The 113,327-nt window shown below is 40.2% G+C and overlaps 2 protein-coding genes across 4 annotated transcripts; one reads left to right on the top strand and one right to left on the bottom strand.

The window, feature by feature from the left end:
* Nucleotides 1-9,950: 9,950 nt before the first annotated feature.
* On the bottom strand, nucleotides 9,951-24,642 carry LOC122662246. Of its 2 annotated transcripts, none has more exons than XM_043857829.1 (5): nucleotides 23,187-24,642; nucleotides 22,282-23,084; nucleotides 22,107-22,196; nucleotides 10,465-11,289; nucleotides 9,951-10,308 (listed from the first exon to the last, which is right to left on the bottom strand). In XM_043857829.1, the coding sequence occupies exons 1-5, from the start codon at nucleotides 23,293-23,295 to the stop codon at nucleotides 10,186-10,188; spliced, it is 1,950 nt and encodes a 649-aa protein (XP_043713764.1). In that variant the 5' UTR covers nucleotides 23,296-24,642; the 3' UTR covers nucleotides 9,951-10,185. The 2 variants fall into 2 exon arrangements, with proteins under 2 accessions (XP_043713764.1, XP_043713765.1); XM_043857830.1 differs by having other exon boundaries at nucleotides 22,282-23,086; nucleotides 23,201-24,642.
* A 24,995-nt stretch (nucleotides 24,643-49,637) lies between these two features.
* LOC122662248 (mitogen-activated protein kinase kinase kinase 1-like) lies at nucleotides 49,638-109,251 on the top strand. 2 transcript variants are annotated; one of them, XR_006332995.1, is made up of 9 exons: nucleotides 49,638-50,729; nucleotides 61,789-61,864; nucleotides 62,049-62,111; nucleotides 77,746-77,903; nucleotides 102,753-102,825; nucleotides 102,914-102,973; nucleotides 105,157-105,275; nucleotides 107,961-108,212; nucleotides 109,010-109,251. XR_006332995.1 is itself a non-coding variant. In XM_043857831.1 (9 exons), exons 1-8 carry the CDS (start codon nucleotides 49,687-49,689, stop codon nucleotides 108,174-108,176), a joined length of 1,800 nt encoding a protein of 599 aa, XP_043713766.1. In that variant the 5' UTR covers nucleotides 49,638-49,686; the 3' UTR covers nucleotides 108,177-108,212; nucleotides 109,010-109,251. The 2 variants fall into 2 exon arrangements, 1 of the variants encoding a protein (XP_043713766.1); XM_043857831.1 differs by having other exon boundaries at nucleotides 105,157-105,267.
* The last annotated feature ends 4,076 nt before the right edge of the window (nucleotides 109,252-113,327 follow it).

Genomic DNA, 113,327 nt, shown 5'->3' with positions numbered 1-113,327 from the left:
TTAGTTAGAAACTTACCCAAACTCAAATTTGGAAAAGACCATGTATGTGATGCTTGTCAAAGAGGAAAACAAACCAAGGTATCTCATAAATCAAAAAATGAAGTGTCTACCACTAGACCCTTAGAACTACTACACTTGGACTTGTTTGGACCTATTACTACACCTAGCCTAGGCGGTTCAAGATACACCTTTGTAATAGTTGATGATTTCTCTCGCTTCACATGGACTCTATTTTTAAAACATAAAGATGAAGCCTTTGATGAATTTCCATCTCTATGTAAGAGAATACAAAACCAAAAGGGATATCTCATAACAACCATTAGAAGTGATCATGGAGGAGAATTTGACAATCTCAATCAATTTGGGAGTTATTGCATTAAACAAGGCATAACCCACAACTTCTCCGCTCCTAGAACACCTCAATCCAATGGGGTGGTTGAAAGAAAGAATAGATCACTCCAAGAGACCGCTAGAACAATGATAAATGAATACTCTCTTCCAAAATATTTTTGGGCCAAGCGGTCAATACGGCTTGCTATGTGTTAAATCGTGTATTAATTAGACCTATATTACTCAAAACACCCTATGAACTCTATCATAATAAACTACCTAAAGTTGATTACTTTAAAGTGTTTGGGTGTATATGCTATATATTGAATACTAAGGATAACTTAGGAAAATTTGATGCTAAAGCCGATGATGGCATTTTCCTTGGATACTCTTCAAATAGTCGAGCCTATAGAGTCTTCAATAAGAAAAGCTTGATTATTGAAGAATCAATGAATATAAAATTTGATGAATCTCTTCCTAAAGATAGAAACAAGCCATTGGTTGATGATGATGATACACTTGTTGAGATTAGGAGAACATAGAAAATCTCTCTCTAAGAGAACCGAAAATCAACCAAAGGATCTACCCAAAGAGGTTAGACCTTGGAAAGACCATCCCTTGGATCATGTCATTGGAGACTTAAACAAAGGAATCCAAACTAGATCTAAAACTCAAGACATTTGCAACAATGTTGCTTTCATATCCAAAATTGAACCTAAAAATATAAAAAGAAGCATTGGAAGATAGTGATTGGATAGTAGCTATGCAAGAAGAGCTCCATCAATTTGAAAGAAACAATGTTTGGGAGCTTGTCCCAAAACCCAAGAATCATTCTATTATAGGAGCCAAATGGGTGTTTAGAAACAAACTTGATGAAGATGGATCAATCATTAGAAACAAGGCTAGATTAGTTGCCAAAGGATATAATCAACAAGAAGGGATAGATTTTGATGAAACCTATGCACCGGTAGCAAGATTGGAATCTATTAGAATGCTACTTGCTTTTGCATGTCATAAAAATTTTAAGCTATGTCAAATGGATGTCAAAAGTGCTTTTTAAATGGCTTTATCATGGAGGAAGTATATGTTGCACAACCTCCCGGTTTGAGGATACACAATATCCGGATCATGTCTTCAAACTTAACAAAGCTCTCTATGGACTCAAACAAGCTCCTAGAGCTTGGTATGAGAAGATTGAGTGAATTCCTAATCCAAAGTGGATTTCAAATGGGTAAGGTTGATACAACCTTGTTTGTGAAACATAAAGGAAAAGACTCTATTATCGTGCAAATATATGTTGATGATATTATATTTGGATCCACCAATGAAAATCTTTGTGTTGAATTTAGCAAATGCATGAGTGATGAATTTGAAATGAGTTTGATGGGTGAACTTAATTTTTCTTAGGACTTCAAATTAAGCAAACCAAAAATAGAATCTTTATATGTCAAACTAAATACACTAAAGAACTTCTCAAGAAATTTGATTTCGATGGTCAAAAGTCATCTAGCACCCCCATGAGCACCTCTCTAAAGCTATCTAAAGATGAGGAAGGTACTCCCATAGACCCTACACGCTATAGAGGCATGATTGGCAGCCTTCTATATCTCACCGCATATAGGCCAAACATCATGTTTAGCGTGTGTGCTTGTGCTAGATTCCAAGCCAACCCAATGCAATCCCACTTTAGTGCCGTTAAAAGGATCTTTAAATATCTTAAAGGTACTACAAATGTAGGATTATGGTACCCAATGAACCAAAATTTTGATTTAATAAGCTTTTCGGATGTCGACTTTGCGGGTGCCATCTTGATCGCAAGAGTACAAGTGGCACATGTCACTTCTTAGGATCTTGCTTAGTTTCATGGTTTAGCAAGAAACAAAACTCGTTGCTCTTTCCACTACGGCCGAGTACATTGCGGCCGGTGTTGTGCCCAAGTCCTTTGGATGAGGCAAACTCTCATGGACTATGGGATACATTTTAGTTCATCTCCAATTAATTGCGACAATACAAGTGCAATCAATTTAAGCAAAAATCCCATTCTCCATTCAAGAGCCAAACATATTGATATTAGGCATCACTTTCTTAGAGACACAGTTCAAAAAGGGGAAATTGTTCTAAAATACATTGAAACCGAAAAACAACTTGCGTACATACTCACCAAGCCATTAAGTGAAGAGAGATTCTGCTATTTGAGGAGAGAACTCGGGATTTGCAACCCTTTTGAGTAAAGTGAAATCCTCAAAAGCCCAAAAATCAGGTTGTTAGAGAATTCTGGGCTAAAATCCCATTAATCCTGTTTTTGACCGTCGATCGACCGACAGACTCGTGTAGGTCGACCGACACGGAAAATTTTCATTTTTAAACATAAACCGAGAGGATTTTTTCATTTCTCTCCTCTTATGTTCGAGACCTCTCCTCTCCCAAACCCTTTTTCTCTGAACTCCAAGGTAAAACCCTGCAAAAACCCTTGAGATTTCACCAAATCCAAGCCCCAAATCACTCTTCCTACACAATCTACCCACCTCCAACCCAAAAATCTCCATTTCTCTCTATTCTCTAAAGCCCTAGGTTTCAAATGGCTCCAAAACCAAGCAAGGGCAAGCAACCAAAGAAGAAAGCCAAAGTTGGAGAGAACTCGCAGCCTATAACAAGTCTCTCTTCATCTCGGAAGAAGCTTCCATTCTCCGGGGAAAATTTGAGAAGAGAAAGGTTGACAAGGAAAGAACAAGAAGAGTTTCTCAATTTCTTGAATATGACATTGAAGAATATTTCAACTATTTGGGTTGGGAAAATACTTTAGTTTATGTTGATCCCCTGCTATCCCGACCTTGCTAGACACTTTTCTCGTAATCGAGAACCCAAATAGTGGATGATAGGCTTGCCATCACATCCCTAGTAAAGGGTGTTCCCATCATGTTCACTTATGAAGATCTAGGAGAGATCATGGGAATTCCCAACTGTAGGAGATATGAGCTATCTTCCTCCCAAAGGGGATGCCAAAACCTTTATGAATGTTGATGAAGTTTATGGTGCCATCATGAAAGACTATGTTGGGTTTGAACCAAGCTAAAAGCTATAAAACTTCATGAACTACCCAGGATGATCAGCTTCATTGTCGGCTACAACATCTTGCCCAAAGGAGGCCATAGAGACCAAGTCAATCCCTTTCAAGCCTACATTACTTGGTGTCTTGTCACCGCCAATCCTATCAATCTTCCATATGTGATTATGAAGACCATGGAATACTGTGCGATTACCTCATTATAGGGGAAACCTTCCATATGGCGGACTCATAACGCCATCCTTAAGTTCCATGACGTGGATCTCTGGGGAATTCATTGACCCAAAGATGATTGACATCGACTCATCCACCATCAAGAAGATGAAGCTGGGATTTGTTGCGGCTCCTCCCTCACACCAAGCCCGAAGGAAGCGAGCTACCCAACATGTCACGGTGTGACGAGTAGTCACAAGAAGAGGACGACAGTGAAGATGAAGACTATGTTGGTGAACCCTCGGGGACTATGTCACCAGAGAAGAATTTTCAAGTTTTCGCCAACAACTTGACACCCGCTGAAGGGCTTTGATGATCACTTCACCTCTCTCCACAAAGATCAAGCGAGAGATTCTTCGCATCCAACAGAGAACCAAGTGATCTTACAGGCGTCTCAATCGCATTTCTTTCCTCCTCCTCCCGAGTAGAGATAGTTGACATCACGACTTTATATTAGAACTCTTGATCTGTACTTTTATGGCATACTTTTAAACCATTGAACTTCTATTTTGAAGTATGTGATGCTTTTAAAATTAACACTTTATTGGGCTTCATATTATTTACTCTCTGTTCTTCTAACCATACAGAAGTCATTTTCTTAGGGGAGCCACCCTAAGATTGTTTTTGTTTGCTCATGGTTACAAGACTGGCTTAGGGGGAGCCACCCTAAGATTGTTTGTGCTCGTTCATGCTCTACACCTACTTTTTGTGTTGACAAAAGGGGGAGAAGTTATTATGATTCAAATATTCATATTATGTGATAATGCATACCTTGAATTATGATGTATGATGATACAAATTCATCTTGAGTTACATGCCCACATGAATAATGCATATATTTATCTTAAATTGCATATTTTGAATCACATGTTTGTCATCATCAAAAAGGGGAGATTGTTGGAAAACACATTCCTCCATAAACTAATTTTGATGATAACAAACATTAAGATTAATACTAATAATCCAATCTTTAAGCAAACTTCATAGTCGACGTTGGGAGCATCAAGCATCCAGGAAAGACTTGATCAATGGAGCTCACAATGTAAAGAGTTAAGGAAAAGAAGAAATTTGAAGATTGAGGAACATCTTCTAAAGGAAGCCAAGACAAAGACTCTCCAAGAAGATTCAAGTGCATTAGAACACATTTCATTACATGTGCATATCACATTACACACACACGCATTCACATGTAAGAGACCCTAGGAGGAACTCATTCCCATGCCCTAGACTCAAGAAACATGGCCATTAAAGTATTAGACAAAAACCTATGAAGTCCCCAAGCAAGCGGACCAAAAATCCCCTTGACAGACAATCAAAAATAGGACAAGCGTCATGCGGTCGACCTACGGACTCGCCGGTCGACCTACGAATATAAAAATACGGGCTGTTTCAGAGCCTGCGGTTGCAACACGACAGATCTATCGATCGACCGACACCTGTAGGTCGATCCATAGGTCGACCGACAATCGACCTACGACCCCAAACTTGGGCTCAACGGCTAGTTTTCAACGGCTAGATTTTTGATGGTCGACCGACAACTTTTATAGGTCGATCGACGACTAAAAATATGACATTTTATATCCGTTGGAGAACAAACAAACTCCAACTTTTGGCTCTATAAAACACATCCAAACAAGGAACAAAACACATCCTTGGATAGAAAAAGTGCATTGTACATTTGAGAAAGTACAAAAGTGAGAATTTGTCATTGAGCTAAAATATTCAATTCAAGCTCTTCAAAGAGATATTACCAAGCTCTTAACTCTCCACTCTCTCCAACTCATGCCATCAAGGAGAGTCATCTAGGAGACTCAAGGTGCATCACTCTCATTCATATCATTGAGCACCATCACTCAAAGGGTAAAAGTGTCACTACTCTTTGATAGGTATTTATACCAAACTTCTATTGTATTTACTTGTTTATGCTTTTGATTTGATAAAGCATTGTTGTATTAATCTAGACTGTACTTAGATTAGTACAAGGACCCTCTCATCCTTAAGAGATTGAAAGGATACTCTTGTCCTGGAACTAAGATTGTAAGGATCCTCTTATCCTGTTAAAAGAGTTGTAAAGGTGTCATTTCCCCACCTATTGTATTGAAAGGAAATACTAGTGGAATTCTCTCAAGGTTGAGAGGAGTGGATGTAGGCTAAGTTAGCCGAACCACTATAAATCTTGTGCCTCATTTACTTCTGTTTTTTGTATTTAATATAAGTGTGCAACCAATCGAAAAAGAGGCAAAATCCACTAGTGGTAACCTATTCACCCCCCTCTAGGTTACCCAACAGGTAGATCCATGACAAAAGCTATCTACTTATTAAGAAGGCTCAGGGAAAGATGTAGAGATAGCAAAAAGGATCTTCATGTGGCCTTCATTGACCTGAAAAAAACCTATGACCGAGTCCCAAGAGATTTAATCCGGCATATTCTAGTGAAGAGAAGAGTGTCGAGTAAATATGTGGATGTAATTACAAATATGTATGAAGACGTGGTGACTAGTGTAAGATCTGTGGGAGGTAAGGCAAGGAATTCTCAATTACGCTTGGGTTAAATCAAGGATCAGCCTTAAACCCTTATCTATTTGCGCTTATCATGAACAACCTAACCAAAAGCATTCAAGATAAGGTCTCATGGTGTATGCTCTTCACCAATGATATCATTTTGGTAGATGAGACAAAAGCAAGGATTAACGCTAAGTTAGAGCTATGGAGATCAACCTTGGAAACAAGAGGTTTTAAGATCAGTATAATGAAGACGGAGTATATGATGTGCAATTTTAGTCACACTATAATGAATATTAACATGGTGCGAATTGAGGAAAGAGAGATACCGCAAAATGACTATTTTAGATATTTGGGGTCAATCATTGATAAAGAATGTAACATAGAAGATGATGATTCACAGAGAATCAAAATGGAATGGATGAAATGGAGAGATGCGTCTAAAGGACTATGTGACTAACGTATTCCTTTAAAACTTCAAGAAAAGTTCTATAGAACTGTTGTTCAACCGGCAATAATGCATGGGGCACAATGTTGGGAAGTTAAGAAATGTCATATTAAGAAGTTATATGTAGCAAAGATGAGGATGTTAAGATGAATGTGCGAAAAACTAGGAAGGATAAAGTACAGAATGATCGTATTAGAGCTGACTTGGGAGTTGCCACAATCAATGACAAGCTCTGAGAGAGTCGTTTGAGATGATATGATCATGTTCAATGGAGGCATAGGCACGCCCAAGAAAGAAGGAGTGATATGATTCCGATCGAAGGGACTAAAAGATCTAGGGGCAAGCCTAAAATGACCATAGGAGAAGTTGTGAGAAAAGACATGCGTTGTCTGGGTCTTCTACCAAGTATGACCTCGGATAGAGCTGTTGGAGGGCAAGGATCCATGTTGCAAACCCCATTTAGTTTAGATTATCCTAATTTGTTGGGTTGTGCCTCCTTCCTCTTACTTTCATCTTTCATTTTGCTATTATTTTTCATCTTTCATTTATGATTTACCTTCTTTTTTCCCATCCCTCTTTTCCCATCTCTTCATCCCCCTTTTCTTGTTTAGATATTTGTTTTCCTATTATGTTTTGTTGGATCCATGTAGCCGGCCCCATTAAGTTAGGATAAGGCTAAGTCTGTTGTTGTTTTGTATAAACCGTCGCAAATAATAATCTCATAAAGAATGGTAAAGGCTTAATGACAGTAAAAACATATATGTCGCAAAAGAAGTAACTGTTATTTCCGACAGTCATATTTAATCGTCGCCAGAAACTATATTAATCTAACTATCAGAACATTATTACTGACGGAAACAATTATCCATCACAAAAAATTGCCAAGACCCTTTTTCTTGTGGTGGGAACAGAAATGCTTAAGTGGTAAAAGTATTGGCTGCAATTCAACTGGCTGCTTCTAGACAAATGGAAGCTATATGGTTCGAAGGGTACTTAGCTTATGAATTGATCTCTTGAAGTACCCTAAAAAACAGCAATGCCTATGAAGAGCTTTTCATTATCATCTAAGATGATTGAGAGAGATGTAACATTTTTCTTTTTGAGGATCAATTGTGTGTGTCCCGTCTGGTCATGGAAAATTATTTCTTGAGAACTTAATATTTATTTACTGAACTTAGGACCAAGTTTTCCTTAAGTCATTTCCATTTATCGGGGGTTTCAAATGTGAGTGGGGGTACTTTGGGAAACATACTAAAATCCTATAGGGATTTATGAACCCTAGGTTATGATGTGATGACCCTTCACTGCGTGGCGAAGAAAAACTTTCTCCTTAAACGTATGAGAGTTGTATTTTCATTTTTAGTCTTTTTTACCTGACAATAAAGCATAAAATGGCATGGAAAATTAAATAAAAGAATCCAACCATACAGTGGGTTGGTGTCCTCCATGGGTGGTGATTGCAACAGACCCAAATGGATAAAATTTCTCATAAAACTTGCGTTTAAGATAACTCTTGCAAAATGTTTCCCATTGAAACAAATCGGAACTTAGACAAATAGATAATGGCAATATACTTTTAGAGCCAAGGTCCAGGTATGGAAATTTTAGTTAGGTTCCACTAGGGCGAATTTTATCCTGCAACACTAGAGCAGTAGAGCAGACCTTCTAGAAACAAACAGGCTGATGCTCAATGTGCCACAGCGCAGCCTGCACACAGATACATGAGCCTATCATTCAGGGGGGCAGGGTGATAATTTGCCCACTCCCATGTGTCTGGGTGCAGCTTGTGCCCCCAGCATAGAGAACTTTTGACCTAAACATATAAAGAAATAATAGCTCATTGTCTAGTTCATCGGAAGAAAAAAAAAAGGGAGAACGTTCTCTGTGCTGCAACGCAGCCTACTCCCAGGCACATGGGCAGCTTGCGCAGGGGGGCAGGGTGATCATTGTGCCCACCCCCATGTGCCTGGGCGCAAGCTGCGCTGCGGCACAGAGAACAGCACCCCCAAAAAAATAATAGTTCATTGTCTTGAGTGCATAATTTGTGAAGCCCAACTCATTTTGAACTTAATATAGAGGGTAATAAAACCTAAGATTTCATGAAGAAGACTCAGTTTAAACTTAACTTCGGCTTCTGTTCTATTCCATTCTCTTTCAAAATAATGCATTATCCCATAGGGACAGAGTAATCACAAAAACATACTGCTTGAGAGCGCAATTTTCCTCTTTTGATTTGTCTTAAGCTCTGCTGATGACAACACCGAAGGTGGAGTTTCAAGTCAAATTTATATCTCTTTTTTTCTCGTCTAGGAAAAAAAATATATATATATATATATATATATATATATATATAAAAAGCAGAAAAATTCAAGAGTTTTTATGAACACTAACTACATTCAAAATAATCATTTGAGTTCTATATTCCTTTCTTTCAGAAAAAGAAACTTAGGGTTTTCTAATAGATGTGAGAATTACTTTTTGCATTCCCACCTTCTCATTCCATGTTAAATAAATGATTTATTTTGAAATGGTTTGAACAATTATCAAACAAACAATTTGTCTTGGAAAGAAGTGAAGCCTTTTTTTAGGAGAAATGCAAAACAAGAATTAATACCCCTTCTAACAAGGAGTTATGGGGTGAACAAAATGAGGTTATCTACCATTTACATAATCCTCAAAAAGGAAAGAATTGAGTCATTATTAAAAACAAGGTTTCAACTCAGGCGAGCCATCTGAGTCCTAGCTCATTCAATATTTTTTTCAGAAAACAAAAAAAAAAAAAAACCCCTTTGTCCGAGTTTGTCTGAGTTGAAAAGAGACTAGGTCTTCATACACGAGTCACATGAAACTTGCCAAGTCTGATAAAAATTCATCACTACCGACCGGTGATGTGTGCCAAAGGGTTAGATATAGGAAAAATGAGTTTCTTCCTTGCCAGGAAGCGTTCTTCTGTCACAACAATTAATTAGGCTGGAATCAAGATTAGTAGGAGAGGAGGGCACAATCCTGTTATAAACACCTGTTGTACTAACCAATTAAATCAAAATTTTCTTCTATTGGCTTGTTATTTGTGACCGATTAGTGTGTTTGACAGATATCAACAAGAACCAAAAAAAGAAAAAGAAATCTTGCTTTCTTCCTTCAATTGACTAAATACCATAAGCTTTTTTATCTCCTTTGAATTGGGCTACTTCTCCCCCAACCCCTCTTCCCCAAAAAAAATTTGAATAGGGACAAACATATTTCCCAAATTTTCCTCGCTTCTTACACTTGAGAACAAAACCCCTATCCTATTCCTACCCGCCTCTTCTCACCCATGAAAACCTCAGAACACCCTAGAGTCTTGGCAGGCGAAGGAAGTTACCACAAAGGCTTCCACAAGACCGGAGCATATATGTATTACTTATTGCACTTTCACTTCCCATCTGCAAATGGCCATGGTAGAAAAATCCCACCCAACACCCTCCCACCATCTTCTTTCTTTCAATGTCCCATTCCATTTCTTGGCTTTCCACCTCATTATCAATAAAAAAAACTGTAAAGAAAAAGAACGAAAAGAAGCCCTCTTGCCACCAAAACATGCAAAATAAATCTGACTCTGCCAGTACCTGAAGGACCAGTCAATCAATCATGCTTCAGATTCAGAGTTAGACGAACTCAATCCGCTACATTCCAAACTACCGACATGAGACTCAAACTGTGGTTGCTGCATGCCCCGACACAGTTTTGAAGACGGCCTCAATTTCATATACTGCAATGCAAAATTAAAATACTCAGCACATGTAGAACTGTAACAACCTCAACATTTCCCAGAGAGCATTCAAATGTCGAACATAACATGTATACATTGAAAGGATATTTTGAAGGGAACATTAAATAAAATTTAAAAAAGAGGCATGTCATTTACCTCTTTGTAGAAAGCATTGATCTCCTCCTCGGTAAGACCTTCCTCCTCTCCTGCATTTTCCTCCCATCCAAGGGAACGTAGAAATGCAGCCTCTTCCTCATCTGGATAAACAACTTCATTGGGGCCAGAATGTTTATCTCCATTGTTAGAAAATCTATGAGATTCTAAGGCACCACTATTGTTGGTCATGTCTCCCCCATTCTCATATGACCAATCCACAGCAGAAGGGTCTGATGAAGGGGCATCACTACACTGAGGGCTAACTAGAGTAGTAGCAGTCTCTCTGACTAGATCACTCGATTTCTCTAAGACGGATGATGAAACAGAAGGGCTCACATCTGGGACAGAAGAAGAAAGGTTTGTTGAAGTTTTTTTCCTCATGAGATTGAAGAAATCATTCCGGCTCTGTGCTTGGGCAGTTGTAGGTCTCTTCTCCACACTGGGTCCATGAATAACAGACAAAGAAGGTGCCTTGCGCTCAGCAGTGCCAAGTTTTGGGTTGCTTGGACTCTTCAATGGAGGAGCCAATGTGGCTGAAGGAGCAACAGCGAGCGGATTATTCGCTACTCTGCTAGCCTTTGTGGGACTCAATCCATCCTTGGCAGTAGGTGAGACACCATTCTTCTCTCGGGGTGCTTTGAGTACAAGAAGTTTCCCACCATGAGATGTCTTTGGAACATCAGATCTCACAGCTCCACCCCTTAGAGAGTGATTAACAAGGTGTGAAGATGGGGGCTGTTGCTGCCCAATCTTTATAGCCATGCTTGATTCCCCAGCCCTTACTGCTGAAATTTTGGGTTTTGGTTTCTCTGAAGGACTGAGTACCTGAAAAAAGAAACTATATTACTTTTTTTGCAGTACAACATACAGCTTGATTCAACACACACAAAAAGCAAACAGAGACCTAGGACAAAGAGGAGAATCAATTTCCATTGACCATAATGAAATAGAATCAGAACAAATAGAGGAAACAATTAATGAATTCACTAATAAATCTAAAATGCTCAACTTTCGGCTGATTGATCAACTTAATCATAATGAATAAATTATTAACAAACAATCATCAAAACAAATATCCCATTTTAAATAATTTTTTTTTAAAAACAAGTCAGTCAAAGATCAGGACCCACCATCATGGCCGTAAACCAGAAAATACATAACCCACAATAAGTCTGCTTGTCTGATCAGAAACTTATATCTTTAGCAGTTTAGCTTTTTCATTAGATAATACTAGGAAAAGCAAAAGAAGCATGAAGCATGAAGCATGAACAGTAAAGTACCAAACAGTAAGCAGCCATACGAACATGATCATTTAGGACCCATGCAAACATTGAGGCTGGAAACTCAATAATGGTCCCCACCTCTGAAGGATAGAGCAACTACTGGGTTATCCAGACATGTCCTATGGTTCCCCATAACTTCACCCAGCTACTCGATTTGGCATTGACTGAAAGTAAGACATGTCCCCAGTCCCAGTTAAGACTTAAGTAGCAACAGATTTCAATGTTGGGCTTACAAAAGGGAATCTTACACTGATCATCCCTGCTTAATTGAGTAAAAACTAAAATTTCACCGGAAAAGTTTCAGGCTCTCAGTTTTGGGTCAACAGAGTGAACTAGGGAATTATCATTGAGCCCCTCTGATGTTGCGGGAATTAACTTATTCAAAAGCCAGGGCTCACTGAATGACTCCAGCAGCCCAAAATACAACGAATAATATTTGACACTTGGACTCCATCCTTATCCAATTCATGGTAACAAAAGCTCATCAAATATTATAATGTTAACATAAATGGTAAAACACTTGCAACTTTACAAGCTGCACCACAATAATTTTCTGCCTTCTTAAAGGGGTTTAAACAGAACTTAAGAGTGGAACATGTATAGAAATGGGGTAGTTTTTCATGCTAGTTGGTATTGCAAACCTTTAAATGATGACCAAACATACAACTACAAAAACAAGAGAACAATAACAAAGGGAACCTCACCCTAGAAAAATCAAAATCCTAGGAGATGAGAACTTCTCAAAGGTATTCATAAAGCCAGTCTCCTGAGTCAACTCGAAGCCTTGGGGAGGTGTTAATAAGGGGAGAAAGTAAGGAAGAGCATAATCATAAATTTACCCTTTCCTTCACTAAGGACACATCTACATATCTCCCATTGATGTATACTCTCCAACAAAAAATATTTCAAAATTGGAACTAATCCCGTACCCACCTCATATTTTAGAAAATTAAAGACTATAAAGACAGGACCGAAACAAAGCGCTCTTTTCTCCCCAAAGCTACAAAATGTGGCAAAGTCTATTTTCTCCACAACCAATTACCATCACTTAGAATGATTTGTACATTCGCACTTCCCACACTCAAGATGGAAAGGTAAGCAACATCAGACACAATTAGGGGTATCCTATCCCTGAAACAAGTAGTTACTCTTTCTGCCCCCTCCAACAAGCTCAGAGCAAGCTGAGCAAAATTTTCAATTAATAGATTCTCAAAACCTACCCACTACCAGATTTCCCTTATGCAAAAAACGGGCCACCTATCAATGTCACAACCAGAATTGTTGACATAGCCTTCCCAAGTATACCAGCGAAGACCCTTCTCCATGTTCACCTTGAGCCACATGATTTGACAAAATGATTGAAACAGCCATCTAGTTACAGATAAATTCCTCAATAGCCACAAAAAGGACACACGCATCTACCACAAACTGCAGCTTCTATTCTCACAAAGGTGAAATTGGGCATCATTTTTCAAGTTCTTAGAACTCTTTATGTCATTCTTCCAATGATTCAGATCAGACGATAGAGGATCTGCTCGGTGTTGGAAAGAAGAGGCAAGAGAGAAGGAAAGAGAAATCATGGGAGAAAGAGAGAGAGAGAGAGAGAGAGAGAGAGAGTACAACTTGCTTTTCAAAAACAAAACAACCATATTCCATAATTCACAATCTTGTGCGAGGTTCTTACAAGTATTAATAAAACAAATAAAAGAATAAAATAAAAGTCTAACTAACCTAAGCTTCCTACTTGACTCAAACAATTAAATAATTAAAAGATGAAAAATTACTTTCATACATAAATTCTTTAGAAAGAGTCCTAAGCCACAACTCAAAACTAACCTTATCTCCTCCAAACTAAACCCCACAAATAAGATAAACTTTATCTAACAAGATAATTTCCTGACTAATAGCTAATGGGTCACATTACTAATACTAAGTTCCTAATTAAATGCTAATTTTGTGTACTCCTTCGGACTTAAATTTGGGCCTTATGATTAGGCCTATTACAAATGAAAACACTTAAAACAAAAGCCCAAAACCATTTATTGTCAAAACAGACCCAAAATAAAATATTAACCACATCCAATGGTGTTGGTCACATCTCATGCATTATCTTGAGATTCGTCTTCTTGCACTTCCACCCACTGCTCAAAAACAGCTAAATTTATTGAAGGAAGATCCCATACGATCGGATGTGATCAGCAATTGGTTCTTAATTTTTTACACTGACATTGAGTTTCTTTGATATCCGCTTCAACCATTCGCAAGTTCTCTTACACAAGTTGAAGTTGTTGATGGATAACAAACAAGAGTAAGATCCATGGGGTACGGCCAGGGTTGGAATAGAATTGTTTTGTTTTAAAGCGAGTTGTATTCTCTCTTCTCTCTCCCCCACGATTTTTCTTTCCTTTCTTCTCTCTCCTTTCTTATTCACTTCTTCCCACCGCGAGGAGATCCTCTATCATCTGATTTGCCTGCATCAATTGGGTATTAGAACCCCAGCATAGCCATGGAACTCTTCAGTCTCAAGATAATGCAGGAGCATGTCACCACCATTGGATGTGGTTTGATGTTATATTTTGGGTCTGTTTTGACATTATATGGCTATGAGCTATTGTTTTGACATTATATTGTTTTGAAATTATATTGTTGTTCTTCTTCTTCTTCCCCGACCCTGCACCCCCTCCCAGCTTTCTTCAAATATGATGATTCAGATCACCATTGACCTTCAAAATCACCGCACCAGTAATTTAAGGAAATCTAACCATACCTTCAAAATATGCCGATGAAGGCCATCCACTAACGGTCATAAGAGAGTGAATCCTCCTAATTCAAAGGATTCGCCAACTTCCCGACCAGCTCAACTCGTCTACGAGGAGGATCCCTTTCTTTAAGGCTGGTTCCAACATACAAAACCCTTTCTTTATGGTTTTAAACTTCGACGATCAGAACCCCGTGACAGTTTCTCAAAAAAAAAAAAAAGAACCACCACCAAGGTATTAAAGGGCAAAAGGGTTGCGTCTTCAGGGGTTGAAAGCAGCTCATGGCAGCCGACCAGAGCAACAGCCTGCCTCAAATCCCTCCTGTGAACCCTCACGAGGCTCCAACGACCAAAACGACGGCCTCAAATGCCGGAAAGACACATCGGCGACTAAGAAAAGTTTGCGGGTTTTAGAGTTTTCAAGGGCTGGTTCCCATCGCTACAACTCACGGCCAAACGGAGCAGCAGGGGCCAATAAGTCCCGATGAAGGGAGACCCACCTACTGTGATATTCTGACTGCAATCGGGGGGGCTGGAAAAGTGTAGGAAACGGCCCAAAAAACACCACTACAATGCAAGGTGTTAACATTTTTTGAAAGAAAAAAATTATAATTACCACAGATTTCGACCATCACAAGATCAACTGAACCCCGTGGAAATTCCGGCAAACCACAACCAACTACATCAACAGTCATGAAATAGAAGCAGAGAGAGACAGAGGGTGAAGGAAGAAGAGCTGAGAGAGTTATAAAGAAGGTAGGTGAAGAGGACATCTCTTAACCCATTCCTTCAAAAAACCATTTTATGTCTATTGGTTACCAAACCATTTTTATGTTTTGATCAAAAAAGGTTTTCATTAATGATTTATGTTAAATAGGCAAACATCAAAAAGAAAAATGATACCAAAGAGAGCCCAAGTACAGAAGGGGTTCTTTATCTATTTAAGCTGTTATTCCTTCTATTATTTAATTATTTGAGTCAAGTAGGAAGCTTAGGCTAGTTAGGTTTCTATTTTATGTTTTTTTTTTTTGTTTTATAAATAAATATTAGAGAGTCTAGACCTCACCCACAATTGGGAAATGTGGAATAGAGTTTTTTTTTTTTGTTTTTGAAAAGCAAGTTGTGTGCACTCTCTCCTCTCTCTCCCCATGGTTTCGCTTTCCTTTCTTCTCTCTCTTCTCTTCTAATTCTCTTCTTTCCCACCATGAGCAGATCCTCCATCATCCGATCTGCATCAACTTGGTCCAAAGGTCTTCCTGGAAATTTTCCACCAAATGATTTTATACTTTAGACCATTTGGACAATAAAGCTCAAGCATGTCGCTTGATTGTGGCTATTTATGTTTCAATAGCATCTCACACTAATCCTTACTCGAACTAATTGAGTCAGTTACATGAATCATGCACCCCACTCCATTCGGGTTCAAATATAATGTTAATTCATAAATCACAGGCACTCATTTCTTTTCTCACTTCAGGCCAGGTCATTCCAGAACTTCCATCAACCTTCGAGCAATCTAATTGCATCATGCCACTTCTCAATGATGCAATCGCCGGTCCCTCTTGCATCTAACGGGACCAGCTCAATCAACTTTTCATTATCCAGTCACTAAATTTTGTCTCTCTTAAGTTCTTGGAACGCATTCATATTTTACTAAATCCATTGAAACCCTGCCCCTCATCCATCTCAGCATACTCATCTTAGTTATAATTAATTGATATATACATAAATATATATGGTGGCACTTTACTGACCAAAGATGCAGATAATGCATTGCCAGTCTTGTAATTGTCTTACAAACTTAACCCTTTAGTCTTCAATGGAATTCCTAGCTCACAAAATAACACAGAAGTTCCTCTCCACTTCATTCACCCTTTACCATTCCATGGGCAACAATCACCATTAATCTTTCCCCATTACTCATAGTTAAGCATAAATAATGAAAATGGTTAGTCTGAACTATCTCTATCTCTAAGCCATCAGTCTTAACCAGTTCATTTTGCTCCAACTCCTAAAATTGAACTCTATATACTATTTGTTAGTCTAGTATACCCTAGGTCCCTAACACCTTTGATTCCAAAGCATTCCTCCTGAAATCCTACCTTGGCATTTACCCCCTCCCTCCAGTATTGTCTATATCAGCAAACAGCATAAACCCATAGGACTTCATCCAACATACACTCATCAAACATCAAAAGGATGATAAGGGAAAAAAAATAGACACAAAAATTAAATCCAATAACAAGGGTCAGAGTTCAATAAAAGTAGCTGGGGAATGAGGACCATGACTCCATGAGGACCACGACTCAACAAAAAATTGACCACCACATGAATCACACAACTGGGATTCAGAATCCAAACTTTCAAAAGCAATGGATGCCAATTAAAAAAATCATTGAGTTCATGCTATGTACTATGGAGTCAGTAATCCCAAAGAAAAATTACATGTGTGGCATATGAAGGCGTTTTCATGTAGAACCCAAACTACTATGCTGACCACAGTTGTCAAGACGTTCAGACGCCTTCTTGGTCCAAGGCAACAGCAAGCCTTGGTTAATGCAAGAAAAGCGATCACCTTGGATGCATTGGTGTCGCCTTGTGGCCTTCTGATAGCATGCTGGTGCAGAATTCTAGCAAGAAAAGAAGATGGGCCTGTAGTTTTGAGTTTGGTTTACTATTTTGGGTCCAACTGAACCTATGGTTCAAGTTTGGTTTAAACTAGGCATAATTTGAGTAGCCAATGGATTATATGGGGCATAGGCCTAATACTTTTGGGATTACTATTGTAATGAGCCAATTGTCTGAGCCCAAATTTCAGGGATTTATCATTTAAGTCCTATATGGGATTAAGTAGTTACTTTCTATTTTGTAATGTTCTAGAATAGCTTCCATTTTGAAGAGATACTTAAGCTGTAAGCTATCCCTCCTGCCATAAATAGGAGTATCCTACTTTAGTAATTGCTATGAAATTATAAATTAAGGAGAAGGGCACAGACCCTCCAATGATTTGACAATTTGTGAGCTCTATGCTTGTTATTTGCTGTGAGATACAATGCTACCATGGTGGGAGACCAGGACAGCTGGTGAGCTAGGTGAGAAGCCTGGCCATATCCCTCTTCTTATTTCTCTTCATTTTCTCTTTTGTTCTTCAAAGGTTAGTTCCATTCACTTCATGCGCATTCTGTCCTCTACTGTTTTTAGGCTTGCTGTTAGTAAACTTTTTTCCTCAAATCAGTTTTCAGTTTCAGATCTAGATTTTTGGTACAAACTCTGCCTATTTCTCTCCCATTGGTTTCCTTTACCTGATAGTAGTCTGAGCCTTGCAACAGCACCATTCCTTGCCTTGTTTTCTAGTCTTCCATTGTTTTCTATTTTGCACAACACTTGCCTATATGTTTGCACCACTTTCTAATTCCTCTCTTCAGTTTCTATTTTGATTCCAGTTGCTAGTGTGCGATTTATTTGCAACTGTTCTCTAGTGTCTAATTCTGATTTGGTAGTTTTATTTTCCATATTGGTTTTCTAATTATCAAAACCTTTCACTCACTCTCTATTTTGATTTCTCTTTCTATTTTACATTTTAGTTGCTATTTTCCTGATATTTCCAGCAAGTTTCATATTTGGTAATCCTCTCATTACTTGAAATCTGACCCTTGGATTGGCCTCCAATTTGGCTGGAACATTCCTAGCCATGCCTAGTCCAACTGACCAGACTTTGGTCTTAATCGGATTACCCTAACCAGGTTGCTAAAACAAGTTAACCCTCACCTATGGTTCTAGATCAATAATGGTTTTCTAACCCCAGCACTTAGGTAGTTAGATAGCCACCACATGCCTAATATTACATCAATTTTTTGAGACTCCACCAGTTTACGTTGATTTATGTTTTTTTTTTAATGAATATAATTATATTACATCCTGTGTTTTACCAATTCCAACAAATTTTCGTTTAGGATTTGTTGAAACTTATTCAAATTAGATTGTTTATATTATATCATTACAAGAACATCCCAGTGCACGAGGTTCCCGCTATTGGAGGGTCTGGGAGGGGCAAATTTACGCTGCCTTAACCCTCTGCTTCGCAGGAGAGGCTGTTTCCAAGTTTTGAACCCGTAACCAACAGGTTGCAATAGCGAAACTTAACCATTGCGATAAGGCTCACCCACTATTGTTTATTATCAGTATTAGCATAAGTATATCATATTACATTGATATAGATAATGTGTTCATTGTGTTGCATATAAGAATAATTATATAAATTTATCATTGTTATACTACATATAATGGACGCCTAGGGCACCTAGTCGCCCCCCCCCCCTCCCAACACCTTTGGTCACTTGGCCTCCTCAACAACTATGATGCTGATAGTAATGTAGATCTAGATAGGGAGAGATCCTACTAGAGGCCAATTATCAAGGATCTAATAACAAAGGAACCAAGGGCCACAGGTTCTGTAGTCTCAGTAGGACAGAATTGCAGTTTTAGGTCAAATCTAGGGTTAGGTTTATGCATATGGAGATGAATCTTATAGGGTATTGATGGGGCAGGTCTAGGAGAAGCTATTAAATTAATGTAGGTTTGGATGATGTTTAACTAAAAAATTGAATTTCAGAAAATTAGGGTTAGGGTTTTGGGTTTTAGAACTTAGGCTAAAACTAGGGTTTTTAATGGGATTTTAGGGCTAGGGTTGGGATCGTATTTTCCAGATAGGAAGGGGAAGGTTCGGTCCAAATATGGGAGGGTTTTATTGGCTGGAAGTACTAATTCTGGAATTTAGGGTTTTTTGGGGTTTCACAGAGACTAGGTAAATTAGGGTTGGAGTGGGAGGATGGGGCTGCAAGTTGGATCGAATGGAGGGGATGCAGTATGGAGGCTGTGGTTTGAATTTGAAGAAATTCTGATGGTCAAATATGGCTGGGCAGCAAGATCTAGGGTTTAATGGAATTAGGTTTAATGGAATTCAAACACAAAAATAAAGGGGGTCAATTGGGGGGGAATTAGAGGATTAGAAGAAGAAATTGGTGAACAAGTTGCAGCAAAAATCCACTGGCGACAGCTTGAACAGGGTTAAAAGATAGAACCACCTTCAGAGAATAACCTCCCAGCCGTGACGTAAAGAGTCACAGGAGATCCACCTGCTCTTCTTCCTTGATAGAACCACAAGGCAAACATTCCAAAGAGCAGTAGCAGCAACAATTGGCAGCCAAAAATTCTGTTTTTTCAAATATTCAACTGTGTGGGAGCCTCCCACGATTTAATCTTTTATAATAAAAGGTCATAGGCCAAATCCTAAAGCTATTACAACTCTTCCTTCTTTATAAATCGTGGAGAGGTATAATTAAACTACTTAAAACAATTTAAAACACTTAAACTAAGAAGATTCCTAAGTAACCAATAGGATATAAGACCCTATCAGCCAGTAGGAAAATTTCACTTAAATTGGACTAGTGGTTCAACCGGTTCAATTTAAACATGAAAAATAATCTAAGTATTAGGCTAATCCCGTATGCAACCTATGTACCCCTAGTTTAGGCTCATTAAAGTGGCCTATTACATAGAAAACCCTTGGGAACAAAGGCCCAACATATATATATATCCCAACCCTAGACTTATTTCTAAAGAAATAAGCCCATTTTGATGATGAATCTGCATTGAGAAGCGACAAACTCAATATCCATTTCACAATTAATTATACTAATTGATGAATTGAGAAGCATTGCTCTAACACCAGTTCTGCAAACCTAAGAGTCTATGACTACTAGCAATGCTATTACTTTGATAAACAATACTACGGGAAAAAGTACCCAACTCCACCCTAGAAACTGACACTGTTACACTTATTATTTAACATCTACATATAGGAACTACCAATGATCAAAATATCAATGGAAAGCCCTAGGATGCTTTTTCCCTTACTTCCCTTAATTGTCCCAAACTAGCAGACAGCTTGCAGTGAAGAGTCCATACTTCAAACCACAAGCCAAAGCATCCTCAATCATATATATATATATATATATATAGAGAGAGAGAGAGAGAAGAGAGAATAAATTTGGGAATAATCCACAATTTTGAAATAAAAAAACTTAATGGGAAAGCAATGAACTGTCCGACAAAAATCACAAGCTCAAATACTAAATAAATAGCAGGAGAAAAAGGGAGAACTAGAAAAGCAAAATTTCACCAACGGTGTAGTTCAAGCTAGAACTAGCACAAGAGCAGCAACGTAGAAGGCAACAAGGCTCCAATTCAATAAACCAACTAACAAGCCAACTACATAGTTTGAATAGCCTCCCTGCCTTTCTATAGGCTAGGCCAATAACACTCTAAAAGATGGGAACTCTCTCGACTGACAAATTTCTAGACACATGTTAACTACCTCTATGAAAGTATGAATGAAATTGATATCCTCCACACCAACTTACTACTTCCTTGGCACACGTTAACATCTTCAATTACATTATTTTGTACTTTTCAAACTATTTTGACTCAACTACAAATTTAGCAATTCCAACTAGTGCTTCCAAAAACAAATCTAGTGTGAAGTAAAACACCCCACTAACTAAGCTTCCACAAATATAAACTCTCTCTCAGTCTGACACCCTTGTAGTAAATTAGCAATAACTTCCCCAAAACAGCTCTGAATCACAATATCTTTGTCTCATTTTGAAGCTATTGAATGAGACCACAAACAGCACCTTAATCATGTTGATGGGACAAGGCCCAATAATAGCCCCAAATAAAATTCATAGTAAAACCCATAATATCACATTACTCACAATTAAAAATAAAATTGGACACGAGAATCTTGAGTTGAATATGACCATCCCAAGAAAGAACATCATCGTTTAAAGTTTGAGATGCTATTGCATCAAAATCTTAGAACCAATGTCTTACATCCTCATTACACTAGAAAATAAATTTTCTCTAACAAGTTTATGTTGCACCAACAACTAGACATTGCCACATTGGGAGAACCAATAGCTCTAAGAAAACAAAAAGAGGAAGTGTCGTCGATATAATACCTAAAGTCAAAGCAAAAAAACCCATCATGGATTGAAGTCAATAGAATAGACTTCTGAAAGTCGACGCTAATAGAGTCCAGAAAGATTGAGAAAAGGCACAGAATGGCTAAAACCATGTAAAATGAAGAAGGTAGGGGATGGAGGGGAATCAAGTGAATGCATAAACTACCAGGATTTGAGGTTTATATTGTTCATTTACTACATAACAGCTATGCTGCCTTGGGAGTTCAGCAGTTAATTCAAGTACATAAGCACCATCAACCTTGCCAAGAAAATGAATGATAAAAGGCATTTTAGGTGTTACAAAATGACAATGGAATGTTTCATTATTTCATATTAGATGGGGAACCAAAGAGAGAGGAAGGTAGGGAGGTAGGCAAGGAGGGAAAAGGTAGAAGGGGAGAGACCCAATATCAACCCTTAAATGGAAAAAACAAATAAATAACAGAAAACTCAGCCTTCCAGCACTTCCATTATCAGATGACATGTACCTTTTTTTATTTTGTTCTGATAAGGAAAAAATGTACAAGTTCAATGCAGGCACTTACAAACATTAAAAATGCAAGAAACAGCTCTTACCGAGGCTTTAGGCATTGAAGGCGTCATAGGAATCAACTGCCTTGATTGTTTAATGGCAAGCTCCTCTAGCCTCTGTGTCTCGACAGATAACTGTAATCAAGTGGAAAAGGATGCCATGACCAAATAGAGCAGCTCAAAACATTTGGAAGAAGAACAGAACCAACAGATTAGTTACCTGAGGGGCAGTCCGAGCTCGTGCAGGAGCTTGTGCCAATGTTTCAGCCATGTTAAGACCAGTTGCTGTGCTTGATACCACAGAGGATGAGGCTACAGGAGCACTTTGTTGAACTGATGACAATCCCATGCTATTGCTTCCAATGATCACAGGCACCTCTGCCAATGCCGAGGTCCAGCCATCACCCCCAATCACAGCCGAAGTAGCTATTGGCAAGCTCTGAACTGCTGTGCTCAAACCAGGGGAGGAGACCCTCCCTATATCAGCTCCTGCTTGTCTTTCTTCAGCGCCAAGGGAGGGGAAGTCCCGTTCAAATGCAGCCTTGTGAATGCTGCTAACAACTGTGCCCCCACCTAACAAACCATTGCTGTTGCTGTGATTGTTACTGTTGTTGTTGCCATTGTTAGAGTCAGCTGCTACTCTTCTGAGCCAGCCCTCACCTCGTTTCCCTGATATCATTGACTGTGAACGCCTTAATGTATCCTTCTCAATCCTACTCGTAAGGATGTTAGCCAAAGGATCGAAATAGTCTCTGTCTCTGTAATCCCCAAGCACTGGCCTATCTTTATCACGGACATCAAGGAGATCCTTCTCCCAGTCCCTGTCGCGGTGGCTCCTGGAAAAACTACTGTAGGAACGTGAGTAGGAAGATATGTCCTTGTCCTGTATAGAGCCATTACTGCAAGAATTTCTACGAGAATAGTTTGAAGAGGATCGATCCGAAAAAGTAGAACGAGAAGAATCGTATTCACTATTGCTCACTGAAGATCTATTCCTTGTGTGAAGTGTCACAGTATGCTCATCTACAACAATGGAAACACTTATTCAATATTGAAGCTCTCTAGAGATGAACTCCATCTTTCAAAACAAAAATATAGAATAAGAAGCAAGGGAATTAATGGTACCTGAATGCAGGGAAGAAGATGAAAGATGATGGGCTGTACTGCCACTCCCAGTTAAACTTGCAGTACTCTTCAACCATTCTGGAACTAATGTAGGCTCACTTCTTTCCATAACGGACGTTGAACATGATCAGATAGAATTGAAAAGGCAATCCCAGTACGATATGTCTTCAAATTATATTCACTTCACATTCCTCAAATTTTCCCAACAAAATTGCTAAGTTACTGTACAAAATTAATCCAGCCTAACCATTAAACAGAAGGTGAAGCTCGTTTCAGTTGCACCTCAGCCAACAAAATCACTTTGCTAGTCCCGTTGATTGATTCAAAGAAAAATCTGAAACCTCACTCCTGATCCACTCATAGGGATTGAAAGGATTAAAAGAAACAGAATCCAGAGACCTGTACAAGACTGAAACACTCCAACCTCCAGTTGAGCAATTACGATATACCCTCAAAGTAATACTACGGTTTCTGCTCTCTGTACAATATGTATCAATCTTGGAGGCCCGAATCGAAGAAGCAATTTTTTTGTGTTTTAGAAAAGACGATCCAGGGAAAGCAATGACAATGGCAATAACGAAGAAAATATTATTAAGAACTATACGGGCTTCTCTACGCCTCCATCTTCAGTAGGAGATGGATTTGCAGTCCCCGAAAGAGACTTTCAGAAGACCCTCATCCCTCCAAAGGCTCAAATCGATAAATCCCAAAAACAAATTTTATCCTTTGGCGAACAATGAAGGAACCAAAACGCCACTTGCCCAAAAATTCAAACCCATTACAGTAAACGCAGGAAACACCATGCCCTAGAATCAGAAAACAAAAACCTCGACACTAACTATAAGATCAGAAAATAAAGGGGGAAAAATTGAATAAAAATACGGAAATTTTAATGGAAGCCCGTGAGAGAAAATCCCGAAACAAGGGTCGAACAGAATAGAAAATGGGTTTGAAACAGAGATTGAAGAACTAACACTTGTTTCTTAAAGATTGATGAACAAGCGAAACAGGCTTGTTTCACCGCCGCCAATCATTACCATAGGATCCAAGAAGAGAAACCCTAAACGTTCGATTAACCGTCAAGTGTTTTTCAATGCTGAGTAGGTTTCACAGAGAATCCCAAAACGAGGAGGAACAGACGAAGAGTTTTAAACGAAAAGGACAACTCCAAGCTAGGAGAAAAGAGAGAAATAGACTTACGAAGGAATTGGAGACAAGAGAGGAACCCTTTATTTGTACCTTTCGTTGTGTGTTAGATAGAGCGATTAGAGCGAGAGAACGAACGCGTTTTGGTGGCCGCCGTGGGGAAGAAGAGAGAGTGAGGGTTTTATCCGAGTGCGCGAGGGAGGGGAGGGAGGCAGGGAGGGTCTCTAGTTTTTGTCTGTTAGGTTTGCTGAAGCAAAACGTACGAACTATGAAGATCAGCCTCTTTGTGACTTTCTCTACTCCTTAAAAAAAACCCAAACCCTTTTTGGTTAATTGGGTTTTTCCACTCGGTTGCCTCACGGCCCCCTCACCTTCAAAATTTTCCATGCACATTACACAATCGAACTTGCCCGACTCATATGGTGTAAGAGTTCCTAGACAATACTTTCTATCTATATATGGTGTAAGGGTTCATAAACAATACTTTCTATTTATCTATATATAATATAATCTTAATTGGTCTATGATATTGATATGATTGTGAAATTACAGCCAAATAGGAATTCCTAATTACCAATGGCCATTTGCCTTCCCTTGTTGTCTCCCCTAATCTAATAGGTCTATGTGGTTATTAGGTTTTTTTGTCTTTCGCTTCCCACTCCTATTTACATGAGAAAATTACAAGTTGCCATAACAAGCTATATGTCACTTTTTGTAATGATCAAGACATGCAACATTGTTGGCCCATCTTAGAGATTATGTATAATAAAAATTAGTGGGAAGATATTTTTGAACCAAATGATCTAAAAGGCTTCTCTTTACTTTTTTTTTATTTTTAAGTTAATAGAGATGGAAGTACAAAGTACAGAGTTTGAGATAGAACTATAGAGCCAAGCTATAAAGGGAAAGTACCATAGAGCTAAGAGTACAGAACTATAGGAAACTTGGAGATCACAGGGGGAAGAAGAGGGGGCGAGAAGGAGGGAGATGAGCCGGCGAGAAGAGCATAACCAACCCCTTGATATCAACCATTAGCCGGCAACGTCCATCAGCATGCTAGAGTAGGGAGAAAGACCGCACCGTAGCTACACCGAATTACTACCATATTTTTCAATCACTCATTCCTGCTAAGGGAACCCCACCCCTTTTAAGGAATCCGGCTCATGTCCTCGTACGAGACGGTCCTTGGGATCCCACGCCCACCCACCTGGAATCCAGAGGACCCACATATGGCAATGGATTCCCAGTGGGTGGGCAATGGGGTCCCAAGGACCAACCTCATATGAGGACGTGAGCCACACTCCCCTTAAAGCTACTCTCCTACATTGGACCAACCTATTTGGGGGTACTAATGGTCTTTGGGTAGAGCAAATGGCATGTTATGGGTGCCCCAATTAAAAGCTCTAGGTACCCAAACCTGATATTTTATCATCTATGTTTAAGTGGCTTTGATTGTGAGATTAGGCCAAATAGAAACCTCTTATTACCAATAGCAAATAGTCATTGTCTCTCCTATTATCTCCATTATCCTCTTATTAGAAAAATAAATCTTTGTTTTAGAAAAAATTTCCTATGAAGTGATATATTTTAGGGAAAAGGAAGCATGCGCTACCCTTGTGCAAATTCTAATATACCCTCTTACACAATAAATAGTGGATCCACATTAACAATCTCCCGCATAGTGCACGTTCCTCCCGTACGTGTATATTAGCCTAACAAGACAATATACAGGTGTACAACTAGTGAGAAGAGGTATGGTCAAAGGTCTAGGGCTCAAACCCCAAAACAGTAGCATTTTGCACTAGGCGGCTCATGCTCTGTATTTCCTAGCGGCTCATGCATCAGCCGCCTGGTGCATCGTCTGCCAAAGTCCGAGAACTTAGAATTTGGCAAGGATTGCTCCCAAACCTTGGTTAATGGCCAAACAGCCATCTGGGATCTGTGTGGGGGTACTAAGGGTCTCCAATTAAGCTATCATACCCTTGGTTTTGATCCAATTAGGATCCACCAAGCAAGACTTGACCCAAACACCAAAATCCATGAAAATAGAGTGCCATAATGGGGCTTTCATGGCACTATCCGCCATAGGATTGAGAATAGCCCAACCTAACGTTTCAATTGATGCAATAGGCATGTAATTAGACAGATATATCATCAAGTATGAAAAGCCCTTAGATTAGATGCAAGATTGAATGGATTTCAATCAAATCTAAGCATGTACTAGCTAGGAAATCACTAAGGTTGGAGGGTTTACCAAGTAGTGAGCTAGAACAGCCAAGTGGGAACCTTCAATGGCTGAAATGGAGCTCCAAATAGTTATTCCCACAAGCTTCAAGAGCCAAGGATGGAGGCAACCAGCTAGGAGGACAAGGTGAGCTCCAATGGGTCTTCAATGGAGGTGGAACCTCCCTGGAGGTGGAACCTCCCTTCGGTTGGACAAATGTGTGTCCATCAAACCCGGTTTGGTCCGATTCAACCCAGTTCACCTTTGTATTGAACATTTATACATTTTAGTTTGATATTGTCAAATGCGATATAAACTTTTTGAGCATTATGTGTCCCTAAGTTTTACTTAAAATGGTAGTCACGACTAGGGTTTGGGTTGGGCACCCTTATCATATAGTTGTCGCATTGGGTATGCCTAGACATGTGATGTCAGGGTACGAATGTGAGTGCTCACATGTTTAATGTGTGCATTGGCGAAGAATCTACTTTGTCGATTCCCCAATGTATTACTGTCAGATGTAGGAAGGGATGAACATGTGTCACCGACATCCTATTCCTGAGGGAACCCTGTCACTGCAAAGTGTGATCGCATTCTTTGGTTCATCAATGACTGAGACTCAAGCGAGTCAAAGCCGGTGTTCTGGGAATGCATGAACACTTTGTGAGTGAAGGAGTTATCCAACATGGTCACCACTACCCGATTGGGGAACACCAAGATTGAGACTGTCTGTGTATGGTCGGATCAGAATCTGGATCCAGTGCCCTTTTAGAAATGGTTTTGCAAAAAAAAAAAAAAATCTATTTTACATAAAATGATACATTATATGGTTATTTTGAACAAAGTGTTTAATTGAGTTTTGCGGGACCCGATCAGATGCACAGACGTTTGTACATGGACATGTACTATGGATTGGGGTTTGGCAGTACATGGGTACATGCCTTAGATTCCATAATGACGGTGTTGATTAGTGGGGGGTTGTATATGATAAATTGTTATCATATAGGGAGTTATTTAGAATTTGCTATTTTAATTGGTTCTTTATTTAATTAATGGATATGATGCTAATTGTAATTATCCATAAATATTAAATAAAGTAACTAATTAATACTTTCCCTATTAGATTATGCTTCTTCCCCTTTTAGAAGCACTTTGAGTTTAAACAGAACTGTCAAACTGATAGAGAGAGAGACAGACTCTCACTGGGATTAAAGTAATCCATCTAGGGATTAATTAAAACCCTAGCTCTATATAAAGACCAAAAAACGCAGGAAGGGGGCAGTGCTCCACGTTTTAGCCTGGTCCCTTCTCTCCTGCGTTTTGGTCACTCTCTCTCCCTCTTGTGATCTCTCTTCTTCTTCTTCTATTTTCTCTCTACTGCAATTGAGAGTTAGGGTTTGTGAAACCCTAGATCTGTGCTGAAGAATTTGAGAGCATCTGGGATTGACTTGAAGAACGTTGGTAGCGCCTTTTGGAGGTTCAGATCTGTTTACTTGGAGCGCTTATTGGAGGAAGAACCATTGTCTATTAGAGGAGCAACACTTGAGGCTCACCAGGTTAGCAATTCGTTATTAATTCCTTCTGTTATTAATTATTAATATTTATGGAATGCGAAAGAAACTCGAATCGATTTATTTTCGCTACGCATTTGAGTGTGGGATGGATCCCTCTTGGCATGTGATGACTAGAGATGTATTATCTTTGTCCCTAATGTGTTCTATAATTTGCGTGAGACACATAAGGGAAGGAGAAACCCTAACAGGGATACACCAGGGTTCCCATGGGACACCATGGGATAACCCAGGGCGTGCAATACCCTAATTGGTTTCCTTAGGGAACCATGGTTTGATCCCTGGACCGTAATTATGCCTACACCTTCTTCTCTCTTCCTTCTTCCTTCTAGCACCTTCTCTCTTCCTTTCTTGCTCTCCATGTTTTTCCTCCCTTCTTGGTGTAGTGAAATGAGAGAAATGAAGAGAGAGAGTGGGGTTTTGGCTGGGTTTAGCTAAGTGGCTTAAGCCTTGCTTGGTTTGGGAATGGTTTTAAGGTCCAAAATGGGTTTGGTACATGGTGTTACCCTAGACCATAGGTTTATGGGTTTAGGGTCTCGATTAGTCATTTGGGTCCCAAATAGCCTAAAGTAGACAATGGCTAAGCCCTAGGCTAAGGCATGGTCGAACTAAGCTGGTCTTAACTTCACAGAGAAGCATTTCGACATCTGGTGGCTCATGCATCATCCACCAGATATCTTGCCGTAAGAGCCGCCAGCCCCAAATGACAGCTTTGACTGTCCTACAGGGTTAGGGCCTCTTGAGTGGGTCCAAACAAGTAAGGTAGCTAGGTAATAATAAACATCAATCAAGAGGGTTAACACACCCAATTTCCCAAGGGCATAATTGAAAATATAATAATATAAAATAAATATACCTTTATTCCTCCAAGGAGGGTAGTGCAGGGGGAAGGTTGACATGTGTGGAATCATTGATGAACCTTCCTTGAATCTTATCAAGGAACTTCTCCTCAACAGGTTCGCCATCCGACATATTGATGACTCTATAGGTTGGTGTCATGGTGATGTTCCAGAGGTCCCCAACTTAATAGAGTTTCACCCCTACACACGAGTTTAAATTAGTATAGATTTGGTTACAGATGTAACACATGATATTCTCCATGTAAAATATTTTGGCTCTCCCTGTATCTGTTTTTTCTTTTCTTTCTTATATACTAACCCTTCTTTTGCAACCGAACTTTTGGGTATGTCTCCCTTACTCTCCCATGTACTTTTATTCGTTGTCTCCTCTTTTTATGCTTTATTTTTGTTCTTAAGCATGGTATACCTCTGTTAGCCAAGTAATAGGAAGATCGGCTTGACCGGACGGACTGAGGTGCCTAATACCTTTCCTGGACTATAACATGACATGTACCCAAACCGATGCACTGATCAATCCCCAATGGACATTCCATGAGTTGACTTTACTTTACGGGTCCTAGAGCCCACTCTAGGTGGTGACTCCAACATTCAATACACCTCTCTCTCTTCTTCCCCAATGAGGGATGAGGTGGAGAACATGAGGCGATTCCTGTCATGACCTGTTCATTGTCCTCACAGATAGATTAATTTTTGCCTTTTTATCCTTTAAGTACTAACCTTTAGTACTTGTATTTATATGGTTAGGTAAGTCTTACCTTATTGATGCTGGTTTTCCGTTGCTTCGACATTTCATACCCCATTTTGAAGCGTCCGATGTCACCTCAATGATATGAGGTTGAGTTTTAAAAATAAAAAATGAATTATATAATCATAGATACTTCTCTTTTTGTAATGTCATTGATTGTACCTTCGGTGTGTGGAAGAAGAGGTTCAATATAGTAAATGAAAAACCAAAATACTCTTAAAAAAGGTAGATCGATATTGTACTAGCTTGTACATTAGTGCACATTAGGAGAGTAATGCCATGAGACACTATATTGGATGAAGTAGATAGAGATCTTTTGAACCAAGTTCTTGTTTGGTGCCAATAGTTGAGCCACAACTTGGTAGGATTGAGAATGGTCGACAAGGGTCCACATTAAGGGATCAAATATGCATCATGTGAGTTGATTGGCAAGCACATCATCATCGTCAAAATTGATGGGTCCACTTGATATGGACAATCTTTTTTTAGGGTATTTATTAGGATATTCATGCTTTATATGTTGTATATAGATGTGTTCTATTTATTTTGTTAAGAGATTCTGACACTTTCATGTTCGCTTTTTGAAGATGTATACATCAATGACTCATTGAGATTGTGATATGGTTCATCACTAACATTTCTATATTCTAGCCATGTAGATTTTTTTTCCTTCTTTTTTCTATTGTTTACTCTTTTTTAGTTTTTTTTTTTTTTTTAATATTCTTCTTCTTGGTCTATTGTAATGAAAAGGTTTGCAATAATTTGGGATTTATAGACAAGAGAGTTGCATGGGCACATTGGTTTATCATGGATGAAGAATTTGATGGACATTTTGGATAACTTGTAGACTTGCATGACCACGTTGAACCTAATTTGGAAGAAAATGGTGGTTCCAGTATTGAAATTCTGTACAAAGAAGGCTTTTAAGAAAAACAAGGACACTACAGTCCTGAATATTAACCTTTATTATCATTGAAAGAGATTGCTCCTAATACATAAAGTCAATTCACTTACATGGTAACAAAAACTTGGCCACAAATTTGAATGGCTGGTTAGAATTCCTCTGGCAGAGAAGATTGCAATGAGAAGCTGATGCATGCCCAACAAGGGAATAGCTTTATCATGGAAGAAATGATCCAATCTATAACCTTTTTGTTCAGGTAATATAGGCTTTTGATCCACCTATTTCTCTATTATGCTTAAATTGATCTAGCCTATAAAACATAGACGTATAATTCTCACATAGTGGCTTTATTAAATCTTTGTATAAAAAAAATGTCTCTTCTAATTCCTTTAATAAAACTAATCAATTAATTCTCACCAGATTTTGTTCTTCAACTTGATTTAGTTAATATTTTTAACTATTGTAGGATATATGTTGTTGTCATGATTATAGAGCTAGAAGGCTAGGACCATCCATGTGCGAAGACATACAAGACATTACATGTATAATTAATTATAAAATCAAAATGAGAATACTCAAGTGAACTAACTTTCAGACTTGTACTCAAAAGGGTCTTGCTAAAACAAAAGAAAATTTCTTGTTAGATATCAATTAGGGCAAGAAGTTTGAACACAACCAGAATCAAGTTTTTCCACTGCAGTGCAATTTCCAATGGTGAAAGTATGCAACAATTTTGCACTTAGCATTAGATTTTCATAAATACAGTTTTTGAAGCTTATGCTAATGCGAAAAAGTTTTTCTATCAAGTCATATTAGGAATATAACTCACGTATTTGACTCCAAATGGTTGGTACAGAACCTTGTGAGGATCAGTTTTAAAAGTTATCTACTCTAGTAGTTTTACATGGATGGTGATGAATTAACAAATCAATAACATAAAACTAATAAACATCAAGAGAAAGTGCCTACTCCACCAAAGGGGGGGGGGGAAGAGTATACCACTCTAGTTGTACCCTCATAAAGACTGAATTGGATGTGGGGTTGGTTACACACTTATACGTAAAACCAAAATGGAAAACAAACGCTTATGGTTTAATTATTTCATTAAATGACATTTTATAATTTTCAGCTAGTAACATTTATGTATATTAGAAAATTAGTTAAGATTCAGTACTAAAGTACTTGATTGTTAAACCAAGTATAATCATTGTTTTTTCCTTTAAAATCAAACTAGTTTTATATAAATATATATTTTTTTCTTCTTTGGTAGTTTTTGAGTCATTTTAATTGACATTTCAATTGTAAATACGTTTTTTTTAATTGATTTATTTACAAGTAATAAATACTTTTGTTATCCTAGATGGTGCTTTAATCCTTTGTTTTTATAGATGTATCTCATATACAACTTGTCACCCTCTAGTGATGCGAACAAGACAGGAAGAAATCAAAATTGGGTCTCTAACATGGACAAAACTTTGTTTGAGTTATTAGATAGACGTGTTGTAGAGGACAAGAAGTCCCAAAATGGCTTCAAGGATTTGACATATGTTCAAGCAACCCATGTTATTAATGCTTCCCATGGATTAAATCTCAATAAGGATAAAGAATCGAGTGACAAGTGTAAAGAAGACCTTTAAAAGACTCATTGCCATCATCAACACTAGTGGCTTTGGTTGGAATACTGAACTCATGCAATTAGCATCTCACAAAGAAAGTGTTTGGAACTCCTATATATTAGTAAGTTATTATCTTACATAGTTTATGTTGGATTGATATAACTCTTACGTCTATTGTGTATTGAATCTTAATATGCTTTTATGTTCCAGGAGCATCCTGAAGTCTAACACTATCATAACAAAAAATTGAGTTCTTTGAGATTTGGGAGAAACCTTTTGATGAAGACATTGCAGCTGGTCAGTGAACCTGAACTCAAAGGGCACAAAGAAACCACCAGAGTCAATCAGAGGCGACTAATGAGGATCAAATGAGCTTTGATGATTTTTCTATGGCGTCAGAAGAGAATTTCTTTCTCTCCCAAGTTCCAGAGGCATCACCTTTAGAGAGGGGACTAGTCGTCAAAATCGATCTACTCCTCTGCCGAGGCAGAAGCATAGGTATAGACAGGGTGTTAACTCTCAATAAATGGCTACCATTGCTCAAAGAATGAATATGATGACAAATATCTTTTGAGAGCATCACCCTTATCAAATGGATTTGACAACTATGTTTGCCACTATACGAGAGGTCCTCAGTATTGATGATGTGGTTGAAAGGTCATTTGAATATTTGAATGAAAAGCTAATGAAAGCAAATGTATTTATGACATATGATGTCTTACACATGATTTTTTTTTCTTCAAAGACTATGGGAATCCCAAGACAACGGTGAGTAGAGGGCCTTTAAATTTATGAAAATTTTGTTTTTTTGGATGACATGAATGCTTATAAACATACATAGGTTTATGGATGTTTATTAACATAAATGGCATTATATTTCAGATTAGGTTGGTTTGCCAATAGTGGGTAGAGGGCCTTCAAATTTATGGATACTTTGTTGTTTTTTTTTGGGAAAATTACTTGTACAACCCATGTACTATTATTGCCTGTTTGCTTAATACCCCCTATTTTTCAAAACTACTTGAACACCTCCTGCATTTTATGATTTCTTTCAAGTAGGTCATGTCCGTTAGTCAATCACCATTTAGTGATGATGTCATCGGTTAACTTTTTGTAAATACCTAAACTACCCTTTAAAGGTAGTGAAGTGACCAAGTTACCCTTTCCCATACTAAATGTCTAGTGCATAATTATCGGTGAGAATTCCTTGAGCGGCTGTGGTGATTTGTAGTCGACGGAAAAGATGAAGAAAATCGTAAAAGGAACAGATGTTGTCACCTTTGTGATCATATCGTCGGCCAGGTAAAAAACTCTCAACCTTTACCATATACCCTTGTTGAAACCCCTCTCTCCTATCTGTAACCCTATTCTAGAACCTCCACCACATGCTATATCACCGCTCACCACTAACCACCACCCTACAATTGAAATTAGCAGTGCCCCTGTAGGTGATTCTACGGTCCATGGGATCATGGTGGTTCACCTTGGGAAACCAATAAAAATATATGTTGCGAGTTCAACTTTTGGGATCTCCAGGGTTGTTCCTAGGGAACCCTAGGGTTGCCGTAGGACACCCTAAACTGGCTTGGGCATCCTATTTTCAATTTTAGGGTTTTCCATGGTCGCCCATGGTGCCCTACTAGGACTCTATTAGGGTTTGGTATGACAAACTAATGCCCAGTCCATCTCTTTGACGTACCATAAAATTAATAGGATCCATGTCATAGAGAAAACACTTCTCTATTCCATCCTATGGAAAGAGGGATCCATCCCATACCCAAATGCGCAATGGAAAATAATCGATTCGGGTTGCTTTCACATCCCATGAATAATCATAAAATTAAATCAATAGGAATTAACATAAATTTGCTAACCTGATGAGCCTCAAGTGTTGCTCATCCAATAGACAATGGTTCTTCCTCCAATGAGCACTCCAAGCAAACAGATCTGAACCTCCAATGGTGTAGCCAAGGTTTTTCAAGGCAATCCTAGATCTTCTTTAGTTCCTTAGTCACAGATCTGGGTTTCTAAAACCCTAACTCTCAAAAGTCTAGAGAGCTAGAAGAAGGGAAGAGAAGATATCACAAGAGAGAGAGGGGAGAGAACCAAAATTAGTCCAAAGGAGGGGCAGCCAAAAACGTGAAGTACTGTTGCCCCCTTTGCGTTTTTTGGTGTTTTATATAGCTAGGGTTTCTAAAACCCTGGATGAAAAAAATCCCTGTGAGAGTCTGACTCTCTCTCTCCTTGTAGGCTTTCCTGTTTAAACTCAAAGTGCTTCTAATTGGTGAAGAAGCAAAATCTAATAGGGAATGATATAATTAATTAATTATTTTAATTTATGGATAATTACAATTAATACTATGTCCATTAATTAAATAAATAACTAATTATTTTAGCAAATTCTAAATAATTCCCTACATGATAATAAAATATCATGTACAACCCCCTCCACTAACCAACACCATCATTATGGAATCTAGGGCATGTATACTTGTACTGCCAAACCCCATGTCCATATAAGAGTGTCTGTGTATTTGATCGGGTCCCATAAAACTCGATAAAACACTTTAATCAAATAACTATATCTATCATTTTATGTAAAATAGGTTTTGCAAAAACTATTTCCAAAACAGCGTTGGATCCAAATTCCGATCCGACCATTCACAAACAATCTTAATCTTGGTGTTCGTTCCCTAATCGGGCAGTGGTGACCATGTTGAGTAACTCCTTCACTCACAAAGTGTTCACGCATTCCTAGAACACCGGCTTTGACTCATTTGAGTCTCAGTCATTGATGAACCAAAGAATAAGGTCACACTTTGCAATGACAGGGTTCCCTCAGATACAGGGTCTCGGTGACTCATGTCTATCCCTTCCTACATCTCACAATAATATATGAGGGAATTGACAAAGTAGATTCTTAGCCAAAACACACATCGAACATGTGAGTACTCGCATTTGTACCCTGACATCACATGTCTAGGCATATCCAATGCGACAACCATATGATAAGGGTGCCCAGCCCAAACCCTAGTCGTGACTACCATTTTAAGTAATACTTACGGACACATAATGCTCAAAAAGTTTATATAGCATGTGATAATATTAAACCAAAATGTATAAAGGTTCAATACAAAATAAATCAGATTGAACCGGACCAAACCGGGTTTGATGGACACATAAATCCAACAACTCCAACCTCTCCCCTGCCTCCTGCGATCTCCCCTTACCTCTCCCTTACCTCCGGCAACCACTGTGTAGCAACTATACTCTAATCCAGTGTTCATAGGTAGAATATCCCAAATTTGGTTGAAGCACATCATGATTCTTGGGTCCATTTGCATCGTGAAGGTAATTTTTCCTCCCCCTTGAATGGATAGATTTCAAATATCTTAATTCATTTAGCTAAATCTCTTGTATGTGATCTTCAAATAGCTTAACTCATTTTTGGAAGTTGAAGATGGACCATGTAATCTATGCTTCATGTTTATCATGATTAGTAAGATTATGCTGAATTTTTAAATTAATAGGTTTAGGTAGCAATAAATATTTGAAGCCTTGAAGATTATGTTTGTACATTAGTAAGATTATTTTGAATCCCTAGTCTCTAAGTTCATATTCTACCTTGAAGATTGTGCTTGTAGTATTAAGTTGAATCCTTAGTCCCTAACTTGATATAAACTGCATTATATGTATACAATGATGTGTATGATTTTGAATCCTTTTTTTTTGTCTAAATTTGAATTGTATTATGTAATGTGATGGTTTTGAAGGATGTTGAATATTTTTATCTAATGTATTATGACCTTATGGGTTTTTCTCAATTGTCCAACAATGAGTGTGGAATATCCTATTGAAATCCATTGGAATGGGCGAGTGAAAAGAAATGGGTTTGACCCAAATAGATACAGGTATTTGGGCATGGTCTTTGACATCTATAATTTAGTCATTGACCATGTCCTTTGAGGCCAAATGTCAAATTCAATGTTAAAAGTGTACTACTGATCCAGGGTGATGTGGAAGTGACAAATGATAGCAGTCTCTATTATTTGTTTGGTTCTCATGATATGGATGACGTCAAATTGTATGTTTATGATCTTGAATCAAGTCCTTCTGACACCGAGACTTATCTAGTCAATGGGTTTCCCAATATTATTGTCTATAAAGAAATACAAAGTCAAATGAAATTGAAAGAGAAAATCAAAGAGATATGCATCCAGAATTTGCTTCCATAGTTGATGACTATAAGCAGATTGCATGCCAAGAAATAGGATTGGGCCTAATAGGAGAAAGCATAACGTCAGAAGAGGAGGTGGTGCATACAGGGTTGTTTCTAGTGCCATTAGAAGTGGTAATGATAATGGTAGTACTAGTGCTAAAGGTTCTGCTAATGCCAGATATCCTGATAATGGAAAAGCAACTATAAGGACAAAGAGAGGTACTGAACCAAGTGGAAGAGCTACTAGTACAAGCATTGCAACTAGTAGTAGATTGAGAAATACTACAGGTATTTGTAGGATAGCTACTAGGAATGCTACTAGGAGTGCTACTAGGAGTGTTACCAGGAGTCTTACCAGGAGTGACACCAAGAGTGCTACTAGGAGTAATTCTTTGCATTATGCTAACTCATTAAGTGATGAATTAGATTGGAGACATATCAGTGATGAGGGCTGTGAAGATGTTATACCCGTGTCCAAAACATGCTTAATTTGAATTTTATGTGTAGGTACTACTCTAGCAACTCTCAATTTTGTCAACGTGTGGGCTACAAATGTTGAGTATCTACGTAGGATTGTTGTTGTCGAGGTATCAAAAAGGTATTTGGATCAAGGTAGATGGATAGACTTTCGTCCATGCTTGTGAAGATGGATATTCAAATCCACTGTTGGATGTTTGATTTAAAGGTAATTGTCCTTACCAATTATACCCTTGAATACATGGTCGTACACTGACAAGATACATTGCCCAAACCCCCTGAGTACCATTGAGAGTGGGGGAGAGCAGTGCTGAATTTTTAGCTGGAACAGGGCAGGAATTGGCCAATCGGCCAATCACCACAGGTTGATCCTGATCAGCCATTTGGTCTTGCTATCTCGAAATTGGACTACTATCTGTGGGACCCAGTGTTCCGTGTTAAATTCTCTCCCTCGTGTCCCAACTTAATGCAAGACCTACCTTTACCTTCATACCCAAATTGAAGTCAAGGTGGCAGGCCCACGGGATCCAGTTAGTCAAATAATTAGTTTTGATTGATTAGGCGCAAGCAAATAAGCCTCAGTGGCCCTTGCCTATATAAGGAAATGAGTCTCTAGGGCTCATTATTCTCACGCCAAAACCGTGGGAAGGAGAGAAAGAAAGGAAAGGAAGGAGAAGAAGAAGAAGAAGGAAGAGGAAGAAGGAGCTCAGATTGCCGGTTGTGCTGTCCAAGCTTGGGTCCAAGTAGGAACTCTGATTCCCACATCTTTCCTTCATTTTCAAGGTTTTACAAACCTAGGATTTAGGGTTTCTGCCAGGTTTCTATTGAAACCTAGTGTCTGGCAAGGAGGCCAGTTGGAGTATTGTTATGTGGAAGTTCTTCACCTTCTTGCACACTACCATTTCCGTTCCCAACCGATTCCAGGGTGATTTGGGTGAAAATTGCTCAAACCCTAGCTTTTAGGTTTTGATTGGAGATTCGATCATATCCCCGATTTCACCTGGTGAAATGTAATGCAAATAGACTATGTGCGTAGGAAAAGTGGTATCCTAAAATCTCTATGAAGTGGAAATAACCCCAGCAAAGTGTCGAATTACATCTGAACTTAAGAATAGCTCCCAGACCACCCACCGGTCGAGGGCAAGGTGATCCACTAATTGATGACTACATCAATCGGTAGGTAAAATTTAAAAATCCAGAGCTTCTGCTAAGCCACCGGTTGATCATAAGCTTACCATCGGTTAATGGGTACATCGATCGGTTGGTTCCTAATGTGGAACTATACTCTGCCCTTTTGGGAAATGTTTGGGCACTCGTCCAATATTGGGTCTATGTGAGGACAATGACCATGGCGGGGGATCGCCACATGTCCTCCACCTCGTCCCCTCTTTGAGGAGAAGAGAGAGAGGTGAAAGTGAATGTTGGGAGTTGCCACCTAGAGGAGGGTCTAGGACCCGAAAATGTAAATATAATGACTCTCATGTTACATCCTTTTGGTGACAAATGGTCCGTTGATCTGGGTACGGGTCAAGTTACAATCCAGGGAAGGTATTAGGCACCCCAGTCCGTCCGGACTTGCCGGTCTTTCTATTGCTATGCAAAATTGGGTCATAACATGTTTTGCAAGGGAACATAAAATACAAAAAAACAAAAAAACAAAAAAAAAAAACTGTAAAAAAGTAAAATACAAGGGAAGGTGGAGAAACACATATTTAGAGGTTCGGCTGTAAGGCAAGAGTTAGCATACAGAAATAGTAAAGAATAAAAAACCTATGGGACCAAGGCGTGGTCGACACTAAACTAATAGGATAAGATGATGAACATATAGAATCAAAGATAGCAATTTGATGCATGTGCATGGTGAAGCATGAAAATTGAGAGTAAAACATGAAAGCATGTGTGCATGGCATGTGAAAAGATTAATATGAATGTATGTATCAGGGAGTCTTAGACTATAGGGGATGGGGGTCATGAGAAGATGCATACATGGAAATAAATTCTTCATCATAAAAAGGAGATAAACAAATATAAAAAAGAAGAAGAAGAAGGGGTGTGATAACCATTTAGAAAGATGGGATCACACTCCTCTTGGAGATGCAAAATGAAGATTAAGCGACTAATATCAAAACCTGATTAAAGTATAAAGAGAAATGATCTCCTACCTAGTTAGAAGACAAACAAAACCGAAGATGTGGAGGTTTCCCTTTTGTAACTCAGGAGATTTGTACGTTGAGCAAGTATTGCTTCTTATGGTGGCTTCTCTTGTTTCTTTATAAGTGAACATTTCATTGTCAAGCCGAGATCACCGGGTAGATGTCTTGAGGCTTTAATCTTGAAGTTTCAAGTTGGATGTAACACTCAAGAGGTGGGAGAGGCAATAGGCTAAGACCAATTAAGGGGCCAAAGGCTAAGGACTCAAAGCACTTGAATGAAGAGCTGAGATTGGGGCATGCAAGCTTCAAACAATGTGTAATTGGACTAGGAACCAAGTAATGTTCATGTAACCCTCCTCAACGTGAGAGGGGTGTATTTATAGATGTAGAGGGGTGTGTGCACTCCAAAATTCGTGTAGGGATGCTAGGTGTGACTTGGATCATTGAAAGGAGATGTCTTTGCATTGACGGTGGGTGTAAAGTCAAGGTAGGAGGCAATAGGGGGCATGTGTTTAGTTGCCTTAGGAAGTGTTTCTTGGGGCCAACAGAAGCCATAATATGCATCCAAGGTGCTAAAAATAGGCTTGGTTGCGAAAGGAATTGAAATTGAAGTTAAAAATGACAAGTTTTGACTTCTCAGATTTGCACAGATTCGACAGTGAAATTGCCCGAGTCGACATCGAAGGGGGGTAAGATCGACATTGAGTAACTGTTAATGAATAACACTCGACATCGAAGGAAATGGATCGACTGTCGATGGTTAAATTCTGAATGTCGAAGTAGGTTAGACAGTAGGGATGTTCTGCCCAATTATCAAAGGGAATATGTCGATGTCGATGGAAAGTGGAGTCGATATCGACTCAGGGTCTTTGAGTGTCGACAAGCATGATTCGGGCTATTTTGCCCAACTATCAAAGGAGATATGTCTATTTTGGACGTTTGCTTACCTATAAATAGCAAATGGAGATTTATATAATTATATATCACGATTTAAAGCAAATTCTGAAACATTTGGTAGTGGTGGCCACCATTGTGGATCAAACTTAAATGACTAGTGTCTGCAATCTATATTTTTTAACCCAATTTGGTGATTTAACTCTCATTTTGAATGATCTCGAAGGTTGATATGCAGTTTGCTTCAAATCAACATTGTAAATGAAGCATAGTAAAATAAAAACATTGTGCTATGAGAGTGCCTTACTCTCCGCCTTTGGCGTGCTTCCCTTCCTCCGACAACCTGCTCTCCCATGGTACACTTCTCCGATGAGTTCCTCCTCTCCTTTATGATTCCGCTATTATGCCAGCTCCTCAAGACAGTCTTGTTGTTCGCCCATTTCTGTTTGGAAATGTTTGGTGCACTCGTATTCCTGTTGGAGTATTTGCTCTAAGACCCTAATGTGTTTCTTTACAGGCTCCTCGCACCTACCTCTTGCTTCCCAGCCTACCAACATCTATTTCTTTACTGCCCTCAACTACTCTTTCACATCCTATCTTCTTCTCTTTCCTCTTTCCTCTCTTACGGTGACAGCCTATGGTGCATAACCCTTCCTCTCTTCTCCATACACATTTGGCTGAACTTCCAAACCCTAAAGATACCTTAGACTGTACTCTCGCCCTGGGCGGGGTCTGAAACCCTATTACCCCTCTCAGGCTTTAGACCATACTCTCTTCTCTCAGCCCTCAAGTCGGGCGAATCTTTGAGTGCCCAGCCACAACCCCCCTATTCCAGACCCACCTCCAAATGTCGATGACGGTAACTTTTTCCTCGATGACGACATAGAGGATAGTTTGGAGCGTAGTGAAGAGCTCACTCTGATTGGGAAAGTTCTGGACGGTCGTCCTTTTCGACGGCAAGCAGTGATGGAAGGATTAGTTGCAGCCTGGCACCTTCTATAGGGAGTTCATGTCACCCCAATCGACTCTCACTATTTTACGTTCCACTTCTCCCATGAACTGGACGTCACCAACCTCATGATGGGTGGCCCCTGGACTGTGGCAGGAAACCTCTTGGTCCTCGATAGGTGGAGCAACTCAGGCCAATGGTCCTTTCACTATACCGACTTATGGACCCAAATCCATGGCGTTACTACGGGTTGAGTTAGGACTGCAATTAGCCCAGAAGATAGGGCGCCCCTCTCATGCAATGCTCATCGCCGGAGATATAAATGGGACACACCTCCCCTTCTTTAGGTGTAGAATCCAGGTGGATATCAGAGTTCCACTCAAGCATGAAATCAAGATCTAAAGAAGGAATGGCACTCAGATTCCGCTCTGCCTCCAATACGAGCGTCTCCCCATCTTCTGCTCATATTACGGGATCATTGGACACGAAGAGCGCAGATGCAAAGCCTACTACCAAGCTCAGCAAAATCATTCTGCGGCACATGATGGGTGCTCTCCTAGTATATGTGGCCTAGCCCCAAAGGCTCTCCTGAGTTCTCTTATCCGAGCTGTAGTACCCCCTTTGTGCCTTATTGAAACTGCTCCATCGGTCATGGCTGACGTACCAACAACTTCTGTTCCTCCAACTCCGTGTAGCCTCAGTCCCATTGAGGCGAATGGAACCCAGGAGGAGGTTCAGCAGCGTTGTCGGAGCCAGACTACCAGCCTTGGGAAAGACGGATGCACCTCAGCTCCCAAGCCAAGCCAAGATACACCACACCAACCCACACCCTGGACACGTGGAGCTGCCCCTTTGGCCTTCTCTCAGGTACAGCTATCGCAGGCTACAGCCCTGCCACATTCTATACATCAGCATAGTCATACACCTGCCACAGACCGTTACTCTGCAGAGCAGGCGCTGATTCCGGGCCTGTTAATCAATGTCCACTCAGGGGCCCCCTCCTCCCCACCTAACCACGATCCCAATGATTTACCACTCGAGGTGCTTTCCTCCATCCAACGCCATCTCCATCAATATCCCACCTCGGCCAATACTCTACTCTCTCTCATCCCTCTCTTATCTGGTGTCACGCTAACCCAACCACCCACACACCATACCGATTCGACCGCCAACTTAACCCAAGCAGCTCTTATTCCCCATAGCCCAAGCCCATCCATATCATTAGGCCCATTACCTTCCCCCTCTTCGCCTTCATCCTTGATGGATCCACTCCCCAATCCCCTTCCCATAAATTCAAGCCCACCTAATTCCCAATGCAAAGATCTACTCCCAATCCCCTCTTATGACCCTATAACCCCTCCTCTCGTTTAGGCCCCACCCTACCTGGCAGCTAGCATCCAACCAACCACCCAGCCAGGCAGGACTGGCGCGACACATCGCCAATAATTCGCGACTGTGGTATCTATGAAAGAGAGGGCTAAGAGGCCCAGAACAAGGCAAGGAGAGAGCTCGGTTGGCATGGAGCATGATCTCCCTCCCCCACCAGAGCATTTTTTAGAGCTGAACCACTTGGCGGCTGGGGGCAAACAGCCCCCAAGGGAATCATGAGGATACTTAGCTGGAATTGTCAGGGCGTCGGGAGACCTCTGACAATCCAAGCACTGAAGCACCTCTCCTAGTCTATAAAACTAGATGTAGTTTTTCTAATGGAGACACGTTGTACTAAGAAGAAGATTTCCATCATCTCTCAGCGGTTACGCATGCCTCATTCCTTCTCGGTCTCCCCAATAGGAACAACAAGTGGTCTCTCTGTTCTTTGGTCTGATGCTTTCCATGTTTACATTATCTCGGTAAATCCCAGAGTTATTGATACTCAGGTAACCTCTAAGTCTATGCCTCCTTTCTTTCTCTCTATGGTCTACGGGGACCCAGTAAAGGAACGTAGACAAGGGGTTTGGGACCAAATTGTTAACATAGGCAGGGACAGATATGACAGTTGGATCTGTCTTGGTGACTTCAATTCTTTTCTCAGCTGGAAAGAGAAGCAAGGGGCCCTTTCTAAGGGAGGTAAAGACATGGACAGGTTTAGACGAATGTTGGATGATTACCACCTGATGGATGCCAAATCCCACGGCCCTTCATTTACCTGGTCTAACAGACGAAAAGGGAGTGGGAACATTAAAATTAGACTGGACAGAGCTCTAGTTAATAAAGCTTGGAACTGTACCTTTGCTGACTCAGTGGTTACAATGAGGTCCAGTGTGGGATCTGACCATTTTTCCTATTATCGTCGACACTGATGGAAGCAAACCCAGGGGCAGCCGTCCATTTAGATTCGAAGTGGTGTGGTGTTTACACCCAGATTTTGCAGAGGTTGCGTCTAGAGCCTGGTCTATCCCCACCTTTGGTATTGCTAGTGAGATCCTTCACAAGAAAACAACTAATTGCAGCCCAGTGTTCAGTTCGTGGAACAAACTATCCTTCAGCAACGTCCAACGGAAGATTGAAGCCCTTCTTAAAGAATTGGAGTTACGGCAGGAATGCCCTCCATCCGAGACCAACCAGTAGAGGGAGAGGGAAATTCAACAGCTTCTTGAGATAGAATTGCAACATGAAGAGACCCTTTGGCTCCAGAAGTCAAATTTGCATTGGGCCAGAGAAGGGGATAGAAATACCCAGTTCTTCCATGCCTCCACCATTCATAGGCGCCAGCACAATCGGATTCTCAGACTCAAATTACGCACAGGTCAGTGGTCCAATACTGTGGAAGAAGTTCAGCATGAAATTTAGGATCAGTATGATCAAATTGAACCAGTAAACGAGGAGGCCCTGAATGTAGTACTTTCAGCCATCCAACCTTCAGTGGATGAGGCCACTAATGCCATCCTTTGTACAGCCCCAGAGGACGAGGAAATAAGGGCTGCTCTGTGGGGGATGGCCCCTCTCAAGTCCCCTGGTCCGGACGGCCTCCCACCTGCCTTCTTCCAGCGACTATGGCCCTTGGTGAGTACTAATGTATGTAACTTTGTGCGTGAATTTTTCAATACTGGTGTTATGCCTGCTGCTTCCAATGTCACTTACATATGTCTGATTCTTAAGGTGGACCAGCCTAAGCAGGTGGATCACTTTAGACCGATAAGTCTGTGTAATGTTACTAGTAAGATTGTGAGTAAGGTTTTGGCGTCTCGCCTGAAATGCTACCTTGAAGGACTAATCTCTCCTGCCCAATCTGCTTTTATTCCTAATAGACTTATTTCCGATAATATTTTGATCGCTCATGAAGCCTTCCACTACATCAAGCACAAGAAGAAAGGCAAGAAAAGGCTGATGGCAATAAAGTTGGACATGCGGAAGGCCTATCACCACATGGAGTGGAAGTTTGTGGAGCGAGTCTTCCTTGCTATGGGGTTCTGTTCTCATTGGATTAAAATGATCTTATCTTGCATTACATCTATCTCCTATGCGATTCTTGTTAATGGGGTTGCTCAGAAGCCCATCATTCCTTCTAGGGGGATTCGTCAAGGGGATCCACTGTCTCCGGCCATCTTTGTGTTATGTTCTCAAGCGCTAAGTGCTATGCTCCATACAGCTGAGAATGCGAATCTCATACGAAGCATCAAACTTCACAATAGAACATCCCCTCTTACCCACTTACTCTTTGCAGATGATAGCCTCCTTTTCGCTGAGGTCCAATTGGAGGAGATCCACAACCTGAAATCCTGCATTGATCTCTAATGTTCGGCTAGTGGGCAATGTATCAATCTTCAGAAATCCTCCTTGACATTTAGCCCAAACACCCCCCTTAAATTCAAAAGGTGGTTTTCATGGATTCTTAAGATCCAATATGGAGATGGCCCGAAGAAATACCTAGGCCTCCCTACGGAATTTAGTACCACAAAGTTGGACTTATTTCGAGAGATCAGTGAGAAGACGGCTACAAAACTCCAAGGGTGGAAACAAAGGCTTGTATCACATGCTGGCAAAGAGGTTCTGATCAAATCTGCTGCTCTATCAATGAATACCATTGCGGCTTCACATTTCAAGATGCCTGCCTCCCATAATGCTAAACTCAAAAAGGCAATTATCCACTTCTTTTGGGGCAGCAAGGATGAAAAGAATAACTTGTGCTGGATTTCTTGGGATAAGATGTGTCGATCCAAGGACAGAGGTGGCCTAGGCTTTAGGGATCCCTCACTCCAAAACAAGGCTTTACTGGGGAAGCTCGCATGGAGACAGTGGAAAGAACCGGAATCCTATTGGGCAATGTTCTTCAAATAGCTATACTATTCGAGATGCTCGTTTCTGGATGCTCCCAACGGTTCGAACCCCTCCTGGGCTTGGCGAGGGATTCTGAAAGGTAGGAAAGTCTTACAATCTGGACTACTTTGGATAGTGGGTACGGGGGAGAAGATCAGTATCTGGGACGATAGATGGATCCTCTCCACATCAAACTTCAAGCTCAAGCATCCTCACTATCGCAATGCTTCCCTTACCAGAGTTGTGGACCTGATCGATTAGCAGAACAGAGTATGGAATAGGGACGTAATCAATGCTAATTTCCATCAGGAAGATGTGGCAGCTATCACTCAAATACACCTAAGACTATTTCCACAAGAAGACTACGTAGTTTAGGATTTTTCCACAAATGGTCTCTATTCCACCAAATCAGCCTACCATTAGTTATGTAATCAAGTGGATGCAACCAACCGCAGCACTGAGTCTCCCATCCCCAAAGAGCTGTGGAGAGCAATCTGGGGAGCTCCCACCTTACCAAAAATCCGTAGCTTCCTGTGCCGTGCCTGTTCAGGGGGACTGGCTACTTTAGATAATCTTCGACACCGAAGGATCTACACGGATCCTTTGTGCCCGCGATGTGGAGATAGGGAAGAAACTGTTGATCATATTTTGCTGGACTGTAGCTTCTCCAGAGCCGTTTGGTTTGCCTCGCCCCTAGCGTTCTCTCCCCCTTCCAATCCCCAGCTTCATCAGTTTATTCAAAGCTGGAGCAGAATCTCCCAAGAGCAGAAACAATGCACTACGCTGACCGGAATGGCTACTGTGATATGCTGGTACCTATAGAAATCCATAAATGAATTACTGTTCAATGGTCAGCGGATGTCGCCGGAAGTGGTCCTACAGCAATCCCTTTGCCAGATTGAGCTGGTTCAGACAGCCTTGCAACGGCCACTCTACAATACCCCTCCCCACCCCACTATGTCAAGAACCGTTCGTCAACAGGAGGGAGCCATCTCTTGGAACCCCCCTCCAGTAAATACTTTCAAGCTCAACTCTGAGGCGGCTCTGAAGGAAGGTAAAGGAGGGCTGGGGTTCGTGATCCGAGATTCTGCAGGAAAGCCTGTTGGAGCTTTTTCGATCCCAGCTTGCTTCCCCACAGCTATGCTTGGGGAAGCCATGGCAGTGAGGGAAGGAATGCTCCAGAGCATATTGGAGGGCATAGAACACCTCCACGTGGAGTCAGATTGTCAACAGATTATGAACTTCTGTAGGTCTATAGCCCATCCACCTATTGGGCTTCTGAATGTTCTAAACGACATCAAGCATATCTCCACCTATTTTACTTCTTGTTCTTTTTCTTACATTCCCAGGGAAATTAACAGCATGGCTGACTCTCTGTCTTGGAAGGTTGTCTCCTTAGCGGGAAGGACAGACTGGCCTATCTCCATTCCTTGGTTGTTGGATCTTTGTAGATCCGACTCCTTGTGTTTCTCCCGCTCTTTTGAATGAAATTTGACTTACCAAAAAAAATATAATATATATATAGAAACATTGTAGTTACCAGAAAATGATATTCGAATTACCAAAATTAAGAAACATGATTTGTACATTGACTTATATGCTTACATCTCTGTTGGATGTAAAGTCACTTCCCTTTTTCAAAATTGAAACAAGTTAACTTTAGTAATTTTTTTTTGTCTCTTGAAATTTTGCTCATATCATATTTTGTGGGATATTTAGATTAATATTTTGACTCATTCAACTTAAATTAATTAAATAATATTGGTGGGTCCACGATATTAGTATTAAAATTATGAACCCATGTTGCATACAATGGAACTCAAGAAGTTCCCCTAAAAATAAAATTTGAACGCCTATGAGTGCAATGGTATTCTTGTAATTATATCATATTTTTTTAGCAACTTTTCCACCCCATGAATAAGCAAACAAACAATGGGGTGGTAAAATGTAACGTTCCCATGTCAACCAAACAAATATGGGATGGGAAATGTGTAACTTTTCTATAATCTACTATCCTTTCATTTTCTTGTCACTCAACTAACATGTGGGTCCCAATCCCCAACTTTCTCTCCCCATTTTTTTCAACAAACAAACGGTCCGTAAGTGCTTCTTAGGCACGGGCAAAAACGATTATCATAAATTTTCTGTTGCCTAAACAACTGACGATGAACCATTATAAATTTCAAATGGATCAATGTTCAACACATTAAAGTATTACCATAAAAAAACAAAACACATTAAAGTGTTCCTATTTATATTTCCATCCAATTTTTATTGGGGAAATATACAATAGAATAACCCAAGAACAGAATGCCCAAGCCTGTCCATAATTGAAAACAAATAAACAAGTAACACTAATATTGGACTATCACACAAAACATAATAATTATATAATAAAAATTATAATTAATTAATTTAATCAAATTAAATTAAATTTGATGAACATACATCAAATGTCAAGATATCCAATACCATCGTGGCATTGTCAATTATTGAGTGATTATGGTCTACTTTCTCCATTGTTTCATTGATGGAACAAAATGAGTTTCTCTTTCAATTAGAAGAGCCCTCTAAAAGATGCTTTCGTTGAAAAAAAAACCAAACAGAAGTCCTCTAAATGTCGATTTTTCACTTCCCATCTGTTTTCTTTCTTTCTTTTATTTTGTTTTTAAAATTATTTTTTTTCCCACTTTAATCATCTGACTAAGGATTGGGAATTGATCCTATGAGATTTTAGTGGAGACAATAGACTAAGGATTGGGAAGTTACAATGACATTTGTTGTAAAGGTGAAGGAAATGATGACCATAGAAACATGAGTCACTTAACCATGTTTTGAACCAATTTACATGAATGTAATATAAAGGAGAGGAAATGTTCTTTTTCGAGAAGCGTGGCTCCTACGCTTGTGCAAGATCCAATCAGCATCTCTCGGTTGGTTCAATCTGTGATGGGGGCAGGGAGGTCAATTTACAAGGAAAACGTTAGAGACACACAAGGGTGTAGGCTACCATACACAAAACTTTCTTGGGGTTTTCTGTTCGGTTCACCTCAGATAGGAATCTTTTGAGGGGTATTTTTACCGTATATTTTTAATTCTAAATCAACATATTAGATTTATGTGGTCAGATCCTAGGTGTAAAAACCCTCAAAGATTATCTGAGGTAATCCAGAAAACCAACCATAAATAATTTAGGAAAAGAACGTTACGTAGTCGGTTGGCTATTGTGACTAGACATAAGAGTTCATGAAAGTACCATCTTACCCCTATAAGAAAAAAAAATTGCATGTATATAAATGCTCTTGCATGCACTCTCATTGGTTCCACACTGGTGTACACATTACACGACCAAACAATGATCTCTTGCCGAGATTTTAAAGTACAATATTTTATTAAAGAAAGGTAAAAAAAAATCTAAGAAAATTTGAATTATATGTTTTTATTGTGGAGTAATTAATTAATTATATGGTACATGCAAGGGGACTATTGAAATTTCCTCCTTATTTTACTTTGCCTTGTGAATTGTGATTTGAATCTAACATTAATCCGTTGAAGTTCGCATTGGTATCGATATTGGTCTCTGTCGATACTGATTTGATACCGATCTAGATCGATTAGTATCCGCTTGGATTGATAAATTTTACTCTTACTTCTCGTTAAGAATTGAGTTTTTTTTTGATGATTTCACCCTTGATCCGATACCGATACCTGATCTAGCATCAGTCAAGTATCAATATCAACCTCGACTGACACCGATATGATCCAACCAATCCGGCCGATCCCATACCTATACCTCAATCCATGCTTCCAGGGCCATAGTTTGAGGAATCAGTATCGAATCGATCGATTCATATTGGTATTGGTGGAAACCGATATCGATTCCTAACCGATCCTGTATTAATCAATTGGTACGAATAAGGGTAAAAATATAAATAATTTCAAAATTTTAAAGAAAAACAGGAGGGTAAATCTGTCCAATCCGGATCGGTATCGGTATCGATTATTAATACCATATTACCATGCCAGGCCCCACCTCGTACCACGTTTACCAGATCCCATTCCCAGTCCCCTGGGAGACTTGAACGACGTTTGCTAAGTAGGCCCTCCGTTGACTTGAAACTTTCTTACTCCTTAATCAGTGGGCAATTTTCTATAATAAAAAAAAAAAAAAAAAAAACTCAGTCAGCAAAATTTCTCGTTTTATCCACGAAACAAATATCTAGCACGAGCGCCGCGACCCTACATATTCTCCATCAAATTCGACCAATCAGCAGTCAACACCCCAATTCAGAACCCAAGCGCACAAAGATAACCGCACATACACACAGAAAAAACCCGACAACCCGACACACAACGTGAGTCAAGACAAGCAACAGTATATGTATGTATAGAGAGAAATGTGTTTGTGTGCGCTTTTGCTTTTAGTGATATCTGTTGGGTTAATGGCGGGAGAGTTTCTGCTCTCGCCGGTGACGAGCATCTCCGATGGATCACAACTATCTGCGACGAATCTTCCGTCACAGAAGAAACAGTGACGACGAAGAAGCATCTGCTGATATGGAGGATACGAAGCAGAAGCCGAAGCTCGAACGCCGCAACGCACTCAAGAATATTGAATACGATCCCCTCAATTCATCCTCCTCTTCTGTTTCTTCCTCCGATGGTATTCCTTCTAAACTTCGAACTCGATCGCTTGATATCAACCCTTTCGACAAGAACACTAGCTTCCGAATTGAAGGTATCGAGGGTGAGTTCGACCGGCTCTGTGAGACTTTAGGGCTTTCAGGTCCTGAAGATTTTGCAATTCCAGCAGCTGCTTGGGAGGCCAGGAAAGCTCGTTCTTCCTCTGATATTTTCCCCAGGTCTCGATTCAGTAAGATCGATGTCCTCACCAAGCCAGAGAAGGAAGAGGAGGGACTTGAAGCTACGGTTAGGGTTAATGATGAAGCGGCAGTGTTGGTTGATCTTAATACGTTGACGTTGAACGACTCAAAAAATTGCCGGAATTCACTTGATGTGGGCACTTTTGCCACTGCCTCCTGCGGTGTTGATGGTGGTGGCGCAGCCGGAGCTGGAGGAGGAATTAAGGGGGCTCGCCCGCCACTGCTCACTCCGCCGCCTTTGAAGAGTAGGTATGTTGATGATATGTCTTCGGCCTCAACGTGGGATATAATGAGGTCTCTTGCGCCTGAGGAGAGGGGTTCATCTTCGTGTCCGGTAAGGCTTTTAGATTCGACCTCATCTGACAAGGAGGATGAGCTTGGTTTAGAAGGTGAAGAGTTTAATGATGGGGAAATTGGTGGGAGAGAAAAAGAACATGAAAATGGAGCGAGACTTGGGGAGACTGCTGTTATGTCAGATTCGCCTATATTTTTAACATCAAACGATGAGGATTCTTCGAGTGCAACCACGGAAACGACATACAATATTTCTCCTGAGGGTTGTTTCGGACGAAACATCACTTCCTGGCAACGAGGCGATATCATTGGAAGTGGGTCGTTTGGGACTGTGTATGAAGCATACACCGAGTAAGTGCACTGCTATCAATGCATTCTGTGTTCTTACTTTTTTGTCTTCCTGATTTTGGTTGAATTGTTTTGTTCTCCTTCTTGCTATTATGCTATCTTATTGCGTGCATAAAAGTCTTCTAGACAAGAACACTTACTAAACAGATCCTTTAACGAATCACTACCCCTTGATTTTGAGAATGTTGAAAACTCTTGTACACAGAGGTCTGAAATGGCAAAATTTTAAATTGAAAGTCTGTAATATTCTGCCGGGAAAGGACAGAAAGGAAAATTCAAGGCTCGTCCTCAGTGTCCAGTGTCCTCGTGGTATTCAGGCTAGATACTATATACTATTCCACCTGAGAAACTTTGATCTGGCGTTATAGTTTAGTTATGGTCAAACAGACCTATCAATCAACAAAAATGAACTTACACCACTCATCAAATCGAGAACAGAGCTGGAATGCTTCCATATTCTGCATGGAGAGGAATAGTAGAAGTCAATCAATGAAGTCAGTGCAGCAATTCATAACCCTTGCAAAAACGATTCCAGTCTAGTCTAGATATAGGACTGAAGTCAATAAATATCTCCATCTCTTGGTGAAAAATCGTTCTTGCTGCATCTCTCATGAAAAGGAAAGAGAGGAAGTGTCACAGCACTTAGGATGATCGCTGATCTGATCACAACCAGCTTTACTTTCCTCTTTCTCATTACGTTTTTTCCATTTCCTTTCTTTCCTCCTTTCTGATGCAGTTGCTAAGAGAAAAAGGTCACTAAAAGCCCTTATCGGCATCCCTTTCTAGGCCTTTCCAGTAGCATCAATCTGCTCTTACAACCCCTTTCCAATAGATTCAGCTGTCTTCTAGAGGATTACATCAACAGCCTAGTTCTTTTTTTCTTGTGTTTTGCAATTTAAATTTAGTTTCTACTACGTTTTAGCTTCTAGAAGTCTTCTAGAAACTCTGTTGAGCAACTAGACTGAGTTTTAGTTTCTAATTCTGAAATTAGGAAGTTTATTGATTGTGACTCAAGTTTCAGGACTTTCCATTCAGATATAAATAGGGATTGACCCCTTCTCTTGTACCGGCAATTTCCGATAATGAATTGCTGGTGATAGCTCTTCTCACTGTGGGTTTTGAAAGGGGGGAATTCCCTTGCTGGTTAGGAGAATTCTTAACCAAGTTGTGTGAAATTTCTGCTGGCTTTCTCTTCTAATTTATTATTTCCTTCTGTCTTCCTCCCAGTTTCTGTTCCAGAGACCTGCCACCCGAACACACCACTGAAACAGGTCAGTTGCAGTTCTTTCCGTACACTGCAATTACCCTATTTTAGGCCCAACTTTCAGTACACCTATTTGATTCGTATCTCCTTTTAATCTTCTTTGTTCCTCCTCAATTTTAATCCTCATACTCCTGCTATCAAACTTTCCCGATTTCCACTATTAAACCCTAGTTTCAGAGCCACATTCATACCCAACCAGTAGCTAACCCCTGTTCTGGCTGAAACCAACGATACCTCTAGCTGCAACCTTCAATTCTTCTCTGTTCTCTGACCTGTTTTGAGGCTCTGAAAGGTCCTAACCAGAGCACCACTCGACCACAGCTTCAGGCCTTTTGAAAACCTAATTTTTAAGATATTCAGAATCTCCCAATCTGCCCTAATCTGGTTAACAGGTCCTTTTGTGATCATATTCTTTTTGTTAATCCCTATTTTGTCGAGAATACTTATTCATTGTCATAACATGCCCTCTTTCAACTATTCTGTCCTAATTGCTCTACCTGCGATTGTAACCCTAATTCTTACATCTAGGGTTAGGGGTACTAGTTGCCACTTTCATGCTCTGTGTCTAACAATCAATCAATTTGCAGCAGATGTTTTGAAATCAAGATTGATTTTACCAAAATATTAAATAATAGAGGAAAATTTTTGTTTCCTTCTTGCTATTGTGTCATCTAAATATCAAATAAGAAGCATGCAAGTCATATTTATGCTCCATTTGACAGAGTGGTGGCAAAAATCTGTGTCTATCATACAATTGAGACAAAGTGATATTTGATGCTTTTAGTTTCGAAGATGTAAAAAAAGAGGACAAATGCATTTAAGGGTGGAACCGAGTTTTGTGAGGAGGAATTGTAGGAAGCTAAACCCTAGAAAAGAGGTTTGATAAATCCATGATAACAAAAGATAAAAATAGGACAAGTGGAAGTCTGGAGCGAAAAATTCTTCTCACATTTCTTGTGTTGTAGTTCTCTAAGATTTAATAGAGCGTTCAGCAGTCTTTTTTACCCCAATTTTTTCTTTAGCATTTTTGGAATATCTCACTTGAGAAGATACAAAAAGACACAAATGCTTACTCTTCACTGGCTTTCTTTAAAATGAAATTGAGAATGGAGAAGGGAAGGGGTCTGCTCGTTTTACTTGTTCTTAGATTTTCTTTTGTTAAAATGAAAAATTAAAACTCTGCTAAGCAATTTTGAACTCAGAAGCCATTCTAGGCCCAAAATGAGAAATGAAAGCCTATACCAAAGACTGCTGAAGAAGGGACCAATTTTAATTTAAAAAAAATATGCAATATACTTTAAACTGTACATGTTTGAACTACTATGAGCATATTGAAATATGGCCTGTTTTTAATGTAGTTCTAGATTGGTGGGAGACCAAGTGACCAACTAGAAGCCAAATAACCAGGATCTGATCTGAATAGGTAGTTTGGTTAGGCTAAAATAGGTGAAAGTGTAAAATTAGGGTTAGGGTAAGTTGATATAGGGGAGTTTTCCAGTGAAAGTCCTGAGACGTGTTGATGGAGTTAGGTATGCAAACTTGAATGGAAAGTAGGCTAGGTTTAGGTTTTCTGGGTTTTTGGAAAGAGAATAATGGGGAATTTAAGGTTTAAGATGAGATTTTAGGGCAGGGACTTGGATCGAGTTTCCCAAAGGGTGAGAGGGAGGTTCGGTCCAAGTTTGGGCTGTTTCTGATGGTTGGTTTGGTCTGGGCAGAATTTGGGTTATGGGAATGATGTCCAGAGATGGAGGGGATGCTAGGGTTTAGTTTTGAGGATTAAAAGAAGGGCTTGGTTCGGGGATGATGCACGCACTTGTTGTTTGAAAGTATTCTTGACCCTTGCAAAGAATTTCCAGCAACTGAGTATGAATCTTCAGGAGATCGGCTAGGGCAGAACTGGAGCTTGAATGGAGATCGATGGAATGGGGTTGGGAAGGCTATCTCAGCCTGTGTATCTCACCCTCACAGCCTATCTCAGGACAATAATGTTACAGAAAGCAATATCTTTATTTCATAAATCGTGGGGGGCTCTCAAGAGCTCTTACATATTTATAGCCTTGTGGCTGAATAGAAAAGCAGACTCAAACTATGACTCAAAATAGAACTAGGACTTCTAACTAGGATTCAAACTTGAACTAGGAATCCTAATTAGGATTACAACTCAATAAAGGACTAATTAAAAGCCTAACCAACAGCTCACGATTTAGTGCTGGTGTAGGGGAATCCCTACACCTACACTACTCCTGGTGTAGAGAAGAATCCCTATACCTGAGGCTGGTTTTGGACAGCCAAGTTCCATCAGTTTTATTTTCTTAATTTTTTTTATTAATTATTTAAGAAGGAAATAGAAAAGAAGGGGGTGTGTGTGTGTACTAACTAAAATTAGGACTGGAAAGAACATTCTCCTCAATGAACCCTATGACTAAAGAAGTTTAATTGCTTCATCTTTACCAGTACTCTCTGGATAACTATGGTAAATAAGAAACTGTTGTTCACAACTTGGTCTCACCTCTCCAAGGGGGATAATTAACACTCAAGAAGCAACTTTTCTTCTCAAGGAAAAGAATTTTTGGTTCTTATTTTGTTTCATACTTTAAACTAATGAGACATGTTTAGAAATATCAAATTTGTCATGATAAAGATCATGAATTCATACCTTTTGACTTCAATAATGTCTTTCTACAACATTGATGTCTTTGATTCTTTCCATTGATACCCCATATTAAGTTACATTTCTATATCAAACCTTATAACGATATTTATATTATCTTTTAATTATTATTAGGAAAAAAAAACCCATAACAACCTATATTTTTGTCATGACTAAGGGGATAGGAGAGAATAAATATTGTATCGTAGGAGGTCCTTTTATAAATGTAAAGAAGTACAAAATTGGTATCTTTGGTTCTTTCCATTGATACCCCATATTAAGTTACTTTTCTGTATCAAGCCTTACAACTATATTTATATTATCTTTTAATTATTATTAGGAAAAAACCCATAACGACCATTTGATGCAAACCTGAATGGGTAAGCAAGCCACGATTGAATCTGGAAGAGAATAGGGGTACGTATGATGAAGATAGATAGATAAGTTGTAGATGAAGTTAGATAGGTGGCAGCCTAGAGTCCCACTAGTTGCCCAACTCTCGAAGTTCCACCAAGATCACGATTGAAGGAGTCGCACCTTGATCCCACTTGAGTCTCACAAGCAAAAGTCCTCAAAGAGAGCAATTTGTTTTCAATTCATGGCTGCCAAGAGAGGCTCCCATGGTTTCTCTTTATATAACCCAATTGTGGAGGCTAAATGCCTCTTGAAACCACAAATTACGTTAAAGGGACTTTTGGGATTCCAAGACAAAAGTAATTCCCAAGAAGTCAAATTGAGAAGACCTAAGCAAAACATTAAAACTTAAAATTATACTCTAGACTACTACTTAGGAAATTGAAAAGACTAACTACTAGTCTTAGGAAATAGAAAAAGTTAAGGGTGTCAAAATGAAACGCGGAACTGAAAACTGAAGCCGGAACTGAGTTGAAGTAACCGATCCGAACCGAACCGAACCGAATAAATTTGGTTATAGAATCCCGATATTAAATTTGGTTAGGTTCAGTTTTGTTTTGTTTTGGATCAACCTCTAGAGCTGTCGGTTAGAACCGAAACCGAATTGAATAGCCTAGTAAATACTTGGGAAGTTTAGAAATAATATAAAAATAAGAGAAAACGAAGAGAGGGGAGAGTTGGAGTCGGAGACAAGATTGAACTTCCCTTTATTCATTTTTAAATTAACAAAGCATGGTTCTCTTTTTACTTCTCGCTTCCCAAAGATTTCACTTTTCCATTTCCCCAATCCTTTACACACTTCAAAGCACTCATGGATTCTTCATCTTCCATTTCCCAATCCTTTACACCCTTTAAAGCATTTTAGGTCATGGCGCCTGCGTCTTCCCAACTCTTCCAAGTTCCACTTCCCTATCCTCAATTCGCCTCTTCCATTTTCCAATCCTCAATTCGACTCTTCCATTTCCCATTACTTAGTGGTTTAGTTTAACCTAAGAAACACAAAGAAGTAAAAATTGGAAAATGGAGCTTGCGGTCTCCGAAACATCAAAGCACTCCAGCGATTTTCAGAAAACAGCAACGAAGGCCTGCGGAACTTCGGATTTTCTACAGAGTTTCCCCCTCGTGGCCCTATTTCTCTACTGATTCAGTTTTACCACCTCTTCTTCCCTGCAGTTTTCTCTTCTCTTCAATTTTTCCAGATCTGATGTCAGTTCGAGGAGAGGTGAAAGAACAGTGAACCAGTTCCATCTTCATTCTTACTTCAAGCCCAATAGTTTCAGATTTTTATCTGCTCCATTTCTGACATGCTCCATTTTGCTCCATTACCCCCTTAGATGGTTGACACATGTATGTGATTGATCTAACAGTCAGTTTTGGATAAAAATTTTTACTTTTCTGTTTTTACTTTTGAGTTTTAACTTTTCATTTTTTTTTTTTTTACTTTTCCTCTCACTTTTTGCTTTTCATTACTCCCTCTCATTCTCTCTCCCATTTCACAACTGAGATTTCCATTTCTCTCTGCTCCGGCAATCTCAAGAAAGGTTCCGCCAGAGATGTGAGTGTGGTTGCCAGCGAGGTTTCTGGTCCAACCTCTCTACCCCTGCTCCAACCTCTTCCGTCTCTCTCTCTCTCTACTCTTCCCAATCTCAAGAGGAGAACCTCTCTCTGGTTTGCGATAGAGCCCCTGCTCCATACATCCTAGGTTCTTAAGGTTTTATTTCTGTAGAAAACTCTGAATTGTGCTAGCTTCAGCATTCTTCTGTTGCTTCTCTTTTAAGAATCCCAAGCAAGATTCTCTTTGCTTCAAGTTCCATCAGGGCTTCGTAGCCCAGACTCGCGCCGGCCGCCTATGAAACTACAAAGGTTTCAAAATTTTTGAAACCACAACATAGAGAAGGCCAGTAGGATCTTCCTGATTGCTGCTTCGTGGCCTTCCAGCGCCATCGCTGGAGCTGCTGTGCATGCTTTGTTTGTTGGTCATCTTCGATCGTCCTCACACTATTGTTAATCAATAGTGATCGAATCCAGGAAAAGGATCCGGATTGAGGCACAATTTACAACAACAACAGTAACGTCCTTCACTAACGGTCAAGCATATGGGAATGATGCTCCAACATTCAAACTCTAAAGCGAATCTATTGTTTCATGATAATCAGCAGCTTCCACTCCAACCAATCTGCACTCAATACCATTACCAGGAGGTTCCTTGGACTAAGCTCTCTTTGGTTGAAACAGCAACTTTGGGAATTCAACTATTGCCAAAGCTCTATTTGATGGATCACTGAAACGGGTTGTGGTTGCTTGGCCTGCTTTGACGGTGGGTTATGCTAAACGATGTGACTTTGAGAATGGTCCACCGTCTACCCGCTATTTGATGAAATGCCAATTGCTGCTGTAACCGATTGAGGGCGGAAGAGAAGCAAGGCAAGGAATGAGCAGAGTTGGGATTTGGTCGAATTGGCCTCTTGAATTTAGAAGTAGGAGTGCCCAGTTGACCATTTTGATGGATGGCTGACCCGTTGGTGTGGGCTCTTCTTTTGCCTGAGAAGATTTCAGGTTGCACTTCCCAAACCTCCTGATGACAATTTTGATCTTGGAACGCCTCCGTATTGGCCAGTATAGTCCCGAACAGAGGCACCTGAGTTTATGACTGAGGTTGGAGCAGGGGCTCTATCGCAAACCAGAGAGAGGTTCTCCTCTTGAGATTGGGAAGAGTAGAGAGAGACCGAAGAGTTTGGAGCAGGGGTAGAGAGTTTGGACCAGAAACCTCACCGGCAACCACATCGCTCACATCTCCGGCGGAAGCTTTCTTGAGAGTGGCCGAGCAGAGAGAGAAACGGAAATCTTAGTTGTGAAAGGGGAGAGAGAATGAGAGGGAAATGTGAAAATCAAAAAGTGAGAGGAAAAGTAAAAAAAATGAAAAGTAAAATTTAAAAAGTGAAAAAAGAAAAGTAAAATTTTTTAATCTCAAAACTGACCGTTGGATTAGTCACATACACATGTCAACCATCTAAGGGGTAATGGAGCAAAATGGAGCATGTCAGAAATGGAGTAGATAAAAATTCAATAGTTTCTCTACATTAGAGGGAACCGTGTACCAAAATCGAAAAAGAACCGAACTGAGCAAGTTCGGCTTGAGTACTCTATCTTAGAATCGACTCGGTTCTTGGTTCGGTTTCGGATCACACCATAAAGCAATGGAACCAAACTGAAACCAGACCGAATATCCGAAACCGAAACGATTTACACCCTTAGAAAAAGTAATCATGCCTTGGAATACAAAAAGACAAGTACTAAAAACTAGGAGATACACTAGTGGCTATTATGCTTCCACCTAGAAACATGAAAAGACTCTTAAATAAGCCTAGGAAATTGAAAAGATTCTTTGAACTTCATAACTACATAACAGAATTTGTTGAAGCTGTTGCCATGTGGACCAGGTTTTAGAAAAGAACCTTGTGAGCCAATTTCTCCCTGCATCACCTATACTTTTGTCATGACAAGGGGGGTAGGAGAGAATAAATATTGTATCGTAGGAGATCCTTTTATAAAAGTAAAGAAGAAATATCTATAACAAGAAATTTGATTAGAAGTTTTTTATGTTGATCTAAAGTTTTAAATAAAAAAACATTTAGAAGAATAATTAGGCCCCGTTTGTTTAGAGGGGAAGGTGGGGTGGGATTGTTGGGAAGATGGGACCCACATGTTGGTGAGGTTTTATTGCAGGTGGAAATGTTGAGTTAAAGTTACTTTTCCCATGAATAGTAACCAAAGTCCCACCAAATTGGTGGGACTTTGGATAGGCTAGGGATGGGATTTTGAAGTTTCACATCAGCTGAGAAAGCATTTAATGTTGTTCCTTGAGCTTTTGTAAGTTCATCACCCCAGGATAACCAAACAAGGTTGGGGTGGGATTTTGAAGTGCCACATCAGCATTTTCCCACACCAATTCTTCCACCCCACCTAAGACCCTTCTAAACAAATGGGGCCTTTAGGATGAATACTTCTAACTGGCTCACGAGGGGAGGGCTTCCTTGATGGCCCAAAATATCTGCCACATGGCATGTTGTATGGGGTCCAAATTTTATGGGCAGAAAGACCCTGGGTCTTCTGCCCACGTGTCAAGTTTCAGCCCAAATGGAATAGGCCAAGTGCAAAATAAAGCTTTGAAAATCCAGGGACTAGGTGCATTCCAATACATGGACGCGTGAAAATGCATAGGTGCATGGACGCACATGAGAGGGTATGATGTAGATCACAGATCCATGTGTAGCCATAGGAACAAGCCCCAAAACCAGCCCAGTGTAATTGTGGGATCTAATTGCTGTGAGAGACAGCCTGGTGTGATGATGTGGCAGTTTTTGTTGGTTTGATGGAGCATCTCATAAGGCAGCCCAAGTCCAGATTGCGTGGACAACATGAAAAAGAAAATACCAAAACACTGTTCAAGTGAACAGTGTCACAGCTTATATTTGCTCAGTTTGGGAATACTTTTTAGTAGATCTGGTGGGCCCCATTGCCAGCTGGATTAGATCAGTTTGAAGACTCAATTGCCAATGCGTGGACGACTCCTACAGCTGTTTTAGATAGGTTTCTAATTAAAATAGAATTCTGTTATTTGATGTAATTAGAGTTAAAGATAATTTAGGATTATTTCCTTTAATGCGGTAAAGACTAAAGAGGAGGTACTTACTCAGATTTGGTGGGCCCACATGACAGCTTGTGTGGAGTACTTTAAATCCAAAAAGGTGCTGCCTTGTGTGGGTTTTTAGAGGTTTATTATTTTAGTTATTTTCTAGATTCGGAATAAGAGTTTTATTTTAATTGGACTTTTGTTTTGAGATATTTCTAGAAGGACCTAGGATGTAATCAGTTGGAATTATAAATAAAGGAATAGGCTGATAACCAGCCAAGTCGAGTTTGAGAAAAAAAGAATGAGCTCGGTTAAAGCATTAATGGCTGTGAGAGACAGTTACAGTGAGAGGCCGTGGGTGAGAGATCTGGGAGAGAGTGAGAGGCTCAATCCAAACTACCCTTCTTCTATTCTATCTTCTATTGTACCTTATTTTTTTTATTTTTTTTTATGTATAATTTTCATTGTGTGATCTATTACAAGTTCTGCAATCGATTAAGGAATATCTGCTACAAGTTCATCAATTGTTGCCCAGTTTTGAAGACCAAACCAGCATTAATCTTTGTTTAAGAAGATCTGCCTGGGGCTAGGTCCTTCGTGATCCAGCCTCTACAGTATGGTAATTGATTGAATTTGTGTGTGAAACTTTGACATGTGGCCAACCCAGACCTTGATCCGTCTATCCAATGGCCGGATTGTCACATTATCCCATATGGCAGTACTAGGTGGGTCGTAAAGGGAGGTTTTCTGTGTCAGGGCCATGTTGTGGTTTCCCAATAATTGATAGATATTACTTTATTATGCCATAATAGAATGGAAGAAAGTTTTCATGTGCAGCCTATATATCTTTGGGGGGGGGGGGGAGGATAGTTGTCAAGGCATTGCTTAGGCGCATCCAGGCAGATTTTTGGGGGCCTAGGTGGTTGTCGCCTTAGTGTTAGTGGTATTGAACGCGTTGGCCCTTTTTTTGCCATAGTGGTATTGAATGACTTGGCCCCTTTTTGGTTATTTCATGTACTTAAAATATTATTCATAAATAAGCAAATACCCCCTATTTGAATAAAAGAGAAATAGTTAAAAAATAAAATCCAAAAGGATAAAAAATCAATCCCCCAGTTCAAGAACAAAAACTGGATTTTTGGCGGTAGGTGAAATTTTCAACTTTCTAATGCTAGGGTCTTTTCTCAAAGCTAAAAATTTCATTAATCTTAATATGGTAAAAAGTTGCTAAAAACCAAAAGAGCGGTAAAATATTAATTTGCTTTGATATCTAAAAAAAAATTTCATTCAGAGTGATTTTGACAGCATTTGTGAACACCAAATAAGGTTTGACCGGAGCATAACTCCTTCAATATAGATCAGTTTTAAGCAATCTTGGATTTGTTGGAAAGCTTGTTTTGTGCTCTACCTAATTCAAAAAGTCTTAACGTAAAATAAAAATCATTTGACAAGCCAAACTTCTTAGAGAACAAGAACATTTCTCTAAATTGAGAGCAGTTTAATTACTTATAGATAAGATCATATTTTTTGAGAACAGTATAAACCAAATGTGAGACTAGTTATACCATGACACTGACCAATTCCCAGAACAGTATAAACCAATTGTATGTTTTGATTGTTTCAAATTCTCAATAACTTGCTTCTTTAGTGCTACTGTCTTCTAGTTCTATGTTGATTTTTGATAACTTGATGTGGCTTAATATTGATTTTTGATTACTTGATGTGACTTAATTTTGATTTTTGATGACTTGATGTGGCTTAATGTTGATTTTTGATGATATAAGGTATATATTGTAACATATTAAATAATGTTAGAAAAGAGGGAAAATAAAAAATAACACTGGGGCACCTTAGTCGCCTAGGCAATGCCTAGGCTGGCGCATTGTTGCCTAAGTGCTTAGGTACCCCTCCACCTCCTTGACAACTATGGATTTTACATTGAATGAGAAGGTGTTGCCCTTTTTTATTGGTTTTTATACTCATATTGATTGTTTCTGATGTTTTGAAGATCAGAATACTTTCTTGATCTTGTGATTGTGTTTCACACAAATTGATTAGTTCTGATGTTCTCCCATAATCTCATTAACATTATTCTTTGCAGTGATGGATTCTTTTTTGCTGTAAAAGAGATTTCTTTGCTTGACCAAAGTCAGCAAAGCATTCAACAGCTTGAGCAGGTGGGACAGTTTCAATTCTGATGACTAGTTTTTGGCTTTTCTTTTTGTTCCATCTCCATTTAATCTTTCTCCCACATCTGACCGTGAACATAAAAAATTTATCAAGTTGCTCTTACCTTTGGCAGTGCTGATGATTTTGCAACTGGAATTTTCTTTTTTCTAACTTCCCGGTATATTATTGCAGGAAATTGCTCTTTTAAGGGAGTTTGAACATGAGAATATTGTCCAATACCTTGGAACAGACAAGGTACTGCTTCCTATCTTTTTGGTGACGTGTTCTTCTATTTCTAGCAATATGTTATTTAAGATGATGACAAGTTTTACCTATACATAAGTATCTCCAACTTGCACATTTTTGTTAGTTTCTTTCATTTGTTCCTAAATAATAACAAAGTAGTTTGATAGGGGAATTCTGATGCAGCAGCTGAAGCCTTGGACTGGTTGGTTTGATATGATCCACTGAGGAGGTCTAAGCTCAAGCTTGGAAAGCCTACAAGGGGCTGCTGATAGCTCAGGGGTAGATTGGGCTAATAATGAAAATTGGGCTTGTTATATTGTAGTTTGGCCTTTATTTTCATGGGTAACATCGTAACAAGGCTAATTTATAAGCCCCTATTTGGGTCCAACTCTGTACATGAGATAAGTAGTAGTTAAGTGTTTTAGATAAAAGTTAGTTGAGTTTGAGTTAATTTGAGGGTCTTCTAAGGCTGGTGGCAGGTTAGGTTTGAGTCCTCTTTTGAATTTGAATATTTTATTCAGTCCAAGGGTCTGATTAGGAGTACTTGTAAGAGTCATGTTATCTTTTAAAGAGTCTATTTATGTTATGTGACACCCATTGACCGGAAAGAGTGTTGATTATAAATTAAATATTTATTTTAAGGTTTCAGTGGACGACTATGTGTGTGTGCATGCATGGACTTGGAATAGATCCTATTATGGCCAGCTGGTTTCTCTTCTCTTCTCTTTCTGCTCTGCATCAGTTCAGACACTTTTTCACAGGGGTGATATTTCTTATTTCTTCTTCTATATTTCTATTGAATTCTATCTCTTCTCCTCTGTTCTTCATGTTGATTTTGTAATTCTTGATTGTCTCTTGCTGTTTATTGCGATGATCCTCAAATCTGTTACTCTGAATTCTGTTTTAAGGCATAATCAGTTCCTTAGATCTGATCATCAATATCTGATATAATATTTCAGTTCTTGATCTTAACTTGAGAATTAAGCAACTTGGGAATCATCTATGGTTCTGTGAATAGGCTGCTTACCCGATTGGGGTAAGCAGTCCTAGTTGGATTGGGATTAGTCCTACTAGTCCTAGCTGATTAGGATTAGTCCTAGTCATGTTAGGAGTAGTACTAGTCAGATTGGATTCTTTTATTTTATTTTATTTTTATTGTTTTATCCTCAGCTGAGTCCTATTCTGGCATTCCTAGTTGTATTAGGAATTCCTAGTAGGACTAGGACTGAGGTGTTATTATTCCTATTTGTACTTTGATTAGTTTACTTCAAGTTATTATAAATAAAGGGGCTTGGGTGATCGATTCCAATCACTCAAGCATTCATTCCAATGCTGTTTACATGGTATCAGAGCCTAATCTGATCTAGGAAACAGCTTCTCTCCTCTCTCTTCTTTCTCTTTTTTTTTCCTTTGTTTCTTCTCTCCACCACTCTCGGCCTCCTTCTCCACATCAGGGCAGCAACTGTGAGGTGATCTAATGCAATTTTAGTTGCTGCCCTCAATGTCACCTCATTGAAGATCGAAGAACAGCTGGTGTGACCTAAATCTGCCGGCAGGATTATTCCATCCCTGGAGATCGAGCTCTTCTTACACCTGAAGTTTGATTTCTTTTTTTATGGAGATTGTTCCCTGCTTCTATTGGTCTACACCAGCCCTTAGTTGAAGACTGCAGAAGTGTTTGAGATACAGTGCTGCACTTTTCTGCAATTTCCTGCAATCAGTTTTTCTGCAATCAAGCTTCTTCCTAAATTTGTCAAAATTTAGGGTTTTTTATTGGCTCATCAGAAAGAGCTAATTTTTGGAGGTTATCTTCCCTGGTATTAGTAGGGAACTCGACCAAGGTTTCAGCCCATTCTGACGGCTGAAAAACTCTGCAAATTAAAAACCCATTCGAATCAGTTTTTTTTTACAGATCTGATTTTTCTGTTTGGCTGAATCATGGGTGACTCAGAGATGACTACTGCTACTTCTGGAGGAGATCAAACTAGGTCTGATTTTCTTCCCTATGCTGCTGCCATTAAGCTTGATGGTACAAACTACTTGATTTGGGCCAGATCATTATCCCTAACAGTGGCTGGTAGGGGACTCACTGGCCACCTCACTGGCACCACCAAACAACCTACTGAAGAAGGTGTTGCTCGTACTAAATGGGCTGCCAATGATGCAATGGTAATGTCCTTTGTTCTGAACTCTATGACCACTGACCTCTCTAGTCAGTATCTTCTCCTTGACACTGCTACACAGATATGGACAGCTGTCAAGGGCACTTATGGTCGTTCAGGAAGTGGTGCTCAGGTTTATGAAATCAGGAAGACACTCCAAACCACTACTCAGAGGGAGATGTCTGTCACCAAATACTATGCTGCCCTCAAATGTTTATGGCAGCAATTGGATCACTATGCTCGGTTTCAGCCTACTACTACTGTTGATATTACTGCCTACCACACCTATGTAGACCAATTCCGTGTCTATGATTTCCTGGCTGGCCTCAATGATGACTATGATCCTATTAGGGTGCAAGTCCTTGGACGGGTTCCTTTCCCCACTTTAGAGGAGACTTTTTCTTATGTTCACAGTGAAGAGACACGACGGGCTGCCATGATGATTACTCCCAAAGTTGGGAGATCAGCCTTACAAACTGCTGGCCCCACTCTTGTTGCTTCTTCCGACGAGTGTTGTTCTTCTACTACCAAAGAGCCTCGTTAAGTGTGAGCATTGTCACAAACCATATCACACCAAGGCTCAGTGTTGGAAATTATATGGAAAGCCAGCTGATTTTGAGGCCAAACGTGGTCGTGCTAAGTCTAAAAACAAAGCCAATCATACTGAAAGTGTAGCTCCAACTCCCACCGACATTGGTTTCTCCCAGGAAGAACTCCAGGCTTTGCGTCGTATGTTGAACACATCAATGCCTTACTATGTCTCCCAATTCAGGTTCCTTCTTTGCCCGTAGTATTTCTTTTCTGGTCATTGTGCATCGGTAGTATCCACTCCATGGATCATTGACTCGGTGCTTGATCACATGACGAGTTCTTCTAGCCTTTTTAATACATATTCTCCTGCCTCTGGTAAGGGTAAAGTCAAAATTGCTGATGGGTCCCTCTCCTCCATCTCAGGGAAAGGATCCATTGGTTGTTCTCCTTCCCTTACACTGTCATCTGTGTTGCATATTCCCAAATTTACAACTAACCTTCTTTCCATTAGCAGATCACTAAATCCTTAAATTGTAAATGACCTTTTTCCCACTCACCGTGTTTTTCAGGAACTGGACTCGGGGAAGACGATTGGATCGGGTAAAGTGCATGGCGGATTGTACCTGCTTGATGGCGATCCAACTCCGGCTTTGCCTTCGGCATCTTTCTCTTCTGATTTACATAAATAGCACTCTAGACTAGGCCATCCCCCCTTAGGTACTTTATCCAATTTATTTCCAGCATTAGTTAAAGACTGTAATAAGGAAGATTTTTTTTGTGAGCCTTGTGTCTTGGCTAAACAGACGCGTTCACTTATCCTATTTCTAATAAACGATCCTCTTCCTTATTTCATATTGTTCATACTGATGTGTGGGGGCCTAGTAGGAAAGCTTCCCTGACTGGCCATCGGTGGTATGTCACTTTCATTGACTGCTATTCTAGGTTCACTTGGGTTTACCTTCTGCACGCAAAGAGTGAAGTTTTTTTATGTTTTCAACACTTTCATCAAATGATTAAGACCCAGTTTAATGCCACTCTTCAAATTTTGAGGAGTGACAACGGAAAGAGTATATGGAAGGTCGGTTCCAAAATACCTTCTTGCACATGGAATCCTCCATCGAGACAGCTGTGTCGACACTCCAGCCCAAAATGGTGTGGCTGAGAGAAAAAACCGCCACCTCCTGGAGGTGGCTAGGGCCCTTATGTTTGCTCGCACTGTCCCTTCCCTTTATTGGGGGGATGCTGTCCTTACTGCAGCCTATTTAATTAATAGGCTGCCCAGTCGGGTTCTTCTTTCAAAAGCCCCTATTGAGCTATTACTTGGCTCTTTTTCCTTTATAGTCCCACCTAAGGTGTTTGGATGCGTTTGTTATGCTAGGGATACAAGGTCCCCTAGTAAACTTGACCCACGTAGCCTCCGTTGCATTTTCTTGGGTTATTCTGCTACCCAAAAGGGGTACAAATGTTACTACCCTCCATCCCGCAGGACTTTTGTCAGCATGGATGTTGTCTTTCATGAACATGTTCCATATTATGTGTCCCCACCTCTTCAGGGGGAGAGTGTTAGTGAAGATGTGCTGACTATTGACTCTCCACCTCCACTTCAGTCTGTTTACCATGAGTCTGAACCAGTTCGGCCTGCCCCTAGTACTCCCCCTGAGGCAGGGGAAGAGGTTCCTACACAGGGGGAGACCATTTCTATTCAGGGGGAGCAATCTACCTCGGTCCAGACTCCTATCCAAAGGACTATTAGTGAATTTCAGAGGAGGATTGATGCCAGTAATGTGAAGACCTATGCAAGGAAACATAAGCAGGTTCAATCAACTGTTGCTCTAGTACCCATCCAATTGCCGAACCCGGATCCAGAACCTGCCTCTCCACCTGGTAATGATCCTGACTTACCTATTGCTCTTCGCAAAGGTGTCAGAACTTGCACTCAGCATCCCATATCTCATGTTGTTTCTTATGATTCCCTTTCCCCATCCTTTCGTGCCATTATTTCCTCTCTTTCTTCTGTTCGTATTCCTAACAATTGGCAGGAAGCTTTATCAGACGTAAAGTGGAAGGCAGCTATGATGGAAGAAATGGACGCCTTGAAGAAAAATAACACATGGGAGCTTGTGGTTCTTCCACCTGGGAAGAAAACCGTTGGATGTAAATGGGTGTTTGTAGTGAAACAGAAGGTGGATGGCACTGTGGATAGGTATAAAGCACGACTCGTGGCCAAGGGGTTCACTCAGACATACGGCATTGATTACCAGGAAACTTTTGCACCTGTTGCAAAGTTAAATACTGTTCGTGTGTTATTATCTTGTGCAGTCAACCTTGGATGGGATTTGCAGCAACTAGATGTAAAAAATGCCTTCCTAAATGGAACACTTGATGAGGAGGTGTATATGGACATTCCACCAAGGTTCTCTTGTGACAGAAACCAAGGAAAAATATGCAGACTGAAGCGCGCACTTTATGGGCTGAAGCAGTCACCTCGAGCATGGTTTGGCCGGTTCCACAAGGCCATGATTTATGTGGGCTATAAGCAGAGTAATGCTGATCACACACTCTTTATAAAGAGGGTTGGTGAAAAACTCACTGTTCTTATAGTCTACGTTGATGATATAGTGGTTACTGGCAATGATGGCGATGAGATCAGACGGTTGAAGACCTTCCTTGGACAAGAATTTGAGATTAAAGATCTAGGAAAACTACGATACTTTCTTGGGATTGAAGTAGCCAGATCTTCTAAAGGCATTTTTCTCTCCCAAAGGAAGTATGTCTTAGACTTATTGGCTGAGACCGGGTTGCTAGGCTGTCATCCTTCAGATACTCCTATGGACCCTACTGTTCGACTCAAGGAGAAAGAGGGTGAGCCTGTTGATAAAGGCCGGTACCAAAGACTTGTAGGGAAGTTGATTTATCTTTCACACACGCGTCCTGACATTGCTATCGCCGTGAGTATTGTGAGCCAGTTTATGCATGATCCCTACTCTTCTCATATGGAGGCTGTTCTTCGTATCTTGCACTATTTGAAGTTAGCTCCTAGAAAAGGAATTCTTTTGTCTACGCATGGTCATCTACGGATAGAAGCATACACTGATGCTGATTGGGCTGGTTCTGCTGATCGGAAGTCTATTTCTGGGTATTGCTCCTTTGTAGGTGGAAATCTTGTTACATGGCGTAGCAAGAAGCAAAATGTGGTTGCTCGTTCTAGTGCCGAAGCTGAGTTTCGAGCTATGGCACAAGGTATTTGTGAGTTACTATGGCTTAAAGGTTTGCTACAAGATCTTGGTGTTCCTATTCGTCTTCCTATGATGCTGTACTGTGACAACAAGGCTGCTATCAGCATAGCACACAACCAGTACAGCATGATCGTACCAAGCATGTTGAGGTGGATAGGCATTTCATCAAAGAGAAGTTAGAAGCTGGGCTGATTTGTATTCCCTTTGTGACATCTGCGGATCAACTTGCTGATATCTTCACCAAGGGATTGTCTAGAAAATTGTTTCATCCTAATCTAGTCAAGTTGGGCATGATCGACATCTTTGCTCCAACTTGAGGGGGAGTGTTGAAATAGGCTGCTTACCCAATTGGGGTAAGCAGTCCTAGTTGGATTGGGATTAGTCCTACTAGTCCTAGCTGATTAGGATTAGTCCTAGTCATGTTAGGAGTAGTACTAGTCAGATTGGATTCTTTTATTTTATTTTATTTTTATTGTTTTATCCTCAGCTGAGTCCTATTCTGGCATTCCTAGTTGTATTAGGAATTCCTAGTAGGACTAGGACTGAGGTGTTATTATTCCTATTTGTACTTTGATTAGTTTACTTCAAGTTATTATAAATAAAGGGGCTTGGGTGATCGATTCCAATCACTCAAGCATTCATTCCAATGCTGTTTACAGGTTCCTTATCTGATTTTCATGATTTTTACATTAGTTGATAGTCCTGATAAACCTTCATACCCAACCTGGATTTTTGCTTAATCCAATTGTTGGTTTGTGAGATATTTTCTCCTAATATCTCTATCAATTCTGTCCATATTCTGGTTCTATACATTTTCTATGACCCTCTCCCTTCTGGTTCCAGCAATTAGTTTGCTTTCAAGAACAATCTTTAGAACCCTGAACTACATTAGTATTAGACTATTAGTGCCACTGTTATTATTATTTTTTTTTAAACCTTGTTAGGAACCTGCCATATCACCAATCTTGAGCTTCACAAGCTATACAACGAACTCCATGAAATTCAGCAAAAGAATAAAGGCAAATTAGATAAATTATTGGAAGAAACCTTGGCTGATACTGAACAGATGCATGAACTTCTCAATGAAATTCCTGCCACCATTGTTGTCAAGGTGTCACATAGGCGCCCAGGTGGATTTTTGGGGTCTATGCGGTTGTCGCCTTAGTGCTGTCGACCGCCTTGGCCCTTATTTATGCCAAATATCTTTTAAGTAAATGATTCGTTTACTAAAAATATTATTCATAAATAAGAAAATACACCGCTATTTGAATCCTATAAAAATAGTTAAAAAATCGAATTCCTAAAGGATAAAAAGTCAACATCCTAGTTTAAGAACAAAAACTGGATTTTTGGCGGTAGGTGAAATTTTCAACTTTCTAACCATAAATCTTTTTTTTTTTTGGGTGAATTCTAACCATAAATCTTAATATGGCAAACCATTGCTAAAAACCAAAAGAGCAGTAAATTATTCATTTGTTTTGATATTTAAAAAAAATATTTTCATTCAAAATGATTTTGACAGCATTTGCGCACAACAAATAAGGTTTGACTGGAACATAACTCCTTCAATATAAGTCAGATTTAAGCAATTTTTTATTTGTTGTCAAGCTGGTTTTATGCTCTACCTAATACAAAAAGTCTCATGTAAAAATAAAATCATTTGACCAGTCATACTTCTTAGAGATACAAGAACATTTCTCAAAATCAGAGCAGTTTAATTACTTATAGATAAGATCATATTTTCTAAGAACAGTATAAACTAAATGTGAGACTAGGTATACCATGACAATGACCAATTCCAAGAACTGTATAAACCAACTGTATGTTTTGATTGTTCCAAACTTCCAATAGCTTGCTTCTTCAATTCTGCTGTCTTTTAATTCTATTTTGATTTTTGATGACTTGATGTGGCTTATTATTGATTTTTGATGATTTGGTGCGACTTAGTGTTGATTTTTGATGACTTGATGTGGCTTAATGCTGATTATTGATTACTTGATGTGGCTTAATGTTGATTTTTTATGATATAAAATATATATTGTAAAATACTCAATAATGTTAGAAAGAGGGAAAATAAAAAATAACACTTGGGCACCTTGGTCGTCTAGGCATCGCCTAAGCGCTTAGGTACCCCTCCACCGCCTTGGGTCGCCTTGCCACCTTGACAACTATGCTTGTCACGCTGACGAGACCAAACAAGCGGGATGATACACGGCTTTCTACGCAATTCCACAATCTAGTACTCTTGGTCCTTACATTTTGTGATGATAATTCTTCAGAATCTCCATTTTCCGTCCTGCTTCCCCGTCTTCTCCCCCTCCTCTTCCAGTAAATTTTATTGCTAATGGTTAAAAATAAATATTAAGCCCAAGTGGGTTGGTCAGTTTGCAAGGATCACGTCTCACAACTAAAAGGTCATGACTCATGAGTTCAATTCTTCTTGGGGCCTATTTAAACACACACAAAACCAAGTGGTGGTCGGATGAGGGGCAAAAGATTGGCCCCTGAGCAGTATAAGCCATCCAGAGTATACAACCTCCTAAATAAAAGGTAGAGTGCAATAGAGCATATATTGGGCTCTAGTACCTTCTGGAAGATGATTGAAGCTGAAGCAGCAACCTCAGAACCCAGGAGAATGAAGATAGCCTTTACTTTGTTAACTATTTCTAACATTTCCCAAATTGGTTTTAGGAATTTTCTCATTAGTTTCTATCAAGTCGGTGCTGTTCCTTTTTTCGTTTTTGTTGCTCACTTTCCATTGCTCTCTTGGCTTCACTGCTTGTTTCTCTGCTTTGCCCCATGCTTGTAGTGGCCTTTTTACCACCAGGATCTTAATTAGTAAGCTGCTGGAACCTCCTTCAATATTGAACTTTAGTATTAGATCATATTGAGATGTTGGGAGTATAGAACTATAGTCCCACATTGGTTTTGATGCAGATCCAAGCATCCGCAAGGAAGACAAGCTGCCCTAATCAGAGGGCCTAGTGTTGGAGCCTTAGACTAGTTTTATACTTAGTTATTTTAGCCTTAGTTTTAATTTTCTGCATTCTATACTTAGTTTTTTTTTCTTCTGTTTAATTGTAAACTTAATTGAACCGGTTCATACTTGGTTCAATTTAAGTGAAATGTTCCTAGTGGCTGTTAGGATCTTATATCCTATTGAGTATTGGCTACTTAGGAATCTTTTAGATTTCAGGTGTTTTAATTGCTTTTAAGTTTTTTATTCCCACCTCTCCACGATTTCTGAAGAGAGAGGGAATCAGATTTGTTTTAGGAATCAGGCCCTTAGGCCTATTATATTAATAAAACGTGGGAGGTTCCCCTACAGAATTTTCAGATTTAAAAAAAATTGTTTTCTATGCTGCTGCCATTGTTGCTGCTGTTCAGCTCTTTGAGAGTGTTCCTTGTGGGTAATATCAAGGAGGCCTTGTAAATCATATCAAGGTGGAAGGGATTGGTGGACTCCAATCGACTCCTTGCATCTGTTAAGATCGGGAGGTCCTGCTCAAGCTGCCATTGAAGAACCTACAATCCAGTAAGTTAGTTATTAGTTTCAGACATTCCCTTCTCCTAATCCTCAACAGCCTACCCTAACATCCCCCCTTTTATTTTATTTGAATTCCTTAAACCCTAAACCAATTACAGTTTCATTCCTCCATTAATCCCCTTCGATCCCTATAAACCCTAGATATTCATTGACTTGCCCAGCCCAATTCCACCAGCCAAATCCAACCAAATTTCAACCTCAGTACCTTCACAGTCCTACCTACACTCGATCCTAGCTTCTACCCCCAAACCTTCAACTAAACCCTAGCCCCCTTTCATTCCCATTAAAACCCAAAAGCCCAAAATCTGTCTAGACCTAGTCAACCAACCAAAACCTTCCAAACTATAGCCGAATCTCCCCCCACACTGTCCCTAGCACTCGACCCAAACCTCAGTCCAAATCTCTCACTCTAAACCCTAAATTCCATTACCCCCTTCTCTCTCAAAACCCGAAACCCTAACCCTAAATTTCTGAATTTTAATTTTTCATTTAAACATCAGTCAAACCTTCACTATTAGCTTCCCCTAGACCTGCCTATCATTACCAAATAAGACCCAACCCTCTACCCTAAACATAACCCTAGTTTTGACCAAAAATTACAGTTTTGCTCAATCGGCCAACTGTTTTAGAAGATCCAGACTTGCCTGGCTCCTAGTAGACCTTTGTCTATCTAGGACTACATTAAGTTTGTTATGGTCCTTGGTGCCTTCATGTACTTGGGGAGCACTCTGTACTTAATGCCTTAAGGTTTTGAGTTGGACCCTCCAACATAGTATCAGAGCACCGGTCCCTTTGATAGTTTGTTATCCTCCCTAAGTTCTCTGTCCACGTGTAGAGCCAGGTATGCCGAAGCTACACGTGAGGAGGGGGGGGTTGACATGTTGAGAGGTATAGTCCCACATACTTGGTGCCTTCATATTCTCTAGGATCTTTCTCCACCTAATGCCTTAAGGTTTTTGGTTGGATCCTCCAACAGTTCATATGCAGAGGATGATGGCTACAATTTTCCAAGAATTTGTTTTTTATTTGACCTGTTTCCCTGGCTTAATTAGGATTCTTTAGTCCTTTGTTTTGTGTATTTTCAGAGTCCTATTTGTTCCATTGGTGATGTAGAATTGTAGACTAGTTGATGTTTGGCAAACATTGTACTAGGAGTAAGCATAAGAAGGCAGTTGGTTCACTTAATCAATTGGTGGACCAACCCATTGAGCCATAGGGCCAACTAGCCTAGCTGGGCTAGTAATGTGGGTCAGAACCAATATTATAGGCCTTAGTATTATTAGTCTTAATGGGCTTGACCTAAACCCAAGACTAAGGCTTAGCCCATACAAGTTGGGTTTGGTCATCTTTGTTATTATATTGTAAGATTAGAGCATGTGTTATGTGTGGGTGGTAGGTGGAGAGTTGGTGGAACTATTGTCAATAAGGGAGGCCCTATTGTCAAAGGGGAGGCTTCATTGTCAAAAGGGGGGGCTCCATTATCAAAGGGAGGATCTCTTGTCAAAGTTAGGTAAATGTTTGGTGACTTTGTTAGTAGTTTGTCTTGATGTGTTAGCCTATAAATAGATGTATTTTCTTCAAGAAGAAGAATAACAACATGGTTGAAGAGTTTATTTGCTTTTGTGCAATGTTATTATCCTAGTGAGAGGATGAAGGTCTGAGAGAGCCGAAACCTCCATTCCCCTTTCTATTCCTATCTTCTATCTATCCTATCTTATTCTTCTACCCCTACTCGATCCCCTGCTGTTCCAGCTATTGTGACTGCAAACTACTGTTGCTGCTACTCTTGTAAAGTCCTAGAATCCATCTAAGTTATCCATAAAGCCTGTTGTTGCTGCACAGAGGAGTGAAGGACATCTTCCACCTGTGGCTGCATCATTCCCTTAATTTCTGTTGCTAAATCGAACTCTCTGATTCAACAACCTTTTAGCTGTATTGGGCTTTGGCTTTATAGGGATTCTGACTGCAATCAAACTCCCGCTGGTTCTTACCGGTTCAAGGTCGAGTTTACATTATTTGGTATCAGAGCTATGGAAAAGGAGAGTTCTAACAACCCTAACCATTCTCTGTTGAATACTAATGATGCTCTTGCTATAGCTGTACAACAATTGACGAAAGAAATTGCTTCTATGAAGAGAGAAATGCAAGAGATGAAGGAGTCCATTAGAAATATTGATGGACAACAAACCGTGGAGAGGTTTCCACGTTATCCTCCTCGTCCACCTTAAAGAATTCCTCCTCAACCAAACTTGTGTGAAGACGAAGCTATTGACTTTGGTGTTGGACGGCAAGATGACCAACACAAAGTCAAACTGGAACTTAACAAATATAATAGGAAGGCTGATCCCATTCTATTCTTTGACTGGCCATGTGCATTGGACGATTATTTTGATTGGTTCGCTTTGACTGAAGAGCGAAAGATGAAGTTGGTCCATATAAAGCTGATTGGGGCAGCAAGAGAATGGTGGCGATCTTATGAAGAAAAGCTGTGTCGACAACATGATGAACGCACTACTTGGGACGAGATGAAGGAAATGTAACTTGGGTAGGTTGTCCACTAGATCTAAAAGGGGTAAAAGTCTTCTTCCCTTCAACTGCTTGTGGTGTGAAACGACGAGGAGCTGACCTTAACATATCTTCCGCATTAGGAGCCTTTTCAAAATGATCATTAAGGCTGAGAATTGAAACCATACCCATCTTGTCACGTATATCAGCTCTCAATCCAAATTTAAAACGGGATATAAACTAGTCATCATCCTCATCAATACCGATATGGGCCAGCAAGTTGTGAAATTTGTCCATGTATTTTTTTACGGCCAAGGTGCCTTGGTGGATGGTGTTGAGCTGGTCATGTAACTTCCTACGAAAGGTGGAAGTTAGGTATTTCTCCTTCAGTTTTTCCTTCATCTCCTCCTAAGTAGTAGGTTCATCATGTTGCCGACGCAGCTTTTCTTCATAAGTTCGCCACCACTCTCTTGCTGCCCCAATAAGCTTTGCACGGGCCAGCTTCATCTTTCGCTCTTCAGTCATAGTGAACTAATCAAAATAATCGTTTAATACACATAGCCAGTCATAGAATAGAATGAGATCAGCCTTCCCATTATATTCGTTAAGTTCCAGTTTGACTTTGTGTTGGTCATCTTGTCGTATAACACCAAAGTCAGTAGCTTCGTCTTCGTACAAGTTTGGTTGACAAGGAATTCTTTGAGGTGGACGAGGAGGATAGCATGGAAACCTCTTCGCGGTTTGTTGTCCATTAGTATTTCTAGTGGACTCCTTCATCACTTGTATCTCTCTCTTCATAAAAGCAACTTCGTCCATCAATTGTTGTATAACTATAGCAAGAGCATCATTAGTATTCAACGGAGCATGGTTAGGGTTGTTAGAACTCACCCTTTCCATAGCTCTGATACCAAATAATGCAAACTCGACCTCGAACCGGTGAGAACCAGCAGGAGATTGATTGCAGCCAGGATCCTTATAATGCCAAAGCCCAATATAGCTGAAAGGTTGCTGAATCAGAGACTTCGGTTCAACTACAGAAATTAGGGGAATAATACAGCCTCAGGTGGTAGATGTCCTTCAATGCCTCTGTGCAGCAACAACAGGTTTTGTGGATGATTTAGATGGATTCTAAGACTTTACAAAAGTAGCAGCAACAACTGTTTGCAGTCACAATAGCTGAAACAGCAGGAGATCGAGTAGGGGATGAAGAATAAGATAGGATAGATAGAAGAGAAGATAGAAGATAGAAGATAGGAATAGAAAGGGGAATAGGGGTTTTGGCTCTCTCAGTCCTTCATGCTCTCACCAGGATAATAACATTGCACAAAAGCAAATAAACTCTTCATTCATGTTGTTATTCTTCTTGAAGAGAATACATCTATTCATAGGCTAACCCTTCAAGACAAACTACTAACAAAGTCACCAAACATTTATCTAACTTTGACAAGGGAGCCTTCCTTTGACAATGGAGCCCCTCTTTTTGGCAATGAAGTATCCCCTTTGACAATAAGGCATCCTTTATTGACAATGCTTTCACCAACTCTCCACCTACCACCCACACATAACACATGCTCTAATCTTACAGTATAATAACAAAGATTTACCAAATTCAACTTACATGGGCTGGGCCTTAGTCTTGGGTCTAGGCCAAGTCCATTAAGACCAATAATACTTGGGCCTATATTGTTGGTTCTGACCCACATCACTAGCCCAACTTGACTAGTTGGCCCTATGGCTCAATGGGTTGGTCCACCAATTGATTAAGTGAACCAACCCTCTTCTTATGCTTACTCTAGCATAATGCTTGCCAAACATCAACTTGTCTACATCAGCTCCCCCCCTCTTAGAATCATTCGCCTCTGATGAATGGAGGAATGACAGGTAACCTTCATACAACTCCGGGTCAAGGCGTTTGAAGTCATCAACGTGTATCCATGTGCTGTCCTTGACTGGTCGACCTTTCCACTTGACTAGGAAAGAATAGTATCCTTTACCACCCCTAATCATGGTAAACTTGTCATCAAACACTTTATCGATCACATCTTCAGTTGGAGTGACAAATTGGGGAAGCCAAAGAGCATGTGCTATGTCACCTTCGTCTGAATGGTGTCTAAGGTAGATGGTAAGGTCAGCCACATTAAACACGTTACTTATCTTCATGTCTGGTGGCAGCTCTAACATGTATGCATTAGTTCCAATGCGTTTCAGCACTTTGACAGGCCCCATTTTTGTTGGCTGAAGCTTGTGATTGGCACCTGGAGGGAGACGTTCAAAAGCAATTTGCACAATCACCATATCACCTGGTTGGAACTCAACATTATCTTCGATGGCAATTGGTGGCAGCTTGGTAGTCTTCATTGCTGAGGGCAATGCGTCGTCTAACATCAGCATGCTCTTCAGTGATGTGCCTCAAGAATTCATCGGCCTCAATGCTAACTCTTGCTTGAGGTGATAGTAGCATTAAATCAACGGGTCTCTTGGGTTGAAGGCCAAGTGCAATCTCAAACGGTGTTCGTCTAGTGGTACGATTAACAAAGCTGTTATATGCAAACTCAGCTATGTCCAAAAGAGAGGGCCATGTCTTCTCATGGTCGCGAACAACACACCTGAGTAGTTTCCCTAAGCTCCTGTTGACCACTTCTGTCTGCCCATCTGTTTGAGGGTGGAATGCCGTTGAGAACTTCAACCTGTGTTCGTCTTCATCCAAAGTGTCTTCCACAAATAGCTCATAAACTTCACATCGCGATCAGAAACTATGGATTCTGGCAGTCCATGTATACGAGCAGTCTCTTGGGAATATCTTGGCAATGTGGCTAGCATCAAGTGTCTTTTTGAATGGAATGAAGTGTGCCATCTTGGATAATCGATCAACCACCACAAATATGGAATCATAACGCTCACGCATTGATGGTAATCCAAGGACAAAGTTTTATGGTTTTATCAATTTCAGTTTTATAAAGGACCTGAAACAGGGATGTAAGCAGCAGTTTTATGATTTTATCAATTTTAGAAGAGGGTTGGGTATGCCGCCAGCTTTTGGTAAGCTAGCGGCATACACCAATCACAGGGCTGGACACAAGAGGGCAAGGAGGTCTTTTCCAAGGGGGGAAGGAGAGAGGATGACAAATGCTGGGCACCCTGGCAGCGTGCCCAGCCTTTTCCCTATCAATTTTAATCAATTTGTTTCAGCCTTTTACACTCGTCTTCAACTTTTTCCGAGTTATGAATTCAGAAAACCTTGAGCCTTGGTTGCTTTCTATGGTACGAATCCAAGCTATGCATGCATGGACATTTTTTGTTATATGAATGTGAAGTTTCTCTAATGCTTCTAATGGTCTGAATATAATTCTTTTTAATATGAGTTATTTGTTCCATTAGTTATTTTTGGTTCTTAAAAAGCTTTCATTCCTTTAGCTTGTTATACATGAGGGCTGCAGTTTTAACATCCTACACTTGTGAAACACCACAATCTACCCCCCCCCCCATAATAAACATTTCTTAATGGATTTTGTTGTGCTTGAATTGTCTAGTTGATCATGTTTATAGCTTCCTAGTAACTTTGTAGGTTTTATTTTTCTGTGCTCTGTTGTATACAACTATTGGATTATGAGGATTGTACTGTAGTATTTATTATATACGTGTTGCCATGATGAATTTTGCAGCATGAAGGAAAACTATGTATCTTTCTTGAGCTTGTAACCCGAGGTTCTCTGGTAAATGTTTATCGAAAGTATCATCTCGGAGATTCCCAAGTCTCAGCCTACACGAGGCAGATCCTGAGTGGTTTGAAATATCTTCACGATCGAAACGTTGTTCACAGGTGTTGCAACTGAACTTGTTTGATTTTTTTTTTTGTGCCTGGTTGTCTGTAACAATTATTGCTTATTCTTTTGATAATAACACTCTTTGTGGTAGATTTTGATAATAACACTCGAGAGGTTCTTTTTCTTAGATCCTATGTAGCATACTTATATTTGTCTTACTTTGTAAGTTGTTGTATCACATTAAAAATGCACATGGTGCTTCATTATGCCCGTGCTAACAATAGGCATGTCTCTAGGATCTTAGAGTTAGATTATCTGCCTTTGTTTCTCAAATTGTCCTTTTCTGAGAGGGGAAAAGTTAGATTTATCTCAGGGAGCCTTGCTTTGTTGGCTGGTGTTTTATTACTTGCTTCAGTATCTGTTCTTCACAGTGTGTTACTAAGTTTTGAAAGCTGTCTGGTTCTGTCCTAGATTGGCCTGCTGGTCTTGTAGTGATTGGGTTGATGCATTGAAATGCTCTACAGTGTGCATTGTAATGGATCTCTACTACTGATTTTCGATAGCCCTGGCAGTTGGCACAATTTGGGTCTTTAGGTTCTGTATTACCTTGCTTTTTCCTATTAATATAGGAATATGGTTCAGGATATAGGCAGAAAGAAAAAAAAAAGTCTTTGCTGAATTATTGGTGTTGTTCCAGGTGCATCTGCATTAAAGAAAGAAATAATAAGTATACAAAACGTTTCTTAGTAGTAGAAGTATTTCCAGGTCTATCTGCAACATGGAATTGCTCAAGTGTATTAGTTCTAGTTACTTGAGAAGCCATTCATTCCTTTTTTTTTGTTTGTGTGGCATTTGTTTGATTAGGAAGGCACATGTTGTAAAAGCAATGGTGGATCCTGAAGTAATTTCAGCAGATGTTACATGTTGGTTGTTAACATACTGTGTATTGATGCTCATCACTATCATAAAGATTGTGTGGCTACAAATTTTATCGCATTATATTCAGAACCTAAACTGTATTTTATTAAGCTGTGTAGGATCGTATAGGCAATCTAGGGGGGTGAATTGGGTAATGCAGAATGTTAGCCCCATTTCGATTTCTTATCGCACTATCTTAAACTTCCAATGATTCGTTAGTTAAATAAATACACAAAAAGTAATGGAGGAGATAGGAAAGAAGAGAAGAAGAAGAGAGTGCACACACCAATTTATAGTGGTTCCGCATGGCCTCAATACCATCCTACGTCTACTCCCAAAGCCCGCGCCAGCTTGGAACTAACACAATCTCCTTGGAGGGTAGGAGAAACACCTCACATTGATCACTACCGTGATCAATTACACAAGGAACAGGGCCTCAATAACCTTCACCACACAATCACCATAAAAGTGGTAAACAATGGCTCATAGGCCAAAATATAAGTTTCCTCTTATATAGGCAGATAAGTAGGTTGAAGCTCTCGTATATTTTGATCCCTTTGCTTGGATGCTTATTCTCAACATGTGATATGAGACTCCCTTTGAATCTCAATAGCTTTTGATCAATCACTCATATGATTTGCAAGTTTAAGCTCACTTGGACTGTGGATTTTCCAGTTTTATTCCTGCAGGGTTTTCCACAATTTGTCCAAAGTATCTCTTATGAAATCCTAATTGTTCTCTTATTTATAGAGAAAGTTCCAATAGTATAAAAACTAGCCATTATGCTTCTTAACGGACTAATTTTGTCGTATGTTAAAGGCTTCCGCTGCATCTACTACATTGATACCTGCCAATTCTTTCACCCCATCAGGGAACATGTAATTCGTTTGTGGGTTACTGTGCATCGGTAGTCTCCAGTCCATGAATTATAGACTCCGGTGTCACTGATCATATGACTGGGTCCTTTAGCCTTCCACAAATACTCTTCCACTTCTGGCCAGGGCAAAGTCAGAGTAGCCGATGGTTCCCTCTCATCTGTTTCTGGCTTGGGCTCCATCCGCTGCTCCACTTCCATTACTTTATCTTCCATTTTGCATATTCCTAACTTTACTGCTAATCTTCTTTCCATTAGTAGTCTCACTAGAGATTTGAATTGCAACGTCCCATTGTGTTTTTCAGGATCTAGTAACAGGGAAGACGATTGGATGTGGTAGAGTGCATGGTGGATTGTACTTGCTTGATGATGGTTGTCATCCCCCAACTGCATTACCCTCTCAACTATATCAGAAATCCTCGGTCTCCTCTGAATTACAGCAACGACATTCTCGATTAGGTCACCCCCCCTTAGGAACTTTATCTCTTTTATTTCCAGCATTAGTTAAGCAATGTAATAAGGATGATTTTTTTTGCAAGGCTTGTATTCTGGCCAAATAGATTCAACTTATTCAGTTTCCAATAAAAGAAGTCTTTCTCTTTTTAATTTGGTTCATACTGATGTGTGCGGTCCTAGACGTAAGCCTTCTCTTTCTATCCATTTGTTTGTTTCCCTTATCGATTGTCACTCTAGGAATACAGGGTGTATATGATGCACACTAAAAGAGGTTTTTTTTTTTCATGTTTTCAGCAGTTTCATAAATTGGTTCAGACCCAGTTCAATGCCACCCTCAAAATATTGAGTGACAATGGCAAAGAATAGATGGAAGGTCAATTCCAACAATACCTAGCTGCCCATGAGATTATTCACCAGACCAATTGTGTCGATACACTAGCCCAGAATGGAATGGCCGAAAGGAAAAATCACCGCTTATTGGAAGTGGCTCAGGCCCTTATGTTTGCCCATTATGTTCCCGTGCAATATTGGGGGGATGCTGTCCTCACTGCAGCATAAATTAATAGGATGCCTACTCGGGTCTCGTACACCAGTTGAGCTTTTACATGGCTCCTCCTCCTTTGTGGTTCCCCCTAAGGTCTTTGGCTGTGTCTGTTGTGCTCGGGATACCCGATCCTCTGGTAAGCTTGAGCCCCTCGGGCTTTGTTGCATTTTTTTGGTTACAGTAAGGATACAAGTGTTACTTTCCTCCCACCAGATGTACTATGGTCAGTAGTGATGTTATTTTCGATGAGGCCCTTTCTTATTATTCATCACCACCTCTTTAAGGGGAGAATTTTAGTAAGGATGTGTTGACTCTTGAGGCTCCTCTTTAGTATGCCCTACCCGAGTCTGTTCCTATTGTTGACACTGATCCTCCTGCTCCACTTACTTCTGCCCCTCTTTCTATCGCGGGTAAAGGGGATCCTATATAGGAGAGACTATGGATATTGGTGATGATGAAGTTCCTGTTCAGGGGGAGCTCACTCTAGTTTAGAAAACCATTGGTGAGTTTTTGAGGAGAATTGATGATTCTAATCTTAAAGTCTATTAGAAAAGCCGTACCAGAAGCAAGCAGCTTCAATCCACTGCAGCACCAGTACCCATCCAGTACCAACCCTGGATCTAGAGCCTACTTCTCCATCTGGTAAGACCCCTTCTTCTGAGTTACCTATTGCTGTTCGCAAAGGTACTCGGGCTTGTACTCAACACCCCATATCTCATGTTGTCTCTTATGACCATGGTATAAAATCTCGCGAAATATCGCGATATATCGCGATATTTCAGAATTTCACATGACCGAGATACTAAACAAGGTCGAAATAAAAAGTATTAATAACTGCCGATATATCGAGATATTTCGACGATATATCGTGGAACTCACGATATATCGCGAGATATCACGATATATCGCGAGATATTGTAAAGCTTATATAGTGTCACATTCAAAATCCTTATAAATTTCATATTTCGCAGCTCTTGGTCGATATTTCGACCGAGAGCTGCTGAAAATGAAATTTTCTCTTCTTCCTCCCTTCCAAGCCTCATTAAGCTCCTTGTCACGGGAAGACGTCGGAGGGTCATCTAAGCTCATCATCCAAGCCTAATTTCATTATTTAAGGTAAATTATATTTCTCTAAAACTATTTTTTAAAAAAAACTTTGTACAAATGTTGTTGGATGTTGATGATATTAATATATGTTAGACACCTGAGGCCGATCTGACCTCACGGTGTCGAAATTTTTTCCCATATGTATTTTTTTATTTTTTTCTGGTTTTAAAAATTCATTTTCCTACAACTAAAATAGGAAATAATTAAGGGTAATATGACTTAGATGGTAATGAATTAAATATATGTTAGACACCAATGGCCGATCTACGGCTTCACATTATCGGATTTATTTTTCTGCTCTTAAATAATTCTTTTAATTTTCGAAAATTAAGAAAAATATATAAAAAATTAGTTTTTTTGTTTTTTTTTTTTTTTTTTTTTTTTTTGGGGGGGGGGGGGGGGTATAAAAAAAAAACAGAAATAAATAAGTGGATCTTGCGCCGGCGCCAACATCATATCACAGTGGATCATCTTCTTCACGATTTGATCGATCGATTGGTAACCCTAGTTTATATCCTAGGATAGGTTACCTACAGACGTTGATGATTCCATTTACGTGACACTTGTGGATGACTACACTCGTTTCTTCTCCGATTCTATACCGTGGTCCACATATGTCATTCAAACAGAGCAATGGACGCCGACTCCCGAGGCATGAGTGGGATTGATCCAGGAGGCACAAAGAACTACTATTAGCGAGTTTAGCACTTGTAATTTGTAACTTAAGTTGTGATTTCATTAATCTATGTGTATTTAACTATTTATACATTAAGGTCGGCGTAGTATGTCAATCAAGTGCAAGCCCAAAACACCAATTTGAATTCACATTTTTACAATTTTATGGTTTAAATGTGTTTATTAAGCTTAAATAAGGCTGTCCATGAAGTTTCGAGGCCTAAATATGGCGAAATACCCCGAGATGGACCCCGAAATATTGCGAGAAAAATGCAATATTTCGAATATTCATGATATCTCGGATATTTCGGATATCTCGGTAGGCCCGAGATACCGATATATCGCGAGATATAGTACTATGCTTATGACTCCCTTGCTCCATCTCTTCATGCATTTGTTTCTTCTCTTTCTTCTGTACATATTCCTCAGAATTGGTAGGAAGCTTTGGTAGATGGAAAGGGGAAGGCAAGAATGATGGAAGAAATGAAAGCCTTACAAAAATTTTTTGCATGGGAGCTTGTGGTTCTTCCTTCAGGGAAAAGACCAATTGGATGTAAATGGGTGTTTGTGGTAAAACAGAAAGTGGATGGCATTGTGGATAGATATAAGGCACGACTTGTGGCCAAGGGGTTCACTCAGACATATGGGATTGATTATCAGGAGACCTTTGCTCCAGTTGCCAGACTAAACACTGCCTGAGTATTGTTGTCTTGTGCTGTAAATCTGGGATGGGGTCTGCAACAGTTGGATATGAAGAATGCCTTCCTCCATGGAGAGCTCATTGAGGAGGTATACATGGATATTCCACCAGGTTTCTCATGTGACCAAACCCAAGACAAGGTTTGCAAATTGAAGTGTGCACTTTATGGTCTGAAGCAGTCACCTCGAGCGTGGTTTGACAGGTTTCATAAGGCTATGATTTATGTAGGCTATAAATAGAGTAATGCTGATTATACTTTGTTTATCAAAAAGGTTGGTGATAAGATCACCATTCTCAAATTCTCATAGTCTATATTGATGACATTGTGGTAACCGGAAATGATGGTGATGAGGTTAGTTGGCTGAAGAGTTTTCTTGGACAGGAATTCGAAATTAAGGATATGGGAAAACTACAATACTTCCTTGGAATTGAAGTTGCTCGATCTTCAAAGGGCATCTTTCTCTCTCAAAGGAAGTATGTCTTGGATTTATTGTCTGAAACTGGATTGTTAGGATGTCAGCCTTCTGATACACCTATGGATGCTAATGTGCGACTCAAGGAGGAGGGTGAACCCGTCATAGTTCGAGAACTCGCGAGATCTCGCCGAGTTTCTCGATTTTTGGAAAAAACGAGACGAGACCTTAGTCGAGTCCTAAAAGTGTGAGATCTCGCTGAGATCTCGGTTTAAGATCTCGTTTTGAACCATTTTTATGAGGCATATTTTCCATATCTCGCTGAGATCTCGGATCTCGGGTTGATATCTCGGTTTGATCCATTTTAATGCCCATCTACCCTTTTAATGGCCCATCTACCATTTTAATGCCCATCTACCCTTTTAATGCCCCATCTACCATTTTAATTCCCATCTACCCTTTTAATGGCCCATCTACCATTTTAATGCCCACCTAAGTTACTCCTTTAATGCCCATCTACCATTTTATGTGTAGAGTAGGGTATTTTAGTACGTCGTCGCCCTCGACGCCTACCAACCTATGGTCCTAAGTGAAACTCATATTTGGACTTTGTTTTTGCAAAATCTGATAGTGCCATTGTGTTTAAATGGCCTAAAATAGGCTGAATACCAAGTTTCAAACCCAAACTAGGTCTAAAACCCACCGAGATGAGGCTTCGAGTCGGAAAAAAAAGCACAAACTCGCCGAGATCTCGACTCGACTCGGTTTTTCCCAGAACCGAGTTGGTTCCGAGATCCGAGTTTTAGAACCTTGGAACCCGTTGATAAGAGTCGATATTAGCGTTTGGTAGGGTCATATACACGTCCTGACATTGCTATAGCTGTGAGTCTTGTAAGTCAGCTTATGTATTGTTAGAAATCAGAACTAGCTAACCAGCAGAAGAAAAAGAAGAACAAGAAGAGAAGAGAAGAGAAGAGAAGAGGAAGGAGCACACTGCCGTGAGAAGGAAGCAGCAACTTGCAATAGAAGATAGATTCTATCGTAGGCCTTGGGTTCTATTTATAATTAAGTCAAAGTAAAAAGGGTAAGTTGGTTAGGGTTTTATTAGGAAATTACCCCCAAGCCCTTACCTATTACAACTTAACAAATAAAGACTCAAAACATAGAAAATTACATAGAACCCAAAAAAACCCAAAATAGCAATGACAAAACTACCCCTAATTCTCAACACTCCTCCTCAAGCTGGAGCATATAGCCGTATAGGTCTCCCATGCTCAGCTTGTTCCAACAGGTGCGGAAATTAGGAGCAAACAAGGATTTGGTGGAGACATCAGCTAGCTGATTCGAAGACGAAACAAATGGAGTCTCAACTAGCTTTTTGAAGACGGCATCACAAACAAAGTGACAATCTGCTTCAATATGTTTAGTCCGTTCATGGTAAACAGGGTTACTAGCAATGTATATAGCTGCCTGGTTGTCATAGTACATCTTCATCGGTGTAGGCATAGGTAACCCCATCTCAAGTAGAAGAGACCTGAGCCACATCAACTCAGTTGTAGTGTGGGCCATCGCTCGATACTCTGCCTCTGCACTCGATCGAGCAATAGTAGTCTGCTTCTTACTACGCCACGAGACAAGATTACTCCCAACAAACGTACAATAACTTGTAGTGGAATGGCGATCACTTGCCGATCCTGCCCAGTCTGCATCAGAATACGCAACCGGATCCATATGCCAATTAGGACGATAAATCAGCCATTTACCAGGAGCACCTTTCAAATAATGAAGAATACGAATGGCAGCATCCCAGTGAGCTTTCTGAGGAGTTTGCATAAACTGGCTTAGAAGTTAGAACACCAACAACAATAGAGTTGTCAGGTTTCATGACAGTAAGATAAATCAACTTTCCAACTAAACTCCTGTACTGATGTGCATCCTTGAGAAGATCGCCATCATCTACCCCAAACTTCTGATGAGGATCCATGGGAATATCCACTGGCTTGGATGCAAGCATTTTAATATCAGACAAAAGATCTAACACATATTTCCTCTGGGAAAGACTAATACCCTTCTTACTTCTCACAACCTCAATGACAAGAAAGTAGTAAAGATCACCTAAATCCTTGGTTTGAAAATTCTGTTGTAAGTAAGCTCTTACCTCAGCAATGCCTGACACATCATCACCAAAAACAATAATATCATCAACGTACACAACCAGAACCACCAACTTGCCACTACGACGACGAACAATTACAGAATGATCAGAATAACACTGTGAAAAACCGCACGATACAACTACGGTACTGAACTTCTCAAACCATGCTCTGGGTGATTGTTTGAGGCCATTGATTGCTTTCTGCAATTTACATACCCGCATACTAGTCTCCCCCTGAGCAACATACCCAGGAGGTTGCTCCATATACACCTCCTCATGAAGATCACCATACAAGAAGGCGTTTTTAATAACCAACTGAATCAAGGGCCAATCAAAATTAAATGCCATTGGAACCTCTTCCTGTGGTATTGTCCTGTCACGTCGCTGATAAACCTGCAATGGTGGTGTAGGGAATGGGACAAGAGTAGGGACAGGAGGAGTATCAACATGCCACTCATCCTCAGAGACAGAAGAGGAGGAAGAAAAATAAGAATGATCCTCAAAGAAAGTGACATCAGCACTAACAAAATACCTATGGGTGACAGGGTCATAACACTTGTACCCTTTCTGGGTACAAGAATATCCAAGAAAAACACACTTAGTGGACCGGGGAGATAGTTTGTCAGAATGAGTATGTAGATTGTGAACAAAACAAATACACCCAAAAACAGGAGGAGGTAAATGAAAAGTGGGCTGACCAGGAAAAACAATGGAAAATGGTGACTTGTCGGTAAGAATAGAAGAAGGCATTCGATTAATCAAGTAACAGGCAGTAAGCACCCCTTCACACCAAAATTGCTTTGGAACATGCATATGGAACATGATAGTGCGGGCAACCTCAAGTAAATGTCTATTTTTTACGTTCCGCCACCTCATTTTTTTGTGAAGTGTAGGAACAACTAGTTTGGTGAATCATTCCATGAGACACAAAAAGCAGAAATACCACGTTGAACATACTCCAAAGCATTATCAGAATGAAAAATTTTAATAGGTTAACTAAATTGAGTTGTGATTTCATTATAAAAATTTTGGAATACAAATATAAACTCGGAACGATCCTTCAAGAGGTATAACCAAGTGAGACGAGAATGGTCGTCCACAAAAGTGACAAAATACATGAAACCACTCCGATTCTTAACACGACAAGGACCCCAAATATCCGAATGGACTAAAGAAAATAAAGACGAATTACGAGCCATAGTATGGGAAGGGAAGGAGGCACGGTGATGTTTTCCCAACTCACAGGCTTAACAGTCTAGCCGAGACACAGACTTAAAAGAAGGAAATAACAACTTTAACCTAATTAAAGACAAATTACCTAAACGACAGTGCCACTGGAACAGAGACACCCCACCAATAGAAGCAGTAGCGGCAGACGAGGCAGGAGCACCATGGTCAAGGTAGTAGAGTCCATCTTTTTCACACCCTCCACCAATCTTCTTCCTTGTGTGAAGATCCTGAAAAACACAATAAGAAGGAAAGAAAGTCACAGAACAATGTAAAGCTTTAGTTATTTGACTGACAGAAAGAAGATTCAACGGTAATTGAGGGACATGTAACACAGATGAGAGACTCATGGAAGGATTGGGTAAGATGGTACCATGCCCAGAAACTGCAGTAGAAGAACCATTTGCAAGAATAACAGGTGAAGATGAATGTGTATGTGAATAAGTGGTAAATAACGATGACTCACTAGTCATATGAGCAAAAGCCCCAGAGTCAATAATCCAGGATGGAGTAGTAGTGGTAAGAAGAGCAGGTGTACCTGCATGAGCTAGAGTTGCAGAAGAAGATGAGGGCCCGGTGGATGTAAGACTGGATGCCTCCAAGTGTTGTAAACGCTGCAATATCTAGGAGAGATCATCACGGTGAGGAGTTGTGGTAGAATACTATCTGGTAGGGAAACCTGTGGAGGATCACTACGGGCAGCACCATCTCTACCTCCGTCAGACACTGCATGATTGGCAGATTGAGGTGCCCAATCGGGTTTGCCATGCTTGTCCCAACAAAAATCAACCGTGTGACCAATTTTGCCATAGTGAGTACCCTTCCGAAAAGGCTTATCACCTGACTGACCACCAGTGCCACGACCATCTCCACCACCACGACGTCCTCCCCCTGAGTTACATCCACGACCAGCCACAAAGGCAGAATTCTCCTTGGGAGTAGAGTCAGTTTTTCCAGGAAGAGAGATACGCTATAGGCGGGAGAACGTATCAACAAGAGTAGGAACAGTTTCTCCAGCAAGAATATTCCCCTTCATAGATTTCAAATCAGAATCTAGTCCAGCCAGATATTTAGACACAAAAAATTCATTTCGCTGTGCTTTTAATTTGTCAATATCGGTGGTGAGGGGCTGAAAAACATTTAATTCCTCAACAAGACCTTTAAAAGTGCTGTAGTAGTCTTGGAGAGGCTTTTTGGACTGCCGGAGCTGAAAAAGTTTCTCATTTAAGTCACTGACTTGGTTCATGTCTTTCTCCTGTGAATAGGTGTCCTTCAAATCATCCCACACATCCTTAGCCATGGTGTGAAACATCACGTTTGAAGCAATCTTTGGTTCCATGCTGTTCCATAACCAAATCAAAATAATGGCATTATCTTGCATCCAATCCTCATAATCTTTTGAATCAGATGTAGGTGGATCGGAGGTAAAATACTTGAGATTCTTCTTGTCCATAATATAAACCTTCACAGCTTGAGCCCATAACAAATAATTCGAACTCTCTTTCAGCTCGATAGAAGTAATAGTGACATTTACATTGTCAGTTTGAGATGTAACCACTGGATTATTTTTATTTTCTCCCATAGCACCAAAAGGGAAAAATAAAACCAGTCAAATAAAAGTACCACAAGAGAACAGCTAACCAACAAGGGGACAGCAACCACACACAACAAATCACCAACTGTTGCAGATATCCAGAGTAATGTGCAGCAGAGAAAAAAATAAAGGAGGCCTCAACCACACACAAACAAGGCACCAACTGTTGCAGAATTCCAGAGTAATAGGCAGCAGAGAAAAAAATAAAGAAAGAGTCCCAATAGAGGTAGAATCCAGGAACCAAAAAAAAAAAAACAGAGCACTTCCGGCTGCAATAGAGGTGTTTTTGCAGAACTTACAATCAGCAGGGAGAAAGAGGCTGAAAAATGGATCGAAGAAAGTACCTGGAGAGGGGAATGAAACCCCAAAAGACCAGCCCAAGCAACCACTTGGATTAAAAACTGTGAGGCCAACTATGTGGCTCAAAAATACCCAGAAAACAGAGCATCCGCAGGTGTTAAACAATAGATGCTGAAGCACTCGACCAGCTCACCAGAACAGGAAACAGATCAGGTCAAGTCTTCCTCTAGTCTGGTACAAGCAATCTTCAAAAAATCAGAACCAAAAGAGCTACAAAAATCTCGAAGAATCTTCACTTGTTTCCATTTTCTGAGAATAGAAACATAACTGTATCGATGCAGAAAACTGTAACTTTCCATCCTCCAATGGAAACTTCAATGGATAGTCTGTAAATCACCAATAATTATCACACCTAAATACTCCATTCATGTGTATATGGAGTCTTCAATCCATCAACAAACAAAAGAAGCAGCAATGGGTGGCTGCACACCAGGAAACTAAAACTGAGAGAGAAATCAGCAGAAGGAGATGAAAGAAGATCCTTCAGCTGATTAGTATCGCTCTGATACCATGTTAGAAATCAGAACTAGCTAACCAGCAGAAGAAAATGTTGGCAGAATCGTGGGTTAGAAAGAGAGAATGAGAGAAAATAATATTGTATTCATTGATAGGTAAGCCCATCTATTTATAATAGAGGGAAAATTACAAAGAGATTAAACTAGGCGATGTGGGACTAAAACCCACATAGCCCGCTTACACTAAATAACATAAGAAGAATAAAACTACCCCAAAAAGACCAGAATACTGAATACCCCATGGTATTCTGGATTATATATTCCAACACTCCCCCTCAAGCTGGATTATACAAATAAATAAAGAAAGAAGATCCAGCTTGAACTAAAGAAAAAATAACTCTTAATAATGCTAACACTCCCCCTCAAGTTGGCGCATACGAGGTACTAATGCCCAACTTGAACAAAAAAAGGGAAAAAACGAAGTTGTAGCAGAATCTAGCTTGACAGATGAATGTAGCTCCCAAATAAACCTTCTAGAACTTGAAAAAATAGGTCTTCAAAACCTGGGCAGACTTGAGCAGCAAACTTTCACCAATTTTTAATAGCTGTCCAGTGATGAATCTCTGACTGATAATCTTGAAGATAAGCAACTAGGGCATCAAGCAGATGAATCAAGCAGCAAAAAAGATCAAACAGCGGAAAAAATCAACCCAACTGTAGAACCTCATATAGGCAGGCAATAACCAAACATCTTCAATGCTTTAATACTTCAATCTCCCCCTTACAGCAAACTCAACCCAATAACAAAGTAGATACCCATTGGCCATGGTGAAAACTCTGATCTTCTATTTTTTACACCAAGTGTTCCTCCAAGTTATGCTTCTACAATGTCTGCAGGTGTACTGTACAAAATCCCCCCCTCACGTGTAGTACACGTGGACATAACAGAGATGATGTAAGAGATAGGGCAAAAACATAATATTCAAGAATTTCCCAAGAGGTGCAAAGGGTAATGGAAAAGGAAGAAATGGCAAATTAAAGAATACCATTAACTTCCAAAGGGGTTATGAGTATATGCCAAAGGTATGTTTTGGGAGGTGGTGAAATGAAAAGAGCAATGGGATAATGAACCATGGACAAAAACAATGCAACACAGTAATCTTCAACCTTTTTCAATCGATCAAACTAAGTCCAAAACACCAATCTCCTATGATCAGATCTGAATTATAAAAAAACTGGTCAGATTTTTAGAAGGAGAAGGCACCATTCTTAAAAAATTTGATCGATCTTCACACAAGGAAGAACCAGTGTGCAAAATTCCAAACTATAAACTCCCACATGCTAAATAGAATTGACGAAGATATCTGGACAGCAATGGATGTAAGAAGCTTCAACAAAAAACTTTTATCAGATCTGAATTAGTGAATAAGGCTAAGATCAAGCTCTCAAAGTAAGCCGGATATGAACCAAAAAAGCTTCACATAACTGAATAGGTTCGTAGTTGCAACCAATAACCTTGGAACACACTGCTGTAATCCCAAATAAGCTGATCTCCAGGATAATAGATTCGAGTCTTTAATAATGAAAGAAATTCGATCTCCAATAGTAGGATACTCAGTCTCAATAATAGGGTAGCAGTAACGTGTCAACCAGTCATGCTTACAGAAGCCAATCAATAGAACCAGCGAGGTAGGTAGTAAAGCTCAATAGAACCAGCAAATATAAGATAATCACTCAGTAGATCCAATAGGTAGTTGAAGCAGCCAGCCACATAAGAACAAGGAAAATAGGTTGATAAATGAAAAAATCGAGCCATAAGAATGAACCTGAATTTTTTCCAAAAATAACTGATGAACGATGCTGACATATGGGTTGAATACTCCTCTGATATGTATAAGACTCTCCTCAAAATATGAGCTTGATAGGAAAACCCTAACCTTAAAATCGATTGTTGTCAGGGTTTTAGAAAACCCTGAAATTGAGATCGATTTACGGAAAGGGGGCTATAATTGCTGATGTAGACATGTAATAGATGTTGACCAAGGCTGCTAGAATGGAACCTCCAAGGTGAACAATCAATCTCCAGTAAGAGTGAGACTCGATCTTCAAAGGGGAGAGACTCCAAAAATCGCAGAAGTAGAGCAGGCAGCATTACAAGATTACAAAGACTACACTGGAATAAAGGACCTTCTTCAAGCCTTAAACTGATGAAGGAGAGTTCTCTTTTAATGTTAGAACCACCTCCAAAGCAATCGAACAGCAGCAAACATCCCTAGCCCAAATCGATTTTATCAGGGTTTTGGAAAATCTTGAAAAGAAGAGATCGATTGGGGTAGGGGTCTTCAAAAACTTGGATAGGTGCAATATTGAGGTTAATTGGTCCTTGAAGTGGGAGTAATCAGCCCTCAAAAAATTAGCAAAAACTGAAACCTAAAAGTCAGGGTTTTTGGCAGGTAACCAAATTAGCAGGTTAAGGAATTTTTGCTGTAGAAACAAATCCAGCCATCAGGAAGGGTCCAAAATTAGGTCAAGTAGGGCTTGTAGTAATAGGGAATCACCCCCAAAAGATCAGCTGCATCTGAAAAAGGAAACACCAAAATCGATTGGAGTCAGAGTTTTGAAAAACCCTGACAAGTTGAGGTCGATTAGGGTATGGTGGCTGGAATTAATTAAAGCTTGGAGAAAAAGGAAATAGCGAATGAGGATAATGGAATAGGGTAGAAAGGGGCTGGAGAAGGATGCATAGGGAGCTCCAATGGTGGAAGGTCAGCCTTCAATAGTAATAGGAAGTCGAACTCCAAAAAATTCTGGAAAACCGCAAATCGCAAAGATGATTCCAGCAGTATTTTACTATAAAAAAGTAGATAGAATGGAGGAGGGCAGCAACTAAATCATTGGTCAGGGATTTTACCTCATTAGTGCTGCCCCCTTACAAGGAGAAGAAGAAGAAAACCAGAGAAAGAGAAGCTAAGAGAGAGAGAGAGAGAGAGAGAGAGAGAAGGAGAGGTCGATTGGAGAGATGGAGTAGGGTTTTTTCTCTTTTTTCTAACCGAGATCAGATCAGCTCTAATACCATGTTGGCAAAATCGTGGGTTAGAAAGAGAGAATGAGAGAAAATAATGTTGTATTCATTGATAGGTAAATTACAAAGAGACTAAACTAGGCAATGTGGGACTAAAACCCACATAGCTCACTTACACTTAATAACATAAGAAGAATAAAACTACCCCCAAAAGACTAGAATACCCCCACGGTATTTTGGATTACGTATTCCAACAGAAAAAGAAGAAGAAGAGAAGAGAAGAGAAGAGGAAGGAGCACACTGCCGTGAGAAGGAAGCAACAGCCTGCGATAGAAGATGGATTCTATCGCAGGCCCTGGGTTCTATTTATAATTAAGTCAAAGTAAAAAAGGTAAGTTGGTTAGGGGTTTATTAGGAAATTACCCCTAAGACCTGACCTATTACAACTTAACAAATGAAGACTTGAAACATAGAAAATTACATAGAACCCAAAAAAACCCAAAATAGCAATGACAAACCTACCCCTAATTCTCAACATGTATGACCCTTTCTCTTCTCATATGGAGGCTGTTCTTCGTATTCTTCGTTACTTGAAGTCAACTCTAGGGAAAGGGATTCTTATGTCTCCTCATGATCACTTTTGGATAGAGGCCTATACAGATGCTGATTGTGATGGTTCTCCCGACAGAAAATCTATCTCTGGGTACTGCACCTTTGTAGGTGGGAATCTTGTCACCTTGCGTAGTTGCGTAGCAAGAAGCAGAATGTGGTCGCTCGTTTTAGTGCTGAAGCAGAATTTCGTGCTATGACACAAGGTATTTGTGAGTTGCTATGGCTCAAAGGGTCTACTACAAGACCTTGGTGTTTCTATTTGTCTTCCTATGATGCTGTATTGTGACAACTAGGCAACGATCAACATTGCTCATAATCCAGTACAACATGATCGTACCAAGCATGCATTGAGATTAACATGCATTTTATCAGGGAGAAGTTGGAAGGACTGGTTTGTGTTTCGTTTGTGAAGTTTGGTGACCAACTAGCTGATATTTTTACTAAGGGACTGACTGGCAGATTGTTTAATCCTATTTTAGTCAAGTTGGGCATGTTTGACATCTATGCTCCAACTTGAGGGGGAGTGTTGAATTATGTACACTAGAATACCGTGGGGTATTCTGGTCTTTTGTGGTTTATGTACAATCGACTCTCTTATTAGAGTCGGCTATAGTAGGGTTATTTATGTCCTGTGTAATTTCTTCATTCATTATAAATAAGAGGCTGGGGGTGATCATAAAATCATTCAAGCATTACAGCTCTAATTTGTTCTGCTAACATCCTGCAGCTACTGCCTTCCCGCCACTACCCTTACTCCTCCCCTCCCCTGCTCTCTGCATCTCCCCTACAACCCTGCCCACCCCTTTCCCTGCTTGCAACTTCCTCCCCGCCCCACTCTCTCCCCTGTACCTGCCCCACCATGCTCCCTGGAAACTCATCCCTACCCTCCGTCCTTGTCGCAATCCCCCTCCCACACCCTGTCCCAATTCCCTTTTGTCTTGCTAGAGTTCAAGTGGTGGTCAATAGTTCCGTATTCTACAGTTTCAATGAAGCCCTCAACGCTTTAGGCCTTGGAAAGCGAAAGTAAGGACGAATAGTTCTCCTGGTTTCTACTTTGCTTAAACCTTTTAGCTCATGATAGATAACATGGACTTGGTGCTCGAGGATGTTTGACCTTACCTCATAGTGGATGGTGGAAATGTCGATGTCATATCCGTTCAAGATGGAATCATCTATCTGAAGGTTCAAGGTTAGCATAGCTGCATCTTCTCTTCTCTCCTCTACACTCTCAATCTCTCATACGGATTGGGTTTCCCAAGTTTCCATTTTTTTGGGAAATTTTCACGTGCCTCCCCCGAGGTTTTCCTTAATTACACATTCACCCGTGAGGTTTGGAAAATTTCACGTACCACCCATGCTTTCCAAACCAATTGACAAAAAATCCTAGTCAGTTAATTGTACACATTAGTTGGGAACGGTAGGAATTTTGAAGTCCTGTTATGACCAATAGACCTTTGATGGGGTAAAATGGCACTAATGTCCTCTTCTTCTTCCTGGCCGATTCTAAAAACAATCCCCAAGAACTCATCCCAAGGTAATCGTCTTCCCAAACGGCAAATGGACAAACTCCAGCCCTAGCCCCAATCTATAAAAACCCTAACCTTAAGAGAAACCTATCCCCCGTTCTTGTTTCATTCGGTGATTTGAACTTAAAATACAAAAACTGTTCCAGAAAACAGAGCATCCGCCACCTGCTGCTCTAGATCCTATTTTTTCCCTCTATTCTCTACCCAGCACCGATTCTTTGAATTGCACATCGTTTTTAGTTCCTGCAGTAGGCCCCCATCCACATTCCGTTAATTGTCCATTTTGATGAAAATGAAGGACTTTTTGCTGGAACAGATGACTTGGGAGCTGAAATTCTCATAATAAGTGATCAGATTTCGGGTTGATGGTTGGATTTTTGGGGTCACTCTTATTTTCTGGAACAAATGACTTGGGGTTTTTTTCTTTTTCAATTTTTAGTGGTTTATCTAAAATTGTCTGAAGAAGGTTTGATTTTGATTTTTTTTTCTTGAAAGAACAAAGCTGTAAGTGGTCATTATTATGTCCTGATGTGTGGATCGATTGGATTTATTGGTTTTTATTTGTTAAGGTCATCTGCAGAGCTGGGCCTTTCCCCTTAAACTGGGCAGCATTGGTAGTGGTGGCGATGGTGGAGCGGCAATTCGATTAGGTTTTAGAAGAAGGAGAAGAGGTAGTGAAGGGGTGAAGAGGGTTTCAGACTTTCAGTTGCAGGTTACCACCATACTAATCCGCTAAGTCAGAGAAGTAAAGAGAAGTGAAGATAAAGTCGCTGGAGATCATCAGTCGCACCAGCGTCGATCCCTCCGGCTTCAGCATTACAGCTGAGTTTGGGCCTGAGAGAGAACTTGGGTAAGGGCAAGCTGCTTGGCGGAGGAGATCAATAGAAAACTGATCGTGATAACTTCTCATTATTATCCTCAATACCAACGTATGGTTTCATAACCCTAGAGACTTCCTTTGAAAGATCACCAGGTTTCAGACCCAACCGTTCTGTCAATACCGATCTCGAATCCTGCTTCGTTGGAGTATTACCTGAAGAAGTGTAGAAAACCTAGGACCTGCAACCAGTAACTTTTAGAGAGGAGAAAAGAGGGGAAGAGAAGATGGAAGAAGACTATGCGATTAATTACCGCTCCAGCCAATGTGAAAAATTCCAGATTGAATCTGGAAAAAAAGAAAGAATCGATGCAGAGATTTCCAAACTCGATTTTGTCTTCCAGGTTTCAGATCTGGTTTTTTTGAAGAACATACATTGATTCTTACAGTGTAGATTTTCTGCCATGTGCCTTGGTGGTTTCCGGCTGATTCACGCTGGTTGTTGGAGAAGTGCTGCTAGTCCTTGGTTATCGCCTTGGTTGTCGACTTCGCTCGCACCATTCTCTGGGCAGTAGTAACCAGTGATTGGGTCTGGTGCCCATGATTTATTTTCCAATGCTTCTTCTCAGAACTATCGATCCTTTGTTTCAGCAGAAGGATCTCTCCACTCAGTCATCATGGGTTTCAATGCCGTGTGATGTGGTTCTCTAGTTCTGATCTCTGTGTTTACTGCCATCGTTTTCGGCTGGTTTGAAACCAAAGAGCTGCCGCTGCCGCTGGTTCCTCTTCTTCCCTGGTTTCCGCTGCTGTTTGGAGCCTTGAGGTTGAAGACGATGGGCTTCTCCATACTCATGGTTCATTCTCCCTTATTAACCTATTTGGTATTTAATGCTTCTATTACCCTTCTTTTAATTATTACCCATCCTTTTAATGATTATTTACGTCTTGCCATTAAAAGTTTGTTCCTTCCAAGTGTGTCCCCATCTATAAATCTAATTCCATACATGACCCATTACTTTCTTATTTACCAAGGGCCCCTTGCAAAATTCTGGTTATTTACAGAACTGCCATTACTTTTTAATACATTCCCCTATTTGACTACCCAATTGACCCTTGCAAATTCTGGTTTATTACCAGTTTACCCTTTGGCTTGGACTGTATTTAAAAGTGGATTTCCACCAAATTACAGCCATGCCATCTTTTTTTTCCAACACCGTTCCCTTTCAATAATTCTAATTCCCTTCATATCCCATACATTTGGCATATACCCATAACCCCTTTGGAAGTTAATGGTATTCTCTAATTTGCCATTTCTTCCTTTTCCATTAGCCTTAGCACCTCTTGGAAAAATCTGGAATATTATGTTTTTGCCCTATCTCTTACATCATCTCTGTTATGTCCACGTGTACTATACGTGAGGGGGGGATTATGTACAGTACACCTGCAGATATTGTAGAAGCAGAACTTGCAGGAACACTCGGTGCAAAACATAGAAGATCAGAGTTTTCACCATTGCCAATGGGTATCTACTTTGTTATTGGGTTGAGTTTGCCGTAAGGGGGAGATTGAAGTATTAAAGATATTTGGTTGTTGCCTATTTGAGGACTTTCAGTTGGGTTGATACAAATTTTTTTCCGCTGCCTGATTTAGTTTGTTTCCGCTGCTTGCTGCTCTAGTTATTTAACTTCAAGATTTTATGTCATTATGACAATCTGAGATTCATCACTGGTTAGCTATTGAAGATCGTTGAAAGTTGCCTTTTTTGGAAGACATTCCAGTCCCGGTTTACTGATCATGTCTGTCCAAGTTTTGAAGATCTATTTTTTCAAGTTCTTGAAGGTTTATTTGGGAGCTGCATTCATATGTCAAGTTGGATTCTGCTGCAACTTAGTTTTTTCCCATTTTGTTCAAGTTGGGCATTAGTACCTTGTATGCGCCAACTTGAGGGGGAGTGCTAGCATTATTAGGAGTTTTTTTTCTTTAGTTCAAGCTGGATCTTCTTTCTTTACTTATTTGTATAATCCAGCTTGAGGGGGAGTGTTGGAATATATAATCCAAAACACCGTGGGGGTATTCTGGTATTTTTGGGGTAGTTTTATTCTTCTTATGTTATTAAGTGTAAGTGGGCTATGTGGGTTTTAGTCCCACATCGCCTAGTTTAGTCTCTTTGTAATTTCCCCTCTATTATAAATAGAGGGACTTACCTATCAATTAAATAATTCAAGCATTCAAGCATTACAACTTCCATCTTTTGTTCTCTCTTTTCTCCTCTCTAAAGTTACTGGTTACAGGTCCTAGGTTTTCTACAAGAAGGCTGCGGCTTCTTTGCTGTAAGATCTTGGTTTCTAACCTTACTTGTCTTCCTATTAGTTGTTGGGCATGAGAGCTTCTCTAGGGAGTGGAAACAGAGGTGGCTTTGGTTTTGGGTATTGCTGTCTCTGAGAAGAAGACACCCCGAATTACCAATGAACTTGGTTTCTCTTTCTTCCCTATTTTGCCATTGGAAAAACTCATGCTTTGTCATCCAACATCACTGATTGAGGGATCCATTTGAATGTTTTTTTTGTTGTGATGTTATTCACTCTTCTCCCCTGTTCTGCCATTGGAAAAAACTAAAGCTTTTAGGATGAGTTGCAGGTTAGGGTTCTTAAAGAATAGAAATAAGGGAAATAATGAAGAAATAGGTTCATTTTAGCATGAAGGGCATTTTGGTCAAATAAAACACAATTTTAACGTTTTCTGTCACCAGTTAACGGACTGGGTTTTTTTGTCAATTAGTTTGGAAAGCAGGGGTGGTATGTGAGATTTTCCAAACCTCATGGGTGAAAGTGTAATTAAGGCAAACCTCAGCAGAGGTACGTGAAAATTTCCCTTTTTCTTCTCGGTTTTTCTCATCTGGGCTGGGGCCGATGGGCTATTTTGCTGAGGACATCTTGGTATTGAATCCTTATCTGAGCTGTTGTAGCTCGGCAACCACCATGAAGATGGGGATTGAACGTGTTTTAAAGGAAGAATTCGGAGATGCAGTCAAGGATGGTTGCCTTTTCTACAACAAACCAGACCGTTTGACCCCCTCTCAAGTGGTTTTCTTTTTCTTTTCCGAGCCTGCAGATTTTGACTATAGCTTTGAAACGATGTGGAGTTTGGATACACTTCATATATTTTTTTTAAATGTCAAACCAGTCTTCAATTAATTAAGAAACAGATACAAATACAGAGTTGATGTCAAAAGAGAACTTCCCTTTTGCCCTTCATGCTTGGACCCTTTGTGCTAAGCTATGAGCTGATAGCACAAACTCCTTATGTACACAACATAATGGGATAGGGGTGGGGGCAGGGATTGCGACGGGTGGGGCTTGGGAGGATTGGGACTGGGGTGAGGGCGGTTTTGCATGGAACATGGTGGGGAGGGGAGAGGGTGGTTGCAAGCTGGAAAGGGGTGGGGTGGGGTGGGGTTGTAGGGGAGATGTAGAGGGAAGGGGAGAGGTAGGGGTGGTGGTGGCTGGTGGGACAGCAGTGGGTTGCTGGAGGGGTGATCACAGCAGGAGAGGGTTGGTGGCCAGGGGTAACCCGGAATTTTGAATGACCAGGGGAGAAGGTGAGGTGGAAGTTTGCATTGTTAGGGGAAGCAGAAAAAAAGTTTGGGTTAGGGGAGTTTTAGTAAATATAGGTTAAGTGTACAGGAGTGATAGTAATTGCCTTTTTTTTAATCTGCAGTATTCTGCAGCTGGCGGTATTTGCAGACCACCAAGTTGGTTCGATTCCCCTATTAACTTAATCTTTCGACCTGAGATTCTGTGGGGTGTTCATAAATAAGGGGGGTGATTCTGATATTGGAGTTTGGGGTCGGGAAATAGTTCCTGTGAGAAGAACCAAGTCTTCGACCAGAGCTGACTCATGCTCTTCCCATTAGACTTTTTTGCAGAAAATTTTATTTAATTTTTTGATTGTTGACTCAGATGCTTTGTTGGTTGGAGTCAATAAGGCTTCGAGTTAGGAACCTTTCCCTGAAGCTTTAGATTGATTGGCCTTCAAACAAGTGAGTTCTCACTCTTGAATTAAGCTTGGGTCTCCGCTGGTCGTAGTTGTTATGGCGTCTAGGCGAACCAAGACATTGGAGGGGGCCTGGATGCAGAGCAACAAAAACAAGGTGACCAAGGTGCCCCCTAGGTGGCACCTTGACAACTATGCTGCGCTGGTTCTATCGGGAATTAGATTTGGTCCAAGGAAGAAGGAATTCTTCTTAATTACATCCAAGGACAGATTCTTGGTTATTTTCAGTTAAAGTTGGTCGGATTCAATAGGGTTTTGAGTTAGGAACCTTTCCCTGAAGTTTTAGATTGATTGGCCTTCAAACAAGTGAGATCTCACTCTTGAATTAAGCTTGGGTCTCCGCTGGTCAAAGTTGTCATGGCGTCTAGGAGACCCAAGGCATTGGAGGGGGGCCTGGATGCAAGACAACACAAACAAGGCCACCAAGGTGCCCCCTAGATGACACCTTGACAACTATGCTGTGCTGGTTCTATCGTGAATCAGTTTCGGTCCAAGGAAGAAGGAATTGATGTAGATCGAAGCATGAAGAAGACACAGAATTAAAAAAAAAAAAGTTGGGTGAAAAGAACCCCCATTGGGGAGTGAAATAGAACATGAAACTGTAAGCTCCCAAGCAGTGGGAGGAGACCAGGGCTCTGACCGCGTGCCTGTTGAAGAATGAGCCGGCGACTCGTAGGCAATGGCTTGGTTAAGGGAACCCACCGGAGCCGGAGCAGGATTCTATTGCTATGCAACAATAGAGCAGGATAGCATTTTGCGCCCACATGTTTGAATTTGAGGGTAAAGAGCTCGCTTGTTATACGGGATCCGACGCATCTAGCAGAGTGAAGCAGCGTTCCATTCATTTCGGCGGCATCCTTCCGCATTGGCGGCGAGTTATCGATCAATTCCGATTCTTTCTTTTTCTATTGATTCTTTTCCGGTCGAGATGTATGGATCCATGGATCTATGTGTCTATATAGATCCTGTTCATGGATTAACGAAAATGTGCAAAAGCTCTATTTGCCTCTGCCATTCTATGAGTCTCTTCCTTTTTGCGTATGGCATCGCCACTCCCTTTGGCAGCATCCGTGCGACATGACACAGGTAGTGTTTCACATTTTGAACAGATGCTATCACCTTAGTCATGTTTGTACTTTGACGAATATCAGCTCACTGCTTATTAAAACTGCCATGCCAGGGAAGACAAGCACCTGAGGAAGATGGAATCCAAAAAAGGTGTGGTCTCAAGGTTAGATAAGATTGTCCTCCGGGTTATGTGTGGACCTGGTTCCAGCTGATCGTAGACCTTTTAGGGTCCGGATCCATTATTCATTCAATGGAAACTGTTGTTGGATATTCTCCAGAGAAAAGTCAGAACATGGTTTTTATGGGCGGTTTAACAAAATATGTGCCAATTACAAAAACTGCTTTTTTATGAGGTACACTTTGTCTTTGTGGTATTCCGCCTCTTGCTTGTTTTTGGTCCAAAGACGAAATTCTTAATGATAGTTGGTTGTATTCACCAATTTTCGCAATAATCGCTTGTTCCACAGTGATTTGGGGTTGATATGGACTGCTGGTGTGAAGATTAGGTGCTGGATGCTGGTGGAATATTCTATTAGAAGCTGCTATTAATTTAGTTTCTATTTTGGCATAGACCTAGTTTCTATTTTGTTAGCTATTTGTTTCTAAATTAAAGTTTTTATTTTAATTGCTTAGCTTTTATTTAGAAGTTTCTATTTTAGTTTCAGTGCTTGTAATCCAAGTCTCAGCCTTAATAAGAGACTTGCTATTTCATTATTTCTATTTTTATAGTTTCCAATTTTAGGACGTGTCAAAGTTAAAACTTTCTAATTTTTGTTACTTGAGGGGCAAGTCATTGCTACCTATTTATATGTAAGGTTTTTAGAAGCCAAACAGATGAATTAATGAAGATTGAGATTATTGCTTTGGCAAAGATATTCTGTCCTATTGTGAGGATGAAGGGCTGAGAGAGCCGATTCTCCTTATCTCTTTCCCCTTCTTCTCTTATTCGATTCCCTACTGTTCCTGCTGTTGTGTGACTGCAATCAAGTGCTGCTACCTGCTACTACATCTGTGAAGATCTAGAAAGCATCTTAAACAATAACTGAATCTGCTGTTGCTGTCCAGAGGCAAAGAAGACCACTTTCCACACTTGCGGCTGCATCAGTTCCTTATCACTGCTGCTGCATCAGTTCCTTATCACTGCTGCTGATTTGAAGGTCTTGATCTCAGCACTCTTCCTCCCAATCAGAGTGATACTTGGAGGACTGCTTCAGACCCCTAAGGAGCCCACTAAACCTCAGTCTTGAATCCTGTTGCTGTTCCTTTCATTGTATCGATCCTGTTGCAATCGATCTCCCGTTGGTTTCCCTGGTTTGAGGTCGACTCTTGCATTAGGAATTCTTCTTAATTACATCCAAGGACAGATTCTTGGTTATTTTCAGTTAAAGATCTTCCTTCCTAGATGCTGTTTCTAACTTATCCTCAAGCCATTTGAAATACCAGATTGGTCCTTCCCGTTTAAATTTAATTACTCGTCTACTCTGTTCACCTCTTTAAAAGGTCCATAAACTGTTCTGAATATTTACAATACTGTCACTAAACATTCAATTTGAGATATTTGTCACTTGTGGCCCATAGTGATTCAAATTTAAGGGTTTCAGACCCAGGTTTGCGTTATCCTTCTTTGGTTCGGTGGTTCTGAGAACTTTCCGTACATGGAGAGAGTTTATAAAGGGGTAGATCCCGTACTTGCTTCTTTGGTACCCAGTAACCTCAGCATTTCATCCCGCTTGCTTCCACCGACAAATCCAAGGTGCCTTGTCTCTTTATGGATTGTAACTTTCCTTTAAATGTCAGATTGCCACCGTCCTTCAAAAACTTCCGGGGAGGAGAGGTGGAGTGCAACTTCATGTGTGGAAATGAATTTCTCTAAGCCACATTTGTCTAGTTGTGGTCAGGATTTTTGTGTTTCTTCATGTGGTATTTAAGAAAGCTTCATTTTTTTGGTCATGGTGACTGAAGTGATAAAGATAGATTTCAGTAGGCTTTTGACAAGCTTGAAAGCCTAAAGACCCTCTTGACTACCTGCACTTTGCTATAAAAAATCTCTTGAAACCATTTCTCCAGAAACCGGAACCCCAGATATGATGATGGGACTTCAGATTTGGAGGCCAAGTAATGAATTTCTTTTCACTGGTTTCTTTTTTCATCCATTCTTTCCAATGGGTTGAACTGGTGATTTAGCAGGTAATATTTTTCTTGCAATGCATGTGTCAAGAAAATGTTGTGTAACCTCTACCCAGTTTAGAGGTGGGTAGGCTAGCATTCCTCTTTATTATATATGGGTCAGACTAAGTGATATTGTACTTTTTTTTTTCTCGACTCACAGGGATATCAAATGTGCTAATATTTTGGTGCATACAAGTGGATCTGTGAAACTTGCAGATTTTGGGTTAGCAAAGGTTTTTTTACTAGCATTCTCATTTATCTATAGATCTATTTTCAATGTAAATTTCTTACTCTTACATCGCTGGTTGCGCACTTTCTTAGGCAATCAAATTAAATGATGCGAAATCCTGCAAAGGCACTGCATTCTGGATGGCTCCTGAGGTTTGCATCTTCTCTTGTGAGACTGTGTTTCATTATTTTGTGGTTATTATATTATACGATGCCAATCCTTAGAAAATTATATACTTACCTTTAAATATTGGCTAATATTGTAGGAGTTTGTTGCATTGTGGCCTTTTGATTCAGCCCCTTTTGATTTTTATGCACCTCCACCACCCCCTCCCAAAAAAAAAGTAATATCAGTCCTTTTGATGCATGAGTATCTCCAACACCAAAAATACAGCTCCCAAAAACTCATATCTACAGTTCAGACAGATGATTAATGTCCTCTTTGGCTCCACCACACAATGTCATTCTCATTTCTTATTTTCCAACCACTTCTAACAAACCATAGAAAGAATTGTCTTCTAATGAATTGCTGCCTTCCCCTCCAGTTGAGGTTCTTCCCATTCTATTAACACCAGTAAAAGTGAACTGGAAAAAGTCCAACCTACCCCAACCCAGAAAATACAGCTCCCCCACAACAAACTCATATTTACACCTCAGACATGATTAATGTCCTCTTTGGCTCCATCACGCAATCTCATTCTTGTTTCTTATTCTCCAACCTCTTCTACTTAGATTATACATTTTTAAAATCTTATTCCAAGGAACTTATCCGCATAAATAAATAGATGCGTGTTAGGATCCATCTATTCTAAACAACTTTGTGGAAAACTCTCTCAACACCATAGTGTACCAAAAATAAATTTGGTTCAGAAAAATCTGGACAGACCAAATTGTTTTAAAGAACGCAGAAAAAATCATGTATTTTGGGAGTTCATGAATATTTCGGGTTTACAAAGCAGACGCAAAAAATTTGGTCATTGAGAATAGTTCGCAAATAATTTGGAAACGAATAATTTTGTTTGAAAAGGTAAATTTTTTACAAAAAATTCTATAAAAAATTAAGCAAAGTATGAATATTTTGGAGTCTATTCAAAATGTTAAGGAAATTTCAAGAAAAGGTCCAATTTTTGTGTTCTGAATTTCAAAAGTAAACGATTAATTCCCAGATTAATCAAATCCTACCTTTTCCCATAATCCATATTTTTTACCTAATTTTTCCCAAATTTTCGAATTGGTGAAACGAATTGAACTCGAATTATTCTCCTTCTTAGTTAACCCAAATCTGAATTTGTCAACTATGCTCGCAGCCCCTTCTTTGTGTTTGTAGTGTCCAATGCTGACATTAGCTCCAGTACTCTCTTGCCTCTCAATCGTCCAAGTTTTTCCGATGGTGGTACCCAAATTCTCCTTAACTGCCTCCGTTTGATATAATATTCCACCACATGATCCTGATTTCGAGCTATTGAAAATAAATCAGGAAAAACTCCTTATAAAGCCCATCTGCACATTAGTGATCATGCATAACTTCAATTGCTTTCATCCTAAACCGAGAATCTCACCTTTTTCCTCAGTTCATGAGGAATTTTATGTATCCCTTTCCAAACTTCCCTGCCGTATACCCCAATTACCCTACCTGATTCTCATCTCCCTTTCGAAACCCATTATTTAGCAGCTTTCTCCATTTTCTGTTGTCCTTCTTCGTCTTATCTCAATTTGAACAACCATTTCCCCAACAAAGCCACATTCACCCCCTAACAGGTCTTATAACCAAACCTCAATTCTCGTTCGCACACCAAGTCTCTGTGATATCTCAATTTATCATCCTTTCCATGCAATATAATATGGAATTTTAATTTGACCTTTGAGCGAAATAGGATGCCAAATTTTGACATTTCAACAATTTTGGAACCATGAGCCGTCTCGATTTTTTCTTTTTTCAGCCCTTTTTTTTTGTTTGTCTTCTTCCTTTTGTAAACTGCATGCTTCCCTGAAGGGAGCTGCATCAAAATTTCTCATGGTCTTGACATCAGCTTGCATTTTAATATTCTTCCAAGTCTTCTATAATTTGTTATACGTTTGATAGGATGTGGGCCAATGGGAGTATATGTTTGGTTGGTGATTGGTATTGCCTGATAGAGAGAAATGTTTTTTTTTTTGGGGGGGGGGTTTGTTGGTGGTTAAACAACCCACCCAGGTGAGGCGGGAATCAATCCCCGGGCGTGGCTATAACAAGCCACAGCACTTACCAGCTGATCTTGCTGGCACCTTTGAGTGAAATGCTTGAAGTTTGCATATTTTAAGTACTATGTTCCATATATCAAGTTGTGCAAATGCAGGTTGTTAATCGGAAGATGCATGGCTATGGAATTGCGGCTGATATATGGAGCCTTGGTTGCACTGTCCTAGAGATGTTGACACGTGTGCTACCTTACTCTCCTTTAGAACCGGTGCGGAAGTATCTCTTTTATGTTCCTTCTTTTCTCTCTTTTTCTTTTTGTTTTTTTCTGCCCTTGTTTTGACTTGTTAGTTCATAAATTATGTATGGAATGATCACTTATTTCAAAGAGCAGAGGAAATGATAGAGGGAAGAATGACAAAGTAGGAAAAGTGCAATAATATGGATATAGAAGCTCCTAGAAACATGGATCAACTCCCAACCCAAAATTGATAATCTCATTTGCCACTCAATTATCCTTCTTGGGTCTGGATCTCTTTGATGTGGAAAGAAAGCCACTATATCTCTTGACATAAAAGAAAACCAACTCCACATTCGAAGTTCCCTTTGATCTTTGCGCTGATAAAACCCTAGTCAAAGCCTTTCTATGACTATGGATTATGGAATAGCACAATTATCGGTTGTCAACTAGTACCCAAACCAGTTGAGCCTGAGAAGACCATTAGGCTAGATCCTAAACTGTTCCCAAAGTTTCTAATTCCAGATTACACTGGGTTGCCTTGTAAACATCCATCCAAATTGAATCTGATGAAGCTTTTAGAACAGAGAACGTTGATGAGGGATAGGGAATGAAGAAATGATGTCTAAGAGAATTCTGCAGAATAGAGTTGACTGTGATCTCTGAATACTTTAGCTGTAGATGACCAATGAGGAACCATACTAGTAATCAGATCAATAACTTGCTGCATTGACCAGCATTGATAGAGGAACATCTGTAATTTTATTCCTCACTCCTGTTATTGGTAGCAGCTGGCAACACAAATGTTTACAAAATTTCGGTAGTTTCAGAAACAAGGCAAAATGCTAGTATATGCACTAGTTGATATTGTTTGGAATCATCAATGTGGTCTTAGAGTCCTAGTTGTTGCCCTGACAATGCTGCTCTTCCAAATGCAAGATTGCTTAAATCTACATTTCAATTTTTAATTCTCGTTGCTAATGAGTAATGGGAACTCAAAAACCATATCTGTTTTCCTTGCACCCTTGCCTCAAGCAAAGGAAGAAAAGGACCGTTCTCGTCAAAGACCTTTCCATAACCTCATTTCCCTTCTAGGCTGATATGGAAAACCATCCACAAAAAATATAAGATCTTATAGGAGGATGGGTCTTGGTGCAATGGTAAGGTTGCTTCATTGTGACCAAGTGGTCACGGGTTCGAGTCTGGAAACAGCTTCTCTGAAAGCAGGGATAAGGCTGCGTACATTATGACCCTCCCCAGACCCTGCAGTGGCGGGAGCCTCGTGCACTGAGTATGCCCTTTTTTTATTTTTTATTATGGGAGTATTGCCTTGAGAAGGTGAATAGATATGACATGCTACATAGAGGAAGACCCAATAGGTTTCTTCTATCTCAGAGATTTCATCTAATTATGATTTCATGGAGTAGGTATTTAGAGCCATATTTTGTAGCTTATAGGAGTTCATAGGTCAACACCTGTAGAGTTTAGACATTCATATATATATTTTTTTTGATAAAAAGAAAATTCACATTAATTGAAATAGTCCAACATACATTGATCCAATGAGTTATATAATCTGGCATGTGTTGCCAAATTATGAGCAGGCTGAATTAGAGTCCTAGGTTGTTTAGTAATAGTTACAGTCCAACATAAAGTAAATAGAGACTGTATATCAAATAGTAAATGGAAAAGAAAAGGTCCATGGCCACAGATGGTTATCTTGGTCCATCAGCCAGTTCATCACCTCCTTCGAGTCCGTCCAAATGGTCAGGTTTCTGCATTCCAGTAGAAGTGCCCTTTCGATTCCTTCCTTGACTCCTCTGAGTTCCGCATCCTGGGCTGACCCTGCATAGCCAAAATTCATTCAAGAAGCAGTGATTTTATTTTTATGTATGATAAATGATCCCCATCCTCCCTTGTTATTAGAAGGATTAAAACTTCCATCAGATAGGATTATGCTGCAGTCTGATGTGTCGAGGTTCAGATAGAAATCAAGTCTGTGTTTAGCTTCTTCCAAAGTACTATGCTCCTGTTGGATGGTGGCCAAATTTAAATTTCTTTCCGGACATAAATTATCATCCACAATCCATAGGTTTATATACTCCATGATTGAAAACGGGCAGACTTTCCTTCCTTTAAAGACAACACCGTTCCTGCTTTGATAAATAGTTTACAAGGTAATACTGGCAATACCAAGAAACCTGTCTGCATCAGATTTTGTCAAGTTGGGATTAGAGATTAGGGTAGTGAATGCTTCCAAAATATTGTCTCCTCGTATTAGCTCAGTTCTAATGCCAGAGGAATCATTAACGCAGAGCATAGAGGGGTAGGTCATAAGTGGAACACAGTATTTTAAATGTGTGCTCAATAATATACTAATTGAAAGGATCTGTCACCATTCAAATTTATTGAGGTTAGCATTAGCATTTCTGTTCGTCCATTCCTATGTGTGACTCAAAATGGTTAGTGCTCGAACTAGTAGCCTCTCTCTTTCAATTTTCACTGTAACCGTCTTTTTTTATGTATTCTTCTTAGTCCAGCATCACATACATTTCTGTGTACATATAGCTGTTATACAAGATATTTCATCCACTTGCATGTTTTCTACCCTATAGTTTACTGAATATCTTACCTCATTGTTCATCCATATTCCATACAGATGGTGTGGTGCATAAGCGTCAGATTTATTTAGGAGATTTACCCTCTTTATCTCTTTGACATCGCAGATGCAAGCAGTATTTAGGATTGGCCAGGGAAAACCGCCCCCAATTCCTGATTCCCTATCAAGAGATGCTCGGGATTTCATCTGCCAATGCTTACAGGTTAACCCAGAAAATCGGCCCACTGCTGCTCAGCTCTTGAACCATTCATTTGTGCAGCGGCTACTGCCAACTTCATCAGTGTCAGGATCTCCTTTGCATCATAACAGCAGACGGTCTTGAAGTTTGTCTTCCATCAATTTTGGTGACAAAGATGAGGTAAATATTGTTTTAAATGTTCCAAGCATTACAAAATTAAGGTTGCTGCCATCTGCAGAATTTGTTTATACACTGTTCAAGTTGCCACTTTGAATTACAGGATCCATGGTTTTGGAACCCCTTGGATACTGTCTAGGGTATCCCGTGGGTAATCTAGCTGGGGCCTGACATGTGTGACCTCTGAATGCATATGGATTTGAAAATCTGACAGGGGATTCCACACTCATCTCATTAGGCAAGCTTCAGCTCAAAACGAGTGTTAATGTTGAAAAAGTGAGTTAAAAACATTTAAGAAATTACATATATGCCACTATTCTTCACACTGAAATTGGATCCTTGTAATTTATGAAATTGAAGATACACTATTGAGGGGAAGTGTTTCCTGTGGGGGAGCATGGCCCCTGTCCGTGTAGAGTGTGTGGAAGCATCAATACAGGTGGCATTTCTCCACCCCTCTGTTCTGGGTGAAGCGCATACGCTCCCCCCATAAGAGTTCTTTTTCCTTACTTTTTAACCATTATTTTACTCGTTTTCAAGTTAAATTTAACCATTGAGATGATCGAGTGGTCCTCTATCACGTGGACCAATGTTAATGAGTGGTCATATAGTTTGTCCCACTTATGAGGCAGAATGGCATTCGCTCCATCATTTTCATCTGTCATTGGCTCATTGCGGCTATAGCACAGATTCTGCCTTTCTTATTTCATTCTGCTACTGTACTGCTATCAATATCCTTTAATTTGGTGATCTGTTGCTGTATGTGCACAGTTTTAACTTTGCTCACATGTTTTATATAGTCCAACTGGGTGAGCATGCTGCTGAACCCTTGCCCTCCATGCTGCACGCCAAGGGCCATTTTAGCCATGAATCTAAAGCACCAGAAGGTCATGCATTTGGCTGATGTTTTGTATATTCCATTTTTCCTAGTTGAGAGATTTTCTGCATAGGAGGGCGACTTGTATTTTCGTAGTCCCTTTTTTTTTTCCTAGTGGGGCCATTGATTTCTTCAAATGTTTGTTTAGTGTGCAATCTTTCTTTTTAGTAGATGAGTGGGAAAAAGAGAAAATTATCAATTTTTTGTAAAATTGAACATTAGGTTGTATATATGTTCATGAAATGTAATTATTTATTGTCATGTATCTTCGGATAGTCTCATACAATGAAAATTTTTGTTGGTATAGTATGCCTATTTAATGTTTCATGTGTTGTGTTTGCCACATCAGTGTTTCATGTGTTGTGTTTGCCACATCAGATTTCACTTACAAAATTTATTCATTGAATTATTCCTCATCTGGCATTAAGGTAATTAATAAGAGAAAAGGATTAAGATTAGGGTTAGGGTTACATGCTAATGCACAAATACAATCTCACTTTTTGGACTATCTTGAATCAAACATATATTCTAGAGAAAAGAAGACCATCTCACTTTTTGGACTATCTTGAATCAAACATATATTCTAGAGAAAAGAAGACCAACAGCTAAAATCCAAAAAAGAGTAATCTCTTAGTAGAATAGAGAAGATGGAGAAACTATGTTTGCGGGTATTTCATGTAAAAGAAATGTTATGTTTAGGTCTAGGGCTGCAACAGGGTTGGGTTGGGCCAGGCCTTTTAAAACCTCAACCCAATCCCGAGTCCCTTTAGCTGTCCCCAGGCCTTGACTCAGGGTCAGAAAAATCCAATCCTTACCTGCCCTCAGGGTCGGGCCGGGCTGACCTTGATTGGCCCTGATTTGGGGGGGGAAAGGGAGATGCATGGGCTAGCCAGGCTATGAAGAAAAGAAGAAGAGAAAGAAGAAAGAAGAAAAAGTAAAAAAGAGAAAAAAAAAGATAGGGTTGGGATGGGATGGGTCGGGTTCAGCCCATGGCCTTAACTTTGACCCTACCCGTCCTTGACTCAGGGCCGGAAATTCCTGACCCTGACCTGCCCTCAGGGCCAAGGTATCTCAACCTAGACCCTGTTCGGTCCCAGGGCGTGCGAGCGGGCTTGGGCCGTCAAGGTCAAACTTGCACCCCTATTTAGTTCTATGGGATATCTCTCGTTTTATAATTGTTGTGTTTGAGATAAATCTACTTTCATATTCAACTTTGGCTATAAATGGCAGAACCACACCTTTTTCTGCTTCTATTCTTCAATACCCTCAGCAGCTCCCTTGACACCCTCAATAGCTCTCGTGCTGTCTCTTGCCCCGCCCTCCGCATCACGCCTTTCTCCCCACACTTTTTGCCCTCTTTCTCTTCCCAGACTCTCTTTGCATCGCCCCCTCCCCTTTCCTTTGTGTCTTTGAAATGGAAATTTTCATATCATCACCATACCTTCCACCTCCTTGTTGAGTCCCTGACCGGGTGGCCAATCTCACTCCAATTGTAACATACATCACAACCATAATTACACCAGTTTCCTTCGACGACCATTGTGACAAGGAGCAATGGGTGTGGGTTCTTCTCATTGTAATGGTGCAACAGCTGGAGGATGACTGATTGCCGGGGAAAGGGGCACAGTGGGTGGCAAATGAAATAGACTAGCGAGAATAGATCAGGGGATGAAAGGGGCAGGGCAACAGAATGGATAGAGAAACAGCCTGGGATGGAACAGAGAGGGTGGTGTAGCTCATGGAGTTAAAAATTTTTGAACTAACATGTTTGTTCTATTGCAAGATCCAAATTAACCGATCTCTATCTAGCAGAATTAGATGTTCCTTGTCGCCTCTTCCTTGCTTCCCAAATCTGATTGGACTGAAGCCACTTCCCTTCTCTCATCCTAAGCCAGGATTTGTCTCAAGAAGAAACCTTAAGAGGTGTTGCGTCTGGAAACTTTCGCGCCGGTCTACTCACAGATGAACCTGTAAAAACCAAGTTAGCACAAGAGTGCCGGTGTGACTCCAGCCAAGGACTCTCCGATGCTTAAGTCAAGTCTCCAAATCAGCAGTAGTTTTTGTTAGCCAAAATTGGATCCTCTATTTAGGGTGGTGGGAGAGAGTCTTCGTATGGCAAGAGTTCGGCCTCAACTGGGAGCCTTCTCAGCAGAGTCATATTCGGAATGGGACTCTTGGTTAGGCAAGAATCCTTATTTTGATGGGAGACAGTTGTGTGGATCTCTAACGGCCTGATCCGCTGAGTCAGCTTATCCCATGAATTTGGGGATTTGCTGACGTGGCTCCGCACTTCACGGGAGTTACGATGTGATTAGACTTGATACGTTTGACCATTAAGCCTCGGATGCCTCAATGTCTTCGGGTGTGACCATGGGTTGGTGTCCCCCAACTGAGCTAAATCGAGCTTACTAGGTTCGCCTTGAGGTCTGAGCATGAAGGGATCGGCCTGGTGCCCGAGTGTACAAGGCTCGGCCTGGTGCCCAACATCATAGGGCTTGGCCTGGTGATGTCTCGTATCATCCGACCTTGGTGTGTCGGTTTCATCATTCGGATGCTGAAGTTCTCTAGTGGTTCGGCCGACCCTATTTGGTCGACGCCTGGTTCTTCCATGCAGCGGGTTCTTTCACCTGGTTCTGTACCGGCCACATGTTACTCTCTGATTAGTGGTCATTTTTATGGCTCATCATTTACCCCCACTCATCAAGGCTTGGTCGACCTTGGTGAGTTTAGCCTTTTGCCGACCAGGCCGGCCTCGAGGGAACCTCTTCGTACGGCCTTTGACATTGATTCTAGTATTAAATGCGGCCACCGCCATGTCATATGTCTCCTCAATTTTTGCGTGACATGACCCCGACAGTCATCGTTACACTCGGGTAATCCAACCATCACAAAATTTGGGGACGTTGGTTTGTTTCAAATTTTCACCACCGATGGATCTTCGATGCCTCAGTCGCCCTTCTACTCATATAAATAGAGGGGGGTCTCTCCCCATTTGTATATTCAATCAATTTCTAGCGCTTCGACCTCTTCGCTCTTGTGCTCTCGCCCTCGTGCCTTTAGTGTGCTTGTGCTCGGTAAAGCTGCTCGACTTTGCGGCTTGGTTTTCAACAGCCTTAGTGATCAGTAAGTCATCCCATTCTTTCTCATGTCAATAGATAGTGGATTAGAGAGAGCTTTCGACAAGATGCGAGAGGTCGCGTGTCCAGGCGAAGAATTTGCCATCTTATCACCTCTGGCAGAAACATTCGATCTGGGCTTTGATGAGCCTGAATTAGTGGATTCCCGACCATCGAACTTGGTTGAGGTGCCTTTGCCCCCTAGACCTAGCCTTGCTCACTCAACTTATGAGGGGAGGGATGGAAATGCAGGATCGTCCTCAGAGGATGATGAGTTTTCAGGGTCATCCTTACCCGAAGAGGAGAACGAGTCAGAGGATTCGTCCTCGGCTGAAGATGGGGAGGGATTGGAGGAGTCATCCTCGGTAGAAGAACATGATGAATCTGAGGAGTCGTCCTCCGAGGCTCCAATGGTCGTAGATGGGAGTGTAGAGACCGTAGAGAGTACTATCGACGCTGCCCCCTGGCTCGGCTCCACCAAAGGTATGAGGTCCCTCCTAAGATCAGTCTCCAAGTGCCCAAACCTTGGGAGAAGGCATGCTTCATTTGAGATAACGAGGTATGCCTATATGAGATTGCCTCTAATCATGGTCTTCGCTTCCCGGTGCTTCGTCTGGTTGACGAAATTTTGGACCATTGGCACTTGTCACTAGGGCAGCTGTTGGTTTCTCATTACGAGTTCAACATCTTCTATGGGAGATTGGGCCAAACGGCGATGGTACTCCCTTTTTTTCGACTCTACTACTTAAAGAAATTCAACGACCGCGGGTGGTACTATTTCTCCTACCGATGTCTCTAAGTTAAGAAGCTGGACGACTTCAAGTTCCTGGTATTCGCTCTGAGCTCGAACAAAAATTGGAAGCCTTGGTTCTTTTTCACATCTATTTTCGATTGTCCCTTCAGGACCAAGTGGAAGAACGTTGGCTTAAAGTATGTCAATCGAAGTCTCGCGCTGTCTGCCCTCGAACAAGAGTCTTTTGACATGACCCTTCATGATCATCCCTTCGATGTTTGACAGCTCTTTAATGAGGACTTTCTCCAACTCTGGAGACTGACTCCTGGTGAGCGATCGTGATCTGACTACTGTCTCCTCTTAGTCCTTGGTTTTGTTTATCATGCTTCGTT

The sequence above is a fragment of the Telopea speciosissima genome, chromosome 5, assembly GCF_018873765.1.
Source record: "Telopea speciosissima isolate NSW1024214 ecotype Mountain lineage chromosome 5, Tspe_v1, whole genome shotgun sequence".
NCBI lineage: Eukaryota > Viridiplantae > Streptophyta > Magnoliopsida > Proteales > Proteaceae > Telopea > Telopea speciosissima.
The sequence above is the reverse complement of the archived record's forward strand: the minus strand, read 5'-3'. Positions and strand labels throughout refer to the sequence as shown.

Excerpts from the sequence above, each read along its gene's own strand:
- LOC122662246 (XM_043857829.1), bottom strand. The coding sequence starts at position 23,295 with ATGGAAAGAAGTGAGCCTACATTAGTTCCAGAATGGTTGAAGAGTACT. Across the intron at positions 22,197-22,281 it reads GAGCTCGGACTGCCCCTCAG|TTATCTGTCGAGACACAGAG; the intron begins GTAACTAATCTG and ends ACTTGATTACAG. Across the intron at positions 11,290-22,106 it reads CTTCAATGCCTAAAGCCTCG|GTACTCAGTCCTTCAGAGAA; the intron begins GTAAGAGCTGTT and ends TTCTTTTTTCAG.
- LOC122662248 (XM_043857831.1), top strand. The coding sequence starts at position 49,687 with ATGGATCACAACTATCTGCGACGAATCTTCCGTCACAGAAGAAACAGT. Across the intron at positions 50,730-61,788 it reads GTGTATGAAGCATACACCGA|TGATGGATTCTTTTTTGCTG; the intron begins GTAAGTGCACTG and ends TATTCTTTGCAG. Across the intron at positions 102,826-102,913 it reads CAGATTTTGGGTTAGCAAAG|GCAATCAAATTAAATGATGC; the intron begins GTTTTTTTACTA and ends GCACTTTCTTAG.